The 144179-nt window shown below is 45.4% G+C and overlaps 3 protein-coding genes and 2 long non-coding RNA genes across 10 annotated transcripts; 1 reads left to right on the top strand and 4 right to left on the bottom strand.

Moving 5' to 3' along the window:
• Positions 1-8183: 8183 nt before the first annotated feature.
• CTCFL (CCCTC-binding factor like) lies at positions 8184-22295 on the bottom strand. 4 transcript variants are annotated; one of them, XM_061441487.1, is made up of 11 exons: positions 21661-22295; positions 20467-20680; positions 18610-18777; positions 18034-18167; positions 16349-16469; positions 15639-15788; positions 13772-13932; positions 13012-13174; positions 12133-12253; positions 9412-9506; positions 8184-8995 (listed from the first exon to the last, which is right to left on the bottom strand). In XM_061441487.1, exons 1-9 carry the CDS (start codon positions 22015-22017, stop codon positions 12249-12251), a joined length of 1473 nt encoding a protein of 490 aa, XP_061297471.1. In that variant the 5' UTR covers positions 22018-22295; the 3' UTR covers positions 8184-8995; positions 9412-9506; positions 12133-12248. The 4 variants fall into 4 exon arrangements, with proteins under 4 accessions (XP_061297471.1, XP_061297469.1, XP_061297472.1 ...); XM_061441485.1 differs by having other exon boundaries at positions 12992-13174; XM_061441486.1 differs by lacking the exon at positions 8184-8995 and adding an exon at positions 10714-10831 and having other exon boundaries at positions 12992-13174.
• Positions 22296-35108: 12813 nt separating this feature from the next.
• PCK1 (phosphoenolpyruvate carboxykinase 1) lies at positions 35109-42861 on the top strand. The gene is made up of 10 exons (XM_061441257.1): positions 35109-35266; positions 35465-35739; positions 37110-37291; positions 37916-38119; positions 38441-38628; positions 39586-39748; positions 39900-40124; positions 40217-40348; positions 41088-41183; positions 41776-42861. The coding sequence occupies exons 2-10, from the start codon at positions 35516-35518 to the stop codon at positions 42228-42230; spliced, it is 1869 nt and encodes a 622-aa protein (XP_061297241.1). The 5' UTR covers positions 35109-35266; positions 35465-35515; the 3' UTR covers positions 42231-42861.
• Positions 42862-70027: 27166 nt separating this feature from the next.
• On the bottom strand, positions 70028-78601 carry LOC133262307 (uncharacterized). The gene is made up of 2 exons (XR_009741273.1): positions 78224-78601; positions 70028-70301 (listed from the first exon to the last, which is right to left on the bottom strand). It is a non-coding gene; the product is annotated as an uncharacterized LOC133262307 (long non-coding RNA).
• Positions 78602-85314: 6713 nt separating this feature from the next.
• PMEPA1 (prostate transmembrane protein, androgen induced 1) lies at positions 85315-132842 on the bottom strand. 3 transcript variants are annotated; one of them, XM_061441915.1, is made up of 5 exons: positions 132694-132835; positions 117017-117055; positions 94997-95151; positions 88097-88150; positions 85315-87989 (listed from the first exon to the last, which is right to left on the bottom strand). In XM_061441915.1, exons 1-5 carry the CDS (start codon positions 132794-132796, stop codon positions 87444-87446), a joined length of 897 nt encoding a protein of 298 aa, XP_061297899.1. In that variant the 5' UTR covers positions 132797-132835; the 3' UTR covers positions 85315-87443. The 3 variants fall into 3 exon arrangements, with proteins under 3 accessions (XP_061297899.1, XP_061297897.1, XP_061297900.1); XM_061441913.1 differs by having other exon boundaries at positions 85315-87992; XM_061441916.1 differs by lacking the exon at positions 117017-117055 and having other exon boundaries at positions 85315-87992; positions 132694-132842.
• Positions 132843-135187: 2345 nt separating this feature from the next.
• Positions 135188-137750, bottom strand: LOC133262445 (uncharacterized). Its single transcript, XR_009741314.1, has 2 exons — positions 137646-137750; positions 135188-135690 (listed from the first exon to the last, which is right to left on the bottom strand). It is a non-coding gene; the product is annotated as an uncharacterized LOC133262445 (long non-coding RNA).
• Between the last annotated feature and the right edge of the window lie 6429 nt (positions 137751-144179).

A 144179-nucleotide genomic window follows, 5' to 3' on the forward strand; every position in this document is an offset into this window, starting at 1 on the left:
TGTAAAACTGTATTCTGAACTACACACTCATTATTTCTAAGGAATTCCTACCAAAGTAAGCAGGGAAACACTGAATTTTACAGATCACACTTACTGTATTAAATGGAGTCTGAAATCTATAAACAATTTGTAATAATCAAATTCTAAACATACTAATCTATGTTGGCACAATTCTTCTTATGACTATGTTACTACCTACTTATTTAATAATAGTAAAAACAAGTTTAAATGAATACTTGCATGAGTGTTATATGATGTAAACCACTATGTCTCTGATACTGCAGCCTTCATCAGTGTGAAAAGTCTCATAGCAATCTATGAACTGAACAATACTGAACAAAATAGAAACCTTACTGAATAAATTGCAATACAAGAGCAGAGCTTTATTACTATAATACCTACACTGCCATGTACTTTAGAGGCAAGCACTTGTCTTCCCTATCACACGTTCAGAGAGTTTGAGCTGGAAGCTCAATGAAGAAGGAAATAACAGAAGATTAAAAACAGCTAAAGTGGTTTCCAGAAAATTGTATTCTTGCCCTGCCTTTGTATTGATAGGAAAGGAACATGCCTCAACATGCAAACCAGCCCCCGAGTGCACTGGGGAGGAACAAGTCTTTGTTTAAAGCAGCACAAGATTACCCCTGCACTTCCTTATTCAGTCAGCCTCTGGTAACCATAGAAAACTGGTATACAGAACACACAGCCTGAACGGTGGATGTAAATGGCTGTTGATAAATAGGATCATATGTAATGTTGGACACTTTCTTACCTTCCTCACTCATGCTTGGCTAATCAGGAATCTTTACGTCGTTTTGACCGTTAACGAACACTGTTAACTTCTCTCAAAACCAAACATTTTGCTTCCAATCCCTTGGAACTCTGGTAAAAAAGAAAAGAAATTTAAATTAAAAAAAAAAAAAGAAAAGAAAAAGAAAAAAAGAAAAATGAGAGGAGAAAAATTCACCTATGGGCAAAGACATAGTATAAAGTAGGAAGCATCCTGTGGCATACACAACATTTTAACATACACCGTTGTCTAAGGTAAAAACCACAACCGAATTTTTGGATTTGAGTTAGCTCTTGCCATTTCAACTCCTCAGTGAGCACAACCTCTGTTAGGTTAAGATTTCTTATCCTTTATAAAGTTAAACCCTAAGTGGCTGCAGATAATGGTGTTACTTATTTCCTTAGTTTCACTCAGAAACACAGTCACAAAGCTTTCGGATTGTAGTCCTACCAGTAAGAAGCACAAGGCTTTGTTTTGTAACACTACAGAGCAGCATAAAATGATGTCATTATTTTTGTATCTTCTGTAAGGCGTGAATATGGGCATGGAACAGGCAGTTAAGCTAAAAAGTATACGCAGCAAGGAACAGACCGCTGTCAATGATTAATACTATTGAAAATTTCTTTCTAATTGCACAGTCATGAAAAACTGAGTCATATTCAAAAGGAAAAGACATTCCTAACAGCAAAGCATTATGGTAAATGTAAACAAATATACTTATGCTCCCAGAGTGTGCTGTTTCCCAGGCCTGATGCGTGTCCCAGGGAGTGTGGGCTAGAATAGAACAAATTTCATCACTTCCTCACTTCCTTTGCTCATGGTTTCTGTATCATGCAGCACAAGGACTTATGTAAGTTACTTCTTTATTAAGCAAGAGTACGCCTGCATTCAGGCAAGACATATTTCTCAAGTCGGAGCACTTAAAAAAAAAACACTAAAATTTTCAGTTTCTAAAAGTAGGATTCAATCGTGAATCTTATTCTTTCAAAGTCCTAGAGGCACTTTCACTGGTTTCATAGATAACCATGGAACAACCTGAATTCTGAAGAATAAAAATTAATCTTTAACCAATAATTTCAGTGGAAGTTACATGAAGCAGATTTGTCAGTGCCCATTAACAGAAGCTGTTCTCAAATTCAGGCTTGCTTTCACAAATAGGTTGAAGCACACCACTGGGTACCAGAGCATCACCCACTCCCTGTCACAGGCTGAACCACTGGTGTTCCTGAAAGTTACATTTCTATTTTAATGCATTTTGAGACATATGAATACCTTTAAAACTACTTGCGTGCTTTCTAGGAAATCCAAATGGTTTCACCTTCCTCTCATTTACGATTTTAGGAAGCTAAGGCCACAATATCTAAAACTGCCACATAGCTGTTTTGCGACCAATTTTTGAGTTTTAGCTCATAATAGTTAAGCATTAATAGCGACTAATGATATGCTGAGAAATCTGATGTGCTTTCATTGTCCCTCGTTCTCCAACATGAGTTCTCATCCTAAAGCTTTAGCATTGCTGATTTCTGTGTCTTTGTGAAGGGCTAGAATACAGACCTAATTTGGTGGCAGGGAATTTGCTTCTGTCCTGTCTGTAACTGTTCACTCTCCAATAGAAAAGCTTTTTGTATTAAATTGTAAAGAAGTCACTGGACAAACTCAAGGAAAATAAATCAGTCATTGTAAAAAAAAATGCACTTTCAAATTAAATATTATGAACTATGTATGTTCATTCATTCATGGTATTTGCTGTGAAATAACAGCTAATGTATTCAGCAAACGATTGAACACTAAGTGGTATTTTTATACTTAAATCACAACTACTTCTCTGTTTCAGAATGGGATTATTTCTTATTTACCTGCTGACAGTAGAAAACATGGTTGAGTTAAGAAAAAAATCAAGACAACTTTCTCCATTTATATCTCATGAGGGAACTTCCTTGATTTAAGGCATAGGATGAAGTTCACTGCCAAGTATATATTTACAAACAGAATCACTGCCTAATGCTTTGTGATTGGAGCTGCATCCTCAGGGTGCAATTACAGCAATTATCTGGATGGATCTCTCATCAGTAACCTTTGACTCATCTCCTACAAACTGTCAGTCTTCATCATCAGATGGGGAAAGCAGCGTATTGTTTCTATTCAATCATCTGCTTCTGAGAAAGAGGAAACTCCGCTATTAGGACAGCCTGCCTGCTCATACACACGACCTCCTGTAGCTGGCCTGCATCTGCCAGACGGAGTGGTAAGCCCCAGAATGAACAGCAGTTCACTCCTATACTGTTCTCCTGTCAAGATGAAGCCAGCAGGCATCCTCACACACTTCAGCATTTCTCTTAGGAATTTCAAGAAAAGCAGAGAAAAAAAATCTTGTTATATGCAAAGTATAGATGCATTGCCTAATCTTAAAGGTGCTGAGTATCATAGTCTGAAAACTAAGTGTTAGTTATGCATCAAATCTTCAAAGTTAGTCCCAAAAGGAAGAGATTGCTGCCTCAGCTCCCATCTAAGTGGAATGAATTCACTGAACTAAACAGATTTACTATAAACTTACACCTATGCAAAGATGGAGCACAGTCTTACATTAACACTATTATGACATTTATCATCACACAATTGTTATTGAAGTCCTGCATGGCCTGGAGGATACAGCTCATTCAAAACTAAATTCATAGTCAGGAATGCTAAGTGATGAAGGGGTAAATAACTCAGTTCAACGAGTGGGACATTTAAAATAGGATGGGAAAACTACTGTGAAGTTTTGTAACTTTCACTTCGCAGTGAAACAGCTGATGACTTACTGTAATAGAACAACAAAAAATCACCATTGCCTTAAAGGGAGCATAGCTTAGTTCTCTCAGCATGCAGCTCTTCCAGAAGAAGGATGGCAGTTCCAAGGCTTAGTTATGATCACCATTAGCTGCTACTGCCCATTTGATTAGTTGGCAATAAAAGCAAGGCCCTTTCTTATCAAAGCAAACAGCAATGTCACTCCTTTGCATTCCTCCTATTAGCTGCAAATGTTAGATGGACAGGGCAGGGATAAAACCAATGATAACTGAATCTGGGGATAAAAAAGCCCCAAACCATCGAAGTTAAAAATACACAAAATCATTTACAGCAGTAACGCAAAGAGTCAACTACCAAAGCAGAAAGAAACTAAATTGTTCATTGTCAACTGCCAATTCAAAGTGAAAACAGATTGGACCAAAGCTGTCAGAAAATTCTTTACCATTCTGTAATGATCACACAGCCATAATGCCAGACAGAGTCCAGCTGTTTCAGTGACTAACTTCAAACAATAGCTGGGCTGTTTAAAAGCACAACAACAGGGAATGATGTTTGTCTGAAGATATACTGTATTAATGTAAATTGCTTTCAAATGCACATTCTGTGTCTTAAAACAAAAAATAGATATTAAAACCTGTGTGAGTGGAAATTAGAGCCATATATAACATTGTCAGCTGTAATTCAGTCATCCATTAGTGACTGCATGTAGTGAGCTTACATCCAGTGGGACGAAGGAAAACATTATTAATTTTACTCTTTCTACTTAAGACTATGGAGTCTGTGTTCCCTTTATGAAACTTCCAATTACCATCAGATGATACTCCCTTTGTATTTCCTTCTTAGGAGATGCTATACCACCAACTCCTGCCCATGGCTGTTAGTCATGCTGCCATAGTGCCTTCCTATCAACTTAAGCACTGACCTTTAAGAAGTTGTAAATGTTATTTCAGTTTTAATTCTGAGTTTAATGTCTCTGGAAGTGATTAGCAACATTGGCTTAATGTGATTTGGTCCTTGACCATTTACTCACCACCTTCTGCTAATGTAATATAATCATTACATGCTGCAACACCCCAGGTTTCTATTTCTAGTTCAGTGAGATTAAACTAGTAATAAGCAGCAGCATACTGTATCATCAGTGGGCTTCATTGCTCCTGAAGGCAAAAGGATTAAATCAGAGATTAATTTTGGTCTGTGCATCATCTTTGTCATCTGTACAATGGAGACAACACAGCTATGGTTCGAGAGACAGTTAGGCTTCCTCACAACAGAAATTAAATTCCCGGCTGCTAACTTTGTGTTAGTTATCTCTGCAGTATTACTTGTGAGACTGTTGAATAACAAATTGATTTTAACTAACAAAAAAGTAATCATGTCAAAGATCTTCAGTAGATGCACTGACAGACAGCAGACATGTCTCCCTAATGCTGACTTGGTAATCAGTAAAAAGCTTTGAAAGACAGGAAAAAGATTAGTTGGGATACAAAGGAGAGGATGGCAGGAACTTAAAGATGACAGTTCAAGAAAATTTCTTGGAACATGCACAAGAATGGAAATCAGATGGAAATCCAGCTTCCTCATCTACTCTACCAGAATAATGCTTAGATGATGTGTAAAGATCATTGCATGGCAAAATCTGACATCACAGCATGCAGAGAACAAGCCTTTGTGGTGATGCTGTATATGGAGCATGCATAAGATGCTTTGTTTGCAGCATAAGCTTTGATGCTTTGTCTGCATGCATCTCTGCGTGCAGAGAACAGGTCTTTGTGGTGACGCTGACTGTGCACCATTTCTGCACTGTTGTGTCAAAGCTTAAATTGGAGAAAACAGAAAAGACAAGCTCACCCTTTTATGAAGGACCAGAACACTCCCCATGGCCTATGTGCACAATTCACCTCACCTTAAAGGACTTTTAAAATCTGTTGCTTGTTAAAAGCCCTAAAATCTCCGTAACTAGAGATTTCTTAGATAAACTGCTTACCTTACCATTAAATAATAATTTAACATGATATGTTAAAATGGTTTATCAACAACAGAAAATATACTAACATGCCCCCAGTGCACACTCAGTAGACCTCCCTTGCAGTGGTGGCACTCACCTGACCTTCCATTTGAGCCAATGCAGCCAAGTAAGCCAGAGCAGCAGACAAACACAGAGAAGGACCGTGCAGGTTGAAAAGGCATTGCAGTCAATGCACATTGAGGGACCAGCCTTACAGCTGAGGCTGTGCCAGCTGCACTGGGAGCAAATGCAGCTGCATCCCAGCAGAAGGTATACACACCCCATCCTTTCCTGACAGGGATGACTACACTTTGTAGTGAACACTGTGACTTCTTAGCCCGCTCAGGAAAAAAAAAGCTACAAAGAACTCTTTTTATCTAGCTTTGATGTACACAAAATCATCAGCAGGTAGCTTAACAAGCCAAAACTAAGAAAAAAAAATAAATAAAAAAAATCAAAGCACCTTTCACATTTTTTGCAAGGGCAGGTAGTGACAGGATCAGGGGTGATGGCTTTAAACTGAAATAGGGAGATTTAGATAGGCCGTTACATCCAATTGGACAACATCCAGAAGTTCTTCCCTGTGAGGGTGCTGAGGCGCTGGCACAGGGTGCCCAGAGAAGCTGTGGCTGCCCCATCCCTGGCAGTGCTCAAGGCCAGGTTGGACACAGGGGCTTGGAGCAACCTGCTCTAGTGGAAGGGGTCCCTGCTCCTGGCAGGGGGTTGGAACTGGATGAGCTTTAAGGTCCCTTCAACCCAAAATAGGCTGGGACTCTATGACATGAATCACTTGTTTTTCTGCCCGCTTGCATGGATTTGAACGTGTACTGCCATCTACAGGAAGCTACTCTAATTACCTTTAATGGTCAACGACTCAGCACAACGCTTAATTAAAAGCTACCACGCAAGCACACGCTGCAGCCCTACAGTAGCTACTTTTCTTCATTTCCTTGGAAGATTCTAGGATTTGTGTGGAAAAAAATACTTCAAAGTTTCAGAAGACAACTCAGTCTGATCGATACATCAACTCTCACTTTCGCATCACCATATGCCACTTACTGGCATCATTGATGGTACTGTGCTTCAAGGTCTCAGTTATATTACGAAGCCCAATTAGTAAAAATGTACCCAAAGTCACTCTTTCTCTGCTTTTATCTACCGGGTATGTGTGCCTGTGCAGACACTGCTTCTCCTCAGGTATTAACTATTTAAAGCATAGACAATTTCTGCTTGCAGAGGAAACTCACAATACATGCTTCATCTCACATAGAAAGCTTCTTTTCCAAACCAATTAGTTATCTAAGAACACTGTTAGAGAACACTAGAACAGATAATACTTGAGTATTATCTGTTTCATGAAATAATTCCTGTATATTTAACAATCAGTAAGTTAAAATATTTTAAAAATGGTATCTGTTCCAAATATGTTCTGTTTTAAAAGATATTAATATATGCATACTGGTCTAAAATATATTAATAACATCATCAAATTGTCGTTGTAAAATAAACACCTTAAACCACAGTGATGCAAATTCTTAATCATGAAGAACCATCACTATTTGTGTTTAAAAACCATGTGACCACTAGAAAGAACTCCTGAAAAGGTCATTTCTTCTTGATTTCCAAAGGGACACATTTCCAGCTTCTACCTACCTGAATAATCACTTTGCAAGTTCAGAGTTAACAAGATTTTTTATTATTACATTCATATTTCACTCATGTAGTCTGCTTAGATGTCAGCACAAAATCAGTTTATTTCCAACAATTCAATGAACAATGTATATGCAGAAAACTGATCAAATAATTTACAACTTCTAAAATTAATTTTAACAAAGAAATATGCTGCTTGGAATTTATGGCATAAATGGAAACAGCGCAACAAGAATAAAGTCAACAATAGTATTTAAGCAACTATCATGGGGAAAAACATTCTTAAATCCTGTGATAAGGCAGCCAAAACAGATTATTAACTTTCTAAAACTGGACAAATATTACCATTATGAAAGCAGAACCAGTAATCATTAACCTTTATGAAACACTTGAATAACACAATGAATAAAACCAAAGAATAATTTTGATAAATTCAAATACACTGACTTCTCAGTGATTGCTACAAGCATACTCTACAAAACTGACTGGGGTTTCTATTACTAAAGTGGTAATTCCTGTTCATCCAGTTGATTGAGCTGATTAAGGTCTTGATGAGGCCTTTTAGTGTAGAGTGGTCTGTATCTTCTGAAACTGGATCATTTACTCCTGTAAGACAGCAAGTATCTCTTGCTAATACGGACATTAAGAGATACTTAAGACACTGTGAGACAGTTGAAGCTCCTAAGCACGGTTTGAGTCATTTTAACAGCAGAACAGCTGCTGAATTTAAGTTATCCCTGTAAAACAGGCATGTACACACATTACCAAGTATAGGATAAAGGTGTTAATTTACTAACTGGAAAAAACTAAGCTTTCATTTTTATCAGACTTTTCAAAGTAGCAAAAGTTAAAAGTTGCAGTATTTAGATGTCAAACTGCAGTTCACCTGGACTGCAAAGCACAGAGCAGAATTCACTGCCCCCAACCACATCAGTGTAACTATAGCATACATGGCTTGCTCTACACGCAACCCCAAACCATTTCATATTGGTCAAATGCAGTAACATATTTATAATGAAGTTAAACACAGATGTTAACCTTGAAATTAGTATTTTACTTATTTATTGTTATATGCTGAAATATTATTAAAACTGGTAGTAATGTTAATGCTTACTTATAATGAAACATAAGAATAGCAGCATTAGAGATGAATACTTTAACAGTAGTTAAGATTTTATGAATAGGCTTCCAAGTATTAATTATAGATGACAAAAAATGAGGGAACAGTGCATAAATGGCAACCGTGATAATTGTAACTAATTATAAAAATCAATAGTACTTACTCTAATTACTCTAACTATAGTAATTAATTAAGCAGTAAAACCAGTAGTTCAAAAGCCAGTTGAGAATTGTATGTGACAATTAAAACTTCCCTGACTTTTAAACGTATTGTAAACATGAGCTTTCCTATACAATACAAGTATGCTTTATTGAAGACCTAATTAAAATCAAAGTCATGGGTGTGTTTTGGATCTAGTACTAAACGTATGATCACAATCTTACATGGCAGCACTTGCAAGAGGCTATTTAAAGGGGAAAGAATGGTGAAAAAAGATGCTCGCATCTGCACTTGAAAGCCAGTCAGGTTAAGGTGACAGAAAGCTTTGTGTGCCCAGAAAGGGTGGTTTCTGACACCAGCACACACTGCTGCTGCTTCATTTTTGTCAGGCAGCTCTACATCTGTCCAGCTAACTGCTCTTAGTTTCCAATTAGATCTGCATGCTAATCCAATGCACCCCACAGCTGTATGGTTGCTAAAGCTGAAATAAGAGAGAAGAAAGAAAATTATGCGAAGAACATGGGGAAAAAGATAGCACAGGCAGTGTGATCTAGCCATGAAACCATACCCTAAAGTCTGTGGGAACTTAATACCCCGACAAGAAGCCAAAATCTGCTTCTGCCACTACTTTTCATGCTGATGTAAAACTAAAGGAAGTCTTCAGAAGAGAATGAAATTACACCAATTGAAAACCACTGGGAAAGGAGAATGGAACTAATAACATCCAACAATTACTATAACCAGTGGGCAAAAACCCCAGCTCTTTTCTAGAAAAAAAATAAATAAAAAGCATTGTATTTTAGTATTGTGAACACTGTTAGAAACAAGAGTGTTTGCAGAAAGGAGATTGAGTAAGTGTTCCTTGCATTAAAAAATTACTGCCTTTCAGATGCTCACCTCAGGAAAGTACTGAAGTTCACGCAACTCTCAATTCTATACAGCTACTGAGGAATAAACTTGCTTCAGATCTGTAGGCAATTCTGTGAGCAAATCTGGAAGTAAATGCAAGGTGAAAGAAACCTATCTACCTTTCCACAAATTATTCTGAAATATAGCTATTTTTTTCTCATTCTGTTATTACATATATGTAATAAAACTGGTGAAGGTTCCCTGTAACTTCCACCCTTTGGCAATGTTATTTAGGTTACAGAGTAACAAGAATCAAAATGAGCACAGAAGGGCTTCAACAGCTTTCAACCAGCATCTTTTCCAGCTTCCTAATTGGACACACTTTGAACTGCTCAGTTACAACCAGTGAAACGAGGAAGACCAGAGTCTATTCATGCATATTTGGCCATCATGTTGAGACTCCATTTCATAAATCACTTCAATTTTCTGTTCTCAGAGTTGCTGTTTCTATCCCATCTAAAACAGGAACAATCTTACTGGCACACTATTGACCCTTCCCAATAGAGAAATCTTGTAAAAGAAAACTCAAACAAAAAAATCATTGTGGTGATTAACCAGAAAGACAAGTAAATATTTCAATAAATTTAACAATATATAACAGCATATCTTTTATCCTAGTTTATTTGGAGAATGAATGTATTTTAGGTTGACTATCACATTACAAGCCATGTTAGTGAGTAGTACCCATGGCATTCTTATCAGGGGAAAACTATTATTTAACTGGAAAGTTATACATGCATTTTCTATTTTAATGTTTGGTTACAGCAAAGCATTGACAGCATCAATCAGACAAGTAATCTTTTGTATAGCCACATACAGGATCCTATAGGTCCCTGCAAGTTGTATAAGAAGTGAAATATATACTTGCAAATGTCAACTTTGGGGAAAAAAAAACACCTGGAACCTGCACAGACATTCCTAATACTTGTGTAAGTCAATTAATGGACTCAGTATTTGGACGGATCACATCTAAAGACACATTATCTTAGCTCCAGGAAATCAAGCTTCGAGATGAAGGTATCTGTAAGATACCAAAAAGAAATTGTTTGCACGTAGCAAAACATTAATAAACAGCAAAATCTAATTATTGCAAAAACATAAACACTGCAGCTGTAACACTTCTAACCATACCATTACAGCCTTACCAGTGAAAACAGAAGTGTCAATGCTAATGTAAACTCAGCTGCTGATATATATTCATTAGATTCAGAAAAGCTCCAACATTTCTTCTTCTATGTCAGATTTTATCTGTCATCAGCCACAAATCAGTGTAGATACAATAGGATATACCAAAATGTAAAGTTTCAGGACACCTAGGACTTAGATGTATCTCCATTCTTGTCTTTTCCTCCATAAAAATCACCTGAAGAATCCTATCAAGGAGACTACTGTGGCTTTCAAACAGCATCTGGGAAGCAAAGGGGCAAAAAAATGACAGGATATTCTGGTCAGGCAGAGCTATGTTTTGGCCTTGGTAGCCCTGAAGGTGACCTCAGAAACAGGTAATCAACTCTCACCCTGCAACAATGCAGAGATTCAGCATTAGATCAAACACACAAAAGGAAGGCAGGATGCAAGAGGATACAGGGCTCCTTGCCCATGCCCTGACCTGAATATTGTATATTGTGCTTTGTGTAATTCAACAGAAATGCCCATAAATGAAATTATGAGTAGACACCTCCTCTGGGTTAAATTTAAACTTTAAGGTGAACCTGATTTACTATCACTACATATGTGGTGACAGGCTAAGATTTATTTAAGAGAATTAAAAACCCCCAAAACTTATGATTTGAGAGTTGAAAATAAGACAAAACAAATGATTTTATCAGGCATGCACTAGCATTACCCAAAGGCACACCACTTACTGCTGCAGAGACAATCAACTGACCAATTATTCTACCATCACAATCTGCCAAAAGCTGAACTTACTTTCTGGGAATCTTAACCTAATGACAAAAGATGAGGAAGCAGAGAAAAAAGAGAGAAGGAAAGAGATAAATAATGGACCATCCTTTGGTTTATGTTGAAGTTTACAGAATAAATGCTCAGTGCTCAAGAGCTACCCACAATGAGTACCGCTAAGTAAGTACAAATGAGTTTATGATTGCACAGACATGCTGAACCAAGAGCTCTATAAACCAGCCTGATCACTTCTGCAGTATGACAGAAGAATGACTCTAGCTATTTAAATCAGTAGTATTTTTATCATTATTTGATCACTCTCAGGTCTAAGTAGAAGAAGATGAACAATTTCTTTATTACAATGTGCTACATCTTTTGTGATTAACATGCAATCTGAGTTCTGAGATTTGAAAGTTTTCCATCTGGTCTGTATTAAAGAAGTATATTATAAATTAAGAAAACTCACTATGGCTTAAGTCAGTAAATTATGTGCTTCATCCTCATTTATAGAGGCAAAGGGAATTTGTAAAAGGGGAAAGAAAACCACATTTGCAAGCATTGCTAAGCAGGGAGCATAGGAAGTCATTTGCAGGAATAAGAGAACAACAGTCCCAGAATGGGTACCTGAGCAATGACCCAAATCAGAGGACGAGAATTTCTGACACACAATGAAGTATTATTCCATTATTAGCACTTAAATTAGCTTCATTGTGAAACAGTAATTAAGCAGCAGGGAGATTCAATGTCTTAGCCTTTTATTCTTGATTCTAATTTACATGATTAAATTCTAACTTATTCGCTGATTACCTTGTTGCTTAACATGCTTTTGGTTCTCATGGGGTTTATTTTTGTCCTTGCTTCTTTTTCTGGGTGTAGCAGTTTTTGCCCTCACTAAGCCACAAGTTTCAGCATGCTTATGCATGTTATCCTGTTAGCATAATGAAGCATAAATATATGAATCAAATATTAATGTATGTAAGCAATTTAACACACACAGAAAAAAACAAATATGGTTCTGACAGAAAAATTCTTGAATGCTAAGTGAAAGGCTGACTTAGTTAAAAACTTCCATAAAACTCCTGAAGATTTTCCAAATTATATATTAAAATTCTGTTTAAAGGAACACTGCCATTTGGTGGGTATAAATCAAGTATCTAATTTTCTGGTTCCTGGATAAACAATAAAGTTTTACATGTAAAATCAGTATGTGGAAAAAAGGCTATTTTTACTTCAGCAGTGTGCACAGTTAACCCCAAAGCAGAGATACGTTCTAACTGCATATGGCTTTGAAGTGAGTAATAATTTCTTACTTTCCTTGCTGAACTGGTTCTAGCACTCTTTCTTTTAAAATTCGTACCTCCACACTGCCTTTTGATTCATTTTAAGAATGTATTAAACATTCAATACTGAATTCCACAAACCAGTAACAGACCTGAAAAGATTAAGTAGCATATATTTTCTACCTAAAGGAGAATATAAAGTTCTTTATTAATCCCTTAATGTAAAGTTTGGGAAAGAAAACAAACAAGTTTTGCTGGCTTAGCATTAAGGAGTTAACATTCCTGCCAGTACACTGGTTTTTACTCTCAGTCCTTCCTGACAATGTGATCTGCAATACTTAGCTAAAGATAACTCCACTGAGTTTCCTTAAAAGGAAGTATCTTACTCAGAGTGAATAGCCCTTACCACATTTAGGGCATTCATAAACTATAGGCTTAATATGAGAATCATGGTGCTTCCTAGAGTGAAGAGTAAGAAGCTCCTTTTGTTGAAAGGTTTTGCTGCAGCACAAGCAAGCAAAGGGCTTCTTCCTAGTATGGGTTCCTTTATGTACAATTAAGTGTTGTTCCTGAAACAAAGAAAATACCTCTAACATAACTATCCAGCTCTGAGAGTTCAATAAACCACACAGGCACACAGAGGAGTGCAAGGATGTTGCACACTCCTTAATTATCCTCCACTATAAGATACTGCCCACTGACTTGGAGAACCTGAGACATTTTCTCCTAACCTTAGTGAAGTTAGCAGAGAAAATCATCAGAATGGAACAATGGTACATTCCAACATACCAATGCCAAAGATGTTCTATCCTAAATGTATTCTTTAAAAAAATTACAGTTCAGACCAAATTTATTCTGTGACGCTACCGAAAATCACATTTAAGGCTCAAATATTACAGTTTGTTCCTATCATAATGTCACTGAAAGTGATTTATGTTACTTTGTACTTCTAAGCAGTTCATGTACAAAAGATTTATCAAGAAGATAGCCTCAGACTTTACAGCATTTCAATTTACTGTTATTTGTGAACCATTTATCTTGCAAATAAACATAACTACACCATTTTAGTTAGACTGCAGTCACAGAAGTTTTTATCTTAAACACAACCCCAAAACCCCACCTTGCCAAACTCTCAACTGAGTAAGCAATATTTTTACAGTGAGTACCTGTTTACATGCATAGCTGCACTGATCACATTTGAATCTTCTTTCATTTCTATGAGTCTTCCTGTGCTGAACAAGAGCATAGCGCTCATGAAATACAGCTTCACAGTCACTGCATTTAACTGCCACTGCCATGTAGGAATGCAGATTTCGTAAGTGGACACCTGAACAGTTACACAAAGCAATTAATTTGTATAGTAAATTTTTAATTTCCACCATTTTGAAGAAGACTTACCCTGTGCATAGCCCTGAGTAATGTGTACATTGTAGAGGATATACAAAAAAAAGAACTTCGTGTTCTCTGCAGTAGGAGTAAAATTTCAAAAAAAAAAAAAAGCAATTTTTCAAGGAAGTTTAACTGAGTTGCAGCAAGATGTTGTAACTTTACAGAGAGATTTAGAAGTTATGAGCCTAACTCTTACTGATTTCCATGGAAAACATTTAACAAATCAAATCCTTTTGAAAATTCCAGTAACTGGCTGCTTTTGTCTACACATAAAATTAATTTTAAAATGCTACCCAAAGTAGTACTTACAGTATTAAAATGAACAGTGCAAAAAATACATGAACGATGAGATTGTATATATATAACACTTCTACCTTCAAATACTTAACAGACTTCAATAGGATCTTTATTTGAAATACAAATAGATGCTAAAGACATCTTTGTATGTCTATTTTTTTAATATAGCTGTTTCATTTATTTCTGTAAACTTAAAATTTTATATAGGTTTTGTTGGCCTTGGTCAGCTATATTGCCTCAAATACAGCAAATATGCTATAATTCTAAAACACTGGTTGATTAATAAAATTCTTATCTGTACAAAACCTTTTTCTTCCTAGAAAAGATGAATTTGCTTATGAAATACATGGATAAAGACAACTTTACTGGTACTTGAAGCAAGTACTGTTCTAAAGAAGAGTAATTAAAAAAATTCATATATAAATCCTTAGTAAATTGCTTGTATTTCAAGAACTGTGGTTTGTATGAGAAAAAATTTCAATTTATGTTCTCAAGTACAATTTTAATTTATACTCTCAGTTTGAACCTCTGCATAGAGAATGAAGATGAACTTATGCAGTGGTTTGTTCTTTGCACTCTGGAAAAAGATCCCAACTAGCTAAGAGACATTTGAGTTTATTGCATTACCATCCACGTTTCACAAGTGTTATACAGCTCAAAAATAATCTTTGATATCGATGCAATAGGATTTAGAATTCTAAGAATTTTGAATACTGGAGGCATAGTAAAAACATTTTCTGATGAACCAATGAAGTCAAAATTTAACTTGCACTTTACTAACAAATGCTATTACATGTACTTCTTTAAATTACAAGGACAATGCACTCAGCAACTAAACATACAGTTCAATTTTAGATTAAAAGGTAAAAGCTGATTTGGCATACGCAAAAAACCCATATATACTGAAACATTCAATCTGCTTTAGTGTCTCATATAGCTAGATGCATATATTCATTTTAACTAGAGCTGAGAAAGAAACAGAACGGGAGAACTGAAATGGCTTAATAAAAATCTGACTGTTTTCTGTGGCTTTGAGGAAAAACTTCATTACAACCTGGGCATGTATCTTCGTGAGGTACATTCTTACTGAAAACCGTAAGGTCACAATGCCACCAAGTATCAAGCAAAAAACCCCAAATTAAGGAAATTAGCACATCAACCACAAGATGTCACCACATCTCCTTGCAGGAGGAATTTATCTGTAAAACAACGAATACATTTTCTATAGAAATATTTTGTAATGATATCAAGTCATATGTAACGTATTTGGTATCGTTGCAAGCAATGAAAACGAAGAGATTTCACCTCTAATTACCTCTACAGTTCAATTTTTTACTTTAAACTCACCCAGGTCACTTTTTCGCGCAATAAAGGCACTACAATGTGGACACTTGTATTTTGGCACATTTTGTCCATGCTTCTGTAACATATGGATTTTCATGGTACCACTTTGAGTGAATGTGGACTGGCAAACATAACATTCATAGGGTTTTTCACCTGTAAAATACGTCTTATAATAACATATGCTTAGAAACGCCACTCATTTGCTACAAATGCAAAATTGCCACGTCTCAACATCTGTGTTCTAATAGTAACAGTCTTCAGACCAATGAAAATGTTACTGTTAGTGGGCAAAACACAAAAGGCTAAACAAGTTTAAATAAGTTTACATAGCTGATTAGAATGCAAAAACTTGGCTTCCAGAATCTGTGAGTCAAACTGATGAAACATAAAGCTATTAAAATTCTAAACTATTAATCAGGAATTATTTTAATTATCTTCTACTCTGTCCTGAATATTTAATGTACAAAAATGCAGAATTATCCTCAAATGTGCATGAAGAAAGTTTACAGCTGTAACAACGTCATAATAAAAGTGAATCAACACCAGCCAATCATAATGGTAGAAGAGAAAGAGGGAAATTGTTTTCTTGCCTTTCTTCCCCCAAAAGTCACATAAATATAATAAAAAAAAAATTTTGATGATGAATATCATCAAGAATTACATCACGACTGACAATTGACTCAGTCTACCTGATCATTACATCAGAGTCCTACCTGAATGAGTTATCATGTGCCTTTTCAGTTTATATGCATCTTTGCTAGCATAACTGCAAAGTTCACAGGCATAAGGACGTTCTCCTGTATGTGTGCGAACATGTCGTTTCATTTTGCTTGCCTACCATAAAAATAAGAACATTTCTGCAGTAACACACTGGACACCCAAACAATTAAAATACAAGCAATTTTACACAACACGCCTATTGCAATTTAAAATAATCCATCAATCCCAGAATTAATGCTCATCCAGCCACCCCTTTTTTCCTGTACAATCAGCCTGGTGTGGTTTTAGGTAACGCTTGTGTATTCCCCAAATGATCTTACTTTCGTATTTAGTGTCAACATAAACAAAAGGAGAAATTTCATTAGAACATAAAAGCTAGGATTTTTAAAGGCGATATCCACTACTTTCAGGTTACTTGGATATGTCACACATGAAATTCTTTGAAAATATCAGGAAAATAAATGAAAGACCAAACTCATTAACCAAAGGCTGTGCTCACCATCAAGGGACAATGAAGCAGTTTAATTGCAAATTCAGTCCACTTTTTAATACTGTTCTTGTGACACATTCTATATAAATACTGTAGGCATGCAAGCTAAAATTAGGAGTTACCTAATGTTCTAATTCCTACATTTATAAACATATATGAACTAATGAACTCTCTGCTAGACCCATTCAAATCTACAACACTTAAATAAAATTAAACATGATTGCCAATCTTTTCTATACCAAGGTCAAATTGTATGCATGGTATTACTAGGGGGCTCCTTCAGCTCTCCTCATTCAGGTAAAGCTTACAGCAGTATCAGTGAGAGTTCCACAACAGCAATGAGCACTGAACACTCATTAAAACAAGGAAAATAATGGGAGACTTTAATACAAACTGAAAAGTTTTTTTAAAGATGCAAGCCATCCAAGATCTAATTAGTAAGGTAAGTTGTGTGGAATAAAATTCAGGCTTGCCTGCAGCTTTAGATTTGGACACAGCACATAAAAACTTTAGATACTGAATATCCACGAAACTGTGACAGCGATTCAATCACAGATAACCATGACTGTGATTCAATCATAGGTACATCACTGAAGGCCTATTTTTCCCAGTGAATCCTTAGGCAGTCACTAACTTTTTTATTGGTAGATTAAGAAAATTTCAGCTCTGTAAAAAACCCCAAACATCAGCAAGCATTTAAACATAACACATGAACTTCATTTTAGACATTAGCTGGTTTTGTCCTACAGTACATAGAATGACGCGTACAGGAGAACTTCTGTAGGATGCTTTTGCATGATCAAAGTAATACAAAGACATTATTGCCTAGCAGCAATTTTAATATAATAAAGAAGAAAACACGCTTCAAATGTAATTGGTTTAAAAAAGCTAAATTAATATTGTGCAAGTTTGGCTATTCTTCCTAACTCAGAATGCACATGTACATCTGCATCACGAGCCAAGTATTAATACTGTAAGTTGACATCTGCAACTACCTCTGTAATGTATTGAGTTTATTTCATATAGAAATCTGACAGTAACAAAAGACGATACATGACAGTACAATATATGCACAGAAACTTCTCAAGGTTAAAATCTAGCAAAAATGACAGAACTTGAAGTGCGTTAATATCTTAGTATGTGAAAGCCTACAAACCCTTCCAAAAGATCCAGAAAGGCTGTACTTACTTCTACACTAGAATATTTACACAATGAACACTTGAAAGGTTTTTCTAAGGTATGCTTGTAACGCCTGTGTCGTGAAAGCTCACTCCTGGTCACAAATGCCATATCACAGTCACTGCAGTTATAGGGCCTGGTCCCTGTAAGAACAGACCATTTCTTAGAATTTTATTTATCAACACATCAGTATGATTTGTCTGCCTTAATTATCATGCACAATTTTTTACCAGAACTTTTTCTGAGTTTCTGAATTTTATGTACTATATACGTAAAACCATAAGTTTATTATAAAAACAATTTATCAGTTTTTTTCATATGATTATATAGCAAACTGAAAACATCACAAAAAATTTTATTGCACACATGGAATCAGACACAGCTGAAGTCAACATTCAGTTAACAAAAATTATTAGGAAAGTATTTAACAGAATAAATGAATATATACACAGAGAGTTACTAACTATAGACCATGTCTTTTCAGTGTAGAACTCCAAAATCAGAGCACAAAACGACCACAGAATACAGCCCTAAGACAATTTTGTAGATAATATGTAAAATGAAGTCTTTTCACATGTTAGATACCTGTATGTACATTCAGATGGTTATGCAGGAGAGTAGCTGTACGAAAAGCCTTAAGGCAGAGGTGACACACATGAGATTTCTCATCAGAATGGGTTTTCACATGATGATTAAGACTTGATATTCTGAGTGAGGTGAATGTGCACAAATCACAGCGGAAAACTTCTCTTTCTCCTGTGGGAAAAAACACATTTAGATTATATGAGCCACAAAATAATGACTTCTTCAAAAAATAGTATCGATTTCATTATTGTTCCTCTACTTTGGGTAAGACTACTTTGTACTTCTACATAAAAATACAGAATTAAAAAAAAATTAAGCTGACAGACAGAAATTATTATAGCCAAGACTTAAGTGATTTGCCCCAAAAAGTAGCGCCACACATTACTGATACAGTTTAGAACCTAGCCCCAAGAAACCTAACTCCTAATCAAGCTCTCACCTCCAAGACAGGATGAAACTTCCTCTCTTGATAGCACCAATAAAATGTGCTTCATCACGGCAATTACAACCTGTGCAATATACTTCCTGGTGACAACTGTATATTAGTACTAAGCAAGCTTGTTCAAAGATTTGGAAATTACAAGTTAAGCTACTCTCAGCTTTCTGATAGTCCTGAATCCATAAAGTATATGTAAAAAAGATCATGACATAAAAAGCCTTTTTAAAATTATTAGTTGAATTTGAGGAAAAAAGATCAATTCCTTGAAGAAGTCAAATAAAGTTATGCTTTCTGGATTACAGAACATGTCCAAGTTCATGGCATAGCCGTAAAGAATTTCTTTCGAATTTAGTAAGTTAAAAGTGAATGTGTAACATTTTCAGTTTTGAAGAAGATCTGAAACTGCAAAATGGCAAATATGTCATATTCGAAGAGCCTTTCCAGAACAGTTGTCTCAGCTCCCAAATGCGCTCTTTGCGATGATTTTCATGCTGAGACCAAAATGTATTTTATACAATGCTTTACACCACACAGAGATATGCAGCTAACACTTCACTTCAATAACAGCAAACAAAAACACTTTATGGTTATTTATTCATTGTGGATTCATGCCCACACAGAACAACATTGTTAGCTCTGTTAAAGCTGCTCAAATGTGCTTCCTATAAATGCAGCAACTAAAACAAGGGGCATTAAAAATTTGTACAACATCCGTACTTTAAACAACCTCAGCCAAGATACCTTAATATCCAGATACTACGACACACGTTTACAGACTCTTCAACATTACTGATGTCATCCAACTTTTACAGTACACACACACAGTTTCTAGGGAAACAGATGCTTATGATTCCCTTCTGAGTCAGTCCTTAACTTATGCAACACACTGTTATGTTCCTAAAATCTGAAATCAGCCATTTTCTGTTACTTTTACTCAAGTTCTGGAAGATACCTTGCTGACAGGCATTGATATTTGCCCATCACCCTCAACCAGCAACTTGAAACCACTCTAAGCTCATCCATAGCCCCCCATACAAGTACATTTTGAAGCTGAATGATGGAATTAAGGAAGACTAAGTAAGTTAGTAGATTTATTCAAAGGCAGTTATACAATATTAACTTTGAAATCTCCCCAAAGGATTCAAATACCACATACTGTTCAAAAGACCATTAAATTCTAAATGCCATCCAAAACGTCTCCCCTGAACACAGCGCAGATGACATCAGCCTAAACCAGCTCTTTTATCAAGTAAGGTTGAAAGGTATTACGCCCTCTTCCAAATTTCCATAGGATGTTAAGATGAAACCTAATCTAAACTTAACACTGTGAATATTTTCTATAAGATTTCAACCTCACTTAAAAATCAAACTTAACATGTTATCTAAAAGTGAACTACAAGGATTGCTAACTTTTTTACCTTTTTTCTGATGTGGAGCACAAATCTGAAATTCTGGATTCTCAGGATTTCTCACAGCTGCTTGTTCTGATGGAGTTGCATGTTTCTGCTCTTTACCTTCATCACTTGGGTCTGATAAATCATCACTGGCTTTGTAGCTCCAGCTCTTTGTTTCCCCAAGAGTGAAAAGAAGTTCCTCTACTCCCCCCACTTCAGATGGTGTCAGCTGCTGGACCTTACTTTCAAACGCAATTACATCATTATCTCTGTCAATCTGTTTTAAAAAGTTTTACAACTTTGTAAATCAAAGCCAGTGGCAAAGCAAATGAGCTACCAACAAAATACAAGATACTCATTAATTCTGATTTTTAGCTTTAAGTACGATGGGTAAAACTGCAACAAAACCCAAACTGTATGTAACATACAGCTGCTATGTCATATAGCGAACAATTACTATAATTGAGCCCTAGCTCTTTAAAATTTTACATAAACTTTCAGAGCATCATTTCAAGATTACAGCACTGAGAACATAGAAACTTGTGTCCTCATTTTTTAAAAAGAATTTCATTTCAGTACATTTACCTTTCAAAAGAAAACAAGCAGAAAGTATGTGCTCAATTTCTCACCAAACACAGGACTTCTGCAGCCTAACTGCAATGCCTTCTTTGTCATATGGCAATTAACAAGGTTGTGATACTTTTTGCATTAAACTTAAATATGACCATACTTAGAAATTAACTAGGGTAGCACATGAATTTTCAAAGAAAAAACAATTATTATTTTATTATAAAACCAATAGCTAGCACAGGATAAATACCAATGTTCGCATGTCCTTTCAACGAAACGCATTTCAAATGAGATCATATTACACATCCAGCTTTAACAATGACTGCAGTATTGTACTACTGCAGAAGAAGGGAAATTGTCTAATACTACTTAAGATATCTACCCTGTCAAATGAAACAGCACCAAACTGGTAAACTGAATTAAAAACTCGTCTGAATTTCAACTGATTAGTCATCTAAAAAGGCCAAATTTTTAGTCTGCCTTTTTAAACATGGGATGACATTCTAAAAAGCTGTACAAAGGATTAGATACTTCATTTCAACAAATCTGAATGCCTAGAAAAGATAATACTGGAGTCAGAACCGAATCAGTGATGCTGCCAGCTAAGAGTTAACCTACTGCCATCTTCACCACATCCAGGACTCGTACCTCAATCAGTAGCATGTCTGGTGGTTTCCCTGTTGGCTTGCTTTCTGAACTAATTGCTTGTCCTTCTTCTTGTAAAACATTACTCTGCGCCAGCCCTAAGTCACAAAACACACAGACCCCTTCCCACACGCTTATGGCCATGCCTGCCGGCACGTCGCACAGCACGGGCTGTAGCACAACCGCCCCAGCCAGCGCTGCCACGGCCATGCCATTCTGCGGGTGGGCACTTATCGGGCAGATGCCCTCCAAGTCCTCCTCCTCTGTGCTTGGACACACTGTCTGTAGGGTCAGCAAGTGCTTTTCACCCTCTTCAGGAAACAGGGACCACTCTGGGGACACACTCGCCCCCGCCTGCATGTTGAGTCCCCACTGTGCTCACTGGTGCTGCTCCTCTCCTTCACTTGGGTTTTCCTGTCCCCATCACTCCCCTCTCTCAGTCTTTTTTTTCTACACCCCCTAGTTTGGGGGAAGGCTCCAGCAGCCCTAAGGCCACATACACTGCCGAGTGAACCTGTTCAAAAGGCGAAGGTTAAAAATGAGGGCAAATCACAGGCTTTCAGGACAATGCCCTGGACCTGCCTCACACTCCAGCCCTTGAACACCTCGCTTCCTGGCCCCCGCCGCCTCACTGGCAACCCACAGAGCCTCCCGGCGGGCCCTCACCCCTTCCACCTCTCCCTGCACCTCCGCCCCGGGCTCTCCCCAACCCAATCCACCTCCCTGCCGCCGCCCTCCAGCCTCCCGCTGGCGGCTGCGCTCCAACGGCGGTGTGCCCAGCCCTCGGGGTGCGGGCGGGCGAGCAGCCGCGGCGGCGAGCGAGGCCGGTGCTCCGCTCGGGTGGAGACGGGGCTGTGCACCTCGGCATGGCGGCCCCGCGCACCCAGCGGGCAGCCGGCCCCGCAGCGGGGAACCCGCTCGTGGGCAGCATCGCCCGTGGGGGGGGCTGGTTAATTCCGCAGGAGGCACATGGAGGAACCTCCAGCGGCCTCTCCGTGCAGGGGCCGTGCCCGGTGCTCAGCAAAGAGCCCATCTCCTCGCTGTGAAAGCGGGGGTGGTAGGCAGCAAGGCCTCCTGTCACAGCAGCCTGCCATTTTGTCACACTCGAGCCCTCGATGATGATCTCTCGGTCTTTAATTGCAGGCCCTTAACCTTCTGCTCCCACTTGGCTGGAGACCACGGCGCTGAGCTCAATTGGCTTCCCCACTTGCAAAGTATTTGAAGTACCTCCCATGTTTCTCTCGCAGAAGCACTTCATCCTGGGTGCCGTGTCACTGGAGTGGTGCTGAAGAGCGGGCTGACTGCTGGTGCCGCAGCACCGCGTACCCCGGGAGCTGAAGTGTTCCACAGAATTGGCTGAAGTAGGCTTGCAGAGGCAGTAGAGCGATACATAAGCATCATTATGCTCTACTTTAGGCCAGGATTGGTTATTCAGTGAGAACAAGAAGTTTTTAGACTTAAAAGACTTCTCCAAAGACATTGTAAAAATGTCTTTGAGGTAAACTTGTATGATTTCAGAGACTTAACATTTAATTTTGTGTACCCTTCTAGACTAGCAATTTCCAACTGTCAAACATTTTATAAGGCTGACTTACCATTAATTTCTATTATGCACTAGTGCAAAGTACATATTTGGAGCTCTATCACTAAATACTAGTTCTGTGTGTAGCAAAGTACTGTACATTGCGCAGTGACTGCAGCTCAGTGTGGTCCAGGTCCTGCTAAACTGTGTACTGAACTTTAAACAAAACCCCTGAGCAGCCTGTGGCTTTCATTGCCTGTGTAAGTAACACATTAAAACTTGCATTTGTGAAATATCTTTAGCACAAAATAGGAACAGATGCTGCTGGCCTATTAGTTGTACCATCGGACAAGGGGCTGTTTTGGACAAAGCCAATATTACATGGTGTATTTCTGGTTGCAGTTAACATTTTTGGGTACCCAGGAGCCAAGTGCCTCTTTTCCATGGTCATTAATCTTTCTGTGTTGTGGGTGCCTGAGGGAGCAGGCCTATATAGTGCTACTGGAAAAACAAGTGATTCTGGTTACTGCAAAGGATGCAGCTGTGAAAAGTACATTGGTGGGGTCACTGTAACAAGTTCTAAGAGTGGAAAAATTAAAACTTTTGTATCTTGATAAGTGAATCTCATAACAAGCCTGTTTTTAGGTCCCTGACTTTACTGGGCCTTATCTTCAGAGACAGAAAGTTTCTGCAACTCCGATAAACACCCTTAACAATAACTTCACCTATCCACAAATCTGTGGAATCCTAAGTGCAAAAAGAATATTATTTTTTTACATGTAATAACTGCAGATTAGTCACAACTATTACATTACTTGGAATCAACACAAATCCAAAGCAATTATTTAAGGTTGAATACGTATTCCAGCAATTTAGGGCTGATATTTTAGTTAGATACCGCATTATTCATCACCTACAGAATCTGTGGGCTCCCAAAACCAAAGAACAGGATGCAGAATACGCAATGTATTCACATAATTATGCTTCTGGTGACTGTAGCCAGAGATTATCCTTCTTACACATTTCTGACTCCTTTCAAGTTGCTATGTATACTGTGCAATTATGATAGCTGAAGAGCACTGAGGAAAAAAAGTTGTTATAATAATACATCCTCCTTTAGGAAATTTTAATGAGTTTTTATGCATTAGAACAGTTGTAAGCATCCAAGAGCTGTCCCGCTTTCTACTTTTGCATTACTAATACCAGCAACATCCATGCAGCTACAGTTAAAGGTCTGTCATTATTTCCATTATAAACTAATATTTTCAAGGATTTAGAACTTAAATATAGAATTCAGTTAATTTTCATTGACTTTAAAGGCACCACTTAGATCAGCAATCTGCAACTTCAACCACTTTCTAATTACACCTTGACACAATAGAAGTTAACAGCTCCATAATGGCCGTTAGGGTCTATTGTGTGTACAATCTCCAGTTACCACTGCTGCCTGCTGCACCATCTATCTCTAACTGCAATCAAGCTTTTACCCTCTGCTCTAAAGGCTGTATTTCTTTCTAACAGATCAACAGTCTCCATGAAAAAAAACCTGTCCTGAAAAGAACAGAGGACCTTTTTATTTTATAAGTCATATTGTGGGAGTAAACATTATTGTTTGTTAGGCGTATTTTATAAAGAACATAAGGAGTTTAATGTAAGCACATTCTCTTATGCAAAAAAGTAATGTTACATAAAGAACCAGAAATCAGCCACAAAATAGCAGATAAATTGCTGGTAAAACTCTACCAGTGCATGGAAGTAAATGCACGGACAACTAAAATCCTAAATCAGCAGAGAAAATTCTCCTCTTGGCTGTACTAAGGAAACACAGCAAACCTTGTTCCAATCTGTATTTTTCTACCCAAATATAAGCAGTGCAGCTGACTTTTTTTAATGAGTAAAATGTTGGATTATCTGTTCAGATTATCAGTCTGAAATCTGAGTAATGCCTTTTATAATACTTAAGATGCTTAATGCTGTTTAGATGGAGCTGACTTTTTTCAAAGCTCCATTATCATGTACACAAAGCATATTTGACCTTGAAGGTAGTTCAGTTTTCAGTTTTATTTCCTTCCTGTGTTTTAGAAAATCACTTTGGATGACTGCAGAGGCTGTATAACCAGCCTCTACTGCATATGCTTTGCATCTCCATTTTCCTAATATAGGTCCTAAACTGCAGTCCTCTGATGCCCACAGAAGCACTGCCATCAGTTTAAGTGGGTTTGGAATTAGGCCCAGAATAGATAACTATGTGAAGCAATAAGGTGCAATTTATTTACATATTTTTGACCTGTCCACAAAACTCCGAGTATATCAGCACTGTTGCAGTAAGCTTGAAAGAGAGAAAAAAAAAGTACAAGAAAGACCAAATCCAAAAAAGCCAAAACAAATAAGTCCCAATTTAACCTCTAATACTAATAACTGTTTCATTTGTGATACCCCATCTCATAGTTGAAAACCCCATTCTTCTCCAGAACATGACTCCTGTTAGTCTATGAGAAAACCCAGCCTTTGTTGTGACTTATTTTGACAGCTTTAATACAATTTTCCACCTGGCATCTGGAAAGTTTTCCATTTTCACTTTTCTACGATGTCTCACTTTTGTTTCCAAGTATATGTCGCATTCACACTGCGCCTGTCATAGCGGTATCTATGTGTCTTAACAACAGTCTGAAAACATACACACCTTTCCTTTTGCCCTTAACACCAGGGACAATTGCTACCTTCATCACCTGTTTTGCAGTGGGATATTGGCCTACTAATAACAGTAGCTAACCTCCTTAACATCATCATCTGTTTCAGAGGAAGGAAGAATACCTTTATAATCCTCCAATTCATGGGGCTTCTTTTAATGTTGTTCAGTTTATGGAGTTGTAGTCACTAAATGAAATCTTTCTTCTGTGCTTTCTGGTACTGTTGTCAACTTGTCCTTTTAGCGTCCCACTTGCATACATAGAGCACTTCTTCAGAGACACCAAAAGCTTGAATTAAAAAAAAATAAATAAAGGAAAGCATGTCAGCTAGTGAGCAAAATTAAGTATATAGATACATATATTATTTTGTATGCTCTTCTAAGCAACTCAAAGTTGTAGATTCAGAGTTAACTTAGTGCTTCAGTGCTGACCTGGAGGTCACAGGTCACAGACACAGTCTGAATTTCAGAAAAGGTACTGATCACTTGGAAAGAAGAATATTATTATTTTTTTTTCTTTTTTTGATTTTGCCCCCAGGCCTCCGATTTTGAGGTGGAAGCTGCAGTTTATTCTAGCAGACATCATTAAGGATTGAGATCTGACTTGGATTTCTTGTCTGCCGAAGAGAAGACTAGTCTCTGGTCCCCGTCTCCAGTCATATGAAAGCTAGTCAGACTTCAGACCCAGCGACAGAGCTGTCTCAGAGGCACGGTGTTGGACTGTGGCCATTTGTGCATGATCAACTAGATTTGGGCTGTGCTTAAGGAATGGGGAGAGCTATGCTTTATTCTCTCTCCAGTGCTCATCCCGATTCTGAAAAGGCAAATCATCTCTTTAAATATGAGTGGATCTTGTAAAAGAACTAAAGCAACTTATATTAAGTTAAAAGGCTAAATGGTCTTAAGTATTGCTCTTAAGTATTGCCTATGCTTTTAAAATCCTGCTCCACGCTGTCAATGATTATAATTATATATCATGACAAAAAAAACCTACAAAAAAACAGGGCATAAGACCATACAGATATGGGATATATAAAAGGGGAAGTATTTAACGGACTTATTGGAGCTGAAAGTACCAGGGATAATTGATTGCTTAGACACAACTCAGGGAAGTGGTCTAAAAATTATTAACCATAATTGCAATTTGTCTATTAACCATTTCATTTAACATCATGATATGTTTAGAAACAATTCTGCCATCCAGTAATGTACCACTGCTTGTGTCAAACAGCAGATTTGCATGCCCGAGTCTGTTTGGAAGAAGGTTTACCTGAGAAGCACATTACTTCTTCCATTTCACAAGACATTACCATGGTTATACAGTTAAGTACACCTCAGTGACTTCTACTGTTTTTGCAGAATACTCTTTAATCTGAGAGATAGCAAAGAAAGTTTTAAAGACAACTCCCCTTAGTTAGTTAGTAAAGGTTTCTGCTGCTGTTTGTGCAAAGGTCAAAGAGTTAAGTGTTTAAAAGGCCGAAAGTTTTCCTCTTGTTTTGACTAAACTGGAGGAAACGTGCTGGAGCTGTGCAAAGTTTGATTGCCAAACACAAAGTGAAGATACACAGTGAGAAAAGATAGTAAAGGTTTAACCCAACTGATGTAAGAAACAAACTCCAAGGATACCCATGTTTCCTTGCTTTTATCACACTGTTAATCTTTAATCACGAAAACAGTTCTGAGAACAGCTCTTCGTGCACAGCTAAACAGGCATCGTTGCTTGGAAGTTAATAGGATCACCAGGGAATGAGACTATTAAATCATTGTCCTAATAAATCAATGAGTTAGATGTACAGCCCAAAGGAGTTCAAATTCTGCTTCCACGTGGATATGCAGCAAGTGCACATTAAACCTTGCAAAATCAGCAGTAAGGAGTCAGTTGGTGGGTTCAGAAGAGCAGTGGCTTCCCATGGAGTTGTTTTCCAGATCAGATAACAAATTGGCATGGGTGCTAAAAGTTTCTGAGGAGCCCGAATCAAGCTTCTCAATTCAAAAATCCAAAGAAATCAAGAAATGGCTACAAAATCTAAGGGCACATTTAAAGTCACTTCACTGGCAGCAGGTGATTGAGTCCCTGATATTTATCAGTAGGGATGTCTTCAATCTTAGTCATCCTCACATCTCCAAGATGACAAAATGCCTAGAAATGAGAACAGCAAAGTGACTTGTTTTGTGAATAATGGTAATTACTCTGTTCAGAGCAGCCTCTACAAACTTACAGTCTCTTGATCTGATATTCATACCCTTCTTTTGTTCTGTCTTAAACAAGGTCTCCCAGGCAGAGAGTATTTATGCTTCATCCAAAATAACCAGATACTGCCTTAGTGCTATTGCAGTGCAAATGCCTGAACAATACAAGGTTAACAAGCAAGTTACTTATTTTAATTGCAGAATGCCAGTTGGTTGCTAATCATTTACACATACTAGTTTAAGCTCATGTATAAGAAGTTCCTCTTTACGTAAACAGTATTCATATCCATATGAATCATCTGAATCAGTAAATTTGGAGATGGGTACAGATGGTCAGTTAACAGAAGCATGTACAGCACAGTCAGAATTCTGTCTCCCTTAAAGAATAAGAAAAAAAGTATGATCTCCAGGGCCCAGCTGAACCCTCAACCTCTTTACTGAGTGTTGTTTGTAGCAATAATCATACTTGTAGCACTTGTCTGGAAGGAACCATTTACACTGGCAAAACCAAAATGCTTTTACATTGTGAAAATGCCATTACGGTCCACCCATCTTGCCTTCCTCCTTTTAGAAATGTGTTAAGCCTAAGTGTACAGTATGTAGGATTTCACCTGATCTGTTAACACTTGCATAAGGCTTTTCCAGTAAACACAGGATCTGTTTCAAAGGTAACTGTTTTTTTGTAATGTTGATTTTCCTACAGCCATAAGGTTCAAGAACCAAAAGGTATGTAGTGCTTGACATTGGCACGTTTGCTTTCTGAACTTTAGGTGTAGCCTGGCTTTTATTTCTGCACAGTCAGCTTCTCTATTCTCGTTGTCGCTTTCAGTGTTACAAAATGTTTTAAATATTCATCAAAGCTATTATCCTGAGAAAAAAAGTATAGAACAAATTTCACTTGAAACAGAAAACATGGTTCAGCCCAAGTTGGTGCTTTTGTGTTACTGTCAGAGGAGAAAAGAGGTTATAGTAAAAGTTTTTAATTTCAAATAAGAACATACATTACAATAACCTAGAGAGGACCCAGTAGGGACTACATGTGGCACACATGTAAAGATGAGATAATGATCTTGACTAATTAAACTCCTCTGGCCAGGAGCTATCAACCTAGGAAGAACACACAAGAACAGAGAGAAATGGGCATTATCACTTCCCAACGTCCTTCCGTTGGAACAGTAAAGGCTCGGAGATGCCCATTTACATGTCCAAAGTCAAATGGGAAATCCATACCAGAAGTGGAAACAGAAGATAAACCCTCTGAATCTGCACCCATGCTTAGGGGATAAAGCCATGCTTCTTTAAGGAAGTTGGCTCATGAAGGACATACAGAACCACATCCAGTGGGTCAGACTGCATGTAACAAGGGAGAATGAAAACGACAAGAGAGACAAAAGGCAAATGGAAACATTTAAGTAAATGACAAAAAAACACATTCATGGTCAAGTAGACAGAGCTGTGTAACCGTGAAATGACAACTGACAGTAGAGTGCTGCTAGCAAGCAAAGGATAGCAGAGAAATAACAAATGGCATGCAAAAGGAAGGAGTGAGAGGAGCCAAGGTTATCTCATCCTAGGAAAAAAAAAAATGTTTAAATTCTAAAAGGTGCTGCCATGCTATTTCCTAAGGCCTGAGGAGGTGAAGTCTCTGTAAAAGGGCACAGTTAGCAGAACCCTAGTTACCAGCAGGAAGCCAATGACTGCTCTTGAACAAGAGTTTGAAACACCTCCTGCTTCTGGAAGCTGTGTGCAAGGATTTGTCATTTACCCCCTCCACAGGTACGAAGCAGGGAGCCCTTGACAGCTGCAAACACAGACCTCTGTGGGAAACAGATTTCACTGCAGCAAGGGTCACCATTTCTATTTGCAGAGCTGAATCTCGATGCCATCTGGGCTTTGTCTGACTGAGCAGAGCAGATGCTGCAGAGGTGAAGGGAAACAACCTTAATGCTGACTGTTTTCCACTCTGTTCAGTACAGTTTGTCCCCTTCTCTCCTGGCTGTGATTCTGCATCCAGCAAAAAAAAAAATTACAAAATGCAGTAACCATGCAAAAATCATGCTCATGTTCTTACCTTTGTACTGGTAAAATCAGTCAAAGACCTGATGGGCCCAAATTTTCCATGTGCCTGTTAAACCTTCTGCAGCAGATGAGGAGAGCTCCCAAGTTCACACTTGACAGGATTACACGTACCCAGTCACTGGTCAGGTATGAGTAGCTACAGAGCCCTGTTACATTCACACTGATCCCTGATACGAGTTTTGTGAAAGATGACAGTGCTCCTTCAGGAAAGGGTCTCCACATTAAAGTCACAGCTCAGGAAGCAGCAACTACTTCTCAAGGTTAAATCTACATTGATCAATCCCATCTCCAGAGTTTATGAGCTGGTGCAAGAGAAGGATGAGCAGTGAGTAACACGCTGCTCAGAGCCACTAATTGAGCAAATGCCATCAATGGGGAACTGCTTGCACCTCTGCATATGGGGTGCTGTCTCCTACCAGAAGCTCAGGTGCAAATTCGAGGTCCAAACTAAGTGTCTTGTGTTGTTGAGAAGGGTCACCAGCAAAACAGGAGGTAATTAAGTCCTCAGTATCCTTCATAGGTGTCAAGGTACCTCCCTAGCCAAGATTCCAGCTTGTACTCCTTACAAGAAAAAATGGAAGAGACTCACCTCCCTAGTGACTGTGACAGTGTGTCAGAGCCTGTAAAAGTGAGCTTGAAAATACAACAACAGCAACAGAATAAATAGTTCCCTAGCCAAAGCAGAACGACAATCAAGAAACCAGTGTGCCTATGGTATATATTGTCAGCCTTGGCATGTACTGTGGCACAACCAGGACTGTCCCTAAAATACAGCTCAGGATTGAGTGCTAGAGCTGATACTAAACTAAGCATCAAAAGTTGGTGCCTTTCTTCAGAGACCCTAAACGTGCACTAATGTATGTTCCCATCTGCTGAGATTTACTTCCATTCGGCTTGGGAAATTTTAATGTGTCTGTTGTCAAGAGGAAAATGCTGGACAGACTAATGAAAGTATGTTCTGATTGTGCTAAATCTGTTTTCTCCTTTCTCATTCCTTGACCATCAGAAAAGCCATTTAACTTTGAAAACAGGCAAAAATGTTACATCACCTTAGTGATCCACAAACATTATACCTTACAATATGCCCAAGACAAATACTATATCATTTTGGTTTGGAAAGGAGGAGGTAAGAAGAAAAGCACTGTGCTCCCAGTTTGCTGCTACCTGTTCTGCCTGGTCACAGAGGTTCAGTCTCCTTCAGTGCACGAGGAGGGGAGCGTGCAGCACGTGTGGCCAGAGCCCCAGACCTCCTGCAGCTGGGTCAGTGCCGAAGAACTGCTTGCAAGAAAAGGGGCTGTGAAGCGGAAATACCACACAGGGCTGTGCAGGGTCTGGAATAAACACTTGGCTCAGTCACAGACTCTTTTGCAACTGCAGGCAATTTGCACGGTTCATGTTTTCTTCTGGCAATTGAAGGAACAGTCCCTGCCCTGGTCTCTGAGTGGTACACTTGCAAGGACTGCCCTTGGACCTGTGCTCGTGCAGCATTCAGTTCGGCAGCAATTGCAGCTTGCTCAGTACCAGCTGAGCACAACTTCACAGCAAAAATAACAATCAAGAAGCAATGTTCTTCCATTAGTGGAATAGCTCAGAGAGTCTTTTTAAAAATCTACAATTTTATAACAAAAATACCTAAGTGCAAACTCTTTGGAGGTGACAATATGTAGGATAATTAGCAATGGGAGGGGAGTAGAATTTCTGAGTATTATTATATGCCATTAACAACTTTAAGATCTTTGTGCTTTGTTGCACCTCGTTCAGTAGGGATGAGTTAAGCTTTCTTATGATGCTTTTTTTCTGAGCAGCTAAGAACCTTTGCATTTATTGACTGGGTTCCAGTAAATCCGTAAAAGTCAAAGTGCTCAAAACCTCTATTTTGAACAGGCTGAATAGTGTCCATCAACGCAAACCTTCTAAAAACACTCCTTTTAAGGCACTTGTTGAACACTACCATCTGAAAATGTCAGATTCACACACATTTAAATAATTTGACAGCTTCCAAGGTGACACCTGATGAGCATCACATTCAAGTGTCAAGAAGCGCAGAGAAGAAGTGCCAAAAAAGTTCAATCCGAAGAAATTGTATCAGCTATTAGATGAGTATAATACAGTTAGCACTAAAAAAGTTTTTACATTTAAATGGAAAAATAAACTTTACATTCAAGACAATTTTTAAGACCTTTCATTGCCCCCAGGCCATCTCCCATGTTTGTCACTAGCGAGACCCTCCAGAAAACTGAATCCAGAAGGCAGACAAATACATGGCAAACAGCAGTACACGCTGGTATTGGGTGAACACCTCAAGACCACTGTAACTGAGCCACTGGAGATGCTACTTCTGGGGTGTTATTTTTGTGGGAAACACAGGGAGTTCTGATAGTTCATTATCTTCAGTTTAAACCTTTAATGCCTTCTGTTAGGTAACTAAAAACGGAATCTCTAAATGAGAAGATTCTTGGATAAGATAATCTTGGCTCTGATTTGCATATGCTCCAGTTATTTCATTGCACCAAATACTACACGTGTTTTATATAGGGGCTTGAGGCTTACTGTGTGTTTGTGATATGCTTTGAGATCCTCTGATGGGAGGTGTTACCTAAATACAAGTAATTTAATGCTTAAATGTCTAGAATTCCCAGTGGACATCTGCACTCAAGCCCTGCTGCCATCACAAATGAAAAACATTTGGAATCCTTAATGTGATTTTTAATGGACATATGTTCACAACACAGTGCCACCAATTTGGCATATTTAGTGTCTTCTCAAGAGAAACCCACAGTTTGTATAGCAAGATTGTGGGAGGTTAGGATTGCAGTGTGAGAAAATTTGCACAACACCTGCCTGACTATAATTTAATTGGCAGAAATTAATGCTCTGGGGTTAGGGATTTTTTCCTCCACTCAAAACTGAAGAGACACTAGGAGAAATCCTGCTGTCTTACACTGTCATATTTAAGCTTTTATTCTGACTCTACTCATTCTGTAATAGGATCATTATCTGGTCTACTCTTTTCAGAACCATTGCTGGTTTACTTGTGGTTGTTATTTGTGTATAATGACTTACTTGGCCATCAGGAAAGACTCGACATTTTTGTACTTCACGAAAAAGGCTTCTGCTTAGTATTACTTAAGATTATGCCCCATTTTATTTTTAATGAAGTACTTAATGAAAAGGAAAACAGTTGGCCAAAATATTTCTGATCAGTTCCATCAGCAGTACAGTATGCAGACTCAGAAGAGAAACACCACTGCTGTCATTATTAAGTTGTCTGTTTTTACCTTTGCTTACGGCAGAACCCTGAAACAGTCTTTAGCACCTCTTAATCCTACCAGGTTTTTGTTTTCCTTTTCAGGAAAATTTGGCCTTGCAGTGCATCAAGGACTGTTTCTTCCCCTTACATTTACAAAACATAATAAAAACCTTTGCTGGAAAGGTGGAGGATTCAGTCCCAATGTTCCTGCAGTGTGGATTCAGCTCTACAATGCTTTAGACTTGCAAGGCAAGAAGGAGAGCTGCAATCCTGATGGTGCTGCTTTGCCAGACGTGGCTTTTCAGGGCTTGCAAGTCGCTGCTGGTTGCCTCAGCAGAAGCCTTGCTGGAAACATCTCATTGAGTTCACAGATCTGAGAGGGTGGTGAATTACTGAATATCCTTTATATAAGATACATCAATTCCGTTGCTTTAAAAAAACTCCCTGAAACTTACCTAGGATTCCCATATTTCCTGTTCTACAAGCTGTCATTGATAATATTTTACACGCATTGGTGAAAGCCCCATTAATATAAAAACATCAGGTTGGCATGAAAGCACCACTTCATCCAGGCTCAAGAGCTTTGCTGGGCCTGGGTGTAAGCAGAGTGAGATGAAACGGAAGCAGGGTTATTTCTACTTTATCTGAACTACTTCATTCTTCACACACCCAGACTGCATGGACAAATGGACAAGAAGATCAGCCTTTCTTTATGGGCATGATGGTCTAAAATGGAGCAGGAGAAGGTAGAGAACCGAAAGACAGGCAGGCAGGAACAGCTAGAGGTGAGACCTCAAAATATCTTGACCTTACTCTCTAACCCTCAGAATTAGAGGGGTAGTAGTGGCTATTGGTATTGTATACTGCCACAACAGTTACGTATACATGTCTGTGTATGCACATATGCATACAGTACACTTCACACATACAACAAAGTGTGCAGCCACATTCCTGAGCTGTTTTGCACCTTTAAGAACTAAATTAAAGATGGGTTAATATTTCATTACCCCCATAGGACTCCCAGTAAAATAAAACATAACATTTGAAGGTGTGGATCAATTACTGAGACAGTTGCTGATCTGCCTCCTCTGAGCTTATAGCAATAGAAAACAATCATTCAGTATGTAAGAGCCTAAAGCAAGCCATAAGCAAAAACTTTCTCTCCCTTAGTGAAGGAAACACAACATTTAGACTTATATTGCTTGTTTTTTTAGAATTGCATGGACAAAAATAAGGCCTCCACGCAGGCATATGTAGTGGTTATTGAAGCCTGTCAGTGCTTACTGTTGAACTTTATCCCTGAAGCAGGCAATGTTCCCAAGGTGAGTAAACAGACCTTGGACGAGCCTCCACTTCACAGCCAACTAGCGAGCATCTGCCTACAAAATGCGCCAACTGTGCTTTGCCTGGGTGACCTCTGTGTTCCCAGTTCCAGATACCCGTTGCAATCAACCTTTTCCACACACTGAGAAGTTGTGACACTTTTGGTTTCAAAGCCAAACTGGATCAAAGTTTGGTTAAACTGCTAAATTTTGTAACTGCTTCAAACCAGCAAACCCGGGGGCTAAGAAACACCGCATTCAGCATTCATTAATGAAACCTGCTAAATGATTACCTGCACAGGGCTGCTTTGTTGACAACTCTGCATGATGACAGTGTCAGTGGCACTGTCCCAAGACACATCCAGTGGTGACGTAAAGGACAAGCCTCCCTCACCTCACTAGTGGGATGGACACTACTACGAAATAGGTATTTAAGGAAGGAGGATACCTCCTTGGAAAACAGGGATTGCAAGAGTGCGCCGAAGCAAGTGGAACGGAATCAACTGAAAGGGTCAGCTAAATCTTCTCTAACATTCAACTCAATCTTAAAAAAGGCAGTAAGTAGAACAGCTTCTATTTTTTTTTTCAGCTTGAAATTACCAGTGATCCAAATTCTCTGTCTTGATTTTAAAGCAGAATACGTGATCAAGTCTATTGCATATTCTACTTTGTACATTGTTACATTGCTAGGAAGTCTTATTGGCACTGGTTAGACTGCCATGGTATGCTAACACACCCAATATATTTGATTTTAGATTGTGATCAGTGTTTCAAAGCCACCAGCAAGATCAACTACAGGTTCAGTAATGCCCCCACAGTTGAAAGCAGAGGTAAACGTCATGCCCAGAGTTGTCCAGGGGGATTTGGAGAGCCTGCCCCCAGAAGCAAGGGATTTCATTGAAAGCAATGCCAAGCTGTGCCAGCCTGAGAGCATTCATATCTGTGATGGCTCAGAAGAAGAAAACAAAAAAATTCTGGACATCATGGTAGAACAAGGCATGATCAAGAAGCTGAGCAAGTACGAGAACTGGTGAGTAGCCTAAAGGAAGTCAAGTATCATCTCAGAATTGCAATATGCATTTTCTATCCTGTTTACTTTTAACACTGCTTATAACCCTTCAATATTTGCTTTCCATGAACGTTTTGGCACTGTAGCTTACATAGCTGAAACACTCAGGAAAGGCAAACTTCTCCCTCTAAAAACTAACATAAAGCATATTATTCATTGGACTATCAACTCTACATTGTCTCTATTGATTAGCTACATCAGGGAACCGAAATAATGTCATGAGACTTATGTAACTAATCATTAGCAATAGTTAAATATTATTTAGCAAATGCATCTTTTGAAGAATTCTGCTATTTTAGTCAATTAGTTTATTCATCAAATACTTTCTTGTGGCATTCAAATAGCTCTGTGGGTGTTCAAATATTATTCAGTACAGGCATTATTCATATCGTGCCGATGAGCTTTGACTGTAATATATTCAGCAAATACTTTTTTCAAATATTTCATCATCTCTCTGAACTAACCCAACGTGAAAGGGGAATATTAACAACAAGTACATACTTAGGAATTACGTGCCAACCAAGAGATCTTCATGGGAGAAATCTGCAAAGACTTTTGAATAACTAAGTGCAGGAATTTGGCAATCTGTTTGCAGACTATTTGGGAGAGAAAAGGGCAAGATTCACCAGATAAATTATTCATTGTTAATTATATGCTTAGCTGTAGTGATGATGGTTATGACAGCCCAACTAGAACATTTTTATGCTCGTGGAAGATGTCTATGCACAGAGGTGAAAATGTAAAACAATCTTCTCTATTGTAAATAGATGGCAAAAATTCTTTAAAGGGGAAAAAGAATCCCCTTTAACAAACTCCTACACTTTATGATCATGCTTATACTCAGTATTTCTTTTGTGATGCCTCTTACTTAAAGGGCTATGTAAATCTACTAGGCTGGATTCTGATCCCACAGGCACTTAAAACAACACTTAAAAGTACTTGCTTGGCATCCACTTCACTTGAGGCATCATTTTGTGGTCCCCATGCAAAACAGCTTCACACTGATGAGAATGAGAATTAAATGAAATTAACTTTTCCCTGGAAGTTAGCAACAGAGAATAAGACTGAGATAAGAGGCAAAGGAATATTAACATGTAACCAGAATTTCCTAGGCCATATAATTTGTTATTTAAACTGGGAAGTCTTGAAACAATTTGTATGAGAGAATGTATCTGATTTTTGAGACTGTCTGTTACACTGGTTCTGTCACTGTAGTTTTAGCCTTATAAAGAATTGTACCTTCTTATACTAAACCAGTCCCACAGAAGGGTAAAAAGTAATATATACGTATATAATTAAAGTCTAATTTCCTGATTTTTGATGAAATGCAGCTGGTTGGCTCTCACTGATCCAAGAGATGTGGCAAGAATTGAGAGCAAAACTGTCATCATCACTCAAGAGCAGAGAGATACCACTCCAATCCCTAAAACTGGAACTAGCCAGCTGGGCCGCTGGATGTCTGAAGAAGACTTTGAGAAAGCCTTCAACACCAGGTTCCCAGGCTGCATGCAAGGTGGGCAAGAAAAGGATGATTGTTGAAATGGGACTTTTAGGATTACAGAGACACTACTAACTACTAGTTACTATAATCATTAAAGGAAGCAGTAAAGAAAGATTTCAGCTGAAAGTTTAGGTTCATACCCCCTCGTATTAGTCACTTTGTGGGTTGCATCCAGATCTTTACCATAGATCCAAAAGGCTGTGCAAGGACAGTGCTCTGTCTCTTTCCAGCATTCTTTTCTCCATAAAGAGGAGCAAAATAAGGTAGGAAAATTGTGAATTTTTTCAGCACGTCCCACAGGTACTAAGCTGCAGATAGGAAGAAGCAAAGCAAGAATGGAGGACCCCCATGTTCAGCAATAATTACAGGTTGAGTGATTTACCAACAGAGAACTTGGCCTCCACCCACATTTACCACCAGCTAGATAATTTGAACAGCTGCTTTCAGCATTTGAGATAAAACTTATTGCTACAGAATTAGACAAACAGAAAGCTACAGCTCTTTAAACATCACCAGAAACACCCACAAGACAAACAGCTTTTAAAGGAGTGAGAAACAACCTCCACATTAATAGAAATTATTTCCAAAGTTCCTTGCTTTGCTCTTTGCCACATCTTGCCACTCCCTGTTTTCCAGGACGTACGATGTATGTCATCCCCTTCAGCATGGGGCCTGTTGGGTCTCCTTTGTCCAAGATTGGGATCGAGCTGACAGATTCACCATATGTAGTGGCCAGCATGAGGATCATGACACGGATGGGAACAGATGTTTTGAAAGCCCTGAACAATGGGGAGTTTGTAAAGTGCCTTCACTCGGTTGGATGTCCTCTGCCACTAAAAGGTAAGAGACACTAAAAACTGTCACACCTGGAAATTCCAGGGACATGTTTAGAGCCGATTGTGTGTTCTCAGCACATGGGAGGCACTTGCCATAGAAGACCAGGGTGGCTTGTGTTACAGCAATAGGTTCAGAACGCAAAGGAATCAAAGCTCAATGAGGGTTTCATGGAAAGGAGATTATTATTCCTAGTACTTAGAGGGGATTTCCTTTGAAGCATCTGGTATGTATGGATTGCTGTCAAGAGGCTTGATGCTGATGAAGCACTAGTGTGATCCAGCATGGAAATGGCTGCATTCATGAGCACAACATTCTGTTCTGCAGAACCATTAATCAACAACTGGCCATGCAACCCGGAGTTAACGCTGATTGCTCATCTCCCTGATCGCAGAGAAATCATTTCGTTTGGCAGTGGTTATGGAGGAAACTCCTTACTGGGGAAAAAATGCTTTGCTCTCAGAATTGCCAGCAGAATTGCCAAGGAGGAGGGCTGGCTAGCTGAGCACATGCTGGTAAGAGCTATTAAATCATGTGTTTGAACAGCCATTAAACCCTAAATTAGCTCAACATAAATACATTGTATCTTGCTATCAATAAAATTAGGCTTATGTAGGTAGTTCTGTGACATTAGATAGGAATTTATCACATGGCAGGTGTATGAGAAATAGTAAACTGCTTCAAGGTTAAGTACCAAACATATAAAAATAGTATCTGTGAAACCAGAAACCAAAAAGATCTGGGAATTCTGACAGTGGCTTCTTGTAGGCAGACCCATGTACTTGAGCAGGGCTTAAATATCACCACTGTGCACCCACATTGCCCCTGCAAGTCTAACACCTGAAGATAATGCAAGTTTTGAAAATGGCCTTTCTTATTATAAAGAGGTCTGTGCACTCAGAAATCTGCAAATATTAGATTTCCTAAATGAGTTCTGCTGTGTATCCCTCCTTTACTTTCTGCTGTCATTTAAACATTATACTACCATAAAATGCCACTAAAACAAAGATTTCAAAGCACATAAGAGAACAGTCTCAGAAAAAAGTTCTATGGACTCTATAAAGATTGTAGAAGTATCATCCATGAAGTGTTTTCACTTCAGTCCAGTCATGCAGCCAAAAAAATATTGCCTAGTTTTCTTCTGTCTCAGCTGAGAAACACAGCTGTATACAGTCTATGTATCTTTAACCAGCAAAATAGAAATACGTTGGAATTATGTACACGTATTGACATTCTTGTATTAAAAATACAAGAAATTACAGATGTGCTAAAGCACAAGGGTAGACTTTTTTGATTAATAACATACAGTTTAAGTTATTTGTCAACTATAATACATGGTGCTGCTTCTGTAGGAACAAATTTGCATTACTAAATATCTTGCCATTACCACTTGCTGGGAGACAATCTTCAAAATGAAAAGTGGAAAAAAAAAAAAAAGACCATGTTTAACAATTGCATAAATTTTTCAATAGATCCTGGGCATTACCAATCCAGAAGGTGAAAAGAAGTATTTTGCGGCAGCATTTCCCAGTGCATGTGGAAAAACTAACTTGGCTATGATGAACCCAAGCCTGCCAGGATGGAAAATTGAGTGTGTGGGTGATGATATTGCCTGGATGAAATTTGATGAACAAGGTATGGAGATTGTTTTATGTATGGATGAACAACGTATGGATTGTTTTATAGTCCAGTATGGGTTGCTTTTAAGTGCAGAAACACATGCTACAAAATCTTGGATAGAATTAAACCATTTTGAGTTACTGACATTTTGTCATTTAACTTTCAGGCAACTTAAGGGCAATCAATCCAGAAAACGGCTTTTTCGGTGTCGCCCCTGGAACCTCAGTCAAAACAAATCCCAATGCTATTAAAACCATATTCAAGAACACCATCTTTACCAATGTAGCTGAAACCAGTGATGGAGGTGTCTATTGGGAAGGCATTGATGAACCATTACCACCAGGAATAACATTGACTTCATGGAAGAACAAGGATTGGACCCCAGATAATGGTAACCTGGCCCATTCCACAGTCTCTCTTGGTTTTCTCTTCTGAATTCAAGTTAATTCTGCAATTATGGCCTTCTTATTGTATTCTTTACAGGGGAACCTTGTGCTCATCCCAACTCACGATTCTGCACTCCAGCCAGCCAGTGCCCCATTGTGGACCCTGCATGGGAATCACCTGAAGGTGTGCCCATTGAAGGGATAATATTTGGAGGCCGCAGACCTGCTGGTAAGAGGTGCAGCAGCCACATAAAGGCTGAAGTGCTGACCACAGAAGGGTTGAAACACAGCTGGGCACAGGCACAGGTTTTGCTTTCACAGCTGCAAAAGCAAGGAACTAACCATGTTAGTCTAACTTCTCCAGTTAGCCTTTGACACACAGCCATTGCTATTTCAATACCTGAATTGTTAGATGTCAACGCAAAACAGGTAATGATAAAGGGCTGGAGAGAGAGATCAGGATCCACTAACCTGGGTAATACACATAGCAAATTGCTATACTTGTCTCAATCTGCTTGCAGTTGAGCTAGTTCACATAGGAAATGGTTAGAGAAATGAACCAGTTGTAGACACTTTACAGAAAAGGAAGCAAAATAAATTGGTCTGTTAAAGGTCACCTAAAGTTGGAAAAGAAATAGAAGTAATGCTAGGTCGGAGTCTAATCTACCCACAGGACCAGGTTCTAGTCTAGTAAAATCTGCTGGGGATTCTGAGGCCCCAGATAAGCCCTACTGAGCAACTAAACGTGGATGTGTTCAGTAATCAGCAACCAGTTTTGAAACATTCATATAAACATCTTTGCTGTAAGAGGGCAGAAAATGACCTGATTAAAAAAAAAAGAGGAAAAAATAGAATACATTATACATTAAAGTGGAATACAGTAAAGTGCATTCAGCAGTGTCTCAGCAAAACCTGTTATAAAAATGTTTCTGGACCTCTAATTACTGAAGTGATTTTGTTCTTTACAGGTGTGCCTCTCGTATATGAGGCCTTTAACTGGCAACATGGAGTATTTATAGGAGCAGCTATGAGATCTGAAGCAACAGCAGCTGCTGAGCACAAAGGTAAATCAACATTTAATCTGCCCACCCGTATTAAGAGCAATCCTCTCTCTAGAGTACCTGCTCTGTCCCCCCCCCCCCCTCTTTCACATTTCAGTCTTGGCAGATAATTTTGCAACCTGTGCATTTTCACAATAGAAAATATTTGTACTGGAATTAAAAGCCAAATTCTCTGTAAAAGTCAAATTAAGCAAAATAATCCCCTAAGTGGCAAGCATAGAGAACAGGCTGCAGGCATGGGCTTGCCAGAAGCCTTGATATGGAGGTTTTGTTGCAGTCTGGGATAAATAAATTTTCTCTTCTGCTAGAGCTCAACATAAATACATGAATGATGAAAGCCAGCTCTTGAGGATCTTCATTTAAGCTGCTTGACCTGAGATTTAAGAAATTTAATTTCCACTGATTACAGAAATTAATTTAATTTATGCTTTTTTTTTGCATATCAAGGATAATGTGTGTATTGTTTCTTAAAGCTCTCTGGTTCAGATATAGAAGGGTAGTAAAGGGTACTAAATCCTGGGAGGATGTGAATCGATGTGCTTTAGAATAAATGTGCTATTTATTACCTTCCATTCTCCATTTGTGTTTTGAACAGGCAAAATTATTATGCACGATCCATTTGCCATGAGACCTTTCTTTGGCTACAACTTTGGCAAATACTTGGCCCACTGGCTCAGCATGGCACATCGTCCAGCTGCAAAACTACCAAGGATCTTTCATGTTAACTGGTTCCGGAAAGACAGCCAAGGGAAATTCCTGTGGCCTGGCTATGGAGAGAATTCCCGTGTGCTGGAGTGGATGTTCAACAGAATTGAAGGGAAAGCCTCTGCCAAGCCAACTGCCATCGGTTACATCCCTGCTGATACTGCTTTGAACTTGAAGGGCTTAGAAGATGTCAACTTGACCGAACTGTTTGATATCTCCAAAGAGTTCTGGGAAAAGGAGGTAGAAGAAATCAAACAATACTTTGAAGTGCAAGTTAATGCTGACCTTCCCTATGAAATAGAAAGGGAAATGCTTGCCTTAGAGATGAGGATAAAACAGTTGTAGATTATCAAAGGCACAATTATTTATCAATCCACACATAATAAGGACAAATACATTTTACCTGATCACCACTAGAAGCATAACAGCACACTGATGGGCAGAGGGGTTATAATGAAAGTAGGTCTTTAGTTAGAATATGGTTAGGGGCATTCTAGAAGTAACTCCAGACCTAATGATTTATAACTACATCAGTTGTTGTGAATAGATGAGCAGCTGTGGGAATGTATGTGAACATGGTGTTCAAAACCCTGATCTGTCACTTACACGCACATATAGCCATGATGTATGTAAATTATTTGCCTAGTTATGCATATACAATCCAAGCCAATCCAGCCTTCAAGGTGTAGCACGTTGTTTCCATCACGCAAGCCTCTAGAGTCTCGGGCTTTACAGGAAAGAAGAAAGAAAATTAGGTGCTGTATATATATGTATTACCTACATATATTTCATGGCTTAAATATTTTTTTAGAAAAATGAAGTTGTAACTTTTATCAGAGTGAAAGATGACTTTGTATTACTAATGCATATTTAAGATACTGCTATTATATGACTCATGTTCCTGTGATTTCCAGATGTTTTGAATGGCTTGTTCTTTAAACTATTGAAATAAATGTTTATACAAAATATGACCTTATTTCCAGTATTCTCACTGTTTCTAAACTACATGCATATAAATTGGGCCTCCTGTCAGTACCACAGCACAGGAAGAAATTCACATATGGAATTTAGACACTTAGTAGTAGCACTGATCTGCTGCTACTTCTGAGCCAACTAGTTTAAGCCACATACTGTCTTTGAAACTTTTATTCAAGCCAAAGGAATGATCTGGAAATGATGATACCAGCTGCAAGCAGTCGTCCAGCTGGGGACATGCTCTCCAGAACTGGGCATTGTTAGTTACTTCAGGCATTTATTAAATAAACCACCCTCTAAGAAAGCCCCATATTAGGACCTTGTTCATTTGCTGAAGTCATGGGTATTGTCTCTGTTCCACAGTGCCTTGGCTTTTGCAAGAATAACTATTGAAGCTGTTGAAGTAAAGAGTTTTGGAAGAGTTTTCTGGATTTGTTGAGATGCCTAAAGCCTTAGAGCTCAATGAAAACAGGGGTAGGAGCCTATGTTGGCTTCCTTGTAGATCCAAGACACTAAAGCAACCCCATGTTCTTCCAATTAAAGGTGTCCTTTCTGTGCTTCCCATGTCCCTGACAGGTATCCTGCTTTTTCACTTTGAATGCTTGATCTCCCAAAATATATTGCAAATATTTGCTTAGCAGAAAGAAAATCACTTACATTGTGTAATAAGCCTTTTTATAGACCCCGCTTCCTTGCAAAGCAAACAGTACCAGGGCTGGTCAACAGATGCCCCTCAAAGTTTGCTAGGAGAGGTCACATAGCCTGAAAAGCCTCTAACTACCTCCTGACTCCATGTTCAGGACTTAACGCAAACATTATCAATTCTGGAGCAAGTCATACAGCATAAGTCAATAGATAGATCACACAAAACCCAGACAATAGAAAGCTGTGACGAGAGCAGAGATGAACAGTGCAGCCTCTGTAGACTTGATCTTCAGTTGACCTGCTTGCTGGTCAAAAATGCATCTGCATAGATGCAGGTTTCCTATTACGGCCATGTGTAGCCTGTGCGCTCTTGAATGGTCTCCGAATTGGAAGAAAAATCAAGGTGGAACACAGTAAATAAGTCAAAGGAAGTAAGGCAAGAGAGACTAGTACATGCACTCCTCAAATTCAAGGACTGTTAGCATGCATATAAACCCAAGTTGTTTATAAAGTAGTTCTCTAAATAGTTGATGAAAGGCTTGGGCTACTCCCAAACTGATACAACAGTATTGGACCTGACATTTGGATGAGTGCAAGAGAAAACAAGGAGGTCTAAGAAAATCCAATAATTCATACTACTAATAAAATCTAATAAGTCATACTAATACCAGAGAGTTATGGCCAGTTACAGACTGAGTTTCTTATGGACTTCATGAGAGGATCCCTGTTCCAAGCACAGTTTGAAATGCTGCCCAGGAGATGTACAGAAGCTTGGGGCTTTCCAGAGTTCTGAGCAGCTCCAGTGTGCTGTTCTGCCTTCTCAAACACAATCAGGCTTAATAGTCTGAATATTACAGAAGAAACAACTCGTACTTCATGCCAGAGGAATCTGTGCCAAAGGCCCAAACCTAGAAAACACATGGACATGGGAGAAAAGAGCAACACTTGTCCCATAAAATGCTGCTCGATGAGGAGATAGGTACCATTACCATGGGCCATGCAATCTTGCAGCACTCATCCAGTTAGCAAGATTGGCATTACAAGATGCTAACTGCCTTGAGAACATCATAGCCCCAGCCCAAAGCACTGGGTTTCATACTCTGACTAAACCCTTGCCTTCTCCTCCTCAGCCCAGGAGGCTGGCAGACTTTCTTTCCCTTGACCACCCCTGCCCTCAGAGTGCTCTTCCAGGTATTCTTCCCATGTAACATAGCACAGCTCATGGAAAGCGGCCATCACCAGCCCTTCTGACAAAATTATTTAAACCATTTGCAGTTCTCCCACCCCACACATTTTAACCACATGCACCTTTTTAAACACTGCTTGGAGACCAGTGGTCATGCAAATCATTCCAGAAACTAGAGAGAATGGAGGGGAAAAAAAGAACTGCTGTGCTGTTAAGGTTGAGAACAAGAAAATAACTTTTTGTGCGAGTCATTCAACAGCTCCTTTGTATGTAAATATATCCACAACCCATCAGCATCTATGGGGAGTACAATTTACATTTTGAATGATCAAAATGTTTAGTATTGGCAGAGAAAATGTTTAAAGAGAGAGAAGGTGGCGGTTTAAAATTTAGAAACTTAGTCAACCGTGCCAGATTATGATCTCAACTCCTCTCCCTCCAACAAATACTATGCTCCATAAAAACAAAATGCTTTTAAATTGAAATTTGGAAGTTCCCCTGATTTTCAAAAGAAAGAGGGGAAGGCAACAAATGCAATAAATTTCAACAAATTGGGAGAGAAATATAAAACTTGGCCTATTAAATGTGATTCAGAGAGGTACAGGAAAGACTAACACACGAAGTGTATGGAACCATAATGTTTGCAACAGCTGTGTTATGAAATGCACTTGGTATTCTGGGAAACAAGAAACAAAATACTTTGCTAAAACACTTGTGGATGTACCAGTGGCTGAAAAGAGGAGAGACAAAAATCAAAATCACTATTTAATGAATAATAATGTAATAATAATTTAATTAATAATAACTATTAATACTATTGAGAGTGTGGTCTTTGATACCTCATTTATGCCGTGATTCACTGAACAAGAAAACGTGGTGAATGGATGCACCACATCTAGGGGAGGCTGTGCTTGACTCCCTCAGAATTAGCAGTCCTTCTAAATGAGCTTTATCTACTCAAGCAAAAAAGCCTGGTTTCAGTGCCAAGTACTCCTGTTAGCACAAATAAACCCAGCCCTTGGTCCAGTCTTTCCTCAGGCTGAGCAGTCTCCAAGCCTGGTGCCATCCTTTGGTCTCACTTCTAATCTTTCAAGGTCAAATTTTGACTGTGCTTTGCCTTGTTCCTTCAAATCCCTTTCTCAGATGTCAGTCTCAGTAGTAATTAGTTTGAGTGTATAAGATATCCACACACCTGTATTTTGTCAACATGATGAAGGTTAAACCAAATAACTAAAACTGAAAAGCAGCAGCCCCCTTGCTGCAGAGCTCTCATTGGAAATCTGTGTTCTTATTTCCACCTTCAAATCTCTCACAACTCTGTGATGATAGGGCTATTTTCAGGGAAAGAAGTAAAATTCAAAGAAATGGCATTTGTGCTCTAGGAAAGAGTGTTTTCCAAAAACCTTAGCTGCCATAGTAACATGATTTATTCCATACTTGCTGCAGTATAGTCAATTAGCTCCCTAACTGAAAGACAATTACTGTAACTAGAGATGTACCTGGCTGGAAGACCACTGAAATGCTGCTTATGAATGGCAAAGCAGAGCGCTCCAAATTCCAAATTAGCAATCATTATTGTTGAGCATGGAGGACATTTCTGGCAGTGGTTTAACCTCAGCAACACAAAAGGGCACATTTGTCAAATGGGTGCTGGCAAACCCCAGTCCCTGAGATTACAAAACATGTCCTGCCACATCTGTGAATCTGTATGCAAAGCAGATAGATGGGAAAAAAAGAGAATGAAAAAAAAATGCATTGCTATTGTATGCCATTTCTGCACTCTGCAGTTATGTCACGGATATAACTTTTGGCTGCAGAACTTTAACAGAGAAGGATTTTCTGAGCAAATTGCAGAAATCCACATTTATTAACATGCAGGATTCAGGCTGTATCTGGTCCTTGCAAACACAAACATTGTCATGGTGCCTTTGTTGCAGAAGACCTCTGAGCCGTCCTGACCCAGTGTGAAGAGCTTTATGCTCCCCCTTTGCTACCATCAGTGACATGGGTCACTTTGGAATTCATTTTGCATCTCCTTACACTAGGCCATTGGCCTTGCCATGGCCTTTCTCCAGTGTAAGTGTGACCAGATGTAGGTTCCGAGATTATCTGACTTCAGCTTTTGTTCACGCTGATAAACTGCTAGCAGAACTTTTTTTAACACACATCCCAGAAATGTTCTGTGTTGTTTTTGGAAACGTCAGATACTGGCCATTGGAAAAGAGAAAACATCTGTTTTAATCTTCCCAAAGGAACATATCAAAGTTTTTGTGCTGTTTTTAATGCAGCCTCAAGGCCTTTTATTCAGTTAAAAAAAAAAAAAAAGAAATAATCCCTTTGTAAAACTACTGCCTAGAATTTGGGGTTTCATGGGGCGTTTGTTTTTAGTTGTCCCTTTTTAAAACCAAGCTACTAGGTTTGCTGTTTCTCTTGTAAAACATTACAACGCTGTTTCCCAGGTTGGGGTGGCCAAGGAACAGTCCCTCCCCTAAATCTGATCCTGATAAATGGCTGTTCTCCAGAACAAGCTAAGCCTATCCTGCATGGAAAATAGCTGATAATTAATAGATTTTGCCCCTGTTTTGAATGACTTTGGGGGCTTTAAACTGAACTAATAGTCTGAACTTTTCCCCCTCCTCATCTTCTCAGTGAGATCCTAGGAAAGTGCTATCACCATGGTGGAGGCTGGCACAGGAACAGCATGCGCATGCAAATGCCATCTCAGCTATGAATGTGAAGAGCACAACAAAACCTCTTTTTACCCACTGGAACCCATCACTATATTTATCTGTGTCTTCCTGAACAGATGAGAAACTTCCTATGGTGTTCTGGAGATCCAGATCCCAAGAGCAGCTATGAATAGCAGCTTTAAATTTAACCAAGGTTGGAAAGAGAGTGAAACCTAAATGCTCAAGATGATGCCAGTTCAGCTGGCTCAGAAGCTAACAGAGCCTTGCTTGCAGGTAGCATCTAGATAAATTCCAATCAGCAAGGTGAACACCACCACCATCGGTATCCAGTAATGCTGCAAGTGTGGCATGACTTTGCATGATTTACACACCACTAAACTGGTATGACTTCCACAGGAGTTATTCCTGCTGGTAGAAGGTTGGCAAGACCTAAGTGAACCTTCTGGAGATTCCAGTGCATTGCACTGACTCTCATTGAGCAGTTTGACTCCGATGTTCCTTTTCCTATAGCTCATTCAAGTGTGACCAGGCTAAGGTAAGTGTGCCTGAACTTTTGTTCCACCTCAGTCATCTAGCCTTAATGCTAAATAGCAAGTTCATGAAGAGCCACATTGCAGGGACAGTGGAGCTGGACAGCAGAGCTGCCTCTGGCTTTGACGGTGATAGGAAGAATCTGTGGGTTCTTTGCTGAGGTTTGTTTTTGTACATCTGGTCTGGTTTTGCCTTTCAGTTTGGGATCATTCCAACCATTACTTGAAGCTCCAGAGGTAGCCAGTAGAAAAAACAAAAGCTATAAATTTAACTGGGACAGCAGCTGGGAAAGGGAGGAGGAGGCTGGTTGGGAACTGTGGGTCGACTGGTGGTCTTCGAGTACAAAAACAATATCCTCCTGACACTGGTAAGTAGAAGCAGGCTTCAGATTCCACAGAGCTTTCTTAGCCTTTATTCTATAAAGACAGAAATCTGGCTCTATTTCATCATAGTTAGCTACACTCAGGCACCCCTCCACCCTTGAAGGAGATTAGTAGTGATAATGCATCTGGTACCTGCCCAGCAATAACAGATCTGTGTGGAGAAGATTACAAGAAATTGTTTGGACTTCTGCCCAGTCCTAGAAGTCCCACCAGCCATTTCCAAAAGTCCCATCAGTTTTTATGGCTTGTCTCTCAAGAAGGCTGCTGAAACCTACATGAAGGGAAGACTTTAAAAAGATTTTTGCAGACATTTATTTCTGGCCAAATTATGATTGCTTGGAGGAAAAAGAAGCCACCATACAAATCTTGTTAGAGACTTCAGCAGGAACTCACAAACCCATGCAGAACTGAGATAAGCTAAAAAAAGCAATAGCATCCAGGAAGGAAAGACAGACCAGCCAGCCAAATGCAACTCTAATTCCAGCCCGTGACAGACCCCTGGGGCAGCTCCAAAGCCACTTAGCACAAGCATGGAGCTGGGCCAGGCGGAGATGCTGGCACCAGAAGAGACGCTCTAGCAAGTCCAGGCTGCAATTTGGTGATGTGCTGAGAGGGACAGACTTGGACAGGCTCGGTACCGCCCGGTACCACCACCACACAGCTCCCCACCTCTGAAACCCTTCCAGTCAGATGGCTCCAGGGACACAGCGGTCCCTGAGCTCCCTGTAGAGCAGAGCTTGTGCCGTGTGTGTGCATAGGAGAACGGAGTAACAGCACATCTGCTAACGACACAAACACACTGGCAATGCTCAGTGCGGCTTGGCAGGGGAACCTATATCAACTGTCTGCAGTCCAAGGTCTAAAGGGCAATCTGCCTTCAGAGACTCCTACAACTTCAAGGAACTGTGTCCTGGAATGAAATCGGTGCCTCCGCAGCGCGCAGCCTGCACTGAGCCCCCCCAGCACATACCAAACAAGTGCTGTACCCACTTCACACCATGCAGGAGGTGAACTTCCCAGGAGAGATGGAGGAGGAAAAGCACCAGAGGCTGAAGGCCAATCCCTGTGCCTCTCAGGCCCTTCCAACAGACCTCAGTGGAGAGAGGGACTGCTCCGCCAGCTCAGGCACTGTACATGGGACACAGCATTACCAGGTGCTGGGAAGATTTACCTCAGCAGGGACTGGAAAATGCCTTGTTTTTCCTCAGGGATACAGGGCATAAGAGCTGCCCGGAAGAAGACTGATTAGTCTTGTGCAGGGCTGCAGGACTGCTGGTAACTGCCTGGCCTGGGTGTCCCCAAGCAGCACTGTTCTGTGCTGTAAGAGGAAGGTAAAGAAAGAGGACCAGACAGTTCTAGCAATGACAGCTAGAAAACTCCCCACTGCTGTTATGTCTCCAGACAAGCAGCTCTCTCCTGTATAGCTATACCCTTAGAAAGCAGAAGCTGGAAGCTTCTTCTGTTCTAGTTGCTGGAGAGCAGCTCCCAGCTTCCCAGTTTAGGTGAATGTGTTTGCTGGATGCTGTCCCGGCTGCAGATGCAGTGGGAAGGCCAGGGAGGGCATCTGTTCCCAAGACATTTATGATGGTGCCATTTTGTGTGAACCATGAATTTGGACAGAAACCATGTTGCACCTTAAATGTCACTGCTAGGCAGAAGGAAAGTCATGAATCTTCAGCAATCTTCCAACATCATGATTTCCAAGCAGAAAATGAATATACATTGGAAGAAACACCACAGCTGTGTCTGCCTCAGTAAAGCCATTAACAAATGCAGTGTAACACGTCCAAGTGCAGTCAGCCCTGTCTGCAGGCTGCTGGGTCTTTCTCCCATCCTTCTTCTCTCCCTGTTGCTCTGCTTATTGTTTGCTTCATTGTTAATCCCACCTAATTTAAAAATAGGAAATTGATTTCTTATGTATCTATTACAAACCAAATCATTTCTTTATTACAGCAAGGATCATATTTCATAAGCAAGTCATGGAAAATTAAAACCATGCCTGTTGCTTTGATGAAATAATGGAGAGAAACGCTGGAGGGGAAGGCACAGACAGCTGGAGGCTGTCAGGCAGCCAGTGGTGCATGTTAACTCTTTGCAGGCACCCAAGACTCCCAGAGCTGCCAGTTTTCCTCCCCCAAACTTCTGGCTGTAGTGCTAAGTGCTCCCTTATCACTAAACCTCAAAAGCATCGAGGAGAAGGAATGCAGCCCCTCTGAACAAAGTAGGTCAATGATTTTGGTGGCTGGAGTTTTAGGTTAATGGAAGATCTGCAGCCTGCCTATGTGCAGAACCAGACACCTCTCAATACTAACACTATGGAAATCCGGTGCCTGACAGTTACAGTGTACACAACACAGGAACCCGCGATACCAGCCACACATTTACATAAATATCTCCATTCCTTGGGCATATTAGACCATTGTGCTTTGCTGCCAGGTGGGTGAATTTAGGCTGAAGGAGAAACCACATTTGCATGCTGAGATATTCCACATACATTGCGCACAGGTTCTGTCAGTACAGCAGGCACCCCAGCCAGGTCAACAAGAAGTTAGCAGTGTACTGTGACTTGGGGCAGATTATAAATTAAAACAAAATCCACTGTGTGCATTACTGAGGATCTATGGACTGCTCTATGAACCTCCCTCCCTGCAGAGCAGACGGGACATGGGTTCTCTGAAGAGTAGTCCAGATAAGTATACAGCTTGCAGAACATTGCAACATCCAACCCAAAGTTCATCGACTACTTCTTTAACATGCTGATCTCTAGGAATTACAGCCAAACAAATCCTCTTCAATTTCGCTATCAGAAACGATAAGATCAGCAAGTTCTTACTGTGCAGAATGTTTTTTCTTATAATGTATTATCTATGGATGTGTCCATATAAAAATACCATGTCTGAGGACAAAGAACAAGCAGAGCTATCACAGCAGACCAAAAGCAGGCAGACTCTACAAGAATGAAGGGTAGCAGGAGAGATCGTTTCAGAGCAATAATTCATGTCTGGTCTGTTCATCTCTCTTAGCGCACTCTTTTGAGTAAGAAACATTTCGCCTTCACTTCTTTGGGATAAGATTCTCCCATTCTGAAATGAGCCGATGTTACACTTGCAGGTCTGTGTTACTCTCAAAGTCTTCCAAGGCTGGAGGACTTGCTGGTGTTCTTTCTGGAAGCTAGGGCCAGAGAGATTATCATACTAAAGTAATCCTTACACCAGTTAAGAGGACTGCAAACACAGCCACCTCACCTAATCCTTCCCCTGCTTGGGGAGGAGGCCAGCCAGCAGCCAGCAGGCACTTGCCAGTTCACTGCAAAGAGCTTCCTAATGAGAGAGCCAAAGAAAGTCCTCTTAAAACGCTTTATGGTCCTTTTGCGCTGATGATTCTGCAAATGGGAAAACAAGTTTTGTAACTCAGTGGAAGTGAATGAAATGGGTTCCTTCCAGGAACAACCTGCATCATCTCTCCAGCCCCCACCCCCAAAGGGCCTGTCTAAAGCTGTGTCACTAGGAGATACCATGCTTCTTTCTGCAAGTTTCTGTAATGGCTTCTTCAACCAACTTATTTATGCAATAAAGAGCCCAAGGAACAGTCTGTGTAAACTACTGCAAGTTACCACCAAGCAGCTCCAAGATCAGCTAAAATGGCCAAAGCTTTCAGCCTCTATAAAGTTCTCTTACAGAAGAGGCATTTCAGTTCCCTGTTACAGGAGATGCTTTACACTGCTTTCTAGTCTGCCATGTAGCTCCTTCATCCGACTTTGCCAGAAACTCAGCCCTCTATAGTTTCTATCAGCATTTTAATGATCATCCACTACATTATAGGACAATTTTCAACACGTTTCCTCTTTGGAAAATATCCTCCAGGAGTTGTAACAAGTACATGTTTTGATGATACATTTGATAAGACATTCACCAAAAGAACCCAGAAATACAGAAATGTTCATTTGCACTTGCACAACAGAGCCAACTCGCTGCACTAATATTTTAATGGAACCACTGGATGTTTTCATTAGCTGCATCTGCCACTGTGACAGCAACAATAACTCCCAGACAGAAGTCAAGACAAGACATAGTAATTAGGTCAAACCTTCAGGATAGAGCTGTCATCACTAAACATAAATGTAAGTTACTCTTCCGCTGCCCGAGCTCTGTGAGATGTGCTATTTATTGCATTGGGTTGTCTAAGCAGGATAACGAACTGGAAGAAATGAGGGTCATTCTGCCTTTTGCTGTTCTTCACAATTACCCTGTGTTTAATTGATCTTCATTAATTATTTAAAGTAAATGGAGCTTTCCTGACCTAGTGGCAACATGTAAACTGATTAACTTTACAAAGCCAGCAAAATGATCTGCACAGTAAGATCTGCTCTTGTAATGTATTATTTAGGCCAAGTTATCCCATGTCGCTACCCATGATGAGCTGCCAAACACAAGACAGCAATTGTGAAGGTGTGATACACATCCCCTTGGGGTGAGGGCTGGACTCCTCCAGCCCACAGCACCAATGGGAAAGGAGAAGGAAGAGGAATATGAGGAAGAGGAGAAGGAGAAACTCTCTTGCACTGTGGTAGCATGTGGTACCTCTTGGGGCTGTATTCATATGGGCTTGGGTGAAAGGAAGGAAACGATAACCAGTGTCAGGGTGGGATGAGGACTGAGAGCATGAGGGAGCTTGAGGGAGACAGCAGTGATGAGGAACAAGGCACCTTCAAAGGCCAGTTTGAGCAGCCCAGCAGGACAAGGCTGTAGTTTGTCTAGCAGAGCCAGACACTGCTGCTAGCACAGCCCAACTCAGAGAAGCAAATGCAAACTGGCCCTTTGTCTCTGCTCTGGCAGTCCTGTCATGGTCTCCACCTGTACCATCAGTAGGAGTTACAGGGCAAAAAAAATAAAGGTATTTTGTGCAGATCACGCCTATCTTTGCCTAGAAATCAAGCCTCAAGGAAAGCTTTCCAAGAAATTTTCCTTAGATTTGTGTCCCATCTCTGGAATGGGAGCAGCAGTGCCCTACCCAGGCTGATAAGCAATGTGATAAAATTGATTCCTGATGTAACATGCACATCGGAAGAAAGTTATTTGTTTAGATATCTACAGTATTCCCCATCTCTTCTGGCCAGACACGAAGGCAGGTACACAGATAAAGGAGAAGAAAACACTCGTCACCGCTCTGGCTTCAGGAGAGAAGCAGATAAGGCTGATAAGATAGCAAGTGAAATTCTCCTCCAAGGTTCCCATGCAAATACTTGGGCAAAGGCAGCTCAGCTACAGCAGAAACACTGCTTTGGTTGTTTGAAATAAGCACTCCCAGGCACAAACAGGGCAATAACCTTCCATATCCATCAAAGGCTCCTTGTTCAGGGAACTTAGGGCAAAACAGGCAAGACAGAGCAGCTGGGAGAAAGGAGACATCCAGAGTCCTTCTGGGAGACACAGAGATGAGTGGGAGACCCAGCAGGAAGGTGATCTCTAGACACGATCCAAGGAACCTAGGTCACTTAACTTAGGAACTTCCCTGGGGAGGCAGCCTCCTCCCCCCAGGCTGCTCCTGTGTAAGGGTGAGAATGCATTCATTAGCTTACAACATACAGAAGCAAGATTGATGTGGGCACCAGCAGCCAGCTCACAGGCCAGCACCACCAGCGAGGTCCCCATCACTGCAGGTTGAAGGGCACAACACCCATCAAAAGTGTCCTGTGCTGCTGCCACCAGCCAGCAGGAAAAGTACAGCAGGCAGGAGCATCCCCAGGCTGCAGGATGGACTACTGCCTGCTGCTGTGCAAGAGGCCCAAAATCCTTTAGTCAGAACTTCCTTAATCAGGTTTTAAAGCCTCCGGTGGCATGGCCGTCTCCCTCCTTTTTAAACAGAGGTTCATAAACTCTCATGAGCCATAGTACAAAAAAAATGACAGAGGCTTTCTGCCAAACTGCTGAGACTTCAGGGCTCCCCTCCCCCCCAGTTTCTTTTACATCCCTTCCCTGTATTTACTTCTACTTAGTTTTCTACCTCTGGGACCCAAGCAAGCCATCAAACCTGGATTAAACATGCCATAAAAGAATTCAAGCCTTGACATAGCCAAAATATTGGTTTCCAATGAAACAAAACAAAAGACTAGGATGAAGTAACCAATTCTGCAGCTCGTGCAGCCATGTAAATATATGTTGCCAGGGGAGACTGAGGAGAGATAAGACTCCACCACCCCTCCAGAGCTAGCAGAGAAAGCATTGGATCCAAACCCCATTCCCCAGCAGCATTCACCACCCGGCTTCAGCTGAAATGGGGGATCAGTCACACTTGAGAAATGAATGTTTTAAGAAGGACAGAGAAATCCAGGCTTCCCAGCTGGGCACCAGGGAGGCATTTCCTCCCAGGGCAGGCTTCATTTCCGAGCTGCAGGACATCTGCAGTCTCCTACCTGTGAGGAGGGGACTGAGCAGACCTCGGGACTGACCCAGGCCAGCAGCAAGAACAAGAGCACGCAGCTTTTGTTTGTATTGAAAAGCATTGGTTTCTTTGTAAAAGCATTGATTTCTTTGCGAAACCATGTGTTTCACTGGCAGCCCCCAGACCTAACTGGCTGCTTCACTCCCATTTCTCCAAAGGTGGAAACCAAAAAGTGGGGGCTGGCAAGGCTGGAAGAGCAGAGCCCCACGTCCTGTGGTAGCAGGACGTGCCAAGGGGGCATGGGCTGCGCTTGGGGGTGTTCAACCTGGACATCAGGAAGGTTTCTCCTGGAGGGTTGGTGCAATGCAGTGAGGCTGCCCGAGAGGCCAAGGAGAATGTCCACGGAGGCTTCCAGGGCAAGACACAGCTGACCCAAGCCAGCCCTGGGAACAGCTCAGAGACCAAACTAGAGCCCTCCTGAGATCCCTCTCACCCAACACTTCCATGGGCATTGAGGAAATCAGTGCAAAAGAAAGTGAATACAAGATTGACGACAAAAATACGACCAACAGGCACAGAAAAGAGGCAGCTCTAAAACGAGCTGATTTATCCCTGTGTGTTAATTAACACCAAGCCTGATAAAGCCTAACGATGCATTTGTTTTAATAAAGAGAAGGGGCCACTTGGCAGCTCCTCCATTGGCTCCTCTATCCCAGGGGCACCCACGCCAGGCAAAAACACTCAGGAATGCAGCTCCAGCTCACCCGCTGGCGTAACGTGTTTGTTCTCCGACGTGTCGGATTCCTGCTTGCAGCCGGCTCTATTGGCTGTACTTTGGACCAGAAACATTTCACCTGCATGTATGAACCCAGTGCTACAGCCACCAGGGTAAACACTGGATTTTCAGAGGGCAGTGCATACGCCACTTTGTTAAGTAAACTGATGGACATGTTGACTTTGTTTGTATTCAGCCTTTCCAGCAAATTACCAGGGCAAACTGTGCCAGGTATGCAGAAACCACAGGGATCGTGCTGGCCTGGGGGGGTTTGCTCTATGAGAAGTGGTTAGGGGAAGGCTGGAGGCTCAAAGCATCACAACAGCCACAAGGCTCAAGGGCTCCCACACCACAGAAGCAAAACCAGTTGGGTTTTGTGATGGTCAGGGTTTGGAGCAGGCAGGGAGAAGTGAAGAGGCAGGGCTGCCAAGGGGCTCAGGCTGTGGTTATGAGGGGCAGGCAGCCCAGGCTGTGAGCACCATTTGGTTCTGGGGGGGAAACAAATCTAAGCAGAGCCTGCAAGCATGTATAAGTCCATACACTTAAGACACATTGGAAAATAGTTTGTAGCCCACCCCATCCTTCCCAGGGATGTTGTTTGGGGGCAAAAGGGTGGTACAGGCCTGACCCAAAGACCCACAAAGCACTGCCACAGGTGCGTTTGGTGGTGCACAAGAGCATGCAAGGTTTCAAGATGTATGCCTCCAGCTGAGACCAGAAGCACCCCATACTTTAGACCAGTGAGCTGATGCACCAGCTCATACACATCTCCCAATTATCCCACCCTGCACTGTTTGTACGAGTTCTTCTCTGCCCAAACCAGCCCTCTAGTGCTAAGGAAATTAGCCCTTGTGAGCCAGGCTGCTCCCTCCTACACAGTGCCCCCATTAACACCAGCCATGGGGTGGGTGTGACACAGACCCCTTCCTGCATGAAGCAGCACAAAGTCCCTTCGCACAAGGCTGGGTGCCACCCAGCCGGGACGGGCACTGCAGAGCCAGAACACAGGCTGCCTTGGGTCACTTAACCTCAGCCCTGCATGAAGGAAAGTGGGATTGGGAATTTCTGTAACTGGAAGTTTTGTTTGTTTTAAAAGAACATCTCGCTTCAGAGGGCACTTCAGGTAAGCACCGAAGGGAAGTTCAACATTAAAGGTGCAAAAGGTCCCCTGAAGAATACACAAGTGTGCGCCAGTTTAGGAGGAAGCATGCTGCTGGGACCTTTGGTTGCTCCTTTTCAGCTGAACTGCAGTCCCAGGCCACCAACATGCTGCTAGCACGGACTGCATCAGCACACATGCTGAAGACCACTTTCCATGGCTCAACCAATATTACCACTAAGCCCCGGTGTCTTTCCCATGCCTTGGAGCCCTTCACTACAATCAGTGGTTAACCCCAGTAACCTAAAATGACCCAGCAGAAAGGTGCCTCACATCGGGATAGCTGCCATGGAGTTTAGAGCAACCTGAACAAACATCACCTCCGATGGCAAGGTGAACTGACAGCAACTGCACTCATTGCAGCCAGGGATCTACCCCCACCCAGGCACCCTCCCAAGATAAAGCTTCTGTCCCAACTAGGATCAATAGCTCCAGTTTGTCACATACTGTCCGATTGTGAACATAACACAGTGCTTATCTCTTAATATACAAAGAGAGCAGGGCAAAATAACCCCTGTCTCCACTCACCTCCTATCTTAAAAGGACAAAGTAGACAGAAGTTTCCGTGCACTAAAAACAAAAAATATATCAGGATACTCTGGACTGCCACAAACTGTAACTGCTCAAACAGACCTGCAGGTCAAAGCACTACTGCAGGAGTGGGAGCTCTGTGCGCTACAGTACTGATTCCCATTACAAAACAGCTTTCATAACCACCCTCATTTGTCTTAACAGGGTGGTAAAACAATTGCTGTGATATTGAAATACAAGGGGACTCGGGTGCCTGCTCAGTGCTGCACCACCAGGGTGCAGTTCTGGAGGTTACAGTGCTTATTAACGTGCTCCTGGTCCTGTCACAGCAGCCCAACCAAGTCCCACTTCTAAATGGCAGTTGTGCAAGCACCCACCCCGAGGAGCAGCACTGGGGAACACACAAATTCCATGTGCGCATGTATTCAACCAAAAGCCTTTTTGTTCCTGCAGCCATCTTTCCCAGTGCAGGTGTGAGGGTTTCCACAGCTTCCCCAGCAGGAATACCCAGGGGGAGTAACCTCGCTGCCTCTTTTGTGACCTGGGGCAGGGAGGAACCACTCCCACCCTGCATCACAGGGACAGGCTCGCTTGGGGATGACCAAACCCTCCTGCCAGCTCAGATCCCCCAGGCAAGCACCAGGAGAAGATCCACAGCCCTACAATGGATGGGGCAATAGGAGCAGAGCACGCAGAGGGAAGGAGGCAGCCAATGAGACCCGACTACTTCAGAGGAAAGACTCAAACGAGCAAGACCAGCCCTGCTGCTCATCATCACCATCCCCCGTCATCACCCAGAGCCTCCCCAGCCCCAAGCGGAGCCAGCCTCCACCACTTACTTTCATGTGGACACACTCTCCTGCACCTAGGAAAGAGCCTTCGTGCTGCTCCACAGGCAGCACCTCCAAGCAGAGCTCCTGCCTCTCTGCTCCTTCTTGTAGGGCCTCCCCACCATCCAGGTGCCCCTTGTCAGCACTAACAGGGCTGTGTTAACACCTCCCTACCCAGCCCTGCTCCTGCTCATCCCGGCTGCTGGGCAGGTGGGGAAGCAATGGGTTATCCAGGCAGTAAAGGGCATGGAGAGGGGGTGCAGGGAGGCAGCCCTTCCCTTGGAGATTCAGCGTGTCGGGAAGGGGGTTAACCAGAGGGTACCAACAGGACACGGCATTCTTATTCTTACGCACCCTGCCCGTGGATGTGCCCATACTTGCTCCCCACCGTGCTCTCATGCCTTACTGCGGAACGTCACGCTGAGATACCCATGCAGCCGAGAGCAGAGCACCTTTCCTAGGACAGCCTGCAAAGATGGTCCTTCGCTCGCCATCTCGTGGTGGCAGCAGGCAGCCTGCCACGTCCCACATCCCGCATCCACACATCCCACATCCCCACATCCCCTCGCCAGGGGCACAGAGCACGCTGGGGCTGGGGCAGGGCTGGGACGTCTCCATACCATGAGGTACCACTGTGCCATGGCGTGCTGAGCACCCACAGCACACACCTGCCCGGGGTGCTGGTCAGGTCCTTACTCATACCAAAGCAAGGGTGACCCAACCGTGGCAGTGTCAGTGGGGTTACCCCATGTAACCAGGACATGGATTTCGCCTCTCTGCAGAGTCGCTGGGGTTCAGGGCTCGGTCGTACACCAGAAATTTGCCCCAGCTTTGACAGGAGATGCACCAGGAGATTAACACGATGGGAGCAATGATGTGTCAGCCATGCAGAGATTTCGTGTTCCCAGTCTGTAACAGATTTGAAACTTGGCTCTTCACACCAGATCTGGGGTGCCCAAAACTGCTGTAGGTGTCATGGGGGGTCAGGCATCTTCACAAGAGCCCACAATGGGAAGGAATGTGGCATAAGAGCCATTCTGTGATGGGGAGACCACCCCGGCAGCGGGTGGGCAGCTTTGCAGTGGCACAGCTTAGAAACCACCCAGCACTGTGGTTACAAAGCTCCAAAGGCAAAGCTCGTGCCTCAAACACTTCCAGCATCTTTTTCCAGGCAGCCAATGCAGGACCCAGTGTTGTCTGTTTGTCCTGAGCAGCCCCAGTGAGCTCCACCACGGTGCCACCCCACGCTGCTGTGCACACACTCAAATGGCAGGCTCGGCCAAACGGTTTCCATTAAACCTACAAAAGGAAATTCACCTCAGAAAGAGCAGGTGCCTGGAAGCTCTTCCAGGCCTGGATACCAAAGTGATGGCTTCTGCAACGTGCCCCCTCAGGCAGAGTCCTCCAGGACCTGCTGTGCAGCCCCAGCCCCTCCTGCAGCATCCCTCACCCTTCCCGCCCCTCCAGCACTCCCAGGCCTCCACCAGACTTACCCTTTCCCTGGTTTTCCCCTCTAATTTGGGATGAACAGCACAAAGGGAGCAATTTTGCTCCTCACCCCCTTCCTGTCCTCCCTCCTCCTCTGTCTGGCAGGTCTGTGTTATTATTAAGACACTTGAGATTATGGTTGTCTGAAAGTCGAAGCAAAGAACCAGATGCTGTACACTGATAAATTACAAGGGCATTATGCAGAGGCAGCTGTACCATATAAAAACCTAGTTTTTATACCATGCCATGATTTTCCATGTGGCATCGTATGGTTCCAGCATCTGGGCGTCACCATCAATGTCTCCCATATATTTTGCTGAGCACTGTTATTATGATAATGAAGAAATTGCAGCAGACGTTAATTGCAGCTCCTGCTGGCTATTGCGAGCTCTTGAAGGCATCGGAACAGGCTGGCAGGGCCTCTCTCATCTCACAGGGGGTTTCTTCACTGTGTTGGCAGCCGATGAGAGGGGTCTGGATGGCTCCGGGTGCTGTGAGCAGCATCGAAGCCCTGCCCTCCCAGTGGCTGGTCCCAGTTGGGACTAGGTGTTGCTGGTCAGCATGCTGAGATGAAGTTGGCAGTTCTGTGCTCAGTTCCCACTGCAGAGATTTGTAAATTCGCTTCCTCCACTTGGTTTTCTCATTAGCCTTAGTCAGAGCCTGTAGGGAAGGCAAAAGGGACTTACAAAGTTTATTCTCCATCAGTCTGTCATGCACTTGGGAATGCCAAGGCCCTGAGCTAAAGCTGCCTCAGGGCTGGCAGCACTGCAGGAAGGAGTGCAGACCTCTGGCCACAGCAGCGGGCTTATAATAGCAGCAGCTTGGTTGCTCACGGGGGGGAGGTGGGTCTCTTGGTCAAAATTTCTGCTGTAAGCTGCACGGCTGTCTGAGGATCTACTGGCAGGACAAAACATCTTCATATTGCTAATTAGCTCTGAGCTCCAAAACATTCAAATTATGGTCCTCTTTGGGCCTAAATATCAAGGATCACCTCTGTTCGTTTCATTCCTCCGCTCCCCTCAGTCCAGGGAATTCCAGTTGCATGAAAAACTACTAATTTCCACATTAGTGGACAGTGCTATAGGATGTATGGAAACAGCATGCCCCAAAATGCTCATGACATTACAGGGGCTTCAGCAGGGATGAGGAACAATCACTGCTTCAACAAGCAATTGCCTTTGTACCTGTGTAAACCCCTTTGCAGGGCTGGCCTTGCCTGCTGGTGCTCACCCAAAGCCTTGCCTTGGATTGTGTCTTAGGACATCACGATGATTGCTCAAACCAGTGTCACTGTGTGCCGGGAGGCCCAGGGAGCACAGGGGCAGGAAGATTTGAGCCTCTGGTTTGTCACCCATCACTCATCTCTCTGCATGCAGCGGCTTGCAGCACTGTTCTACAGATGGTCCAGCCCTGGGACACGGGATACTGACAACCCCTCATGCCCTGGGCTGATTCAGTGAGATCTGACAACTGTCTCTGGGTGACGGTTTCGGTATCAAGGTGGGGTGTTCATGGGAAGGGTGGCATGCAAAGCCTCAGGAATCCACCACAGGTATGTCCTCGGTGAGGATGGACAGAATTGCTGCCTTGTGAATCACTTTGTGATAACCACTGCCAGACAGGAACCTTCCTGCTGCCTGCTCCACCACCCAGCAGAGCAGGGGCTTGTGTTGGTGCCGTGACTCACAGCAGGGAGCAGGGTTTATTGCACCAGGCTCTGGTAACCTCCCATGTGCTCTGGTGGACGTGAGGGGCAAGTGCCCACCAAAAAGAGCTGCAGCAAGGCAGGAGAGAGAGGAGACCCCTGCACCCCAGAGCCAGTGGGCTGGGTCAGGACAGCCTCAAAGCCTTCCCCCAGAACTGCACCAAAGGTTTTACAAGTTTCCAAGGCCCATAAAAGTAGGTACCTCCACTTCCCCCTTCTCGACCCCTGCCAGAGGCACACGTTTCTGTCCAAAGAGCTCTGTAAAGTCGCAGGTGGGTTTGATGCTCTGCCAGGGTGCTGCTGGTCTGACCAGCAGTAGCAGAGCCTGGGAAATCCTTACATGTTCCCCTTCCATCTCTTAATTGGGAAGCAGGGGCTGTGCCTCTTGCCAGGGCCCCAGGGTGGCCCAGGGATCCTCCAGCACCATCAGCTGGGAGAGCTTGGCCTCTGTGTCTTAGGCATTCCAAGACCTGACTTGAGAAATGAGCTCATTCCCATCCTCACCTCTCACCGTGGCCCATGGCCTCATAAACCCCCCCTTCGGGCAGCCCTGGGCAGGAGGAGCTCCCCACAGCACCCTCCACCTCACTTGCACCCAAGAAGACCTTCGCTTGAAGGACTCACCAAGGCAGCATTAAACCTCTCCCTCTCCAAGGGCGGCGCTGGCAGTCCTGACACTGAGCTCTTTTTTTCCGATGGGCAGCAGAAAGTCTGATAATGAGTGGATGTGTATGGCTGCAGCTTCAATGGAAAACTGCTCTGGGTGCCTGCGCCTGGTCGGCAGGCTGTCCCGTGAGATGCAGGCTTCAACATAAGCAAGGAGGACGTGGAGTGACTCAAGCAGGCTGTAAAAAGGGGTGACCTTTCCCTGCAAGGGGGTGTTTTAGCTGCCTGCCAGTCAGAGTGCGTGGCTGCGGGTGCATGGACAGATGGGGATAGCAGGGAGGTGAGTTGGGGGGCTGGTATTAGCACCTGCATTGCACAGCCACTGCCTGTGGCATGGGAATCACCACCTCTGCCAGGGCGGGATGCCAGACTGCTGATGGAGACGATCCTGGGATGCAGGAGGGGTTCCAGTCAGGGGCAACCTGGAGAGCTGATTCAGGGAGCATGAAACTAAAAGGGATCCAAGAGCTGCAGTGAAGTTGTCAGGAAAAGGACAAGGGACTGTCATGGGCTAATGCTGCTGACACTGCCATAAAATGAGAGGAGGAAAGCATCATGGAGTTCAAGCAAGCCAGGCACTGCATTCACTAGACTCAAAAGCATTTACTATTACACTGAAACAAAAAATGAAAGCATTTCATAGAATCATAGAATCATAGAATAGTTAGGGTTGTAAAGGACCTTAAGATCATCCAGTTCCAACCCCCCTGCCATGGGCAGGGACACCTCACACTAAACCATCTCACCCAAGGCTCTGTCCAATCTGGCCTTGAACACTGCCAGGGATGGAGCATTCACAACTTCCCTGGGCAACCCATTCCAGTGCCTCACCACCCTAACAGTAAAAAACTTCTTCCTTATATCCAATGTAAACTTCCCCTGTTTAAGTTTGAACCCATTACCCCTTGTTCTGTCACTACAGTCCCTAATGAAGAGTCCCTCCCCAGCATCCTTATAGCCCTCCTTCAGATACTGGAAGGCTGCTATGAGGTCTCCACGCAGCCTTCTCTTCTCCAGCCTGAACAGCCCCAACTTTCTCAGCCTGTCTTCATACAGGAGGTGCTCCAGCCCCTGATCATCCTCGTGGCCCTTCTCTGGACTTGTTCCAACAGTTCCATGTCCTTTTTATGTTGAGGACACCAGAACTGCACACAATACTCCAAGTAAGGTCTCACAAGAGAGACAACTTGTTAAGATCAAACATTCATGCCAGCTATTGTCAAACCTCCAGCTACCGGGATGGCATTAAATTAATGGAGAGCAGGAGCGGGACAGGCAGGGACCCTCCCGGGGGGAATGAAGCTGACCAGCACTGCTGGGGAATAAGCTCAGTGCTCAGGTATGGCTCAGCCGCAAACCTTTCCCCAGCTGCTCAGGCCCATGGCCACAATTAGCAGCAATGCCCCATCAGCTGTGCTGGATGGGTCTCCCCAGAGTGGGATAAGGGACACATTAATGCAGGGTCTGACCGCCAAGCCCTGCCTCTGCCCTGGCATGAGGGGCCTTTGGAGATGCCATGGGGTGGTCCTTGGTGACCAAGCACAGCTCCTGCCTCTGGGTTGATACAGCCCTGTCCCAGGGAGGATCCCCATGGAGCTTTCTCTGAAATGTGTTTTTTTCACTCTTTGCTTTAGAGCGCAGTGGTCTCTCACCAAAAACCCACTATTCAGCAGTGTTAGAAATGGGCACTACTATGGTCATGCTTTAAAATCTCCCCTACCCACACTGAAATAAATAAGGCATCTCTTCACTCAGGTTTCCCTTTCCCTGGAGAGGAACTCCCACTGGGAGAGGGCAGCATGCCACCCTTTGAGCACCCAGAGGTGCTTGTGGAGGGTGACCCATTGTCCCAGCACTGCCTGCATGCCTGCACGTGTTGGGGACCACATAGATGCCTCACAGCACATCCTTCCACATTAGCCATGGGCACACAGAGAGGTGCTGCAGGCAGCCCTGCATAGGCTGGCACTGCTGGGTGTGAGGAGCTCAAGCCATGCATAGAGGCTCCATGCCCAGCAGTGCCCCATTGCCCATCACTTGGGGCAGGCACTTCCCGAGACCCCAGAAGCATCAGCACAGGCCCCTTCCTGCTCCTAGCAGATGCCTTCAGTGGAAAGGAAAGGCCTGGGGGACACAGAGGAGAATTTCCTGCAGGGAAAAGGGGAAAAAAAGGGGGGGAAAGGGTGATAAAAGGGGGAAAAAAAGGGAGAAAGAAGGAGGCTGCCCATGGCAGCTCGATGGTGCCTGGCACCTGTGTCCCAGGGCAGGCATCCAAGCGCGCCGGGAGCAGGCGCGGTGCCATCGCAGCAGATGGGCACGGAGGCAGGCACCCCGAGCCGCAATCCTGCCGCAGCTCGGGGAGGGGGGTGGCTGTTTAGGGCAAATTTCCCAGCTGAGAATGTCAAAACAGCTGCCAGTCTGGAGTTTATACACCTATAATTAAGGGGTATGTGATTTGTAATCCAGCTCAAACGAAGCTGGATTAATTGGCAAACCTAAAAATAGCATCCATGACCATGTAAGGCAAGCTTTTGTGTGTGGTTTAAATTAGGAAAGTGGGCTCTGGCTGTTTGGAGTGAGCTGGGAGAGACGGAGGCATCCTTCTGCCTCTAGACAGCCCACGGGGGCCTGATCCTGCTGAGGGACAGGACGAGCCCACGGTGCACCCTAACAGCCTGGAGCCAGCAGAAAGGGCCAGAGCAAGAAGGCAACACCCTTTTCCCCGGGCAGATGTGTCCCAGGGCAGCAGAAGATAGCTCCCCTCGGAGGTGAGCCCTTGGCACCTTCAGTTGAAGCTGCTCTGCTTCTCCCTGTGCGCCACAGCCCCAACTGCTCACCATTTTACCCCATCATGTCATTTGTGAGAAGCCAGAGCAAGTTTGCCGGCTCTGTTTGTGATTTACATGGTGGAAATGGACTTGGAATTACTGGAGACTCCCTGTCCCCCCCGGGAGACACCTCCACTTTTCCACACCACTGCTGGAGAGCTTTGCACCAATGGCCAGCAGCAGCAGAGCCCTCATTGACTTGTGCTCTGTGACCCGCTCCCTTTCTCAAACACTCATCTGCCCGAAGCCAGACTGCAAGGTTAAATTGCTTTTAATTTTTGTTTAATTATCTGCAGTGGCACAAATAACTAACAGCATTGATCTGAACTTGGCACACAAAGGCAGGTTCCAAATGGCAAAGCATATTATGAGATCGAATTATTAAATGTAGCTAATGAGCAAAATAATGATGTGGTGCCAAGCTATAAAAGGTTAGACGTGAAAGTTGTCACAGTTCATGAGCAAGAAAGATTTAATCACATTCTTAATCAAATATTTATATGATAATGTGTTTTAATCAAAATAATAGCAATTAATCTGGAAAGGAATATATTGTGTGCTTCCTGTTCTTACTTTACGGTGGTTTTTTGGCAGTGGGCTTATAGAGCACATATTTCCTTACTCAATAATAAACCCATCCCAGTTGTAAGGTATTCCAGCTGTCTGTGCCTGGGGACACACTGGTGGGGCAACAAACTGCAGGAGCAATTCAAGACCTGCAGGTGCCCTTCACCCTCACAGAGCCTCGTGCCTTGCCAAGTGCTGTTGTGGGGTCAGTGCTTGGTCCTGCGCCATCCTGCTCTAGGACCCATGCTGGCACCCACCGGTGAGCCAGAGCCCCTCGCTATGTCTTTGAAGCACTTACTATTCACAAATGGTTTAGCTGCTACCTCTTTCCCTCTGGATCCTGCCAAATCTCATAACTCTCCTTGACAGCTGATGCTATCGCAATGATTTCCAGCTGTGCAAGAAGCAGCTTAAAATGGCTGCTGTTAAAAAAAAAGGAGAACACGGATCCTCTCCTTCCCCCTCCTCCTCATCTGTGCAGGGATGGAAGGGAATATATGGTTCGCCTGCTCCCATTCCTTCTCCAGGTCTCTGCAGCTCCTCCTGCCCTGCTTGGCAGAGCTTAAGCCTGCAGCTGGATGCTGAGCATTGAGATGCAAGGAGATTTGCTCTGGGATTTTTAGTCTGGTGTGTTAAAAATATGAAAATGGGCAGTTTAAAAAAGCAACAACCCCCACCAAGACCAGGCTCCAATTCCAAGTTCCTGCAAGGCACAGGGGTGGCTGTCCTGTCCGCCAGTGCTGAGGTACCATGTGTGAATGCTGTGAAAGAAGAGCCATAGAGGCTGGAGAGGTTGGACCTGAGTAAACTTGAGAGTTTGAAGAAAAAAGATGTCTAAAACTTTGCCCCAAAACTCAAAGTGAAACTTGCTTGAAATTCACAGGATTGTGAAGGACCATTTCTAGCAGGCACTGCGACAGCCAGAACATCATGAGAAAACATCACCTCTTGAGCACATCAAAATCCTTCCAATGCAATTAGCTGAAGGAAACATCCACACAATTCCAGTATTACTTTTAATGGAGCCTCCAAACCACCAGCGTTCCCTAGCGTGAGGAAAGATCTTCAAAACCCCATGCCAAGTGAAACAGAACCTACTGAAAGGAGCATCACTCACTCAAAATCCCCAGTAAGGATATTCCATTACTCTGTGCACAGCTGCGATGAAGCTTTCAAAAGAGAGGAATGAGACAAGGGCTGTCAGGACTGGAACAACCTCCCAGCCCACACGCTGCCTACGGTGCCCATAGGTGGGGGCCCACGGAGCAGCCGGTGCAGGAGGCGCTGCTGGAAGCGGGTACCAGGGGCTCGCAAAGCAGCCACAGCACCATGCAGTGATCAGCTCTGCAGTAACGTGTCAGCCTTAGAGCCATGTGGCTGCTGGGAGTCGGATCAAACCCACCGTGACAGTGTCGAAACACTGGCCCTGCCTCTGGGCCCTTGGCACACACCTCTGTGTATGCACAGCTCTGTATTTTCTCTCCTCCTCCACGCAGCCTCTCGTGCTGGGTGGATGTATGTGCACTTTTCGCTCTCTGACTTTTTAACACTTCATCAGAAAGCTGGAGGGGTTTTTTAAGTGCTAAGTTTGCTGTTTCTGTTGGAGCCGAGATGAAAAGCTTTCACTGAACCACCTTGGATTGGAATCACTTCAGTTGCCTTCGGTTTGGCCAGATGTTTCCTAATTACTTATCTGTCAAAACTTTTTTTTCTCTTTTTAGTACACAGACATTTCCTCTAAAGTGAGAACTGGTGCAAGGGTCTTGCTTAGTGTCTTTGCCTGGGTGAAATAAGCCAGGCTAAGCTTCATCACCAAGGCTGGAGTTTATGCTTGAACATGCAACTTAACATCAAAAGCTTGATCTTTTTTATTATTCAGCACAGCCTTTTTAGACCAACTCCAGCAAGAGCCAAATGGCACATCATAACTTGGGATTTAAAACTTCTCTTTTTAAAGCTAGATCTGAGTCATGACGCTTTCTCCTGAGCTTGAGATGGTTTCATGTACTAACTCAGGGCCAGGATCTGCCACCATTACTCACATCAGTGAAGGCTTACTTACATGAATAGACTTATTGAACTAATGCTACTAGGGGTGAGTAATGGTTACAGAATCAGGTCTGATACTTATCCCATCAAAAAAATATTCCCTCTGATTTGAGTCAGTTGCTGGGTCCTGCAAAGGATGTCCTGCCCATGACTCATGCAGCAATTACTTGGGAGGCAGAAAGACAAAGTCTTGAAGATTTCCTCCTTTAATTCCCCAACCTGACCATCACTGGTGGTGCAAACCTGCCCAGCAGAGAGCAGTGAGCTGATCTAACGAGGCAGATGTCTTTACATGTCAGTCATTTGAGACATTTGCCATCGATTTGCTATTTGGCTGCTGTCAGACATCTTTTACTTCACGTAAGCATCCCAAGGACCCTGATGTTACTGAAGAAAGAAAGGGGAAAAATCAGCAGAACTGAGCCCTGAACAGCTCTGTGGGTGCTTTAAAGGGTTTTTTCTTTTCCCTCTCTATTAAGAGAAAAATAAATCCTGTGCCTGTCAAAGTGTCTGTGGATAATATACCAATACACCAGAAGGGGACTGAATTAACCAAAAATAAATCCATATAACCATTTTTCAATAGCTCTAGCTGTCTTCAAAGCCAAGCAGCATTCTTTAATGAAAGCAGGATCAGGCCAGTAAAGCTTTAAGGGTTTAAAGTTATTTGATAGCTAGTTATTTTTCTTCAAAAGACACTAAGTAAACCTCTGCCTTTAGCCTTCATCACTCCACCAGAAATGCTTTGTCAGTGCATTTGTGACAAATTAATTATAGCGATAGAAAATCTCAGTAGAAATGAATATTCAAACCCAAGTTTTTTTAGGCTGTTGACTTCAGGGAATGTTCTTCTGTTTCCAAAGCTGTTTTCCTCATTAGCTCTCTCCCTCCCCCAGCTCTTTTCAGAAACTTTGAGAAGTGATTAGAAATGGTTTTATTTTCAGCTCGCCTGGGGAATGGCATTAGCAGTGGAACAAACCAATGACGTTCAAGCCTTGCTGGCAACAAGAAACTGCCCATCAGCAAGCTTTTCAGAGAAGGCATCTGAAATTACCACGTCAGTCCTGATTACCTGATGCTAATATGCAGTCAGATGCTTGCATGGGGTGATCTCACAAAGCTTTAACACTGAAGGGACTTGTCCTCGCAGCTCCATGGAGACAAAGGAGCACGGCTTAGCAGCTCCATCCTCTAACGGATCCTGACCTGATCCTGCAGACAGAAGACGGAGCAGAGCTGGGAAGCATCACAGGTAGCTTTAATTTACCACAAAGAGATATATGCCTCTTGCTCACTGCAAAAGCTCCAGCAAAACAGAGGACTCCTATTTGTCTCTTACTCTATTTATTGTCCATAAGTTGCACATCTTTCTCATCCTGTTCGAAAGTCATTTCCAGGAGCATAATTCCCATCTGAATCTCTTTAAGGCTAACAAAAGCAGGAAGCCACCAGTGCCCATTATCTCCCACACCTCCAAGTCATTCTCCTTACCTCCATCCCGTGGTCACACTGATCCTGTCCCAGTGCTTATGCAGCTTAGTCCTGTGTGAAGCACTGAAATATTGGCCTGCAAGTCCTGGAATCTCTTCTTGACAGATTACTTTTGGGTTGTCAACAGGAATAAAGCTTCTCCCAAGCTGTGACTACATGACCCAGCTCAGGAAACTCCCATGACCAATGGCCATATGAGGAGCCCCATTCCTGGCTCTGCAACAAGAACCAGGCAGAGATCCTCCTCCCCATCCTCACCTCCCCGACAACTCCATTTACAAGCTGCCTCATTAGCACCCTATACTTAATTAACAAGTTGAATTAATAAGTAGCCTGGGCTGCTTAATTAATAATTAATTAATCCTTGGTTAATAAGGACATCAGGAACTAGTTCATAAGGGAATCATTTCAATAAATTAAAGTGAAATAAGGATCCAAGGAGGTGTTAAATGCCTGCAGGAGCTGGTGCTGGCCCCCATCTAACACCTGGTGTCACTCCCTGAGTCCAGCTGTGGGGTGTCACCTCACCTTCAAAGCTCCTGCCTCCTCTTGCCCCAAAGCAGGAGTGCCCACAGCACTCGTTTGATTCTTGCCTCCACTGCTGATGCTGGAGAGCTACTGCTCAATGACTGCTCCCCAGAAGGGAGGAATAGGTACAAAATACAGCCTAAAACATCCTTTCCCTGCCCTGCAATGGTACATTGTTTTCCAGGGAGGAACTACAAATGCAATTCAGTAATTGAAGCTTAAACCCGCTGTGGATGAACCAACCAAGATTTGCAGGGGCCAGGCAGGAGACACCAAGCCCCTTGACATGGTCCTTGAGGACCCTGGCAGTGAGAGTGGTGCTGGGGGTCCTGGTTCTGGGAGGAAACATGGCTCCCTTGGGCTCAGGCAGTGCTCAACTCAATCATACCCAATTTTATGTTGCCCACAGTTTGACAACATACAACATTTGGCATTTTCCAGTAGGAAAGTGTGAAGAATTATGTTGATGTTTCCTTCTCATTTTGGTACCGAAAGTGTCTTGTTTCCACATTAATATTGATCTCAAGGTGCACATACATATATATGCATACACACTGCATTAAAAACAACCACTCATATTATCATATAACATTTCAGATTTAGCTAAATAGAAGCAGTTGATTTTTCCTGATGGTATTGGTTTGAAATTTCCCATCCACAAACCATTCTTAAATTCCAAACAAAACCACAAAAATCAGAGTTATTTCCCACACAACAGATGCAGTGCAACAATCTCTAGGAAAATGAATTTTTAGTTTATTGTTGCTTATGGTGACTTCTGTTCATGGCTGGTTTCAAAGATGATATCGACTGTAGCAACAAAACACGTTTGCAGAGAGATAATTACCATTATTTTCAATTTTAATGTTGTCATTTCCAATCCAAGTATTTCAAAACTGGGAAATACAAACATTACTGTTGTTGCCACATTGATAAATTATGTTGTTGGTTTATGCAGAGAACAACAATTAATGGTGCTCAGTTTGGTTCCAAAATTTGTTGAAAATCCTGAAATAAAACACAAAAATTTGTTACTAACAATGACAGCAAGAAGGGACTTGGGGGAAAAGCATTTGACAAAGCTCTCTTGACACCGTCTATGAGCAAAATTGAACTGGAAATTCAGCTTGCTAGGAGAAAGATGTGAGTGGTATCGCACTACTTTATACAGTGGAAATCAGTGCTCCTCACACCTCTTATTTAGCTCTTTCTGGTATCTAATGTTTCTGTAATGTCTCAGACTGCCATTTGCCCAATGTAGGAAGGAGCTGAAACCAAGTGCAACTTTTCTGATGGCAGAAGCAAGTTCTATTTCATTTTGTATTCTGTTTTTCTGGCATAAATCTGTTTTTTCATGATGTCTCATTCCTATATAGAGCCAAAAATGCATTGTCTCAGACTTAGCCCAGTTTTACAAAGGGCTGCAAGGAGGAGGAGCTCAGTGGGTTTTCCAACTCCTTTTATCCACTGCCGTCTTCACTGTCACAGCACAGGCAGCTCAGAGCCAGCATCCCCACTCCTGACCACAAAGGTTAAAGATAAAACCAGCAATAACCATTAACATCAGTAACTCAAAAAAAAGCATCAGAAAATTGAAGAGTAGTCAGTGGTCTCTAACCCAAAGAGAACTTTTTGCTGGCTAACTGAAAGTATCAATAACCAAAAGGGTAAAGTTCTTTGAAGTGTTACCCAACACCCAGTGTAACAAAAAAATACATCTCAGAACAATACCTGACTGCTTTGTGTTTGATCAGAAGTCAAAACTCTGCCTCTGCAGTTTGTGTAACATGAGAATTGACATCCTTCTGCATTGTATTTCCAACAAGCAGCCCCTAAAGCCCTCTGTTTTGATGTACAAACCCTGGCAGTTATTTTACCTGTGAGACAACATGAAGGTTATTGACTTCCAGAGCTTGACAGTACAACATAGACCCTGTTCCAGCAGGTCATGGTGTACTAGTGTTCCAGTGGCTTGAAACCATTCAGGGTTGACAACACCTGTTATAGATGGTAAGCAAGCTATCCCTAATGAGCTTCATGTGACTAGGATGTTGTAAGTGAATGTCTTCCATCACTTTCAAAAGAAGAGACCATATAAGAAGAAACCATGAAGTTTCTTGCTCAGGGCTTTGAGCAGGTCAGTAGCAAAGCAGATGTGCAGCCTATCTAGCAGGACATTTCTAATGTAGGACTCCCCTCTGTTGGCAGTAGCTTTACAGAGTCCAAAGGGTTCCTCTGCTTCTTCTGTGGATCCCCCGGGACACAGTTAGGGCAAAACCTGTCAAGTGCTGGATGGAATTTATGCCTTAGCCAAGTTTCAGCTCTGTCATACATCGAGCAAGAAAGGATGGGAAAAAAAGAAGAGAAAGAGAGAGGCAATTGACTTCATCCCCACTGGACTCCAAATGACAAATGCAACTAATTGAGGTCAAGGACTCGTTGAGTCAGCAGCATGGTTATAGTACTGAGAACAAAAGCCTGCTCCCAAATGCTTCCCACGGTCAATGTTGCAGTAAAATCTTGAAAGGTTTTCAAAGTATTTGCTAGTTGCTGTGTATAGCCTGGCATGGAAGTTCCCACTCTGTTGGCTGCACAAATCCACTTGCATTACCTGCTTTTCATTCGTTAGCATGTACAACACTGGGCTTCTGGCTTTGCAAGGCAAACAGCAGTAGCAATCTGGTTGGCTTTGAGGCAGTTTTGACTGTTCTCAGTTCAAAATCCAGCGGTGATGCTAAAGACAAGCAAAAACTATCTGCCCCTCAAGGCATCTTAATGTTTTCTGTAGTCATTATTCCAGCCAGAGATTCCCCTTTTTCCTAAGCACCCTCCTCTGAATTTTGCCTTTGTGTAGTCATGTAACAATGAATCCAGATTTGGGAGGGAGTTGCAGTCAGAAAAGGCACAAACCAGAGTCCACACCACTCCCATCCCTCTGAGCAGCTGGGAATTACAAACATAACTACAAATTCTCATCCAGTGAAAACTGTATTTACTCATCCAAAACAAATCCACACACATCACCATTGCCAAGGGCTCTAGGTCCTATTTTGGACCACAATGGACCACACCGATTCATACACCTCCTAGATGCCTTGCCAGAAGGCTGGGCTTGCTGTGGGTGATTGGCTGTAGCCTTGCAAACACAAGCTGACTTAATTTCAAAGAGCAAGCAGGAAACCTTGCACACGTCCAGGAGGGAAGCCCTGAGACACACAGAAGGTCCTATCCTGTTTCTCACAGCTGAGCTCTGTCTGTTCCCTGTAGCAGGGCATGGACCTGCTGGGAGCTTCCAACTCTTCTCCAGCAGCTGGAGTTTATGTGATCAACATCTGGGAGCTTTTGCCGCTGAATCCTTGGATCAACACATCACCCCCTCTGAGTCTGGAGTCCCTGATCCCAGGAGTCCTGTCTTTGGGCCAGACATGGCAAGGTTTACCCAACCTTAACCTCCCACTCGTGCAGCAGGGCATGCAATAACACCTGCAGATTGGTCTTGACACTTCCCGCACCTCTATTTTGCATGAACTCCAGGCCAGCAAGAAGGGGAAAGTTCAGTGCATCTGTTCACCACTAACATCGACAAAGAGCACAGAAAAGCTTTGCTAACCTGGAATGTATTGGCATATCTAACCAAAACCCACTCAATTTCCCCTGGAAAGGAAAAGCTGTGAAAGGCCTCCCATGTGAAGTAATAGAATCAGGAAGTGGGAGATGTGAGGCAGGAGAGCTTAGCTGTCATTTTACAAAAAAAAATTAATGCATGAAATGTATCTTAATGATACAATTAAGGAAAAAATTCCAATCAGCCATTAGTAGTGGCATTAATTATGGCAAGTACATTACATTCAGTATCACTGGAATGATTAAATCCTTTGTTATGCAGTTTTATTAACAAATAAATAAATAAAAACAGATTATCTGCTCCTCAAGAGAAGCCATCATGCAGAATTACTTTTGAACAAACCTTGATTACTTTTGCCTGTTCAGGCTGATAGTAAAAGATGTCAAAGCAACACAAGGAAACTGCTGTAAAATGCTAAATAACTGCTGGGATCCATCATGGGCTGCTACTGAAGGTGTGCAGTGAGAAGGTTGTAGGAAGCAAAGGTGACTAGTACCATCAAGGACACGGTGAGCCATTGCCATACACTGGCAATAGGTATGTCTATTCCATGTGTAGACTGGGATACTGAGCAGCTGTCAGGACAATGTGCAGCCCAGCTTGTGAGCTCTCCCTGCTTGTGACCACCAGGTAGCTGGGACGCTCACCCTGAGATGCCCCAGGCTGTGGTCTCTCTTTCCTCCATGCTCCTGGATTTCAGGATTTCCAAGGTTCAGACTCCAGTGATGAATAAATGGCTGGGAAGTTGCTCCAAGTAATCCCCACCTTTCAAAGGTGCCAAACCCTACATTTGTGTAGCCACTCCTGGTGCAAGCTGAGAGCAGTGATCTTGTGGCCACTTACAAATCTCATATGGGTAGAATCTGACCCTCAAGCAGCCAGTAAATATAACTGTGTCATCCAATGCTCCATCCCATGTCACTGTGCTGTCAGCAAGCTCTTAATTCCTGGGTTTCACAGCACCTTTCACAAAGAGCCCCAAACACATTTTAACCTTTTCCATCACATGAGGTGTTAAGACCAGCTCATGTGAACAGCTGACTTCACCCCATGCAAACCCTGCATTCCGAATTGCACTGCTCACATGCCCTTCTGATAGGGCCTCTTTTGCCACAAGCCCCTTTGGAAAGGCCAAGCCATTCGCTTAGCTCCCTCTCTTGCTGGCAGATGTTCAAAGCCCATTTGCTCCTTTTGATTCAGCTCCCTCCCCTGCTGGGCTTTCCTGACTTCCCCTCAGCACCCATAGGCTGCCAAATGAAACACAGCCATTGCATTTTGACCATTTCCTACACTTCCCGGAGGAACCCCCTCTCTGCTGGCAGGAGAGCTCCATGCACTGCTGGGCTAAGGCACCCAAAACAGCAAAGGGAGGTGAGAGATGAGTGGGACACTGACCCTGCAGGTCTCCTTTTACGCACTGATCTATGCACCAGTGACATGCAGGACTTGCTTTTACCCTCCTAAGGCAACTGAAATCTGTTGTCACCTTTGGGAGCTGGTTTGCACCAGGGCAAGATCTCACCTGCCTTGTACGAGAAGCAATGAATCACAGCTTTTCAGTTTTACAACTTATTTTACACTTATTTTTATACTCTGCTCCCACTCAGACGATCAGGTCTCTACTCAGTTTCTGGGGTTTTGAGGCCATTGGTTTGGCATAGCAGAGATGAGGGCTTTGGAGCAAAGCACTTTCACTGTGGAAGAGCCATCAGTCAGCTGCCAAAAGGCCCTTCCACGCTGCTCAAAACTGTTCTACATATTGGGACAAATGGTGGAATTGCTGATCTCAGAGGTGTGAGGACATTAAATACACCGTTCCAACCAAGGGAGGAAGCCATCAGTAACATTCCTCCTCCGGGTACACTTACCTGGGGCTATAAGCAAACTCAGTAGACTTGGAAGCCTGTTTATGGTGATTTTTAACACTTAATCCAGCTCAGGAAACAAAAATTACCAAGAATTAACCCCCTCTGGACAGGCAGGTGCTAACTGCCAGAGGACAAGCACACGCAGCCGCTGAGCAGTTATGCAGGTACCTACTGAAAGAAGGGCCTTTTCAATTACACAGGGTTGATTTTCTCCATGTACATAGAATCATAGAATAGTAAGGGTTGGAAAGGACCTTAAGATCATCTAGTTCCACCCCCCTGCCATGGGCAGGGACACATCCCCCATTATATGGGGAAAATCAATTAGCGAGAGTCATTTGTTTCTGAACACATTGGTTGGAGAGAAACATTAGTTCAGAAACATTAATTTCTGGACAAACGTTTACAATTAAAATGCAGCTTTGATTCCACTCAAGTCCTGCACTGCCACCGTGTATCTCAGCCAGCTCTGGAGAGGAAACCAGTCTCCAGGACAGGCAGATCAGGGGTCACAGTGCTGGGAAGTGCCACCCATCAGTTTGCTGTGAGGACATTGAGATGATTTGAAGGACAGGACCAGGGGACTGGGCTATTCCTGAAGCTGAACTTCGTTTCTCAAGCCATGAAGAAGTCCTGGGTTAACAGGAACCCAGAGGCAGAGAGGAAGACAGCACACACAGGTGGCACATGGGGATGGAGGACAACAGGACGCAGTCCCTGAGGGCTTGGGGTTTTTTTCTGCATAAGACTGATAACGGAGAATTTAAGAGCAACACATCCCTATGCTGGATTAGATTGGTGTTGTTTGCCCAAGTCCTAAAATCGGTCCAGAAGCTGAAAACCGAGACAAAAAGTGAGCAATGGGCATAGTCTCCTGAGGGTGTCAGAAACCCACACACACAGGCAGCACACGCAGAAGCAGCGACTCACGGCTGCCCTTTCACCCACGTGTGGTACTGAAAGCCAGAGCAGGAAAATGAAACCGATGCCTTTTCCCATAAACCAAAACTTTAAAAGAAAAGGCAAAGCCCATTTCCAAACTCACATTTGCTTCCAGCTATTACTCACAGCTCTTTGCATTTGCTTATGACTCATCCTGAGAAGACCTCGATTCAGGGCTGAAACCTCAGCAAGAAGTTGGGCATCTTCTGACGAACTTGAAGAACTGAGTAAACTTGAATAATCTGTTTAAAGTTAGCCTACTTCCTTAAAGCCGTGCTTCGTCCTGTGCTTCTCTACACAGCAAGAAGTCTCAATTATATTCCTTGAAACTGTCCCTTTGTTCTCCAACACAGCTACTCAAACACCACACACCCCAAAACGGAAGAGTTTCCTTTGAAGCATCGCCAAGCTATAGAGAACAGCAACCACATGCTTACACACACGTAAAGAGCAAGTGTTCTGGAGGTGCCTCACCTTCCTCGAGATGTGTTGCATGAAAAGCACATACCTGCGTCACCTTGTGTAGGGGTTTTCTGCAGTAAAGTTGCTCTTCTGCCACAGGTTACTCATCAGATATCAGTTCTCAGCAGCAAGGTGCAAGTGCATCCGGGCACTGTGCAAGTTTGCAGGAATCGCTTATATAAGTAGATTATTTAGGCATTTACAGTAAAATCTGGCCTGGAGAGGGTAAATAGAGTTCCAGTTTCATGCCACTCTTCTGGCATTACCGTAAATCTGGTCATATTCAGTATTTTTTCCTTCAAGTGCAGGAATTACGCACCCAGCTGACCTTGCACTGGCGCAGGAGGAAAGGAAGCTTTCCAGACCTCCCGTTTGCAAAGCAGTAAAACATAACAGGGCTCAGAGATCAGAAGGAAAACAAACAGATCCTCTTACTCCTCCTCCCCACTTCCCCTTTTTACCTCCCCAGTTCATATTTAGCCCCAGCCCCTCCGTTCCCATGGGAGGGCTGCCCTGGGAGCAGGGAGCCAGGCTCTTGGGGACCCTCAAGCTTTCCTCCTCAGAACAAGAAATCAAGAGAGCGGCTTTACAGAGCAGCAGCTCTTGCAGAAGACTAGAGCTGAGAATAAGAAAGCATTGGGGCCCACCAGGGTTGTGCATCATTTGCTTTTTAACCTGATTATGCTCATCTGAACCTTGCAGAGCCTTGGTTTGGGATTAAAGGAAAAAACCCATCTGTGTGCAGTGACACACAAGTACATTAATAAATTGTCTGGAGTGAACGTGTGCTTATAGCGCATAATCTTCCCTGAGAAAGACATTGGTGTGCGCTCACCTTGAGTTAAAATCCAACCCAGCTCCCTCCTTGCACTCACATCAGCAATGCTGACTACTCCAGGGCTACTCAGACTCTCCTCAAAACACCACCAAGCACCCCCAAGGGATTGGCTTTACACGACTGTATGAATGCATGCTGTTTTAACGCTCCCTTACATGTTTTGGATGCCTAACTCTCATTCATCTTAACGGGCCCAAGTACTAAAACACTGTAAACACCTCTTGCAAAAAGGTAGCCCTTGGTACTGACAATGTTAACTGGACGCTACAGTATCAGCAAAGGAGCTATGGCCACGGCTGCGGTCCCCAGGACAGCAGAGACATTCACCTCCCTGGGCCAGGTACATCATAGAATCACAGAATGGTTTGGATTGGAAAGGTCATTAAGTTCATCCAGTTCCAATCCCCTGCCATGGGCATGGACACCTCACATGAGGCCATGTCATCCAAGGCCCTGGCCTTGAACACTGCACAATATCTATCTTAAAGGTCTTTTAAAGTAGCCTCATAGCTTCTTTGGTATTGGGAAACTAGATATGACATGAATGCCAAGCTTCCAATATAGCAAAAGCCACCTTTTTCTCTCCATTTCTGCCTTGACAATAGCAAAGCCCCAGCAGATAAGAGAAGGTAGGAGCTTGGTGCAATGCCACATGCCTTGTGCAGTATGCTGCTAGGTGAGCAATGTGGTGAAGGTGCCTTATACTTAAGTCTCCAGTCTCTTCCTTACAAAGCAAGCTGCTTATTAGCCATGCACATCAGCCCCAAAGCAATAGCTTTGTACATCCAGAGTTACTCTCTTAATCAAATGCAACTTCACAGAGCCACCCTGCTCTAATTGTTCAGTGTGCAGGTTCCCTGACGTCACAAGGGATAAATACTCTGAGGAGCTGCAATTTGACTGGCATCCAAAACTCACCCCTGGCTGCTGTGATTGTGATTTACTGCTGCTGCTAATAATCAATCTCAAGGCAACTGTGTGCATTTGAACTGAGAGTCAGGACTGCATGAGGGGGAGGAACAAGTACCCACCAGGAGCTGACAACTAATGAATGAATCCAGACCAGCAGTCAGCACTCTCCCACATTGCTGCATTGCAAATCCCACTCCAAGCACACTGCATAGAGCAGTTTATGTCACCTTTCCTCTGCCTAGTCCAGAGCTTTCAATTCCATTTATGAACCTTTTAATCTTACCTGACAACAGGTTCTCCATATGCAGAGCCAGGGAAGAAGCTGGGGAGCAGCACAGCCAATGACACCCCCAGCAGGCAGGGATGCTCTCCAGCAGGCAGCAAGCCCTGCTTGCATGGGAGCAGCAGCTCATGTTCTCCTGGAGGGAAGGCAGCCAGGGAGGAAGCCCCAGAGCTGCAGTGATGGATGCACTTCCAGCCACAGAGGACAGCAAAGCACACCTACAGCTCCTGCAGCACGCGGCTCCAGGACACCCCGGAGCCCAGCTCTGGGTAGCCTAAAAAATGCCTTGAATCTCAATCTCCCTTCACAAAGAACAAGCTCTGAAGTGGCTGCTTCTTCCTTCACATCACCCCAACAGCTCCAGAAACCCGGGGCATCCCCACACCACAGCCCAGCCCCACCTCACACAGCTGCAAAGGGTGGCTTGAAACACACTCTTCAAAACATCCTCCAGCTCCTACTCAGCACAGGAGCAGAAAAACCCCACAGCCTCCTTGGAGCTGCTTAAATCTGCCTCCTGGGCCAAGGCAGGATTGTGCCCACCTGGGTCAAAGCACCCTGCCTACTCACCAAGGAAAATCCACGGGTCTCCCTGCACCGGGCTCAAAGGAGGGGTTGAGCTGTCTGCAGGGCTCTTGAGAAGGGCAAAGAGGGAGGGGGAAGCAGCTTTGATCCCACCAGACCTTAAATTAAACGAACCTTGAGCCGTGCTTTTCCAGGCTGATCATGTCCAGGAGCATAAGGCAGGGATTATGTCCTCTTCTCCTGGCCAGTGTTCTGCTTTTGCTGCTAACACTGTTACAAGGTCTTGTTTGATGCCAAAGCAGTGGGAATTTCTAGAGTCTTTAACAGCAGCAAGTGCTTGGAGTAAATTCCCATTACAGTCAGGATAGTCAACAGCAAGGACTCCTGTGAGAGCAGGTTGCTTTCTCAGTGTAACCCATCACTGCAACACCCACCATGAGGGGGAATTCATGTTTCCAGCTACCCTACTTGGGGGAGTCTGTCCCTGGTCCGTGCTTCCCGTCTCCTGACAGTGGGGCAGGTCTCAGCCTGCGCAGGAGATTTGGGACCAGCAGCTTGGAGGCAAAAACCTGAGAGAAAGGTTAAAAAGCAAGAGGCTGACTGCAGGTTCACACCTTCCCTATCTCAGAGCACCCCAAGCCATCTCCTCTGCCTTTACTGGGAGGGCACCATCCCTGAGCACCAGGCCTGGAGCTGAGCAAGCCCTGGGGGTGTTTGCCTCGTGCCCTCCAGGCACAAAGTGGATTGAACGCATCGACATGGCATGAGTGGACACGTGAGACCTGAGTTACCAGCTAGGGAGAGGAGCAGGTTAGCTAGCACAGCTCCTGAGGTGGGTACTTGGGTACTGCCAGAGAGGAGCTGCCGGCAGACAGAGGGGAAGAGTTGGGGCTGGGACAAGCAGGTAAAATATGGAGGCAAAAATGGGGGGGGGGGAGAGCTACTGTGAAGTTCAGATGCTTTGAAGCTGGAATTTGCACCTTCCAGGTTGTGCAGGCAGGGAGGGCCAGGAGCGCTGCAGAAAGGGTTCTGATGCTGGGAGCTCAGGGGAAAGCTGAGTCTGATTTCTCAAGTCCCATTCAATCTGCAGCACAGAAATCTGTTTAAAATCAAAGGCTTCACCCCTTGTGGTTTCCAAAAGTCACAAAATTGTTTCTTCAACTGAGTTGCAAAGGAGAAAAAAAAGGTTTAAAAATACTCTTTTGCCAGCCAGGCGTGCCGCAGTGTCCCCAGCTCACCTCATTAGCCGCGGAAAGGTAGCTTAGTAACAACATTTCTCTGCCCATTCCCACGCACTGCGCTAGTTGAACTTGGCTGGGTTGGGGTTTGGGAATTTTTTCTTCATTTAAAAAAATTCCCCTTTGGAAAATGTGGTTTCAGCTGAATTCTCTTTTTTTTTTTTTTCTGTGGGAAGATTGTTGGTTTCAGCTGCGAATCTGAAAGTGAGAAATGTCATTTCCAAGCAGTGATTCAAACCAAACCCTGTCCTTTCCCCCACCTCACCAAGGTGGATGTTTCCCATTTGGATACTTGTGATCCTGAGGTTGGGGCAGGGGCATTGCCCCCTCTCAGAAATGTGGCATTTTGGTGTTGCTTTGCGACATGGGGTGGGAAAGTGTGTTTGGAGCTGCTCAAGACAGTGCTGGGGCCATCACCATCACACCAAAGTCATTGAGCCCCTTGTCCCCCCTCCGGCCATGCTGCCCCTCGCAGCCTGTGGTGTCACATTCTTCAGTCAAAGCAAATCAAATCATCCCCGCTGTGGGTTTTCACCCTGGTTCTTCCTGCTGGCCCTGATGCCACAGGACTCCCGTGTGCAGTGTTACACACTGAGTAAGCTGTTTGAATTATCTGCTATTCACAGTGCATAAAATGAGACATCTGTGTCTTTTCAGGATGGGGGCCTCAGTTTCCGTAAGCCATGTCAGTCCTGCAGAGCTCCCACCATTCGTGGGTTAATCCCGACCATGGTTGCACATGCATGGCAGCTGGGGCAGGAGCAGGGCCAGTGAGGATTGCAGTGAAGACAAAGGTCACGTCTTCATTACCTGTTTGAACACATGCAATGGACCATTGCCTGTTTTGGTCCATGCCCTTAGGCTAAAAGGCAGATTTTGCTTCCTAAATGCTACCCCATTGCACAGCCCCCCTGGGAACTGCCACCAGCCTCCTCTCAAGTCTGCCTGGGCTGCTAGGGTACTGTCCCTGAAGAGCCCAGCTTTGGGACAGAGCATCATTCTTGCCCCAAACACTCATATGAAAGCTGGTCAGTCGCTGAAACGGAGTAAGCAGGTTCTGCTCATTTACAACATGATTTAGAGGAAAAACAGGCCCCTGGCCAATGGCTCGTGGTTTGTAAATGGACTGGAAGGCACCAAGTGCTGGCAGCATAGAGCAGTACTGCATATAGCACACCGCTGGTACCTTCAATACATCACCTCAAATGCTCCGTGATGCCTCGAGAAGTCCACTTGCACCTCCAAATCATCACTCACCGATTCACCTATGAGCCCAACCAGCTGGGGCCAGTGTCCTCTGCTCTAAGATGGCAATGAGAGCGATGTACCCGTAGTGCTGCTCATGAACCAAGCCTGCCCAGCAACACACTCTTCCTCCGAGTGGTTCCTCAGCTCTTTGGGAACCTCTGGCTCTCTTGGGGCATGAGGATGGCACCAGGCCTGAAGCCCCACCACTCACCATGGCCCTGAGAGCAGGCGGGGACAGTCCCCTGGCAGACAACCCCAGCTACATTCCAGCTGCTGATACCGGGATATGTTGAGTCATTTGGGTCTAAAGGTAGAAAGGCTCCGAACTGGACTTGGTTGGGTATCTGGCTCATCAGAGCCTGTGGTCAGTTGCTGGTGAGTGTTCCCTGAAGCCAGGAGAGCCTTACCTATGGGCCATGCAGCAATGCTCCCCTTGGGGAAAAACTGTAGTGCTCTAACCCAACACAACTGCTTTTCAATACTGTATCCCCCTAAGCCATACACAGAGGACACCAGCAAAACGGGAGGCAAGTGGCACAGCTCCAGGATCAGAGCTGGCACGTGGGATTTGGGGTCCTCCTTCCTGTGCTGCACCTAAGCTGCTTTCAGTCATTACTAGTGATATTTTGCCAACTGGCCATCAGCTCAGGGCTGTCTGGCAAGTAACCAGCCCGGCAGAGCATTCAGTCTTCCCACTGAAGTCCACAGGAGCTACTTGTGCTCACAGCTCCCCCATGTAAAAGCCAAGTGTCCACCACTTGCCCATCCAAATCAGCTGGAGGGACTGCTTGTAACAGCCAGGGGCCAAGACTTCAACAGAGGCTTCCAATCAGGCAGAGAGAAGAGCTGGGGAGACTGAGGGCTTAGGCAGAGCCGACAGCCTTCAGGTAAAGCCTAGGGATGAATCACTAAACACTCCTTAGCCCCAAGAGGGAAGCCAAGAGCTGGGTAAATCTATAGGACATCCTTCAGAAACACAAAAAAGAAAACCCCCTGCAAACAGTTAAGTTTTCAATCATTTTAATGTGATCACTGCAACTTGACCACAGTCTCAGAAAGGAAAAACTCACACAAATTATCTGTGCTTAGGATTTGAGTCAATCTACGCAGTTCTTGTTGATTGACGGTTATTCAAGTTAAGACCTTCTGACCATCAGTGATGTTCTTGGCTGAAAGGCAGGATCGCAAGTGTTGGACATATTGGTGCAAACCAGGAATGCTTCTGGGATTAAAGCTGTGACACCTGATCTACTCAAAAGAAAACAGAATTGTACACGCACACAAGGACCGAGCATGCAAATACACCGGGAACCAGCTACAGCTTCACGGGAAAACACGCATTGTGGCAATACAGAGGTTGGCCTGTTATTCAGAAGGCTCCTTAACAAGGAAGGGGGCAAGAAATCACACAGATAGAAAGAACTGAGAATATTCATTTTCCAATATTTGAAAACAGGAAAAGCGTTTGAAATTACATTGTGTTGGCAAACTCTGAGTTTTGGGTAACAAAGCAAAAGGTGAAGGCAAATTTTCCAAAGTATTGTAAAATTTATTGTATAAGTATTGCAGCTTTTAGAATGACATATAATTGCCACTATCGGTTACTGTTACACAATAAGCGCTTACAACAGGTTTTTGTAAATTGGCATCAGAGTACATATTCATACTAAACCAGCAAAATATAGATAAGTACTGCATTGCATGTGCTGTCAATAGTTTACATAAGTTTAAACTTGAACAGAACTCAGGATACAGGACTGCCTATAACAAACTCCAAAGCCAACGCAATGCAACTGGAAGTTTAAGAAAATATTAATACAATGAAATGTGTCTATAAGGCAGGCAAATTAGGACTTTACTGTTGTCCTTCATGAGCTTCTATAGTACAGCAAAAATCTGAAGCGCAGTTTCTGGAAAACTTGTGTTTGTAGCTTTGTGTGGTACATAGAAAATCTCTGAGCGACACAGAGACATCACAAATTCATTCTGCTCTCACCTAGCACTGTTAATGCTACACATCTGGGTTCAGTCTGTTCCCGATCCTTAGTAAAGTATGTTGGGCTTTCGTTTATTTTGTAAGATAGCAGTTAGTGCAATTCGGAGTTCAATACACATACAAAAGGGTGAGTCTCCAGAACGCAACTGAATTTCCTTATACCCCCGCTTAAGACAGAATGAATTTCGTAACACTTCATGGAAACAACGCACTAGATTAGTAAAGCTGAATTTTCAAACTGGTGAAATCAAGGGTTGTGAAGGGAACACAAGTTGTACCAGTGTCAGCCCCAAATGAAACCCATCCTTCCTCACCATCCTGATCGACAAAGCCATAAAGATTTGGGGGCACTTTGAGGATGCTGTTTGCCGTACTGTAAGCTAAGAAACTCTGTGAGATTAACAACCCCTTTTAAAGCTAACGTGACTTAAAACTTCAAGCAAAAAGGCAGGCTAGGACAAGAGGTTGCTAAGCATCAGCAATGCCTTGTTTCTTCTATATTTGTTTAAAAATAAATCATTCTTGAGGGGCCTGAATCTCTCTGCTGGCAGCTGCAAGATGCTAGAAACTCCTACGGAGCAGGACTGCAGCCCAGCTTGTACTACAGTTTCCTCCTGAGCTGCATGAAGGCCAGAAGGAAATGAGTAGAGACGTTAGCAAGGGTGTGCAAAGCAAATTCTCTGCCTTGGTGGCAATACGGGATGTGGGAATTGGGGAAAAATGGACCCCGAGGCAAAAAGTAATATTAAATAGTAATAATAATAACAACAACAATAACAACAACAATAATAAAAAAGAACAGACCATTATTTTTAAACACCCATTCAGAACTTGGAGTTACCCCAGATCTGGTATCTGCACTTGAAATACACAGTTCTTGGGACTGCAAAGCAGAGGGATGGACAGAACAAAGACAAAAGGCTCCACTGAGGTGGACTCGAGTGCCACCCACTGCCTGGTCCCCAGGGCTCCCCCCACCAGGCTTGCACCCCACCGCTCCCCAGGAACCTGGACTGGCAGCTTGGGTTTTGTTTGTGCATGGCATGGACTGAAAGGCAGCGCCTGCAATAGCAATTTGGTGCTGATGAGCTGCCCCTTTTCACACTCATTAAATTCCTCAAAGTAGAGAAAGAGGTAACTGAAACTGGACCCAGAAACTCAACAAACTGATCACTCAACTGCAGATGCTTGGGCTGATGCTTGAGAAAAGAAAAGATCACGCAGGGAAGAGATAAAAAGGGAAAAAAAAAAAAGAGAATTGGTTGAAATTTTGAGGACTCCAAAGCACAAGAGCTGGGTTTAATTGCACTGCATTTTTAGACCCTCTTCCGCTACCCTTCCATGCCTCTCCAAACCCTGCCCACCTCCCTGACCTCTCTGCGGGGTTTGGTGGCCAAGTGACACCACCCGACAAGACAATCCCGTTACTTAACAACCTCCGGTCCCCACAACACCTCCTCATTCACTGCTCACTTCTAAACGTGTGATGCATATTCCACCCAAAACCTGCTGAGGTAACCATTTTTTTGTAGCAAACAAACTAATTCAGATCACAGACCCACATCCCCTCCCTCCCCCCTAAAATGAAAGCAACCCCAACAACACTATTCACGCATTTTGGCTCAAGAGGGCAGTAGATATTATATTTCTGTTTCTCTTTTGGTTGGTATCTCATTTACAATATCCACCACAGATTTCCTACCTCCCCGGGTAGGATAATGTGCATAAATGTGTTCAAGTTCCCTTACAAACAGCTGGAGAAGAGCAGCGGCAGCAGCCCACGGGGCCAGGCCCATGGAGCTGCTCCAGGGAGCAGGCAGCACTGCTGGGAAAGGAGGGCCTGGAAAACCAAATGCAAGGTCCAAAGGAGCAAGAGACCAGACGCTGGTTACTTGTGATGCTAACGATGATTTTGTTTCCCCCTCTCTTAAAAAGGGAGGGTCACTGTTTCTTTAATAAGGCACTAAATAGACATGTTACATAAAGGAAAGATACAATTTAAAAACTCCTATGAATTCATCAGGTTTGTACCTTTCATGACAAACTAGATTTATTCCTTTGCTGGACTTGCTTTTTTTTGCGGCTTTTTGTTTTAGGTCATCAGAATTTAGGTTACAGGACTGTAAAGCTGTGAAGATTTCAAGAGCTGTGGAAAAGCAGTCTGAAATATCGAGAAGGTACAGGACTAGTTCTAGGCAAAAATTCAACAAAAAAGGCAAAAAATAAGGATCAAACTTCAAGTTCAGCTATTTATCTTCTTCTTTAAAATATATATAAATATTGTTCAAATGGTCAGAACTTCAAAACCTTTTGCATGGTTCTTTTTTTTTTTCTTTTTCTTCAAGTAATAGAAAAGTTGCTTAAAAACAATAGTTATTGCCTTTATATCTTTCATTTATGTCACTCTACTAGATAGCATCCTGCAGAAAATGTAAGCACACCCCCTTGTAAAAGCTTCACTCTGTGTGGTTCCTGACCCATCCCTCCTCACGCTCAGGGAGATGCTCTCCCGGCCGGCGGGACGGGACCGGAACCACGGTTTATTCCCTTTTGCTTTCTCTCTCTGCTCTCAGGTTTCTCACGCGCTCGCTCCATCACATACAGATTCACCACGAGGGTCAAACACCTACCAGACACCTGCGCAATATACACATGTAAACAATAGCATAGTGACAAAATGCTTCTGGAACCAAGGTAAACTAAAGACGCTCAACACCCGGCGGGCGGGAGGGCAGCGGGACCATGCTGCTGTGGGTGAGGACATCTTCAGAAGAGGTAAAGGGGGTTTTGCTTCTAAAGCATTAGCGTATTTCTTCAACCTTTAATTACTACATCACAGGAGCAGATTCATTTCCATCTACTGTATCTGACACCCTTTTAGCTAGGATAATACAGTAAAAAACAGCTGACACGGCTGAGCCTGTTTATCCCAAATAGAAGCTTGGGAAGTTAATACAAAATGAAGATGACTTTCACCACCACCACGCTTCTCAGCTCGGACTGTTAATGTCATTTAAAGCCCAGCTGAAAGGCAGCCAGTGAGCACGTTACCATTTACTCACAGTAACTTCCCTCATCACCGCTTTAAGCTCTGAATTGGGCCCTTCAGTTGGACATTGAAAGAAATAAACCGAGAACCACTTTGATCCTTCAGACACAGAAGTTTATTCTCATCCCCCCCCCCCCCCCCCCCCAACTTAGAGGTTGTCCAAATAAAAAATGAAAATAAAAATCAAGTAATTTCTGCTGCTCCAGCCGTTACCGACTCTCAGAAGCAGGGAGGTTTGCTTTTACCTTTCCACTCCAATAATCCTACGGGATGACATACAGACACACACCAACTCCTCTTGCTTTGTAGGGAATGTGTAAAGCCGTGCGGCCACGCGCAGGGACTCTGGAAATTAGGGATTTGCATAAGATGCAGTCTCGCTCACCGCTCCGCTCGGGGCTGGCAGCTCCACTTCAGCGCCTCTCCACCCCCTTCCAGCTACTTTGTTCTTCACTTCCACAGATCCCTTAACAGGTTCATGGTAGACATGATAGAGGCTTTGACCAACACAAGCACTGACATATTTATATTAAAAAATAGTGCAAAATTTCAACATTTATATAAATAACTCTAAACCCCTGCTTTTGATTTTTTTTGTGTTTTTTTGTTTTTTTACAATGTAATACACGCTTTTTGAGTTGGCACTCAAAAAATTGCCATTTTCTTCTAGTTCAGAAAACATCTTTTTTTTTTGTTTTTCTTTTTTTGAATAGGCCTCTTCTAATACAAAAATACTCCTGCTCCGTACACATACACTTTCTCTTCTTTTTAATATATATTTATATATTTATATTGCAGATCTTTAAACAAAATGGTTTTTTTGTGCAAATATTTTGTCTTTAAAGATAAGTGAAATAATCAAAATAAAAAGCATTCACACACAGCTCAACTAGAAAAAAAAAGGACTACAGTTGATTTTTTTTTTCCTTTTTAAAGGTCTAGACACAGCTCAATAAAGAAATGTTTTTGCAAGCTTGGGAGGCTTGTGCATTCAGACCAGACATAACAAGTAAATATTTATACATGGAGAGATGGGGAAGGGCTTTTTTCTTTGCTCATCTTCCTCAACTCTCTCTCTCTCCTTTTTCTATGAGAAGTGCAGAGTGTTTTCATTTACTTTCTTGCCTTTTTTCTTTTTTTTTTCTCCTTTTTCCTTTATTTTTTTTAAAAGGGGTGCCCTTTTTGTTTCTCTTTCTCTTTGTTCCACGCAGTTGTGCTCTCAAGGCCATTGAGTTGTGAATGATGGAGTCTGCTGCCCTCCAAGATGGAAGGCATCCCGTTGCTGTTCTGCTGGTGCTGGTAAAACGTTGACCCTGGGTAGTGCCCTATCACCTCGCTGTACGTCGGCGGCGGTCCCTCCATCCTACCATTGCTCCCATAGCAGGTCGCGCTGATGCCAGAGTTACTGCTGGGGGGGCACGGCCCCCCGTACACGGAGTTATCTATCAAGTCACTGTCAAAGATGGTTCTGTTGGGGGGTGCCCGGACCGACTCTCTGTTGAGCTCCATTTGCTGCTCGGGGTCCCGCAGCTGCAGCGTGCAGGGTCCCTGATACGGGGGGGGCTCTTCGCCGTCCGACAGCGAGATGGTGGGAGGCAGGTCAATCTCGTGCTGCATGTAGGGGTAGGTTGGCTGGAATCTGTTAAAGCGGTCCCTCTGCAGGAAGGATGGCACTGCCAGGCGGTCGCTGGGTCTCGGGGTGTAGATTTGCTGCTGAAAGGGAGAAAAAGAGAGAGAAAGAGGGTGAGAGAAGTGTGAGACACTGCAGCCTGGGACAGCAGGAGAGGCAGCAGCACCCGCAATCACATTGCCCTCACCTCTGTTATTCCATTCCCTGACACGGTGCTTTCTGAAGGCCATAGGCTTCCCTCCTGCATTGGAAAGAAGAAAGTGCAGAGTGAGTCTGACTGCCAGCAGTGGTTAAGCTCCTGCAAGCAGCTCTCATGCCAGGTTTCATCCTGCACCAGAGCCCAGGTAAGATGCTGCTGCTGCCATCAGCACATCCCTACCCCTGCTGCAGTGACACATGGCATGCACCCTTTTCTAAGCAGGAAACTACCCCTGGTGGGGGTATAAGCTATTATCATATATGCTGGGTATCATATGGGTCTATTACCACTGAAAACAACACTTTGACTAATATTTCCCTCCATTTTCACCTCCATTTACATGTAATAGATCACTCGCAGAATGAATGATGAGACGACACCAGCAAACAACTCTCCCATTTGCAGACTTCCCCCCTCTCACCCACACCCACCCAACATGTTTCCCTCCCTGGTTCCAACATGCCAATTTGTGATCCATGAGCTGTGGGTGATTCACAAGACATCACAAAATGCTCCATGAAATAATGACAAGATTATATATATATATTATTATTTATACATATAAAATAACCCAATAAAACACCAACAAAAAACAAAACACAACAAAACCCCCTAAAAATCAACCCCCAAACCCACCTCACACCCACATAACCACATTATGATGCACACAATCAAAGAAATAATGGGAAAATAAAGATAGTAAGTGAATAACCAAATGTTAAGCCTAATTTTGATTTGGCTAGAAAAAAAACCTACTAATGAAAAGCAATCTGTAGCAACAGGGTGGTTCTAGAGTGTTCTTCCCCAAAAAATAAGTGGTCCTTGGCTTAAACAGCATGAGGAACTGCGATCTAGAGGCTTCCTACACTGCAAGCATCACCCTGATCCTGCGATCCCAACCCAGGTGCCAACAACCCCAGGCATGATAAAGCCACAAGCCAATTTCCCCCAAACCATGAGATTAGCTTACAATTCATGATCAAACAAACAAACAAACAAATGTTCTTCCCATTTGCTGGTGATGCTCTGCGCGTGCACAGCTCACCCGGGACACTTTTGCCGTGAGCACTGAAGTATTTAAATATTGCTAATATTCACACATAGCAACATCCCTCCGGCAGGCAGGGCTGGGGGAAAAAAGGCCAGAAGGCTCATAATTATAACCTGGAATAGATGGCACTTTTCAGTTCCTTGCAGGTGAATCTCTAGTTCTGGCACCAGCAAGTCAGGCACAAGCAGAAGTGCTTACACCAGTGGGAAAAAACTGCCAAGGGTGGTTTTCCCCCACTTTTTCCCTTTAATCTGTCCCATCCAAAAGCCATTCTTGGGCCCAGCCCCAGGAGGGCTCCCCAGATGAGCAGACCACAAGCTTTCCTGCTATAAAACCACATAGTTCTCTAATGGCTATGGTGGTGGTCCAGGTAGCCTGAAGCCCTGCTGGAAGCCTGTAAAAAGCTGCAGTGGTTCTGCAGCACCATGAACACCTTCACTGATAAAATCAGAAGGGATTTTGCTGTCTGATGCTCCCTGGACCTTGCCCAGCTGCAAGGCACATCTGGCCTCATAGCAGGCTGCAGTACACAAGGGAAAAACACCGCTGCACACTTCTGCAGCTATCCCAGCAAGCAGCTGAGCAGCATCTCCACTCACCACAGCAGCACCCCAGAGAGCAGACAGAGCAGGGATGCCCCTGCAGGCAGAGCCAGCCTCAAGCCCTGCAGCAGGAGCCTCCTCACCTGGGCATCCACAACACCCATCCAACTGCCCAAAACACAGCACCAACACTGTGTTAAGATCTCCAGAGAAGCCACTCGTCATAATATCCCACCCCCTGCTTTTTTCTTATTTTCCCCAAGTTTGGAATGTATTTTCTCTTGTGGTATCGCACACGGTATCAAATACGGAGAGAATCCTACCAGATTCCCATTTCTGAAGCTCAGTTCTGCACATAAACCTCAAAGCGGTCCTGTTGCCAGTGCAAGGAAAACAGTGATTTATATGCAAATGAGATGGCCCAGATTCTTCCAATTTCTAGGTGTTCTTCAGGAAGCATCTCTCTGGAGCAGAGTTTAAGTGCTGCAATACCAGCACCCTCCCCTGCTAATCCATCCTGGCTAATGAACACGCTCATTGAGCTGCGAGCCACACAGCCCTTCCTGAACAATGCAGCACCACATTTTATACAGACCTTAAGCCTTCAATATGCAACTGTTTACAAAGGCATCAACTGTTTAGTCTGGTCCATTTTACATATATTTCTTGCCTGCAGGGACAGTCTACAGTCAAATTCCCCCAGCAGCCAAAAGAACCAAGACGAACTGCATCTGCCACAGACCAAATCTATGCCTTTAACCCCCCACTCAGCCAGGGTGCTGAGACCAAAGGGTAAGGGGAGGGTTTCCAGTGCTGCCACATGCACTGCCAGCCCTTCACTTCATCCTGAAGGATGCCAAAGCAGGAGGCAGGAGTGGGAAGCACTTTGAATATTGTGTTTACTTTGCCATGCCCCCATGGCAGACTTCCTGAGCAGTGAGTACCCCGCTGCCTTCTGCTAGATGTTTTATATTTAACTTGGCAGTGGGCAGTGCCATGGCAATATCCCATCTGCTTCCCCCTTTCCTGGGAGTGATGTCAGCCAGCTCCTACGAGGGTGGCTGCATCCCGGAGCATCCCGGCGTGCGGAGCATCACTGCGCTCAGCTGGGGCTTCCTGCTGCGGCAGGCGATGAGGAGACCATGTACGCACCCTTATGTGAGTTGCTCCACCCAAACCACTCATGAGCCCTAAGTATCACTCACCCAAAGCCTGCACTCAATATCCCACCCGGGCGTTCAGAAGAAAAGCCCTGGCTCTCACATTAACTCCTCTGTTTGTACAGATGAGGTCCAGGAGTGATGCTCCTGGCAACATGCGATGCAAGAATAGCAAACGAGAAGAAACACCATGGGATCCGCAGGGGCACAAGGAGCAGACAGAAGACCTTTTGTAGGAGCTGGATCGCTCAGCTGTGATTAACCACTTCTGTCAGGACTCCAGGGCTTTGACCTGGACACACTTCTGTGCCCATGGCTGACCAATCACAAGCACGCTCACCGACACCGACCCTGTGCCTCACACACCACCAGGAAGCCCATGGAGCCTCATCTCTCCTAAAAACCCAGCAGTGGGAATAAAACTGCTGAAAATCAGTAGCAAGAAGAGGGCAAAGCCTCAGAGACAGGAAACACACACACTTCTAGCCTTCATGCTTTGGCCATGGGATGGCTACACAGCCACAGCAAGCCACCCAACACTGCGCTGACCCATGAGGGGGCATTGCTGCTGTAAATCCCCATCTTCGGGGCTCTCCTCACTCACTTCTCCATTTCAGAATGTTTAGGACTTGAATTCATCTCAACAATGGCTGAGGCTAGAAAGCTATGGCTTTCTGAAATGAAAGCTGAGATCCTGCTGTCTGATGAGCAATACGGCTGTAAAAGCCTCCGTAAGTATTCCAGGACTCACTGCAGAACCTAAAATTACTTTTTAATTTCTTTTTAGAGATCAATCCTTGACTTTTATAGAGCTGCTTGTTTTAGCGGTGTCAGAGAATTTTCTCTGTAAAGCTGCATGGTGCAGATTAAGTCTCTGAGCCTGCAGGAGGACCTGTATTTTCCATTTTAGGGGACAAAGGTATGCTTTGAAATGGCATTTGAACCCCTTTTTCTTGGGGGACTGGGATATCACTGCTCCAAAGGTGCAGGAACCTTTCTTACTGTGTAAGTTTTAGTAGCATTTCTAAAGTAATTTTAGTTCTGGAAAAATGAAGGTACTTGTTATAATGACACAGAGTTTAAGTATAGCAAGAATGGGGATGGAGAAATACATGACATAATATAAGAATTCCTTGCTACCAAGAACTGCATTTAAAAAAGCCCTTAGGGAAATCAGTTTCTCCTTTGGTGGCAATTTTTGAGCTACAACAAGAAAGGACAACCCTGGCAGACCTAGCAGCATCCCAACCATGGGATGAACTACTTTAATATTTCAAAAGATGAAAAGCACGCATACAGCTCCGGTGTCCATCTGCAGTCACGACAGCAAAATGAAGTTTGGGATTTGGAAAGCCCAACAGCAGGTCAACACAAGTTTAATGGATAACATAAACCAGTCTCCAGTTCAGCATAGCCTCTGCCTGCCAACCTTCAGCACTCATTCAAACCGGAGCTGTTTTCTACTGGAAAGACATGCTGTGCTGATATTCAACAGGAGCTCCCTTTAACAGCTGTAGTGATAGGAGAAGGGGTGAATGGGTTTAAACTTAAAACAGGGGAAATTCAGGTTAGACATAAGGAAGAAGTTCTTCCCTGTGAGGGTGGTGAGGCACTGGAACAGGCTGCCCAGAGAACTGGTAAATGCTCCATCCCTGGCAGTGTTCAAGGCTGGGTTGGAGAGAGCCTTGGGCAACATGGTCTAGTGTGAGGCAACCCTGCCCATGGCAGGGGGTTGGAACTGGATGACCTTAAGGTCCTTTCCATCCCTAACTGTCCTACGATTCTATGATCTTTATTACAATTGATCCCACTGTAATGAGCTTCCCACTTAGTGCATGAGGGGCTTCTCTGTCCTGTCAGGAGCTCGGGCCACAGGGAAGCATGGCTGCCACTCCATCAACACAGAACCACGCACTCACAGCACAGTACAGACAGAGAGGCAGGGCAGGGAGAAAGGGAAGAATTACAAAGAGGGGAAAAAGCCCCCAAAACACACCCAACAAAACCCCTGATACATCAGCTTTTTCTCCCTGTAGCTCTGAGAATGGTTTTGAAGTGCCTGCATCCTCAGGGAGGTTTAACAGAGGCACACAGGTAAACCTTTGCTGAAAAGTGATTTCATCACTGATGTGTCTGAAGGCTGAATAATGACAGAGCTGGTCTGGTGTGGGGACTGGGCCAAAAACTGGCTGGAAATTCTGGCCTGGTGAAGTTTGAAAAGAGAAAAGGCAAAAAAAGCCAATAAATATTTAAATAGTCAATAATTTTTGATTCAACCTAAATTTCCGTTCAATCGCCAAGTGATTTACTCCATGTCAGCCTTCTTTCCTCTTTTAAAAGAGAGAGAAAGTCAGGCCGCTTTCAGAAATGGAGATTAGTATTTTAAAATAAAAACATGCCTGATCTGAGATTTTCTTAGAAAAATGTAAAATTAAACATTTTGGTATTGCTCAAGTAAACCAGGAATCATTCTGGACATGAAAAACCAGTAAAAAAAATGAAAATGGGAAAACCACCTTTCTGCTATCTTTAATAATTCACATGCTCGGATGCTCACGTTCTGCTGCTGTTGGAAGCGGGTACACGGAATGGTGACAAGAGACATAGGATTTCTGTAACTCCGTAAGGAGCCGGGATATGTGCAGGGAAGTTTAGCTCTGATCCCCAAAGCAGGCAGGTGCTTGAGCAGTCACCACTGACTGGTGTAACGTGGGATCACACACCCTCAGCACTTTGATCTTGTTGCACAGCACTGACACAGGTCCATAAGCTGAGCTCACTGCCATGCCCTCTGGAGACACGCTCCACAGCCCACAGCACTCAAGTGGTTTAGTTGAGCCTGGGGTTTGCACAGCTCTCCTTCCCAAGGGCCGCCCTCCTCACTTCAGTACTGAGTGTCTAAGGGACCTTCATCTTCATGCAACAAAGAGCAGCTATGGAGCGGAGGGACAGGCTATGCCCTGGACATCTGCTGACTGGACAGCATTCAACAGCACTGTACTGAAGACTTATGAAATAGAAGATGTTAGACAGCTGTCTTGTGCGCCTGCTCTCTTTCTCAAAAAATAGAAAGGAAAAAAATAGACGGAAACAGAAGAAAAAAGAAAGCAATCCCAGTATTAGATCTTTTACCAGCAGCAAGCACGGATTCAATACAAGGCCCCACACAGACCACCACAAGGCAGCACTAGTGTGTTCAGCCTGCCCTGGAAACCTGCAGCAGGGAGGGCACAAAGCAGTGACCTTGAGGAAGCCCTGTAGTTTAAGGAGCTTAAAGATCCTTCAGGGTGAATACTAAGAAAAATAAAATAGCACCAGTACATGACATCCCTGTGCTGAAGACAGAGACAGCAGTGAATGGTGCATGCTCAGCCTCCAAGGAAAGGGGATGGTTTTTCTCTTTGGGTTCTTATAAGTCTCTCTGAGCTCCTGCATTTGAGGAAACTACGAAAACCAACATCTGCTTCGAGGCTGGAGAGGCTCCCCCTCGAGTCACTGTCAGAGATACAATTAACACGTTTCTCCTCAGGCTTTTATGAAGCGCAGAGCCTGGGTTACACAGGGAATCTCTCGAGCATCCCTTTGGAAAGATGCCTGGCTGGCTGACAAGTGTTTTCTGACCCCTGCACCACCAGCACCACTGGTGAAAACTGAAGAAAGTCTTTCAGGATTTCCTATTCTCTTCAAGGCAGGCAATAAGTACTTATATAATAATCTGAGACACTGCAACTGGAGCTGCCAATGGACTTGATAGTTTGGGGCTGTTAAAGTCAATGCACCCCGAACAGCTGAGGGCAACTTGTGTCTTGTTCCTGAAAAACCAACATCAAGAATAGTCTCCTACCATTACTTCACTGATGTAAAGTCTGAATTGCAAAGTTGAGGGCAAAGGCTACAGCTGTCCATGTATTACAACATACAGAGCCAGAGGCACCCATAACAGCTTCCCCCCAATAACAGAGACAGAAGATGATGCCAAGATCCAACCTGGACAGTGCCTCTTCATGCAGTGCCAAGTGGCACATGGGCAAACAGGACCCATATGAATGCCTTTGGCTCTAACGCGTCCCCAGTGTCACATCATTTGACAACCAGCGCAGGATGAAGTGGGTTGGAAGACCAGGGCATGACTTACTGAAGAGAGGTTCTCGTCCCTCCGCCTCCCCTGGCTGTGCCGGCTGATGAAGGATCGCGCAGAGAGTTTGTAGTGGTTCAGCAGACACGTGATCACCACCACCATCACCATCATCACCACCACGATTATGATTATCTGTACAAACTCCAACTCCGCTGCAAGAGAGACAGACAGACCTTAAGGCACCAGAAAAAGCAGCATGTAATTGAGCACAAAAACTGCTAATGTGGATGAGACTCCAGTGACACCGCTGCATCCTTCCCCCATAAAGCTCTCACACATGCCTAACTGGGCTCTGCATGCTTTGAGCCCAGCTACTTGTTTAATGAAGCTCATGAATTCACATATTTAGTGCCACAGAAGAGTCTCTGGGAGGGATCTTTAAAAACAATCTGCAAAGCAGAGCATTTCAAGCTACAATGCAGACAGGACTTCCCAAAGACCCCCCCAGCTGCAGTGTGCTGGATACCTCCTCCACCAGTGCAAAACCAGCAGCATCTCAGTACTGAGTGTGCCTTGCCTGGGGCCATGGAGCCAAGAACCAGCATAATTATAATATTAACTATTATAATTATTTATTTATTTGTTAATTATAAATAAACCATCCTAACAGAACACTTTAGCTAAATGCAAGCTAAATTTCTGAAATTCCCTTCCCATCACCACCACTCCAGTCCAGTTCTCCCTGGAGAAGAAGTCCCCCTTGGGCATACCCTTGCATCAGGCACATGTTCCCTTTGTCACAGGGGTCAGACAGTGGTGTGGGGTGCCAGAGGCACAGCATAACAGGCAGACCCCCTTTTCCCAATGCTGGCCCCTCCACCATAGGGCACAGGCAGGGAGCCCTCCTCCTTCTTGGTGAGACACCAGATGGGCGCGATGCGGCTGCCCACAGGGGCCACATCCCGCAGCTCCAAGCATCCCTTGGCTCAGGGTTCGGCCAGCTGACAGCAGCAGCTTGAGTGGCTTGAACGGGCATAAAGGAAGGCTGGAGAAACATCCTCCAAACAAACACGAACAAGCAAACAACGGGCTATCCGGTCAACTCCAGAGACGCATGGCAGCAGGCAGTAAGAAGCCGCTCCTAAAATTTCCTGAGGAAGTTAATTCCTCACCTCTCAGGCTCAGGAAAACTGAGTACAGGAGGCAAATGTAGCACTGGGGTCATGGATCAGGCACCCATAGAGCAGCCACTGGGTCCAAACTGCTCGGTTGCTCCCCATATGACCCCTTGTGCCAGCAGCACCCAGGGCTCCCCTGTGAACAGAACAGGGCAGCAGCAGCTCCAGTGCTCATCGTAAAGGAGGGGCCAGACCAGCAAAATTCAATGGTTCTGAGGATTTACACTTTGTTTGCTTCTCAGCAGGGACAGCTATAAAACCCAGTTTTAGAAAGCTGTGCCCTGAGCTATCACAGACACTGCCATTCTGTATATTATATACAGACACACACACGTATAATATGTATCTGTAGATACACAAGAAGAGCCACCATGCCTTCCAAGGGCAGCATCACACCACTCACACCAGCCGGAGTGGCTTCTGCTGAGTCAGGCAAATTGAATTTTACCTTTTTTTATGGAAAGTTTTCTCCTGGCAGGTGGCATTTAAGTGCCAGTAAAAGCAAATAAATGTCAAGAAAACAGTCCAGGTGGTGAGTGCTGCCAGTTACCTTGGAGCTCATTCTGCTAAACAGCGCTATTTCTGCCCAAAATGCTTAACCAGCTCTGCCCACCACCTTCAAAAAGCAGAATTATGCCTTGAAAGCAGGAGCTTTATCTGTCACTTGAAATTAGATGTATGAGTGACTTGGAGCCCATACACTTATGGCACCCTTAAAAAGCAGCTGCCTCTACACCAGAAGATTGTACATGGGGTGGGAAGAGAGGGATTAAAAGCCAAACACTGCAAAGGAGTTTGGCCTTAAAAATGACTTTTAGTTAAAGGCATCTTCTTAAAGAGAAGCTCTGGGTCTTTCACAGCAACCCCAGTGAGGTGCCTGAATGCCATTATGAGGGGAAGAGCCTGGTAAAAAGCACATTCCCGACAATTCATGATCCAGCCCCAAAGCAGCAGCACAGATCACCTATGGGAATGATGAGTGATGGGACCTGAGAACAGCCATGGGTGGCCCTGGGCTGGAGGAATGGGCTGGAACAGGAGGTTCCAGTGAGATTAACCGGACGCACAAAGACACCAGAAGTCAAAGCGTTGGGAGAAGAGGCTGACGCAAAACCATTAAAAACAAAAAGCAAGTTGCCTCTTCCCATGGCACCCCCCATGTAAGAGCATGTCCCCATACAGCCCGAAGGCATGCCCTGGTGCTGCTGCACCCTTTTTCATTACTGAAAAGAAGAAAACAAACACCAAGCAATGTTTTTAGGAAGATGAGTCAATTCAGCCTCAAAATGCAGCATGTGCTTTGGCCACAGTAAGAAAACACAAGAGAAAAAATACATAAATGGGGCCAGTGATGGAAAACTTCCTTTTCTGGTAAAAGAGGTTATATTTCTGAAGAAAAACAAGACCAAAGCAGTTACAAGGGAAAGTTCCTTTCCTAGGACGAAAAGTCCCTTAAATGAACCAAACCTTGCTATACTGGTCACAGTACTTTGGTGACACAGGTGAAGTTTGGCCATCATTAGCGCTGCCCTAATTCCTTCCTAGGAAGGAACACACACAAGACATGTCATTTACAAACAACCTAAGCCAAGCTTCCTTCACACACATACAGCCATGTAACAAGCAGAGCCCGAAGCAGAATAAAGGGTGGGAATTCCATCAGGATCTGGGACAGCACAGCAGCATCTCAACCATCCCCATCCAGCTCCAAACGTTGTTTGTTCTGGCTCTGGGATTCCTGTAATTGGAGTATTACAAAGAGTTGCCAACAGCAAGGCACAACCAGAACAAAGGGGATACTGATTTCCATCAGCGACACTCCTCCTGCCCCATGTTTCTCTCCCATGTTCTCCTTGGAGCTAATCATCTGGGTGGGCTGGACTGCCCCAGGAGCCACACGGCATGGCCAGGAGGTGCAGTGTTTGGCCTTGCTCTTCAAACTCTACATTTGGTTATTTCAATGGGGAATCCAGTCTAACGTTACAGCAATCACAGTGGTGTTAACAACAGCACAGCGATTTTAATATCCTGCTTTGTGGGAGGAATGAGAACAATGAAGCTGCAAATTAATGTTCTGTAAATGGGTTTGGTGAAACATGTTAGAATGATAAAACCTGATCAGCTCCCCCTGCTTGGACTTTGTGCTTTTCATGCCAATGGCCATGCTCTTCTCCCTTCTCCATCACTAGCACAAGGAAGCAAAGAACTCAGGCACTGCAGCAGAGCACATCTACCCTCGTCCTGCAACACAGACGAGGGCTCAAATGTTTCTGTATCTGCATCTGCAAGAAATGCATCTGCACCCATGTCTCCTTTGGAGAGAAAATTAGGATTTCTTCCCAATGCTTCATGTACACAGGGAGGCCAAACCCACGAGGAAGCTGCTCCCTGCACCCACAGGAGCTCAGGGAAGAGTGAAGCACTGCACTGAGCTTCACTCTACCCAAGCCTAGCCTGTGAGGAGCAGCACAGCCTCACAGTGCCACGGAGCAAACATCAGGTATGGCGAGATGAGCTTTAATCCCATGAATGCCCATGTTGCCCAATCTGGCCTTTGAAAAAAATAAAAGTCAAACCAAACAAGTCCCACACACTCAATTTGTGCTTTTCAAGTTTCAAGACTCATACCCACTTGAGGCACCAAAGTTTCTGCCAACTCTCCCTCTGTTTTAACTTGTCTTTACGGGCTTCATTTGCAGAAGGAGGGGGGAAAACCCAACACACTAGAAAGCTGGATACACTTGGTGAGATTTTAGCCAATCAGCCCAGTCAAACTAATGAAGAAACATCATTAAAACCCCAAACTTGGAGTTAATACATTATTATACAAGTGCAATTCAGCTGCTATGCTAATAAAAAGCCTCTGGGGGAATGAAAACCAAGCCAAACTGCAGAGCACATAATTTATAATTCTACTGGTATTCTTAAAAACACACACACAACAAAACAAGACAAAAAGTACTCAACACATTTTGTATTTGGCTTCCTAATCATTGTCACTTTTCAATTAGAAGAGACCTCATTCCATTCCTCTCTGTAATTTTCCCCAAGGGAAGTGTTATAAATGCACGAGGCTTTACAAGATGGGCATATTCAGCCTCCAAATGCAAAGTAAGGTCACACTAATTTAATTCTGCATAATTTTTATTCCAAAATATGTTTCAAACTAACAGGTTCAGACATCACATTGAAGTGACACAACCTGCTTCTCTGTATTCTCTGTCTAGACGCTGCAGCCCTGGCAGGCGGTCAGCACGCGTGCGACTGTTCTGCAACTAAGCATTTTTCCCCCCAGATTCTCACAATCCTGAAACTAGATATTCGTGATCGAGTAAAATCACTTGTCACATCCCATCCTTCAAGTTCATCGCTCGCTTGCCACTTTAAACCACACATGGCCTTGAATAAGGGTTTCGCAGTGGATTATAGCGTTACATTGATGAGTGATAGGAGACTCCGCTGCTGCCCAAAGCCTGCGGGCTCCGCAGTGTGCAGCCTGTGGCCGCTCTCCAGCGTTTCAGAGGAAGGCAGCACATACCCTTGCTGCCCACACTGGGCTGCTGTCTGGCCACCAAGATAAGGCTCTCAAGTGCCTGAAATCTATGGAAGTGGCAACGGATGCCGATGTGGAGGCACTTCACTGGCACGGCTGCCAAGGTACTTGGCCCCACACCTCCCACCAAAGACCACGCTCAGCGCTCAGCAGAATCAGCTGCATCTCAGAGCTTCCTCAAGCAGCAATGAACAAAGTACTTGGCATGCATAGGTTTAAAATTCATCAGTATTTTTGCAAGGAAGGAGAGCTATTTGAGTCAATGGTGACATGGGGAGCACCGAGCCTCTGCATGCACGCACAGTTCACAACAGCCTCAGGGGAGGTAAGGCTGTGATACACTTTAAATGCTTTTCCTTACTTTTACAGCTGCACTACAGTTCATAAAACACTTACTATAAACTTTGTTAATGCTCTTCCTTCCACATAGAGTATCACTGCTGAAGACAAATGCTCCAAAGCTCTAGCAACCATAAAGAGGAGCGGGGAAGAAGAAACTACACCTGCATTTTGCCACAATTACGAGTCCTCCAGCCATCATTTGCAAGTGGACAGAACAGCTTTCAGACAGGGTCTCAGCCAAGATGACCTCTGCTTTCAGCTGGGTATATGCACATCTGCAGGTCAAAACAGTTATCTGTAAGCTTCGGTTACATTTTCTATATGTATTGGGATTGTGTATCACATGAGAAGGGATGATAAGAAGTGAAATTACTCAGGAGGTAATGGCTAAGCTTAAATGTAGCTGCACTAGTCACAATTCCTAAGAAGAAAAGTTTAAAAGAATAAGCCAGTCGCCATCAGTGCTGTGGTACAGGGTGCTAAATCCCAAGTCTGTTTTGCTGAAGCAAATTAAAGGAAGCAGAGAATCCCTCACAAAACAGTTCACTTCTCCTATGGTGACTTTCACTTCCTCTGACTATTTTTATCACTAAAACCCCCTTTGTTCCAACCTGAAACATTGCTGGGACAGTTCAAGCACCGAGTCCGATCACAAGCTCTCACAAACATGCTTTCAAGGGTTTGGCAAAGCCCTCCTGCTGCTGACTTCATCTTTTGGTGGACATCAGCCTCGTGTGAGGCACCAACACCCTGCTCCTTGCCAGGCAGGATCAGGCACCTCCTGAGCAAGCCTCGCTGTTCAGAGTTAATGAGCTCTTGGTTAAGTTTTACCCAGGACTGATAGGATAATGCACCTCAGCCTCTGGAAGTTCCCATGACAGTCCCTCAGCATCACAGGCCCATTGTCACTCATCTTATCAGTGTTCTTTGGGAAATACATCCAAAACTGTTTTGAGGTTGCTCCACATGCCTGACAGAGGAGAGGCAGGCACAGCCTCCATCGCACTTTGGGAGTGTTGGGCACAGCACCGTCACTATGGAGAAACTTCCAACACTGCCCCAGCATCTGCAATAGCACAGATCACAGAAAAGGCAAAAACACGGGTTTAAAATGAACGCTTAAGTCCAGTGGTTTCCCCTAATCTAGAAACTGATGTGAATTTGAGTAACAGAAAAATCCAGAAGGAAGTAAGAGTCAGGGAGACTAAAAAGGGGCTGAGAGCAACGCAGGATTTGCTATTTCAGAACATTCAGACAGTATCTCCCCTGGATAACAGCTGGGCCACCACTGCCTCACAGGCTCCTTGACAGGCAGCAAGTCTGACCCAACCCTGGGTTTTAGCCCACTGCAGCTCAAGGACCAGCTGGTTGAAGACCCTTCACAAATGCCTGCAATCCACGATAACAGAGTCGTTGTCTGCACTGGGACACTGCCCTGCAACACAGCTGTATGGAAATTTCCAGACTGGCCATTTGCCACTGTACATAGGGACTATTTCTAATTAACTATCACTTATGTTCCTAGAGAAACATCCCGTAAGTGCCTAAAGCAAGAGCCAGGAACCCTGCCACGTACTGTGCCTTCACCTCTGGTCTTTGCTTTCTTCAACACACTTCAACTTCCATACCAAGGCAGAATAGGACAGTTTTGTACAGAGATCCCTCCTGCTGCTGAACAGGAGGGACAAATAAAACAGTATAATAAACACTAAAATAAAACCAGCTCAATAAAACAGCCAGAAACAAACTAGGACATTTTTAAATTTCCAGCTGAAGTACAGATGGATGCAATGAGGTCTTGCACAAACCTGGCAGCATGTCTAGCCTCCAAAAGACACAGGCTAAGGATGAATTCTAATGGCAGGCAGCTTGAGCTCCCTGGCCCTACCCTGCCCCTGCAGCCCCCCGACCACCCCAGCAGGGCCTGCCCGCACCCAGGCAGTGTTTTAGAGCCAGGCTTTTCCCACAGCAGTGGGCACAGCACAGCCTCCCTTCCACTCAGACAGCAGAGCCATAGCCTATGGATGAAATCAGTGCACAGATACAGGCGGTTGGTGGTAAGGAATGGTATAATTTGGGTCCCTGGGAAGCCAAAGAGGACAAGCAGCTGAAGCAAAGCTTGGCACAGGAGATGCACCATGGCAAGGTGGAGGAGTGCTCACTCTGACCCTGAGCACCTACATCAGTTGCCAAGTGGTGAGCACAGGCTCCCAGCCCATCCACTGATGAGGGACAAGTCTTTCCCTGGGTCACTCAGCCCAAGAACAAGATTCAGCCACACCAAGGAACCAGGTCTGTCCTGGGACTGCAGGAGGAGCACAGTCATTGGTAGAGGGATGGAGCCAAAGAGCTCACCAACAACAGGATGCAACCACTGGGCACAAATCAATTGGCATGAACAGGGAACCCACAGCACAGGGCACCTGAGCCCTCTGCCAGCAATCAGCCCTTGGAAGAACACATGCCTCCTGTAGGGTGGCAGCAGGATACCTGTCAGCACCATGCAAAGAGCTAGGTGATGCTTAGGAAAAGCAGAGCTAAGAATACCATCTTGCTTTGTGCCCCCAGAGCCCTTGCTCCAACCATGAAGCAGCACTTTCTGTTTCTCGTGGTGCACAGCTGCTTCATGGAGCACCCACGGTTATTTATGGTGCCTGGTCCACGCGGGTGACTCAGCACCGCTCTGATTCAACAGATTCCGTTTGGGAGCCTGCAGTGACGTGGAGTGGGGCACCTCGGTGGGGACCGTCCCGCAGCAGCGCCTCCAGCACGGCCCCCAGGACTGGAGACGGTTGGGCCACGTCAGGTCCTGAAGCTTATGAAATCCATACATGAATTGCTGCCTACGGTCAGCTAAATATGGTGGCACTGTAATGTCACACCGCATGCCCCGGCTTCTTCCATAATCCTTGGGGATTTAGGGTAAATTCAACTGACTGCAGTGCTCTGTCCTCCATGCAACACCTCCCCTCCAACCCTCCAGGAAGGAAGGTCTCCATGCATATAGACACAAACACACACACACACACAGAGTCTTTCCACACATGGCAAAATTAACCGGATGTATTAATGAAGAGTGTTCACAATCTGCAGCAAGCACTTTCATCCCTGATTTTCCATTAACACCTCTGATATCCACAGAGCTGCCCCGGCTGCGTGACTCAGAGCAAGGCACAGCAAAGATGTGCGCAGCCCTGACTGCAGCTCCTTCTCCTCCCAATTTTCTCATCTTTTCATCCATCCCCACCCTTGGGCATCTTCTGTTTGAACAGGTTCCTTGTCGCCCTTGATGGCAGCACTGTAGTTACATAAAAAGACCCATGTAAAAGACATAAATAAGGGTACAGGTACTTTCTGAGTGAGCATGTGCAGATGAGGCTATTCAAGAGTAATCAGGAAGGCGGTGGGAAGAAATGGAAGCAAATGAAAAATGAATCTTGGAATACAGGCAGATCAAGGTTCCCCTTTCCCAGCATCAGTAAATGTCTGTCAGCAGCCAAAACCTGGGCTGCTTCATCAGCATCCTGCAGCAAGCATCTTTCTCAGCTGCTGGTCCAGACATCCCTGCCTGCTTCCCCACCAGGGCCTTTGACAGAAAGAAAAAGGATATGACCCAGCATTTTCTCCAACCTGGGCTGCCATCTTCGCACGAAACTTACTGCCAATGGGTCGGCAGAGACACTGCCCTAAACTAGAAGTGATGGGTCTGACTTTCTCAGCACCCATATCTCCAGCTGAAGGCATCAGCAAGGGCAGGGGCTTCGGCACCAGCAGGCTGCAGAGGAGGATGGACACTCTTATCCATTCTGTCAGCTACTTGACAGCCCCTCCTTGGTCTCTGCTGACATTTCAGAGCATCAGAGCTTCAGCAGTGCCTAGAGGCACTGTTGAGAACAAGAAGACACACAAGGACAGTCCTTGCCGCGAACAGCTGAGAGCCTACTACTACCTTGCATGCCCCAATAGTGAGGGCACAAACCAAGTCCTGATCACTTTTGGAAAGTGAAAGCTGAGGACACCCTGGACTGCCTTGCCTTATAAAAACCAACATGCCACCTTTTGGAAGCAGAGAACCAGAAGACCAGAGCTGACATTACTGAAGTGGTCTGCAGCAAACCTGGACCAAAGAAGGGCCCCCAGGGCTGGCCTGTGGTCTACCTTGTCCTCATGCTCATTTTGGAGCCTTGCCCACCCCAAGAGCTTGCATTTTTGCCTGCCTGCTACAAGCACACTTTTGGAGATCAGGGACAGATGTTACAGCAAAATTTGGGCACGCTTTGGCACAGCATGTGGCTCCCTGGAAGCACACGAGGGTTAAACTCAACAGACTCAAGTCCAGCAAAGTGTGGTCATTAAGCCAGATGCTCATCAAAGCGTAAGTAAAAGGATGTGGGTTAAGCAATGTAGCCAAAGAGTGGACCTCATTTTTTCTACTCAAGGCTAAAGAATGTGAATTTGAGAAGAGCCATTTGAATCCAGCCACTGTTCCAAGCTAGGATTTTAGTCGGGAATAAACTCACAACTCCTCAGCGAGCAGCTGTTGGGGCTTGGATTCTGCAGCATCCCACTGGAGAGGCAGGGGGCTCAGTGCTGGGACCATGTCTGACCACAGCCCCTCACCCTTCCCGTTCATACAGCATGGAGGAAAATACCCAGGCACAGCAGCAACACAGCCTGGTGCAAGCAGCTCTGCCGTGGCTCATCCTTCACAGCCCTGCTTGCAAAAGGGACATGCCCGCTATGCTAAACATTACATTTGAACTGTTCTCATTTAAGCAAGAACCAAAACAGCTCCAGGCAACAGCTGGAACCCAAAGGCTGCCAGAGAGGGTGCAGCACTGAACAGTGCTCCTGCCTCCCAGAGGCCATTTCATCCACCAGATACTGAGCTCCACTCATTAAAGAGACCAGTGTTCTCCCTCTCAGAGGCCGTGGACAGGGAAGAAGAGATGAAAGAACAAAGAACTTCAGATGGCAGATTACTCACCCTGTGCCGCTTGTCTGTTAGGCCATCTTAGAAACAATCAGACCAGGCAAAGCCATTACTGCAATATTTGTGTATTAGCATCTGCTACATTTACCTTCTAAATAATACCTCCATAAAACCACATATAAAGGGCCCATCAGATTGTCAGCAATTGTATTTGTTTACAAGGCAGCATGGGAAGTACTGGAGATAGATACAGAATATGATCTTAATATAGCCATGGCTGGCACTAATCAGCAGTACCCTGAAGCTGGAGCTACCACAGCAACGCTGAAGCATCAAAGAGAGCAGGACAAGGCCTGTGACAACAGGCAGGACAGCTGGGAAGAGCCCACTGGATTTGGTCCTGCTTCATGCATCATAGTACAGCTAAACTGAATGTCCAGATTCAGCATGGCCAGTTCTGATGCAGCAAGCAGAAATAACTGCGAGCTAGTGATGGCTGGCTGAGAAGGGGGCAGGAGAGCAGAGAGCAAGTGGGACTCAGAAAAGGAGCCATTCTGAGAAGCATCACGGAAGACGGGTGATGGAGCCCCACGGAGTCATGTTCACAGCATCAGTCCCTGGGCCATAACTGCATTGAATATAGTGCGCCTTCTTCATTTGTCACCCTGGGTAATCAAGCACCACATCCTCTGAGTCACTGGCAAATGATGGCCTCATCCTGCACCCCCACCCCTTTTTCTGTTTGTTTTAAAGGAAACGGACCCATTTCATATTAACCAGCTCCCTCAGGGCAATGAAAACATTCAGACTTTCTAAAACCCTACATACACCAACCCCTTTTCTCCCTTTCTGTGCTGTTTCGCTCACCCTCCCCTTCTCCAGGATTTTGAGAGAATGTATTTTCTATACAAAATCTCAAAGCTAAGGACAGCTAAACTGCACTAAAAGAATAAAGTGATTTTGATTTTGCGCTTGAAAGACAAGTCAATTTGCTTGCTCACTAGAAAATGTTGACAAAGGCTCATGGCTCCCACCAAACTAAGAAACTGAGCATCTCCTGCTCTCCATGATATGGCACCAGGCCTAGGCAATGTCTGAGGCAAGGGTGAGGGCAGCACATCACCCACCACCTTGAACACGAGCATCAAGAGAGAGACATGGAACAAGAGTTCACCATCTGCAACTCAAAATAGCATGAGTCTGAAAAAAATCCTACCAAAACCCGAGTGAAAAAACAGAGCACACAATATCCGGATCAACCCCTGCCAGCTGACCCTGAAAGGCCAAAGGGGTTTTGTTTTCAGGGGTATTTCTACAGCTAGCAAAAATAAACACATTAATAAATAAGCATTTTCGTATACCCTGGAAACACTCCTAATCAATATGTGGCTTGCTACTGTAGAGGTTTTTTTCCTTCCACCCAGCAGAAACTCATGACAAAGGAAAGCACATCTCATTTATGAACTTAGCTATAAATACTTCTGCTAACTGCCATTTAGGAATTTCATTTCCTGCTTGAGCAAGTCCTGTTGAAAGAGGCAATTACCAAATTTGTTTCTAGTTATAGAAATAGATGTTTGTCGCTGCCCACATCTGTTTCGACAGACAAATTGCCAGTCGCGGACGCTCCAAGGAGAGCAAGTGCTCCATCCAGGGAGGGCTTTGCCACCTCTCCAGAAAGCCAACAGCGATTACAGGGACTGGGTTTCTGATTCCAACTTCATGTGAGCCCTGTCTCCCACTGCCACACAGCTGCCTCGCACCAGCGGGGCACCCGCAGCTTTGCGGTCAGGCACAGCCACCGGCACTGCAACACCCGGTGTACAGCACCGACTGCTGCTGGCAATGCCACAGCTTGCTCCCTCCTCCTGCTGCGACCCATACACCACCGAGTATGTGCTTCCTTAGTCACCAGGCCCATCAAAACAACGCAACTTGAATTCTGCAGGTCACAAGGATCCAGTGCACTGCACAGAAAGGAAAGTAGCAGCAAAGCATTCTCCTTGCCTGCAAAGCGAGGAGACAGCACAGCCTTCCCTGCTCAGTGTGTGACATCCCATCACGAAACAGCCAGGAGTGATGGCAGGAGGGAGCATCCACCATCAGCATGGACTACAGCCTCTCCACATTTAACACTGTATATAACAGGTTTTACTGGGTCTTCCTTCCCACTTCCCTCCACCTTGGCTGCCCTCTAGTTTCCATTTCCACTAATTCCTGGGAAAACCATTCATTGGCTGATTCCCAACACACTCAGCCACAACCCCGCCATAGCCAGCTGCGGCTCAGGTGCCCCAGCACCAGCACCCAACCCTAGCCCAGTGCCTGGCAAGTCCTGTGGGACCCACGCTCAAGCAGGGGCACCCTGAGAGGGACACAGACAAGCAGCAATGCCTGTGTCTCCCTGCCACAGGCATGGCACCCATCGACTCACACCCAGCATCAGCTCGGGGATGTGGCAGAGGCACAGAGAAGCCATGAAACACCACAAGAAACACCCCCAGCTGTGGCTGGGGGACCTCTGCACCTCCTGTGTGAATGTGCATTAGCCCCCCCCACGCCACCTCATTTATGAAGCCAGCACAGCCCCGAGGAGCCCATCGGCATTTGGGAGCGGTGCTGGGGACCCCATCCTGAGGCCACGGTGCTGCAGCTGCCCTGGGCTCCCCAGGACACGTGTCCCCGGACAGCAGTGCCACCAGGGCTGCCCCAACACACAGCTCACAGACGGGTGTCGAAACACACATTGAGCAAGTTGGCCAAGGCCACACAGGTCACAACGGGGCTGCGACTGCGACCGGATTTCCTCAGCCCTGTCCAGGGCTCGCCCTCCTCTGCCTCTTTAAGCACTGTTATCATCCCTATCACTTCGCAGCTTCTGCTTACAAAAGGAGTGACCTTTCACAAGGTAAGTTACTGCCTGGGACAACCTTAAGTTACAATTATGCACTGCAGAAAAAAATATATGCAAAATGCATGCAAATGCCCAGGCATGCACACTGTGTCTGGTCACTGCACTATTCAAGTTCAGCTCTTGAACTGGTCTGAACACCACCAGATGAGAGCAAATGCATATGCACAGTCTCAACACGGAGAATTGACAAATGGTTTTAAATCTGTGTATATACACACCCCAGAGAGAATGCGGGTGAGGAGTAAAAATACCCCAAGTCTCACAAAATAAAAGGTAATAAATTTACCTCTACCTCAGCTGTAGCAGCAGCCTGGGAAAGGCTTTAACTCCTACAGCAGATACGCTGCAAAGCCTCAGCTCTGTTGTAGGGCTTTGCACTTGCGAGTTTTCAAGCAGACACAAAAAAGAGAAGCTGTTCTCAAAGCAAAACCCAGCAGCGTTTGCTCAGCAGAGACGGTTTCTGGAGCAGAGAATGAGGCTGGGTTCCCAGTTCTCCCATCTCTTGGCCGCAGCAGGATGAGCACAGCCTCCCCACCCCAATCCCCATTCCCTGGCACATCTGCGTCCCCTCCTGCCCCATTGTTCCCAGGCACCCGTCCCGTCCCCATGCAGCCCCCAGACAGCAGATTGATAACACAGGGCAGTGGTGGTGAGCCGACCCACAAGGTCAGCCCCGACAACAGGTTTTAGGGGGTGGTTGGAAGGAAGAGGCTACGGCGTGAGGATCCCCCCAGCTCCATCCCTGTGGCAGAGGTGATTCCTATCCCAGCTTTCCAGGCCATGGGGAGGAGGATGCTGGGCAGCGGGCGGGCACCCCGGCTCCGGAGCACAGCAGCAGCTGCCCTCACACCAGGATGAAGGGTGATTTGGGGAGGACAGGGAAGGGGGAAAAAGCACAGAGGGGAGGATTATCCACGGACACAGCCTGTCCCCTTTTCACTGCATTTAACAATAAAGCAGTAGCTATAGCAACGGGGTTAATTAATGCATCCTATTTGCATAACTAAAACTCTGAACCCATTCAAACCTTGCTGATATTTTCATTCTTAAACCTGGCCTGCAAGGCTGTGCTCTTATGGCAAGGGGAACCCAAACAAACACAGCCATGCATATGTATCACTATACTTGCAGGTACATGTGGGGCATCACACAGAAACGACAGTGCACAAAGCCATCCCTCAGTTACGGCTTCAGCAGCATGACCTGCCGGGAGGCTCCAAGAGCCATTTGCTCCACATACCTTTATTCCCCCAGAAAGCATTAACACTTGCAAATAAGCATGTGGAAAAGAACAGGAAAATGGGGACTGAAGTGTCCTTCAAAAAAATAAAACAGGGAAAAAGTGATTTTCAGAGATGGATGGAGTAAAGCACATTCCAAAACAGACGGGGTAAGGAGATAGGCAATGTAAAGGTTTCAGACTATCGTATAACCAGAGGGGGAAATGTCTTCTCACCACAAACATGCATCTGCATGATGTCTAGACAGTCATAAAAAGGGCAATTAAAGTACTGCAGGCTGCAGTAAGCTAATGTCTCCTCTCCCAGTCTAAACAGTTGAAACATACTGTACTAACTTGGGGGGGGGGGGGGGGAACAGCACAGAAAGACAAGTTTGTAAGTAAGAATGTTTTGAAATTCAGTTTTAAATAAGCCAGTAAATTAATTCAACCTTGTCACATCTTTGCCTTATAACATATCAAATATTCCGCCTGCGTCCTGTCTAGACTGCGATAACAAAGGGCATTTAAAGCCCTGCAAGATGCGCTGACAGAGTGGCCATTTAAAGATGCAGTATTGCTTTCTCCATCTAAAACGATTTGTCAGATGGAGTTAAAATGAAAATGATAAGTAATCACTCTGGTTCACAACCATTTCAGGGGAAAAAAACCACAAAACCCCCACAGCTCATAGATATAAATCCCACTGAATAACTCCAACGTATCATTCCAGTGGGACTTGTTTGGCATCTGGGGTTTTTTTAAGCTAATTGGAGATGTCACTGCCTTTCTGCAGCACGCGCATTTCTAAAGACGTTAAGTTCGAAAAAGCCAGCTCCAAGTATTAATTGATTTATTGATATAAAACGATGACTTGCCGAGAGCCACCACTGTAACTCCAAGGGTTAACATCGGAATGGACTGCATTCATTTATTCATTTATTTACTCGAAAGCAAAAGAAGAAACCACCTCACATGAGAGAAACTGCCTAGCCTCCTTTACTGACACAGCTCAGCCTGGTCAGTCACCGACAGGGAAGTGAAGATAACCTCCGTGGCTGTAAGAAACCACATGGCTTTTTACTGAGAAAAGACAGTTTTCTGGGAAAAGCAAACCCAGAAATAATCGTGTCTAACACAAGAAACATTTTCCTCCTTTCCTGAGATTTATCAGCTGTTGGAGAGCCAAAAATCTCCCCCCCCCCCCCCCCAAAAAAAAAACGCAAAACCACGCAAAATAGCTGATCTGGCTTTCCAGGACAGCTAACGCTGCCCATGATGGAGCAAGTGCCCAGCACTTCTGCAGCCACCCTGTTAGAAGGGCAAGACTGGCTTTTAAAGACTGTTTAGTTGTGACATAGCACAAACAGATGCCCAAGGCAAGGGAGGGGAACCGGGGTGTGCAAACTGCACCCCACAGATGCTGATGGGGTGTCACAAGAAGTTCAAAAGCAGGCTCCCTGCAGTCCCCTTATGCTCCTCACCCTATAGCATCCCACCAGCACCTCATTTGCACCTCCCTCTGTCTCCCCACCCTTGCTTTCTTAATTATTATTTTAGTAAGAGTGTTTCCAACTCCACTGTTCATTCCGCAATAGCCCAAGGGCTACAACTGTTCATTAGACAGAATTTCTGCTTTAATTGCACTGACACAGATGTGTAGGTTATCTGGAAGAAATTACTGAAACGAGCAGTAAAGAATGGGGCTGGATGCTTTTATGGAGGGTTTAATTTAGCATTATTTCCCTCCACGCCCCATACAAGCAGCATCATTGGGTGCACTGCGGGTTCACAGAGGAATTAACCCCAAATCATTCCCGCTGCCACAGTGCGCACAGGTACGCTCTGCTCCCCATGCAGGATTTCCACAGGGACACAACACACAGCTTGCCTCCAGGGGCTGCAGACGTGGCGCTGGAGGGGGCTGACACCACCCAACCCACCAGGACCCAGGTCCCCCCTGTGCTCCCCAGGCAGTGCGAGTCAGTGACGTTCTCTCCCCAGGAGTGAAGCATCCAAGACCACCATTAAAGCTACAGGGAAGCTTAAGCCTTGACTATAAGTTGGTGGGTTTTCCATAAGGATAAAACAAGGTCCCAAATGAACACTGCGGTCACCCTGAATGCTTCCGGTGTCACAGCTTTCAGCAACTCAAAACCACAAGCCCTTGGTGAGATGTGGAAGCACCAAACCACAGTGGGCCAGGAGGCAATGCAACCACCACCCAACAGCTTGTGCCCACTCCCACACCAGCACCGGGGTGGGAAACAGGCTCCTCAGTGCCTCTCACCCTCTGCAAAGATGTAAGTCACCAGGCACAGGAAAATGTCATCACTTCTGCTCAACAGCATCCTGCTTCGAGCCTGCCACGGCTGTGCAGCTGCCAAATCAGCCATGGAGTTTATATGAACTTCCTCGGCAATTCATGTTGGCAAGAGCCGGACACATAATAGCCTTGGACTCACAGAGAAAGAGCTGCCAGTGTTATTTCTATTTAAAACCTCTATTTGAGCTTCATACACTCATTCTTCACACATAATACACATGCACATACACAGAAAATGCAGAAGTGAGCCAGATCCAGAAGCATTTCACTTCAAGAGCACTGCCTAATAGCGATTTCAGGTTTTGGCTCACTGGTATTTAATAGATTTTAATTCAATCATAAAAGGCACGAACCTGCCAATTTTTTGTTACGTCTTCTTGCCAGGAAATAAAAAAACCCAACCAGGAATTAAGAAACCATGCAAGAAACTTGCTACCAACTTATTTATCTGTATTTGCTCCCCCTTATCATCCTCATGCAAGGGGCTGCAGCCCAAATGCACCTCCAGGGCAGGAGAGGGCTGAAGCTGAGGAGCACTCAGCCAGGGAGGGTGGGCTGCAGAACAAGCAGATGCACATCGAGGGCTCAAGTCCCATCTCTGAATATGTTTAAAAGCCATTAAAAATGTCTCCTTCAGAAAAAGTCGTCTTTGATTTAAAGGGGTGGGAGGAAATTTCACAAATGCTTCATGTCAAAAAAAAGTCTGCATTAAGGGAAAAAAACCTCTCCTTTGTTGCTAGGGGACTTATTTGCTTTGTATCTGCTGAAAACCTTAAAAATTCCACCACTGTATTTAACAACTCCCTGAAACTGAAACATCTCATGTGCTAAAACCAAGAGACAGAGCACATCGGTTCCATCCTTCATTTCTAAGTACTTTGCTCAGGCCTGACTCCGTTTTGTACCTTGGTCCTTGATGCTTTTTGGCAGTTTGCTCTAGACTTACTGGCAAGGGCTAAAAGGTTTCTATTTAGCTGGTGTCAGCTGAGCATCTGTGCCTGCAAGAGCTGGAGTGGGGGTGATCCCGACTGCATTTCAAAAGCACATTTCCTTTTGGGAGCTGCCACAGTCATTTTAAATCCAAGCGTGTAGTGAAGCGACTCCCTCCAGAGGGGTCCCTGCCGCGGTCCCGAGTGGAGCGCCCAGCTCTGGGAAGGATTCCTGACCGGCGAGGAACAGGAGCTGGGAATGCTCCCTAACCTGTGACCCTGATAACAAAAGGCAGGGAGAGCGTCTAGACCTCCAGTCTGACGGGGAATGAAGGCGGGCATTGTGCTGCCGGCGCACAGGGGCTGCCTCAGACAAGCCCGGCACACAGGCACTGCGGGACGGGAGCAGCGCTGCAAACCCCAGCTGCAGCCATAGCCCCGAAACCCTCCAGCGTATTGAGGGAGGGAGGCCATGAGCAGCACACCCTGCCCCATCAGCACAGGGTTTGCAGCAGCTCTCAGCCTGGGTTTCCCTTTGCCTCCATGTATTTTACACGTACCACCCTCCCAAATGCAACCGTCCTGCAATTCCAGATCCGTATGGGTCACCAGCAGGACAGAGCAAAAAAAATACACTTCCCTCCACAAAGCCTTTATTTTCTGCTTTCCCTGCCTGTCCCAGTTAAAAGGGGACAAGCCAAGATGCTCCCTCTCTGCCAAGCCTGGAGACCAACTCAACATTCAGAAAAGCTGAAGCTGAAACCTGGCTCTACCACGTATTTTTTGTGTGACCCCGGACAAGCCCCCCCTGCTCCAGCTCCTCAGTGTTGTAGGTCCCCACATATAAAAATACAAATACCTTAAATAAATGCTAGAGCTAATGGCAGGTTACTGCCAGGGAATTGCACAGAGAAAACAAAACACCTATTAAAAGCCCTCGTTCATCCCTGCCAGAAAGAAAACCCTATTACCCGGTACTTCAAAAGATGCATTAAGAGAAAGCAGCAGCCAGGGGTTTGAGGACACCCCTGGCAGAGCTGCGAGGGAAGTGCTCCCGGCCAGCCGCCCTCCTGCACCCTCTGGTTTTCCCATAACAAGGTTTTCCCTGCGGTGCTCCCACGCCCCAGCCATGCCCTTGGCCATGGCCTGGCCACACCGCTGCGGGCAGCAGCAGCAGCAGCACCTGCCCCAAGTGCTCCCAGCAGAGCACCCGGCTGGCCCCACACTGGAGTGTGCCAACCTTCACACCAGTCTTGGCAAAACACAAGTCTTCAGTTTCACTCTTCCCAAAGGAAAGATAATGACTTCTTTGAAACCAGGTTTTCTGCCAGAAGATGTGCTCCAAACCCAGCTATACAGCAAAGCCAGAGGGACCCACATGTGTAGAGATGGTGACACCAGTGTGATACCACCCTAGGCATCAGCAGCACTCGCTGGCTCAGGAGCACCATTCCCACATAGGACCTGCAACCCTGGGTGCAACCACCAGCCACCTCAAACATCTGCAGGAGACCCTCCATCCTGTCACCCCAGGCTGGACCCTTGGAGTTACAGCCTGAAGCCAAGCAAAACCAGGCGCAGGAGCTGAGATAGTTTATAAAGCCATGAAAAGCCCACTCCCTTCTGATAAAAAGTGGAATACTAACACCTGCTGGTGAATACACTGAATTCAGAGCAAGAGAGCACCTGGTAGCCACCTGATGCACATCCTTCACCAACACGCCCTACCACATCCTTACCTTTCTACCTGACAAAAAGGTGAGGGACAGGGAGTTCTCCCTCCATCCCTACCACTTCCTATTCTACTTCCAAAACATCACTCCTTCTGCATCAGCTCCTTCTGCAGGTCCCTGGGGCCACCCAGGCACCACTGCTGCCTGCAGAGCAGGGAGCTGCAGCAGGATGCATTGGGGTGAGATGCCACACAACTGCAGCCTCAAGGAGGTCCTGCCCAAACCTGCTTGCAGCTCGGCCCCTGCCATGGCAGCAGCTCATCTTCTGACAGCCGCGTGTGGGTTATTTTTGGTACGCATGCACAGGGAGACTGCGAGATCCTACACGGGGATTTCAGCAGCGCTATGCAGCTATGGAAACAAACCCATTTAGACTAATATAACAAAATTCCCAAACCCACAACAATAAAATGAAGAACGATGCATAGGGGCGTTTTCGCAGGGGAGCAGTGCAGTGAACGCAGAGCGTGACCCAGCTGCTGGGAAACAGGGGAGTCTGTGCGTCCACTTGGACAGAATTCACTCAGACCTCGCAGAAATCAGCAGACCATGCGTTTCCATTTAGTTACGTATTTTCCCTCATGAATTTTGTTCTGTGCAAACTCTCCACCCTGCCCTTTGATTTTAAAGGGCTCAAGGGCTGCATCTCCTCCCGAATCAGATGAGTGGCTCCTTGGTGTAGGTATCTCCTCTTCACCCTCTGTACACATTCCCAGCCAGCCTCTGTGAGAAGCAGAAGAGCCGACCCCAACACCCAGCAGGAATTGCAGCACCCTTTTTGCTCCCAAGGGGAGGACGGCAGAGCCTGCCCATGACCCAGCTCTGGCTGTGGCTCAGAAACTGGGTCCCTTTCAGCAGGTGACAGGGTTCCACAAGTCATTTATAGAAATTCCAGCCTGGCATCCACACCAGAGACATCCGTGAGATGATGACATCCATCATCTTACTGTAAGATGACGGAGCAGTTTAAAAACCCAGGAAAAAAGAAACCAAATGAAAGTTAAACCTCCCTTGAGTCAGTCTCAGGTGGTGCTCCCTGCTCAGGGTTTGTGTTTTGACCCTCCATGTGCAGGGTCTTAGCCCAGGAAGCACGGGGCTGGGCATCTCTCCCAGAGGGTCCCAGCTCCACAGACAGCACCAGGGTGCTCCAGGAGGAGGTGGAGATGTCTGGCACTACTGGCCCGGGCTGTAGCTGCAGACAAGGACCCAGACAACAAAGGCAAGGCAAAAATCCATGCAGCAGAGGCAGCCATGCCTGGCAGACTGTGGCTTTCAGAAGCCTGGGGAGACTTTCTGGGCATGAACTGATGTCTGCAAACACAGCTCTGTGCTTGGCCCGCAACCACACTAGCAGCAAGATCACTGAAGTGTCGGACACCATACTCCAAATAGCATCCATTTAGTAAGATTAAAAACCCCCAAAGAATACAAGAGTGTGTCAAAGGAGCAAGCAACTGGAAACTACAGGGAACAACTCTACAGCAACAAAATGCATTTAATTTTCTGTTATTTATATTCTAAGAAAACCGCATGTTCTCACTCGCATCTTAGCCTCCCTCCCCGAGGCACAAACATCCCCACAAAATGGGACAGGGAAGACCAGGGAAAGCAGGAAGAGCAGCACAGGTAGAACAGCTCCCTGCTCACACGCTTTCCTCAATCACAGGACAAGAAAACGGGTGCAAGTTTTACAACAGTCAAGCAACAGCAAACACCTTTTGCGAGATTGAAAACACCCCGAGCTATGCTGCTGAGCACAGCGCGACACAGGCTCCCTCCACCCACCCCGTTTATCTGCTGAGATCTGCCCTTCAAGGCATTAATATAAAATAAATATAAACAAAGCACGGACTGCTGCAGGACAGCTCCCCTATGGGCTGGTGCGAGTGTCCCAGCACTGGGGCTGTGTCTGCCCTCCATGCACCAGCTGCTCCCAGCCTCAGGCTCTTGCTGTTCCCCTGCCTGATGTCTGCACCATGATAACACCGCTGGTGGGACCCAGTGGTGTCTTATGGCTTTTTTGTGTAAGCAAGGACTATTTTGCTGTGCAACCAAATTGTGCCATCAGGCTTGAAATCAAGCAAGCTGAAACAACAATCTTTTTGTCATATTTTAGATCATGACTTTTAAGAATAATGCTTGATAAAAGCCTAATGAATGATTTGTATTATAAGCACGTTAAAGATCTGAGCGTGATAATAAGCCAAGGTCGTAAGTTCTATTGACTTTGCAGGCTCTATAACAATTGATTAGCCATTTATTAAAATCTACTTGTTAACAGTTTGCTTAATCAGTTCTTCCCCAGCAGGCTTCGAACACCACATCTGAGCAAAGACACTTTACTTTTGAGGTACTCTCAGAAACTCAATTCTAAACTGAGAGACAGACCCATAAATGATTTCAATGATGTCTTTTTAAACCAGCAAAGGCTCTTTTGCAAAAGGTTCAGCTCAGATCCAGCAGCCTGGTTCAACAGGGCTCCCAGCATCTGGTTTTGTCTGTCCTGAGCACGGGCAGCTCCTGCCACACTCAACTGAAGTCCAACATGCCATGACTTAAACAGATTGAGGTTGTCAAATTACTTTCACAAAACACAGTGAAAGTTTCTTCCTTCAATGTAATGCTCCTCATTACTCGTGCTTAAAAAGACATTCATTCAGCTTTTGAAGATGCTTCTGCATTTAACAGGAGAAATAAAATAATCACATCCAGGATTACCAAAGTGCAGGCAGCTATTGATAGACAAACAGCAAGCTTGTGCATTCAGCCTTGAAGACACCGCTGCATCCCCCTCTGCACCCCAACAGCAGGTACCTGCTGCTCTCAGGGCAAGGCAATGTACCACCTGTTTTGTCAAGCGAGTAACCAGGGTGTTTATAGTACAGCAGCTGCAATCATGCAATCAGCCTTCATAATTAGATCTTGGCAACTCTTGAAATACTTCACTTACCCAGTTTACCTGGAAAGGTGCGACCTAAACATTCAGTGCCTGGAGACATTTGAAAGAAAAACAGAAAGCATCTGTCAGTGATGGGAGCCCCCTCCGACCGGCTGCAACACAAACCCCAGCTCCCCTCCTGGGGACTCATTCTGGAAGAGCTCCCCCACAGCCAACCATGGTTGGCATCTGCACCCGAGCCTACCACCTCCGTGGTAGCCAGGAGTACCACAGCACTACAAGCGGGTGCCACCACTCCTGGTAATGACCCCACATGCTTTTCCCACACCAGAAGTCGCAGCACCAGGTCCTGCTCCTCTCCAGCCATGCCACTGCACGGGCTTCCCCAGCACCGCTTGCAGCCAGCTCACCTGATGATATGCCAGAGCCTTACAAAGGTTTGTAAAGGTTTTGGGATCACTCAGCCCACCCCAGAGACCTTCCCACCATGTCCAACAGCACCACCCCACCAGTCCATGGCCTCAGGCAGCAGCGTGCACACCAAGGCACCAGTTGGCTAATTCATGGAATGGTGTGGGTTGGAAGGGACCTTAAAGCTCATCCAGTTCCAACCCCTGCCACGGGCAGGGACCCCTTCCACTAGAGCAGGTTGCTCCAAGCCCCTGTGTCCAACCTGGCCTTGAACACTGCCAGGGATGGGGCAGCCACAGCTTCTCTGGGCACCCTGTGCCAGCGCCTCAGCACCCTCACAGGGAAGAGCTTCTGCCTAAGGTCTAATTGTCATGCGCTGCCTGCAGACACAGAGGGGTGCTAAAGATGAAGACCGACAGCAAATTACTGCACAACCCCCCAGATACAATGCCCAGCAGATGTATTTTCAAGTTAGGAACACAAAGTTTGGCATAAAAGACAACCTATTTGGCCTGGAAGTGAGCAGTGCATCAATATCTGCAAACCTGATGGGATATGGACCTCCCCCCAGCCCCACCAGCACAACCCCAGCACCTGAGGAGCTGCTCTGCAGTCCCCAGACCAAACCTGCGTACGGGGCCTTTTTATGAAGCCCTTAAGAACTGCCACTGATAATGGTTAATCGCTGCTAATTACTGCCTGCCACAGTCTGATGCCAAAGGAGCCCTACTGGCCTACAAAAGTGGCCTCTAACCCGAGAGCAAGGGAGGGTCCAGCCGCCAGACACACCAAGGCTGCTGCGCCGTGGGTCCTCACATACCTCACGCTGCTCCTGCCTCCGCTCGCACCATGACCGCTGCGGTACGAGTGCAGGAGAGCAAGCTGGGAGGGTCAAGGGCTTGTATTAACACAGCATCCTTCCCAAACACAGCTTTAAAAAGGGGCTTTCCATGCACCCGGGAGGATGGAAATAAGCAGCTTCTTCACCCTGGTAAAGATGAAGAGACTAAGAGCCACAGGAGCAGCGCGCACAGGGAGCAGAGAGCCTCCGACACGGGTAATCACTGCCCCGCTGGAAGGGGCACCCGCACTGCTCCTGCTGGGATAGGAAACAAAGGAACTCAGCCAAGCCAGACAGCAACGCGTGGAAACAAGGTGTGACCTCCTCCTCCTCCTTCCTCACTTTAATGCACAGAGCTCGAAGAGATGGAACAAAACCAGCACAAAAAAGGGGTAGGAGGACAAAAGGGAAAAGCAGACACTGAGAAAAAGTGGAGGCCAAAAAGAAGCAGGAGGCTCAAAAGGTTCAGGAAGCCAAAGGTAAAGTAGAGGCTGAAAATAAGTCGAGGCCAAAAGGAATGGGAAACCAAAGAGGGGCGGGAGGCTGAAGTAAATTAGAGGCTGAGAAAAAAAGCAGAGGCCACAAAGGTAGTAGAGGCCAAAAACGGATGGGAGGCCAAAGCAAAAACAGAGGCGGGGAAAAGTGGAGCCTGGGAAAAGATAGGGGCTGAAAAGGCAGAGCAAGGCCAAAAGTAAGTCAGAGGCTGGGAAAAAGTGGAGGCCAAAAAGGGGCAGGAGGCCAAAGGAGGGTGAGAAAAAGTCTAGACTGAAAGTGTGTGGAGGGTCAGTAGAAAAGTAGAGGGCAAAAATAATGGAGGCCAAAAAGGGTCCGAAGGCCAAACAGGGGCAGAACTCTATGGATAAGTGGAGGCAAAAAACAGGTTCAACGCTAAATGGGGTGGGCAGCCAAGGGTACGCAGAGGCCCAGAAAAAGTGATGGCCAAGAAGGGATGGGATGCCCAAACGTGTGTGTTTCCATGGGAAAGCTGGAGGCTGAGAACAGGCTCCGTGCCTGGATCAGGATCTGCTGTCCTCAGGGTAAATTCCCAAAGGTGCAGCCAGCAGCAGCTCTGCCCCTCTCCCTGCTCCGGCAATGCCAGGGTGCCTTGACCCCCTGTGCACACACCAGGGCTGTTGCCTGCTCCCAACGTGTTTTGGCCATGACAGGGATGTGTAGGAGAAGCGAGCCTGAACCCTCCTATGTCACGCAGGATTTGAGGATGCAGCTTCTCACCACCCTCTGAGCTCGCCCTGCTCTCCCATGCTCACATTTGGCCTTCTGGTTCAGCCATTTTGCCAACTTTTAAAACGCAAATGCAGATTTGCACTTATAGTCATCACTTTAAACTCAACCAGAGCCACCCTCACCTCTCATCCCTTCCTCCATACATGCATAACTTTTCTTTTATGCAGTCAGCAGCAGGGAAGGGGATACCGGAGAGGCTGAACAGTCAGACTGCATTCCCTGTGGATCAGTGCCCGGAGCCCTTCTGCAGCCACAGTCCTGCCAGACGGCTCCATGTGAAGGGTGGCTCACGCTGTGTGCCTACCAGCAGCAGCAGCAAGGAACCAGTAATTACACTGGCTGGACCAACACCTGCTGGTGGTTTTGTCTTACACTGTTTGTGCAACCAAATAGGCTGCCAACAAAACAAAGATGGACTCGGTCTGAACAGGTGAAAACACAAAACAGGGAATGGAGCCACTGCGGTTGCTCCACGACGCCCAAATGCAACGCATGCTGGGACATTATTTTTGGTTTTGTCTGCAAGAAGGTTCCAAAAGCAGGTAAAAGCATCACATGCAGTGAGAAGTATTCACTGTGGGAGGAGGGAAGAGGTCTGCCCGTGCCCAGAGCCCAGCTCCTGCATCCAGCCTCATACTGTGGTGCAGGGCACACGGATGCTCTTTGCTGGGCTGTAACCCCAGCCCCAGCAAACTCGGCTTGATGGCAGCATGGCCTGAAGGCTCCTGCTAAACAGGGCATCCCATGTGGACAGCACACAGGACACAGCAGCCCTCGCCTGACCAGGGCTGCCCTCCCAAGCAGCAGCCAGTCAGTTCAAAGCAGAGGTGCTCATTCCCATGCCAGGGTCCACACAAGGCAGGGGAGCAGACCCCCCCCCCCCCCCCCCCCCCCCCCCCCGACCATTCCTCACTCACAGAGCCAGAGCTCAGCAGCAAGGTGGGGAGAAGAGGGTGAATACCATGAAGGACAAGAGTAAAAACCCCAAAGGAGGACTTGGGCCAACCTCAGCCTTCGCTGCCTCTCGGCAAGGCAAGAAAGCCAGGATCAGCTCCTAACTGCACCAAGTCACACCCAAGATATGGTCCCCTGTCAGCAGATGGGATTTATTGTAGATGATTCGTCCTGGAATAAAAACCATCAGCCCCACCTCTCATAGCCTGTTTACTGAGAGCCACTGAACATTAAACAGAGGCAAAAAGTGTATCCCAGCAACATCTGGAATTTATCCCTTCCCCCTTCCGCAAAAAAATAAATAAATAAATCACGCCTTATTCTTTCTGAGAAAGAAATGTGATTATGTACAATTATGATGCTGGAAGAAGACAGAGAAGAGCAGAGATTTTCTCTAAAACACTGTTTGGACCATTAAAAAGGGATAGTTTCAAAGAGGCAGCAAATCTCTCTCAGTGTTTTCCGCCCTGTCTCACAGTGCCAGGCTTTCCTCCCATGTGTTGGCTAAGACACTCTTAGGAAAGCAACAGTTCTTTTCATCCTTGCAAGACCTTTAGTGAGCTAGAAAGGAAACCAGCCTTAAGTCTTAACTGGCTGAAGAGACAGGAACTAAAATATTCTTCCAATTCCTGACAGTAGGATTTGGGGAAGCCTTGTTTTCTATGGAGATATGCTCCTTGGTGACCAGCTTTCCAGAAGAGGATGGGTCAGTCTTTACCCAAGAGAGCTGACGCTCTGTCTCACCAGACAGAATAACAGCATGGCTTTAAATATAGAAACAGGAAAGACTATTTGAATTAATATGAGGATGCAAGGTCAAAATGTGATATCCTCCACTACCTCAGGCTCCTGAGCCCAGAACGGCTTGTGACAGCCCCACAGCATCTCCTGGCCCCAGAAGCAACCGGGGAAGCCCAAGCTCAGAGGAAAACCCTCCCCAGCCATCCCCGATGCAGGAAGCAAAGCAGTCACTCTCAGCCAAGCCCACAGACGTGCCTCCAGCTACTAAATTACCCGAAGACTTCAAGTAACTGCATTGATCAGGCTGGAAAACCAAGCTGCAGAGCTCTTGGCACACGCACAGTGAGGAGGACACAGCTGCAAGCGTCCTGCGTTTTTCACCTTCAGGTAGTTACAACCACAGCAAGAGGTGCCCCTTCCCCTGCCCAGCCCTGATACTGGGCAGTGGAGTGCTGCAGGGGGACACCGAAGGGCAAACACACATGAGAGGAAACCACTGCTCCAGATGCCTTTCCAACCAAGCAGAGTCTCAGCAAATGACAGGTATGTCCCATTTTGCAAATGAGGGCAAGGCTGTTCCTAAAACCAGTCCCATTACTCAGGCTCCTCAACCCCCATCTCCCCTTGGCTGTGTGAGGACTGGATGCAGGATTTCATCAGGACATTAAACTCATAAGCCGTAAAATCACTGTGCAAAAAACCAATTATACCTATTTTCGTAACAGCCAATTTAAGCTTGTATTTAAGTCCCCTCACATACCCCTAAGTTACATAAAGCATTTCTTCCACTTGAAATGCAGCTTTCTAAAGGCCATTTTGCTTAATTTAATAGATGCTTAATGTGGGTCTGCAAATCTCTAGAAGCGTAACCAAGGAAGACACATGGCTACAAGATACAGCGTGATCCCTTCCCGAGGCAAAAGAACAGGAGAGGATGAAAAGCATCTCCAAACCCATGAACCTGCTGCGACTGGAGTGCACTTGTGGTCTGAAGAGCAGCAAAACCCCACGGTCAAGTCAGAAGAGAGATTCCTGAACATCTGCACGTGGCTGTTAACTCACTCGAGACCAGGCAGCGCTCTGCAGGCTGCACAGATCCTTCCTAGCTGCAGAACCAAGCGAGCTGAACTGAGCCCACTCAGCCAGGCTGCTGTCAGATTCCAACGATGCTTTCTGAACTTAAATTCAATAAACACAGTCATCTTTTTACTTCCTTTATTTAAAAATAAAGCTGCACTAATAAAAAGCGCCCAGTATATCTATTCAATTGAGGCTGTCTATTTTATTTATTGTTCCTTACAATTTAGGCCTGGATGGCAAGTCAGCAGATGTTGAGAAGTATTTATCAAGAAAACCTATGAGAATTATGAGGATTAAAAGCTCTCAGCAAGCCAGAAAATGTCTGTAACCTTGTAGTTTGCTCTGTGCCTTGCTCAGAGCATGCAGGACTCCATCCGAGACCTATGCGCCCTCTCCTTGCTCTTAAACCCATCTCTGGCACATCAGTTGACAAGACAGACCCTGCATTGACAGCAAAAGTTGGAAAAGGTGCAATTTGTATACACTGCTACAGGTAAGCCACGCTAGGGAAACACAAAACATTCCTTTCATTACACACTGGTGGATCAGCATCATTAAGTGTTCCAGACCTCGTGTGTGTGTCTGTGCACGCTGGAGGGGGAGACGCTGAACTCAAAAATGCATCTTTCAATTCAAGCAGAGTCCGACTGCAATAATATGACTGAGATTCCATTTTATTATATGGGAAATTATTACAATTTAAGGTAATTTTACTCAGAATTGTGTGAAGCAAGTGTCCATAAATCATGTTGTTCCTTACATGTCCTAAAAGCAGCACCTAGGAGGCCAAGGAACTTTCAAAGCTAAGTGATTAGCCTAACCTATATATGCTGTTCTGAGTTACTGAAGTGAAGAGTCCACCCTTGGTAAGATGGAATAATGGTGGAAAGAATGAAAACAAACACGGAAGGAGCAGGACCTGCGCTCCAGGAAAGCAGCAGAGACATCCGCCTTAACGGAGCCAAGCCCTTGCAGCCAGGCCAGCACAGGGAAAACTCTCCTGCTCTTAAGGAACCGAGTCTCATTGCACTGATACTTGTGAAGAGCACAAGGAAATCCAGCCTGGTTTCAAGTCTGAAGCGGCACCAAAAACAAGCTCAACGCTGGGTCACTGATGCTGCTGAGCTGTGGGTTTCATCCCTGTGCTCTAACAGCCAGCCAGTGCCCTCAGCACTGCGGGAAACGGGAGGGTAAGGGAGCCTCAGGGCACAGCTTCACTTTGGGGGGCATTTTGATAACAATATTAATGACAATATTAAACAGAAACCACTAAAGGGGAGGATTTCCAAGCTCGCTCAGCACAGAGCCTAACCCACAGTACGCAGCTTCCCCAAGACTCGTTCTCAGCACATGGATGGAGGAGGTGGTGAGCAGAATCCGGAGGACTGTTGTAAGGACTCAGGCTTGGAAATGTTAGTCTTAACGCTGAGTGGTTAGATGTCTTTTGGGAACCCATCCAAATGGCACTGCTTCCATCCCCACTTGCCCTGCAGGTAAATCTAGCATGTGGCTTACACAATCTGTTGACTTAAATAAAGCAAGGGCAGAAGACGAAAGCTGCTCAGACATCAGGAAAGGCTCATTAGTCCTTTGGGCAAAAGTCTGGGTCACTTCCCCCTCCGCAGCATACTCGGTGCGTCAGCCAGGGCCCCGTCTCCTTCCGTAAGAGCACGTGCAGTGAGGGTGCAGCAGAAATGGCCACTGTGTTCAAAACATCAGTAAAAGGACAACAGCAACATTGCCAAATTGTCCCATAGCTTTGGCGAACATCGAAGCTTAAATTCAATTTACAGAAATGTGAGTCCATGAGCTCTGTGCTCCAGTCAAGTCCTCTGAAATCAAACACAGCCGAGCAGTGACCACACAGATCTCCCAGGGCTCAGCAAATGGAGCCACAGCAGCTTCCAAACCTCATGGCATTGGTCCACCTGTGCCTCCAGCTCTCCTCTGGAGTGATGCTCATCCATTCTGTGGATGTGGGATGTTTGTAAAGCGCTGTGAGACCACCACATGCTCTGCCAGCACAAGATGCTGTTGGATACACGTGTTTCAGGTGCAAAACCAGCAGCCACGCACAGGACTGAGGAGCAGGCAGGCACTGGCAGGAAGGGCTCTGCAGTGAGCCTGCCAGCTGCCCTCATCCATACACCACAGGAGTGCTTCTTGCCCTCAGTATTTTCTATCACTAGTCTCTAACTCCATCCAAACGCCCAACCCAAGTGCCAGCCCTGGCACCCAGCTCCTCCACTCCTGAGCACGGTGGGAGCAGACTGAACACAGCAATCCCCACGTGGCTGCAGCCAGGGCTGGTCTGTTATCAGAGTTACAAAGGGGAAAGTTAATTCTCACATCAGTGAAATGGGACAGAAGTAGAGGCAGGCTACCTCGTAGAGATGCAGCTTGTCTTCCTGTTAAGATTTTAAAGCATTGAAGAGGCATCTGGAAGGAAAACTTATTCACCTGACCACCACTGTCTCTGCTAAGATGGTGCACAACCATTCTGCCTGGTGTGCAAAAGAGAAGCCCTGTCGCTGACCACAGACAATAAGTTAATTCATTATTAGCCCAAATTCTGCACATAAAGCATATAATGACTGAAATCTGCAACAGCAAAGAGCCAACTTTGCTACTACAACTACTCAAGTTGTTACATTAATGTCTACTACTAATATGTCAAGGTAAAAGAGACTACCACAGCACTTAGGATGGTGAGCTCCTTAGGAGACAAGCTAGACACTCAGTCCATCCCTCCTATCAGACCTATGTTAACATTTAAATAGGACTTACTGTTGTGATCTCCAGCAATGAGCAGATGTGGCTTTGAGTAATGGTTAGCGTTACTTAACCGGTTATATTCACTAATGTAATTGACACCTATTCCATCATCCTTAATACACCCACTTCTTTCTCCGATACCATAAATAGATTAGAAAAGTTACTGCAGATGGCCATGACCCCATTTGTTTGTGCACTTAGCCATGTATGAATCACTCTTGGCTTGTAGCAGCACTCTGGAATTACTGAAAGATAACTAGTCGGCACAGACACCAATAAATGAATCATGCTTTCCACAAGACCAAACCTTTGGGCTTTTACAGACTCCAATTACAAAGTAAGAAGAAAAGAACAAAGAAATTACTCAGTCTATTTGCACAAAGTCATGCAGAGTTGATTCATAGTTTTACAGAATTATTACTGACAATCATTTGTAGGGGGTTAGAGTAACAAACCAGCTACTTAACATATTGGACAGAATGAAGAGATGGGGAAAAAAAATCCCCAAACCACGTCCTGCATGTATTCTTGAAAAGTAGTATTGATTTGTGTGCAAGTACATCTTCATTCTTGGTATGCTCCAAGCCTGGGGGTTAATCAGCTTTCATTCTCCAAGGCTAAATTCTGCTCTGCTGGGTTGCTTGGGCCAAGTTTGCAGATGTGGGAAATCCTGCTGCACATGCTGAAGCGTAGAAGCCTCACGCCAGCAAAGCACCACAGGCACGATTCCTCAGCACCACGGGCACGAGCAGGGTCTCGTGAATGACCAGAGAACTGCCATGAGCGAAAGCACTTGCCTTTCTAAATGCACGTTTTAGAATGTATACTGGTAGTGAAAAATCAGCCAGTCCGAGGCATTTTATTAAAGATATGTGCAAGACTGATTACACTAAACACTTACATGTGAACCACTGGAAAGCACTGTGGACCTCCACCAACACTGACAACTTGTGAGACGACTTTCAAAAGATGTGTAAGGTATCTTTATGTAATGTCACAGCCTGTGACAATGCCAGCATACACCACACACAGGAAAACACACCCTCTTCTAGATCAGAGCGTAAGACTGGGCTTGTATCAGTGAGACTACTTGGAGAAAAAGGGGATAGTTGCTGTACGCAGTGTCACTGTATTGTTAAAAAAAATCTGGAGGCGATGGTGGACTTGATGCCAACCTGAGCCTGCAACATGCATCAGTGCACTGGCTGCAGCATCTCTGAGCATGACGGCTTAATTTACACATTTCAGGACCACGCAGCACCACATGCTCCCAATCCACATCCTGTACCAGAGAGATATGCAGAATAACAAGGGGAACGTGCAACTGAACAAAGTACTGACAGTTTGGAAAAGGATGTAAAAGTATAGACAATGCTTTTTGTCTAAGGCCTTACTGCCATTTACATGTAACTGAAGACCCAACTTCATGGGCTGACTTAGCTTGCAAATGCAAAGTGTGCTCTCTTTTACAAGCCACCTGAATTTGATCCACAAGCAGAGAACTGCCGGCCTGGTACAGCCTCGAGTCACAGCTCAGGAGAGGCCAGAAACAGCACCAGAGGAGCTACCACACAGCTCTAAATCAATTTGGGAAAACTTGCTTATCTGTCCTCACCCTTAAGGCTGCCGACTTCCCAAGAGAGGTATAAACCCCACCCCAAACGGCTACAAGAAGGGAAGATGCTCTGCAAGATCTAAATGAAAACCTTAATAAACATTCCCAATTCCTACCCTCGCTCCCACTCTACCCATACTACATAAATTAATGCAACAAGCTCTCTTGTATAAGAATACGTAGTACGTAGGTGACAACAACCTTCTTCCTCCAATGAAGAGTTTATCTGAGGATGTGCTGTAGATAGAAGGAGAACAAAAAGGTTCCCGATAGCACCACTACAGCAGCACCGGGTTGTCTTTAAAAAGCTTGAGTCACTAGAATCAAAGTCTTCAGGTGCAACGCAAGACTAAAAGGGCGCACGTGCTAAACAGCAACGTCCTTCAGAAGGGAAAAAAAAGCAAGCTACATCAGGAACCTGAAATATTAGGTGGATGCTTGAATACTGTACGACATAACCGCAGCAAAAATGCTAATGCAAGTTTAGGTTTCACACTGGAGCTATTTCAAAAGATTTGCAAAGCTTTGATAATACTTAACATCTCTGCTAATTTCCTTTTTGGTGTAATCATAAATTTACCATAGTAGCCAAAAGATCTGGGATGAACTACAAGTTCTAGCTGGCTCCGAAGCCAACAAGAATAATGTGTGCTGTTACTATTTTCTCTCAAAACATACCTCTGCAAAACTGACTTAAAATGAGAAAAGAAATTGTGAAACTGTCATTACAAAGAAGCATTTAAAATGCAGATCAAAGTGCTGCCTTAGAAGCTGTATTCCTTGCCAAATCATCAAAGCTCTCTTTACTCTCAACAGCTCCCCAAATCCTCTGATTTGGATGATAAACTCCTACAGCTGAAATTTATCTGCTTTTACAAAAAAAAGCAAACAAAAACCTGAACCCCCAGCTCCTTTCTCTGGTTACCAACTACTTCATTAACCAGTTCGTTCTCAACCACTTTCCTGTATTACAAAACCAATTCACTTTCACAAATGTGTTTATGCCTGTGTACACACACCAACAGTACCCCGGCACCTTTTCAAGCACTGAAAACTTGTCAGCTCTGAGGTGTGTACGTGTACAGTCTCACCCTGCAATCATAAGTCCTCACAGCTCAGGTAGCCAGTCCAGCTAAACACCAGTATTGCTGTGACACGGCTCTACTACACCCCGCACTCCTCAAGGAGCCTCAACACCACTACTACGTTTAGTGCAGCAAGGAAGCAGCAATGCAGCAGCCACATAACCAGCTCTGACAGACAGAGATGATGGGTCATATCCTGCTCGCACGGACGGGAGCCTTGTGCTGAAATGGTTCCTCTCCAGGACCAGACTTGGCTGCGCTGCCCACAGCCAGAGCAGGTTCCTGATGTCTCCTCATGGGATCTCCTCAAAGGGGATCTGCCCAAGTGACCTACCTTCTACCAGCCAAAGCAACTGTAAAATAATCACCCAGCAATTTAGCCCCACAGACAGAAAACACCGCATAAAACATCCCTGTCAACACTAATGATTCCTTTGCTTTATGGACGTCTGGGAGTGCGCTCATGGTGTGAACGAAGTTTCCACCTAATTGCAGCAAAGTGGCCCTTGTACCTCTCTCCTCACCAGCCTTCCAGCCAGGCTTTATTACTTTGATGGAACACACCACCAACAGATGCACTGTGCATCAGAGAACTGGAGGGATCTGATAAGACAAACCGCATGCCAGATCTCCTTCCAAGGAGCAAACTGGCAGTCAGTTTTTACACGAACCACCACTGCAAATAAATGACCTTTTTTAGCTAATTAGGGTTACCAAATTCTGACGGTTGCTATTACCTGAAACAAGACCAACAGACATGACTGTACAGTGAGTTATTCAGGAAAGAAGCTGGATGGTAATTACTGTCTATTAGTGACACCATATATTTTGGTACTTCCCTTGGAAAGGTCTCCTCACGTCTATCCATTTATAATTCAGGTTTACAAATTCTTTCTAAAACTGGATTTATCATGCCACCAACTCTCAGCCTGGGAAATCTAAAAATATTAGTGCATTTGGTGAGAAACAGCAAAACTGAATTAGAACAAACATTTGTAGGTACTCTTCATCTGCAAAGGAAGCAGTGGTAGTTTAGCTAATTAAATACCCTGAAAATTTAGAGCTGATCCCAGACCTTACCTTGGGAATTCCTGGTTTTAAGGAACAGAATATGGTTGCTGTTTCCCCCACACCCTTCAGTGCCGCTTCTCTCACAACCAAGATCTGAAAACATACTACTAAATAAAACCGAGGCAAGCCAAAGGCTTATTCGTGGGGTAGAGGATGCTTTCATCAGGGCTTGGTATCAAGCATCCTCCTCAGAATATACCCTGATACTGACTGAAAAGGAAGAATTACCCACATCTTGTCTCCAGTTTGCATTATATACGATTACCTCTGATTACACAGGATCACCTCTGATGCTGTGTGTGCTGGCCCTGCTCTGCAGCACCACACAACCCAGGTGTTCACCCAGAGGAGAAAAATCAAAGTTTTGACTATTTTCCCCCCATTTCCTCCCCTGTGTACTTTCACTCTCCCATTCAACACCAATTATAAAACACTAAGATTAGAATCACTGCCTGGGGGCACAAAATTAACTGTAATTTTGAGACCCCTGTGCTCTCCAGGCGCAGGGAATTAGGACTTTCCCTCCTGCCCTGGGTACGAAAGGTGGGACCTGCAGTGCTGGGGCCGCAGACTGACAGGGTCCCTGGGCATGGCCAAGGGCACTACAGGCAGTTCCCAGGCCACCATAAGCAAAAGCCATCCTGCTCCACTCCTCCTGTATTGTACCTGGGGACGCCGATCTCGGCAAAAAGCAGCGTTTGCCACAGACAGACACAGGGCCAGAGCCAGACACAGGGAACAGACCGGGTTGGCTGGAGTCAAACTGAGATGCCACAAGCTGAGCACACTCTGTGCAAACGCTCTCTGGCTTGCTGAAATACTAGTAGCAGCTCTCCTGTCCCTCCCTCCTGAAGGAAAACTTGGGGGCAAGAAAGAAGTACATGGCTATTTTCCACTATGCCCTGGAAGAAGCCGGAATTGCCATTGACACAGCACCAGGAAAGAAACCTATTTGCCAGAAAAGCAGTCTGAAGTGGAAAGGAGACGCGATCCCTAGCTGAGCCATCTGCCTTTGGTTTGTTATTAAACCAAAGAATGTGAAAACCTGGAAGTCCTCGCTTGAACACAAACCAGCTCTCTCAGGCACACTGCTCTGACCCTGGGAAGGTGAGGGGAACAGCTTCATCTCCTGGGAAGATCAACAACACACCTTGACCTCCCGAATGGCACTGCACGAGCAAAGCCTCCACCTGCCCTCATGCCCTGCGCCTCAAGTCATCCTTTTACATGTATGCTCGGGTGCCCGTGGAGGCAGCATCCCCTCATCCTCCAGGGTAAGTCCCTGCAGGGCCACAGCATTGGAGCTGAGCTGCCCTGGAGGAGTGAGCGGGGAAGCCGGCGGGAAGGCAGCACGCTCCCTGTGCCAAATAATTAGTTATTTACAGGCTCTTCCGCCACGACAATCACCCCTGACCTCTCTCACCCAGCCGAAGCGATTAGAGACCACGGGCACAGACGTCTGGCTGCTTAAGGCTGCCTGGCGTATTGGCACTACAGCCCCAGCGGGCGAGACTCTGCTCCCCGCCCCCCAAAAAGCCCTTTTCTAATCCTAATCTGGGAGCGCCACACACAGAACCCAGCTGCTTCCTCCACCGCAGCGCCGCAGCCTGCCAGATGGAATAAAGCCTGCAAAGAAATGTTTTTGGGGATCAGTTGTACAGTTAACCTAATTAGAGAGGTAAATTAAAAGAGTTTGCAGTTATGCCACCTTCCTGAAGCACTCCTGTGTGGCAACTTTTGGCTAGAAAATTAAATAGCATCTGGTGGTAGCTGCTCAAAGTCGTATTAGAAAGAGAAATAAAATCAAGTGATTGGAGGTGGGGGAAAACTATATAATGAATTTATCTTAGGAAGGCTCAACCCTGTCCTCTCCACTGATCCCAGGTGGAGGGAGCGATCAGGTAACAGCCTCTGCAGTGCAACCAAAGCCCTCCTGTAGCACAGAGGTGAGCTAATGCTGCCCGCCATCGGCAGGAAATAAATAAAGAACACTGGCGATACAGAAACCTACCCGAAAATGAGGTAAGGGTGGCAGCATTAAGGGAGCTCAATCCAAGGCTCCCGGGAGCTGATCGGAACTCGGTGCCCGAGTGCCAGGATCCCAGAGCTGAGTGGCTGATACCGGGCATGGGTACGGGAAGGATCTCGGGAGCCGCACGGCATCAGGCTCCTGCGACACACATCAAATCCAGGCAAGGTGTCCTCCAGCATACACTCCACTGTCCCCAGCCTCTCACCCCACATCCATAATGGGCACCTGCCCCCTCCCAAGCCTTGCACATGCTGAAAAAAATGGGAAAAAAAATGTAAAATACGCTATTTCTAAAAAGCCAAGGAATGGAATTGCAAAGCCAGAGTTGTTTCAATACAGCCCCATGCCAAGAGTTAGGCTGGAAGAGAAGCCTTTTCTTCAAAAGACATTACATATTTTAATTCACAACTTCTATCATAACCACGAGCCTTGATCTGACACAAAGTAAAGTCTCTCATCCTTGCAATTCTGTGGGACACAGTTTATGTTCACCAACTGGCTGACACAAAAAAGAACTGTATCTTCATTATTTATACACTGCTATTGGTATGCACATCTAGCCCGGCCTGTTAAAGTCAGGGAAGAATTATGGTCTATTCAGTACCCGTAGTGTTAATAAAATCAGGCAAATCCAGCTTAGTTTTGTCTGAACACGAATGAGATTAAATCAAGATTAAATGTGCATACAGTACAAAGGGTATGGTTTATGCTAAAATTCAGAAGGAACACATTTTAGTACCCAGCATACAAATGCCTACAGACCTTCTCCAGGACTCAGACACCTGAATTAAACAACGATGAAACCGGAGAAGGTGAAGGCAGATGACACTGGACAAAAGCCACCCAGAATACCAAGGGACAGATGCTGGCTCTAAAATACTGCTCTGCAGCCCCGCTGGAGGTAACAGGGCAAACCCTGTGCTAGAAGATACAGGCAGAGCTCAGCTGACTTTCCCCTGCATGCACCGAGCATGAGCCTGCCCCATCGCAGTGCCAGGAATATATGCAAAACCAAGACTCTTTCCCAAGTTTTCATTTTGGGCCATTTTGCATTAGTCTGTGTCGGATTTAGATTTCACAACACAGAACAAGGTGTTAAGCGGGCACAACTCTGACAACCCGCCCAGCCTGGGATGCCTCAAAACCCTTCCCTTCACAGAAAATACCGTCTGTATTAAATTGCCAGAGAAACCAACTCACTTCTCCTTCCTCAGCAATAATGTTCTTTCTCTCTCACCTCCGTGCGCTCCATCTCCAAGAGGGAAAGAGCAAACAGAAAAGTAGTGGGTATTTAGGTCAGGCACTGTCCTCACCGCCACTCTGCGAGGGTTCAAAACACTAATAAAACCTGCAAATAGCCCCTCGTAACAAAAAGCCCCACGGGCTGGAGGCGGGGGAGCAGGTTCCCAAATATAAGTAAGCCCCACTCGGGTGTCCGGACCGCAGCGCTCCCCCCGTAACCAGAGGAAGGCGATGAACACCCGGGGCTGGCGAGGACCCCCGGTGCAGGCTCGGGGCCGGTCAGCGGCACCCCCGTTGCCCGGCAGACAGGCGGAAGCACCGGTCGGAGCATCGCGGGGCTGCGGCGAGGGGCAACGCGCGAGGTGCGGGAGATGGGGAAGAGCCGGGAGCTGCCCCGCCAGCTCGGCCCCCGTGTCAGCGCTCACCCGCGCCGTGTCACACCCGCACCGCGCACGCCGCAACAGATGAGAGCACTGGGGGGAGGGAGTGGGGTGTATATTAATAATCACTCCGCGGAAGCGCAGCGCTGGAAGCCCCCGCGGAAACTTCCCCACCCGCACCCGCACCGCACCCCCCCTCGCACCCGGGGGAAACCGGGGCCGGCCCCGCGGCAGCCGCAGCAGGACAAGTACTTACTGATCTCCATGCTCTGGAACAAAGACCTTTTGCAGTTGCATGTGCAGGACACATTGGGCTGAATAGCTACGGCCGTGCTGTTCAGCCCCATGAAGTTGTACATTTAAAATTTAAAAAAAAAAAAAAAAAAAAGACAAAAAAAAAAAAAGACGGCGACGGCGACACAAAGAACTTGGCGGCCGCCGAGCGCTCCCCGGGCAGCGCCACATAAAGCCGGGGCTCCTCCTCGGCGCGGGGGGGGCGGGGGGAGGGAAATGCAGCTGCGATCAAAAATTGGAAATGAAAAACCCGGCGCGGCGCGGAGCGAGCAGCGCCCCCCGCAGCGGCTGTGTGCGGCCGGGCTCGGCTCTGCGCGGCTCGGCTCGACAGGGCTAGGAGGCGGCTGCTCCGCGCCCCCTCGATCGCGGGGAGCAGCTGCGCTGGGCCCGGTGCGCGGCAGCCCCGCAGTTTTGTGGCCGCGGCGCGCTGGGACGCGGTGGGAGCGCTGCCCGCCCGCTCCCGCTCCGCTCCCGCCCCCCGCGCTCATTCACGGCCACGGGGACGCGGCCGCGCGCCGCCGCCAGCCGCGGGCGGGCTCTGTGACGTCAGCGCCAGACGGGGACTGCCCTTTCCCCCGCGCCGCCGCCGCCGCCGCCGGGGGGGGGCCTCGGCGGGAGCGCGCCCCGGGCTGCCGCGCGCGGCCCCGCGCTGCCGAGGGGCAGCCTGCGGAGGGACCCGCGGCGTCCGTGGGGTCCGGGGCTCGCTCCCGCCCGCCCGTGGGTGCCGGTTTCGCTTCTCGCCCTCACCGTCAGCTCCCCGCGGCGCTGGGGCCGGGCGGGGAGTTCGCAGCCGAGTCCCAGAAGCACCCGGGCTGCGGGACATCCACCCGCGGGGCAGGCTCGGCCCCACGGCGCGCACGCGAGAGCGGGAGGCGCGGAGCCCTGGGCTCGGCTTGCGCAGACGGCTCCCGCATGCAGCATTTCCAAGAGAAAATGGGAGAGGCAGGAAAAGAAATGGGGGGGGGGGGGGCACCTGTAAGCATCTGAACTTGGTGTAAATTCTGCCGTTAGCTCCTGTGTGGAAACGACAACGCTCACTTCCTTCTACCAAACTCTTCAGACAGGAACTCCCGTTTTTGTTTCACACTTCAAAATGGAGGGACCCGATTCACTTTTTGGATAGGTAAAAGTTAAAACCATCACCTTTTCCTGAGGGCTCGGTGTGCAGAGTCTTAACCAAGACAGATTGTCATTTATTTCTGGGAAATAAAGCTGTGAAAGAGGTTTAGGGTGAAAATGCTGAAACAAGCTCAACTACAGTGGTGCAAAGTAGCTGCTATAATACTCCGAGAATGCTGTTACTGGAGATCAAGGCGGCTTCAGGTATTCTGTAAGAAAGTGCATTTTCTCATAATACCTGGAGAGGCCCTTGCGGGGCCCATTCTCCCAAGGGATGCAATAAGGAAGGGACAGGCTCCCAGCCCCACTACAGAGCTACACAGAGATTGTACAGAGCAGATGGTGTCCAGAGTCAGGTCAGGCATGGTGCTGCTCACCAGTACAGTTTAACCTTTATTCCCCCCCCCCCCCCCCCCAAAAAAATGGAATTCATTCCTACGTGACTGCTTACAAACTAATGCTAAATACATGCCTGTGCTTCATCCAGTCCTGTGAAAACGCCTGAAGAGAAGGAACAAGGAATTGCCAGGTTGTTTAATCTTTTACTCTTTGCCACTCGACAGATGGTAACTCCCAACAATTACTAATCCAAAGGAAACACGGAAGGGGATCTTGTGGCTCGAATAGAAACGAGCTGCGAGGAGTTTGTGCTTTCCCATGCGGAGCAGACGCGAACAACCATACGAGTGCTGTTCCCCAACGCAAGGCAGCAGCATGGGGCTCAATGCAGGCCTAGCAGAGAGGGACAATTACATCCCCAAATCTATGCTACAACTGGGAATAAAGCATTTCCAATTCTATTTCTGTATTTTGTTCCCAGCTTCAGTTTCCTCATCAGTAATGCAGGAGGGAGAATTCTTACCTGCCTTTTGGCTAAATTCCTTCAGGTCCTGGAGTCTCCATTTCTTTCATGCCAGGGAAATTTCTAAAAATGCTTAAAGCAAGGCACACGTGGTCAAAACTCTGAAGGTAAGACAGCTTTACTGATCAACCCACTTCTATTATTATTTAGCTGGAAATACATCTTTTCCTTTTTAAAACACTCGGCAGCTGGATATTAGAGACCCTTTCCCAATGGACCTTACTAGACGGGCCATAAAACGTGGCTGTAAACTAAGTTGAGCCCACCAGCTTGCAACTAACAGTCCTTCACACTTAAAATACGTAGCACCACCATAAATTAAGTCAAGGTGAACACTACACGCTTCTTATGTTGTGTGAGATACCAGCCAGCAGCAGCCTGCCAGCACCAGCTCTCCCAGATCATTGGCTGTGTAGACATGGCCATAGTTTGTGTTTGATTCAGAATTATTGTATTTTAAGACCCAGACACATCCTTAAATGGTCTTAAGGAAGCAAATGTAGCTTTAAGAAATAGACTGTTCTCCTGTGGCAGGTCAGATCCTTGCCTGGTGGGTTACAGAGTCCTCCTTTGCGTTCTCTGCTTTTCAAGCACAGCTTTGCCTTTCACAACCCAGCACAGCATTACCTATGGGCCCAGGGAATGGGAGACAGGGTGGCACATGGAAGGGCACAGCCGGAGGCCTGTTTGCAGGCAGGATGTGCTGGGGATGGGTGCTGTGGCAGAGGAGCCTTGGTGGAGGCATCTCACAAGATCCAAACCAACACCAGTGTCCGAGGCAGTGCAGGCAGGAAGACCTGGTGCCCGGGCTTGGATGAGAGGTGGAAGAGCCAGCTCTGCAGGGGGAAAGGCGCCTGCCCACACCCCGTGAATCAGCTGCCTTGTTCCAGGGGGTGTTTTTACAAGTTTGCAGAGCTCTGGTGGATCAAGGTTCCAGTTTCAGATGCAGGCTGCTGCAAGTTCACACGTCTTCCTAACCTTCTTGAAAAATACAGAGAAAATAACTGTTTGCAAGTCAATGCTGGTTAAAAAATGCACTGTTTACCACCATCCCAACTTCATCTGAACGACTGAATGTGGCTTTAAGAACAATCAGCATTTTTCCACCATGATTTAAGAACAAATAATTCAAGTCATCCCAGATGGGCTTGTAAAAATTAAAAGTACATCAGCTAATTTAAATGCTTCGCCCCGTACTTTGTAATAACGCTATCCACCCTCCAGCCCACTGCTGTTTGTCAGAGCAAGTGCTGCTCTCCTGGAATACACTTTTGTTGATTTTGGCCTCTGTATTCTGTCACTGATAAGCTTTCTTCAGTTTCTTTTTGTGTTCTCCCTAGAGACACCTCTGACGGCTCCAGGATGAGGCTGGCACTGCAAGATCTCCCTTCGCTTCCCGCTTTTGTGGGAATTTCAGGGTGAGCTGAGCTGCTCACTGGGCTCTTCAGCCATGGAAAGGGACACACGGGAGCTTCAATGGTATCTGAGGTCCTGGGGCAGACACATCAGTCTGCTGGGGCTAGCTTTGGACAACAGTGTAATCTCATTCATTGCCGGACCAGAAGTTAGGCGTTTGCCTGTGCGGTCACATTTAAATCTGTCCCTTTATTCCTCACTGCAACACTTCAGCATTAGTTAAGATGGGAGCAACGCCGCATAATCATTACAGTGCAGCACTAAGGGTAAATTCCTAAAATGTTATTGGAAAGAGAGATCCGTGTGAGAAATATGTAACCTTAGAGTCAAATCATGTTCTTCTTAAAGTGGGTGAGGTGATCTAAGGAAAAACAAAGCAAAAAACTCCACAACTCCCTAAAGCTTTGTTAACTAAACAGTTGTCCATTAAAGAGACCAAATACTTCACAGCATTAGTCTTTGGATTAATGTTAAATCAATATGCACTAACGCAATAGGGCAATAGTTACCATGGTGAATAATTCTATATTTATTTTCAAGCAAGCCTTATTTCTAACAATTCCAGACATGGTTTCCACTTTCGGTGACTAACCTCTTAATTTATTTTTTTTAACTGTTCAGTACCAGAAACTCAAGTATTCTCTTCAACAACTAGAACAGGACCTCTGCTGTGACAGGAGAACAATGCTGGGCAGGGACACAGGTGCTCGCCAGTTTTAGCTAAGGGCTTGTTTGCTTTTGAAAGTCAGTACAGCTACATCTCAGGTATGATCTGAAGTGTACAAAAATTCACATGCTGCGAATTAAGTCTTCATTAGACGAGCCCTCATCCTTGTTTCGAACAGCAGAAGCGTTCTCCTTCTGAGACTTCAACCCATTTGCAAAGTGTCAATAACCGACCTCGAACAATACTGCTCCAAAATCCTCACCCCTCTCTGCGAACCCACTCACTTGCCCTCTTCTCCCCTTCCTTCCCTCTGTGGCATCAGGCAGTGCAGGATGATGACCCTGGGGCAGGAGCTGCTGTCACCAACTCAGACAGTTCACAGCTGCCTCTTCCCAAATGCTTGTTTCCCAGCTCTGCACAGCGCTGGGTTGGATCCCATTTAGGAAGTTTTGCTCCCAACCAGGAGGGCTAAAATGTCAACGAGTATTTGTTTGTAATGAAAATTTTTACTGAAGCCACCAGAATGTTATTCCAACCCATTCTGTCTCATCTGGGGCCTGATACAACTCCAGCTGATGTCACTGGAAAGCCTCCACCCTACCTTTACATTTTATTGAAGGCACTGGTAGGAAATGTATCACTTCACTAACAAAAAAATAATTGGCCTAAGAATTCACAGCTCCCCAGCTGGAAACATTTCAGTTTCTTGTGCTAGCGCTAGGGAAAGCGCTTTAGATGCACAAACATAACCCATGACTTTTCTTGATGGAACAACAGGCATTTTGGAGAGAGGAATAGGTCTTTGGAGAACAAAGGTGACCCTGAACTCCCTGGCTGAGTGCTGACATACCCACGCAAAGACTTCGGCTCATCGGAGGAAGCACTTCAGTCATGCTGAAAGCCAGCGCAGAACCACTCACAGCAGCTTTGCTGCCAGAATCCGTGTGCAGTCAGTCGCTTAGAGCAGCTGCCCACAGTTCATGGGTTGCCCTGTCCCCCACACGATGCCCGCATACCCCCGTGCACTCACATACGTGGTTAGATACATACACACACACACAACATACGCGTGTTTGCCAACACCCAGCTGCTCTGGGTTTAGCTCCTTTTGTGTCTTGCGCGAAAAGTGAGACCAGGTGGCCCCGGCTCTACCTGCACTCAGGAGATGGCACCGCAGCCCCGCCGGGCAAACAAGGGTCGGGCCGGGCGCCCCTACCCGACCCTTACAACCACGGCCCCACATCGTTGTCACCCGCGCCTGCTGCGGGACCGGGGCACGGCTGTGGAGCACAGCAGCTGTCCTCAGTCCCGACCCCGTAGCCCTGGACCCATCCCCATCCCCATCCCCATCCCCATCCCCATCCCCATCCCCATCCCCATCCCCATCCCCATCCCCATCCCCATCCCCATCCCCATCCCCATCCCCATCCCCATCCCCATCCCCATCCCCATCCCGCGCACCCTGCGGGCTCTGCCCCTTTAAATCGCCCCCGGACGCCGCGGGGGCGGCCCCAGACGGCGCCCGGTGTCACGGACGCGCGTTATTCCGCCCTCCGCCTGTAAATGACTCCCGCGCTCAGCCAATCAGAAGCTAGGCAGCGGGCGGCCGCGAGGCACGGTAACCAATTAGCGGAGAGAGGCGGGGCGAGCCTGGCCGTGTGGGCTCTAACTCCACGTGGGGCGGGGCCGTGACCGCGCGGTGACCCGGGGCCGTGGCAAAGGCGCGGCTCGCTCCTTCCCGCGCCGCCGCCTTAAAGAGCCAGTGCGCGGGGCGCGAGGAGCGCGGCAGCTCCCGCGCCCGGCCTGCGCCCGCGGCGCCCCTCGGGTACGCGCTGCCTGTGGAGGGGCGGGTGCCCGAGCCCGTTCTGTGCACGTACAGCAGCGGCGCGGCCTGCAGGGTTCCGCTGCCCCAGCCGTGCCCTGAACTGTACTTCCCGTTGGGCTCCCGTTATTTTATGCCCCCCCCCCAGGTGCCACTTTGGGAAACAACGCTCAGGAAGTCACCCGGGATGCGCTGGGAGACGTGCAGGCGGGGTGCTGCTGGTGGGAATCACACCGGAGCAGAAGGGAAAGGTGACAAGACGTGCGTGGTGGAGCTGAGCTCGGGCTCGAGTCGCCATGGCTCTGGGTGGCAGCGAGCCAAGCACGCAGCTGAACAGGCCCGTGTTGCAGAGAGGCCCATTGTTCATGGACGAGCTGTTGAACTTGCACTCCATTTGCTCGGCCCTACAGCCGCGGTGCAGCCGCGGGGCGATGTGCATTGCCTAGCTGCGCATTTGACATCGTCATCACTACCTAATAAACCTGTTAACGGGGAAGCTTCAACACCAAAGAGACAGAAAAACAAACAAACAGGAGGACTAGGAGAGAGGGAGGATCCTGGAACACAAATGATCCCATAAATGCCTTTCCGTGAGTCTATTTACTCAGCTGCTGAAATGATTTCAACTGAGTGATTAGTCTTACACGCTAAAACCAAGCCATCCATTCTTTTCTGTGATAGTCCAAAATCCTACATCTGGTACTTTATCTGCAGTCTTTTTCCCCCCCCTCCTTTTGTTTGAAAGAGAGTGTTTGCATTATTTGATCCCCAGATGCACTATATCATCACAGTTTGGGCTTAGAAAGGTGAATCACAGATATTAAAATTGGTTGTTTCAATCCCACTTGACTGCAGAGAGCTGAATCCTCCCTCACGAGGCTTTTCGAACACAAAAGAGACAAAATTGATAATTTGAGAGCCTGATTTTCAAAGAGAATGACAAGAAAGTGTTTTAACTTCGGGTGAGAACAACCCTAAAATGTACATTTGACCTCCTGTGGTGCCGTGGGGTGTTGGAGCTCCAAACCTGACGTGCTGGCTCTGGGGATGATGCTCTCGGGGGTTTCTCTCTTTCCTAAGACCGATGCCAGGAAAAACAGAGGCAGCAGAGACTTTGTGCGAGGCCAGACAGTGAGCAGCAGCTACAGCAATACCCTGAACTTGAACCTGCCTGGAGTGCATTATGTATTGTACATCCAGGTAGTGGTGGCGCATACAATAAAATAACGTGGGATGTACATAAAACATCTCCTACTGCTCCATCACCAATAATCTCTACTTTTATTGGAATGTTTAAACGCCAAAGTTTTGTACTTCTTTCTCAAACCATGTAGAGTCTTGCCTGAGCCTGGTACTGCTTGGCAAAAAGAGAACTTATGGGCACATCTAATTAAATCGTATGAATCAGGGATATTGAATTGTTGAAGGCTTTTTTGTTGTTGTTACTGCAATTTTAGGTTTCTAATGATTCTGATTATCTGTGAAATCATTAATTCTAAGGCTTAAGAGAAAACCACAAAAAAAGACACCTTCTGGGGACTCTAGGGGCCACATGTGAATCTGATTTTCCAAATGAAAAGAGTTATAATATCAGTTAAAACCTAAAGGCTTCACTTTCCCAAATCTTTTATGCTAGACTTTATACAGCTAATACATCGCCAATGTTTCCAAGGAAACCAATATGCCCTGTTCTCACGGAAACAAATCTCACTATTAAAACAATTAAAAACTTAATCTGGGTTCCCTCCCTTCCTCCCCCTCTCTCCTTTTGGTATTATCGTATGCATTTTAATTAAAACCACGATCACGATAAATTTTTTTACACATACGTAGGCTATGCTGTAAATTACCTGAAGGAAGCTTGACTCCAGAGCGTAATTGTTTGGAATGAAATATATTGCAACAATTGAGCAAAAAACAAATTAGCAGGAGTCTTGGTGAATCAATTAAAACCACTGCTCATCTCTGAAGGCTGCTGGCCATAGCTGATGGAGAGGAGTTTAAAACTGTGTCAGGCTGTGAAAAATGCAGGTTGAGGTATTAGGTGTAGCTTAGACACATTCCTGAATCTCAGCTGACAGTGCGGTGAGACGGTCCTGGCAGGCAGGAGCTCTGGCTAGCCAAAGCGGAAAAGCAGTTCCTGAAGGGCACCCACACTCAGCTGTTGGGAAGGAATTCTGATTCTCTGCTGGATGACCCAGCAATAGGTTTTAAGGTCACGGCGGCTGCGGAGCATCCGTTTCACAGCCCTATTTCTGCAAAGCCGTCACACAATGCACACCACATTGCTGGATACACTTGCCTAAGCTTACAGGAAGGTCGGATGCCACAGGATAGAGCTGCCTGAAAGCTGAATATGGGCTCAGAGGTGTCTGCTGCCCTGCGCTCAGTGCTCTTTCAAATGTCTGCTTATGAACCACTTCATATATCTGCACCCAAAGGCCCAGCTATGCTGGGTCACAACAATCCCCCACAACACTACAGGCTGAGAGAGGAGTGCCTGGAAAGGTGCTCAGTAGAAAGGGACCGGGGGGTGATGATTGATGGCCGCTGAACATGTCCAGCAGTGTGATCAGGTAGCCAAAAAGGCCACGAGCATCTGACCTGTATCAGAAATAGTGTGGCAGCAGAGCCAGGGCAGTGATTGTCCCCTTGTACTGGGCACTGGTGAAGCAGCACCTCAAATCCTGTGTTCAGTTCTGGGCCCCTCACTACAAGAGAGACATTGAAGAGCTGGAGCGGGGCCAGAGAAGGGCAATGGAGCTGATGCAGGGCCTGGAGCACAAGTGTGATGGGGAAGGGCTGAGGGACCTGGCGGGGTTTAGTCTGGAGAAGAGAAGGGTCGGGAGGACCTTATCGCTCCCTACAACTGCCTGACAGGAGGATGGAGCGAGGCGGGGGTTTGTCTCTTCTCCCAAGTAACAAGCAATAGGATGAGAGGGAACTGCCTCAAGTGGCACCAGGGGAGGTTTAGATTGGATATTAGGAAAACATTCCTCCCTGAAAGGATTGTCAACCACTGGAACAGGCTGCCCAGGGAGGTGGTGGAGTCCCCATCCCTGAAGGCATTTCAGATGTGTAGATGTGGCACCTGGGGACATGGTTTAGTGATAAAGTTGGCAATACTGGGTTAATAGCTGATGATCTGAAAGGTCTTTTCCAACCTAAATAATCCTGTGATTCTATGAAATGAATCAAGTGAGAGGCCCCGACAGCTCCACCTGCACCCACACACTCTGCAGCGCGAGAGTGCCTGGAGAAAGAGGGGGCTTGAATATCCAGCACTTTGGATTTGAAAACATGATGGGGTTTTACAGGAGCTGTCAAAGTGCCTCGCTCCAAAGCTGGGTGTCTCAGTGGCACAGGAGGGGCAACTGATGCCCTTCTGAGGAAGTTCCTTGTTCTGCCAGGTTGGGGGTGCTGGTCTGAGCTGACAGCCCAGATCAGAGCTGGAGGCACCTTGCATGGGCCAGAGCATGGCCCAGTCCCAGGGCTGCGGTACTCTGCCATGCTGCCTCAAGCCTCTCGTGGTTTGTTTGTATTGACTTAGCACCGCTGCTGTCCTCAGGAGCTGGAGAACAAATAGGAACCCCGGGTGTCAGCACCAAGGAGCTTAAAGCCTCGCTGCAAACACAGCTCAAGCTCTGTGTTAAAAGTGTTTTGCTGGTTTGATCTCAAGAGGCCTAAGGATCCAGCCGCGGAGCTTTGGGGGTCTGTCTGCTGAGGAGAGGGATCTGCAGGTCAAGAGGCTCGTGAAAAGAGGAAACCAGCTCCAAGCACAAGAAGTGAATGCCACCCGGAAGGCAGTAAATACAGCCCCGCTCTTTGTTTTGCCCACATTGTGTTCCCAGCTCTGCCTGCTGCATATTGACTTGGCTTTTCTGTTCCCCTTGTGTGTGTGTACGACTTCCACTCCCGTGACAAGAGGCTAAGCACGAAGGAAGGGAGCAGTCGGCAGAGAGATGTTTCATGTGGATCCAAGAGCTAAATCTGGCCTTGGCTTGTGTGCTCCCCCAACTCCGCAGGGAGCAGAAGGGAAACGCAGCCAGAGCTGCTTCCTCCACAGTTGTGAGCACTTGCACATCCTTCTGCCCACGCTGGTGAAGGGCAGGGGATGGGGATGGTGTGTCTCAGGAGCTTCCAGTTTGCCTCGTGCCTCTGCATGGGGCTGAACAGAGAAGCTGGAGTATGGCCCAGGCTCTGTCCTCCCTCCCTGGAATTCCCTTAGGCATTGGGTTGCCCAGAAGATTTAAGGAAATGAATCTTGCTCACTCCTTCACACACATCTTTTAGGGTACTGCATGTTGTTGTGTGCTCTTTGCAAATGCAGTTTCCTGTGAAAAAAAATCCCAGCCTTGCTAACATCCCACATGTAATGTGATACATTCCCATTCATACACACTTCCCACCACTCCGACACACGGCACTGTACAACCAGAGAGACAGAAAGTGTACGGCACGTCTGCACTCAGAAATGCCAAATTCTTCTGGTGTGCAGGGGGTGACTTGGGGTTATTTGGGTGTGTGTTTTCCCCCCTTTTCTAGAAGAGTTTGGAAAATTACTTTCCACCATCTGCCCTGCCAGAGCTAGGAAATATTTGGAATACATTCCATTCTCCTAATGAACACGCAGCAGCAGGGGTGCTGCAAATGAGAGAGAGAAAATCTTTCTAATGAACAGCAAATGAACTAGAAATCACATCTACATAGCTTCAGCTTTTGTTTCCTAAAGCTTTAGGGTGAGTCATGGAGACGAAAAGCAATGAATGTGCTGTAGACCCAGGTCTAGCACGGCGTGCAGAAGTCTTGCCGTGACCCAAGCCATATTTGTTTTGGATACAAATACAGACTCTCAGAAGCTTCCCTTTCTTTTAATTGAAAAGAAGTAGGGGAAGAATTTAAGTATGGTTCCTACAACTCTTGTTAACGCTCTTCAAAACGTGTTGAATTTATAGGATACTGTCAAACGCATATTAGTATTCATGACACAAATCACGTTGCTTCCAACTGGTGCATAGAACCGTATCATGCTCTTTTGTTAAAAAAATTAATAATGTGCTCAAATGGAAGAAATTGGTGTTTTTTTCTCAGAGGAAAAGGGCCAAAAAGCTCCTCTTGATCCATACTCTTCAGAGACTGGGGATAGGTGTTGCTGGGCATGGCCAGAGGTGAGTTTCCAGATCCACCAGAGCAGAAATTAAGGGCTTCTCTCAAGTACTGTATGTGCCATTATGAATATGCAATTAGCTGCTCTTCTTTTAAGAGTTTTGCCTGCTTGCAAACTATCCAGACATAAGCAAGTTTCCACCCAAGGCTTTTGGTGTCAAAAACTTGGACATGCCAAACGTGAACCTCAGTGCAGGGCTCAGATGCTGTGTAAAGCACAATTTGACCCATCACAGCTGGCCTTAGTGCAGGAGAAGTGTGAGGAACAAGGCATTCACAAGGCTACAACACATCCCATCCTTATTGGCAAGACCTCTGATCAGATACCTGGACTTTTCCTCATACCTATTACAGGTGGATTGATCTTTTTACACTAGTCCACAAGCTCTACCCCAA

This window comes from Pezoporus flaviventris, unplaced genomic scaffold, assembly GCF_033815535.1.
Source record: "Pezoporus flaviventris isolate CSIRO_AGI_PZ_B2104156 unplaced genomic scaffold, CSIRO_AGI_Pfla_v1 ptg000213l, whole genome shotgun sequence".
NCBI classification, from domain to species: Eukaryota; Metazoa; Chordata; class Aves; order Psittaciformes; family Psittacidae; genus Pezoporus; species Pezoporus flaviventris.

Excerpts from the sequence above, each read along its gene's own strand:
- PMEPA1 (XM_061441913.1), bottom strand. The coding sequence starts at position 132,796 with ATGTACAACTTCATGGGGCTGAACAGCACGGCCGTAGCTATTCAGCCC. Across the intron at positions 117,056-132,693 it reads GTTCCAGAGCATGGAGATCA|GCACTGAATGTTTAGGTCGC; the intron begins GTAAGTACTTGT and ends AAATGTCTCCAG. Across the intron at positions 95,152-117,016 it reads CACCTTTCCAGGTAAACTGG|CGGAGTTGGAGTTTGTACAG; the intron begins GTAAGTGAAGTA and ends TCTCTCTTGCAG.
- CTCFL (XM_061441485.1), bottom strand. The coding sequence starts at position 22,017 with ATGCAGGCGGGGGCGAGTGTGTCCCCAGAGTGGTCCCTGTTTCCTGAA. Across the intron at positions 20,681-21,660 it reads CAGACATGCTACTGATTGAG|GTCCAGCAGCTGACACCATC; the intron begins GTACGAGTCCTG and ends TTTGAAAGTAAG. Across the intron at positions 13,933-15,638 it reads TGCGCGAAAAAGTGACCTGG|GTGTCCACTTACGAAATCTG; the intron begins GTGAGTTTAAAG and ends GTAACTGTTCAG.
- PCK1 (XM_061441257.1), top strand. The coding sequence starts at position 35,516 with ATGCCCCCACAGTTGAAAGCAGAGGTAAACGTCATGCCCAGAGTTGTC. Across the intron at positions 38,120-38,440 it reads ATGTCCTCTGCCACTAAAAG|AACCATTAATCAACAACTGG; the intron begins GTAAGAGACACT and ends TCTGTTCTGCAG. Across the intron at positions 40,125-40,216 it reads GGATTGGACCCCAGATAATG|GGGAACCTTGTGCTCATCCC; the intron begins GTAACCTGGCCC and ends TATTCTTTACAG.